Source organism: Haliotis cracherodii, unplaced genomic scaffold (genome assembly GCF_022045235.1).
Source record: "Haliotis cracherodii isolate W230 unplaced genomic scaffold, xgHalCrac1.p SCAF_29, whole genome shotgun sequence".
NCBI lineage: Eukaryota > Metazoa > Mollusca > Gastropoda > Lepetellida > Haliotidae > Haliotis > Haliotis cracherodii.
In genome coordinates, this window is record NW_027266285.1 from 4478201 (window position 1) to 4622379 (window position 144179).

The 144179-nt window shown below is 42.2% G+C and overlaps 6 protein-coding genes across 7 annotated transcripts; 5 read left to right on the top strand and 1 right to left on the bottom strand.

Moving 5' to 3' along the window:
• Nucleotides 1–6851: 6851 nt before the first annotated feature.
• LOC139473441 (resuscitation-promoting factor RpfA-like) lies at nucleotides 6852–10383 on the top strand. The gene is made up of 3 exons (XM_071256012.1): nucleotides 6852–6895; nucleotides 9373–10289; nucleotides 10379–10383. Exons 1-3 carry the CDS (start codon nucleotides 6852–6854, stop codon nucleotides 10381–10383), a joined length of 966 nt encoding a protein of 321 aa, XP_071112113.1.
• A 20733-nt stretch (nucleotides 10384–31116) lies between these two features.
• On the top strand, nucleotides 31117–31551 carry LOC139473442 (uncharacterized). Its single transcript, XM_071256013.1, has one exon. The coding sequence runs from the start codon at nucleotides 31117–31119 to the stop codon at nucleotides 31549–31551; it is 435 nt and encodes a 144-aa protein (XP_071112114.1).
• Nucleotides 31552–31661: 110 nt separating this feature from the next.
• Nucleotides 31662–32345, top strand: LOC139473444 (GRIP and coiled-coil domain-containing protein-like). Its single transcript, XM_071256014.1, has one exon. The coding sequence runs from the start codon at nucleotides 31662–31664 to the stop codon at nucleotides 32343–32345; it is 684 nt and encodes a 227-aa protein (XP_071112115.1).
• Nucleotides 32346–32780: 435 nt separating this feature from the next.
• LOC139473445 (gastrula zinc finger protein XlCGF8.2DB-like) lies at nucleotides 32781–33758 on the top strand. The gene has a single exon (XM_071256015.1). The coding sequence runs from the start codon at nucleotides 32781–32783 to the stop codon at nucleotides 33756–33758; it is 978 nt and encodes a 325-aa protein (XP_071112116.1).
• A 7698-nt stretch (nucleotides 33759–41456) lies between these two features.
• On the bottom strand, nucleotides 41457–79210 carry LOC139473498 (vacuolar protein-sorting-associated protein 25-like). Its single transcript, XM_071256118.1, has 6 exons — nucleotides 79151–79210; nucleotides 65315–65460; nucleotides 50382–50435; nucleotides 49332–49420; nucleotides 46113–46188; nucleotides 41457–44075 (listed from the first exon to the last, which is right to left on the bottom strand). Exons 1-6 carry the CDS (start codon nucleotides 79198–79200, stop codon nucleotides 43969–43971), a joined length of 522 nt encoding a protein of 173 aa, XP_071112219.1. The 5' UTR covers nucleotides 79201–79210; the 3' UTR covers nucleotides 41457–43968.
• Nucleotides 79211–79393: 183 nt separating this feature from the next.
• Nucleotides 79394–117560, top strand: LOC139473481 (NEDD8-conjugating enzyme UBE2F-like). Of its 2 annotated transcripts, none has more exons than XM_071256083.1 (7): nucleotides 79394–79465; nucleotides 84307–84416; nucleotides 97373–97536; nucleotides 97945–98047; nucleotides 108118–108176; nucleotides 108393–108455; nucleotides 113255–117560. In XM_071256083.1, exons 2-7 carry the CDS (start codon nucleotides 84308–84310, stop codon nucleotides 113306–113308), a joined length of 552 nt encoding a protein of 183 aa, XP_071112184.1. In that variant the 5' UTR covers nucleotides 79394–79465; nucleotide 84307; the 3' UTR covers nucleotides 113309–117560. The 2 variants fall into 2 exon arrangements, with proteins under 2 accessions (XP_071112184.1, XP_071112183.1); XM_071256082.1 differs by having other exon boundaries at nucleotides 79402–79558.
• The last annotated feature ends 26619 nt before the right edge of the window (nucleotides 117561–144179 follow it).

Genomic DNA, 144179 nt, shown 5'->3' on the forward strand with positions numbered 1-144179 from the left:
GAACACTATGGAAATAACGTCACTGTAGCGGATATCTGAAGGAATACTGGGAAGGACGTGAGCCATGCCATGCGCCAAACCCATCCACGAATGACAGACGCGACAGATGGCATAACCGTACCTCATTATTTTTTGTTGGGTCACAGTGACCTCTCTACAGCATCACCTGTGACTTCACTTTCCCTTTCTCCTCTCCAACCCCCTACCCTCCATCCACGCCCGCTGTGCTGCAATCACATCCGCGCAAACTTTTTCATTCCAATTACCATTTCAGACCTTATCTTTTCCGCCCCTTGACCCGTCGCCCATGACCTTGTGGCATTCAGGTCAAGCCATTTGTTTGCAGAGACTGATGAAGCATAAGAAGAGAATGGATTTTGAACCGGTCATTTCAATTGTTCACGCATTTGGTCCAACTTTTTGCTGAAAAGTAATTGTTTGATGTTTTTCCTTGTCGGACAAGATTGAACTATAAAGCAGTTGTCACCATCAGACCCTGAATCTGATCATTATGTAGTGTATGTGTGTGGTAGGGGACGCGGGGAATCTTACAGGGGTGTAATTATTTTGTTAGAACTTGATCATAAACAGACTGAGTTAACATGACAATCACATTGTCAAGGACAGAAAAAAGCCTAACTATGGCCATTACTAATTCTATTTGACAAACAATAAAAAGGGTGGAGGACACATTTGAATAAGCACCGTTGGTGTCTTCTGTAATGCAGCTTAAATGAGCTGACTTTGTGTGTTACTTCGATGTCTATACGTTATGACGGGCTGTACCAGACAGGAGGCAGCTGGAAGCCGTAGTTCTACATACATATAGAAATGTAGACTGACATCTAGTCTCTGAACATATTGTACAGATAAAAACAGTTGTTGAATTATAGTCATAAAACATAATAAAAAGGAGCCCAGAGACTTTCTTCATTTTGTAATACCGCAGTAATCTAGACTTGCCTGGGCTGTATTGGATATATTTGTTTCAGGGTCTGTATGACAGATAAGTGAAGATGTGAAGGCCCGTATTCCCTTACCCAGGACTAGACCATAGCAAAGCCATTGCAACAATTATACACCATCGCGTCCCTCCCTCGATTATTTGTTACTTTAAAAACCAGCATCAATATGTGTACTAGCTCTCTTTCCCTGTATATGTAGGTCTATGTGCATACTAGTCTCCGTAAACTTTGCTTCCATTACCTTGTAGATAGACATTGTACTCTCCCCATGTTTTATTACGTATGTGTAAACACACTTGACATTACCATTGAAAGATGAGTAAAACGAAAGGCAGTCTTGATTTTGAAAGCATAAACATTCTTCTCAAAGCCATATAAAATTAACAGTTGTTCATGCGTTCTAACGGTGCCCCTAGATGCACCAGGTGACTCCAGCGCATCTGATGTGGGGCGTCACTTGTCAACTCGACCGACGCATTCCTGCACCTATACAGGTCACATCCAGCCCATGCCGTCACGTGAGATATGTGACGAGACATCTCGCCCTGGATTAACACTTCCATCTCAAACTAATTTACACACAAACTCGTAAATGTCTCAGTTGTACCAGCTGACAGCCTTAAGCCTGATACGAAGAACCTTGTTTCGAGCGTCTGATGATAAATGCATTAAGACAAACCATGTATATTCGCTGGCACTTGAAGGTCACAAGTGTTATATAATTAAAGTTCACCATTGCGGATGGGACTGCAAGTTGGATAGGTGAACGTTTTTTCGTTAGTAACATCTTTGAAAGAAAAACTCCAAAATAAATCCATAACAATAATAGATATTGATTACTTATCATTGGTAGCGGGGCCTCCGAAACATATATCGTACCAGATAGATCGGTCAAGTGTGGTTAGAATTGCGTCAGTATTCAGATATACATACTTGATAGGCGTGTCCATGCTTTAACAACTAACCAAGTTTTCATCTTGATCATATGTTACTAACACTATATTCAGCCATATATGATAACGACAACAGGAAAGCCAAGATACCTCCTGAGGGGTACAAGAACGGGTCCAGTGTCTGAAGTGATTATGATTGTCCATTAACCCAGACATTATCCTCTGTACAAAATGAATGATTCTATCCTCCATTAAGTCTTTAAACCACGGGCTCTTATAATTTCCCAACGTGTCATTAAACTCAACAGTGCACGAGCCTTTTTTACACCAATATCAATGACAATCTCTTTTGACAACAAAAAAACCCATTCCCGACACGTGCCGTGGTCTATGTGGTCAGGGTATTGGTCAAGTCTAAGACAATGTCAAGCTAGCTGACCCGTGCTTGACCAACAACTACAAAAAAATCAAATTACCTTTGAACCATTTTGAGGAGATGTGAAAACATAAACGTTGAGCTTTAATTATTTCGTTCGGGTGGCTTTCAATATCTTCCGCTTGTTTGAAGTTACGGGCTCCATCTGCTTATTCCCTGGCCCTCCCACCCATTGTTTCCCCCGCGTACAATCAACCAAAGCAGCTAGTTTCTTTAAACTTTTGACCCACAATTCTTGTAAAATTTTGAAATAAACTTTTCGTGTCTGTCAGCTGTTCAAATATTGGCGGTGGAGTCATTTTCCAGTGAACAGGTCCTTTTCCTGTCTACAATGGATCCTTCGATTGTCAGCCTTGGACATGACATGACATGCTTTCAGGAGCGGTTATTTTCACACCGAAGGCTGCCAAATGGAGACGAGATATAAGACGAGAGAATTGTTTGTATCATCTAGATATGTGATTAGGAGTGCACACAGCATGGGTGTGGGGTATATTATGTGATGAACCAGAGAGTACCAGTTGTGAAGACATATTTCATATACATTTGTTTATGCAGGTACTGGATTATTTCTAACCTTGCTGCTAATGTGAAATCAACATGATTGTTTGAACAATTTGCCCGGCTCTAGTCCTAAGAAGAGTAAGGCACAAGACAATATATCTGCACTAATCGATGGTTGCATGTGAAGGGTAGTAGAACACGGTGCACAACTGTGGTACATGATCTGGAGCTGGTTCTAGAGGTGGGTCAACTACACTTTCATTCTTTATCTGGAGAACTTTATTAGACAAACACACGCACCAGACACAGTTTCCATAATATACTTTGAAAGAGTTAAGGATGTGTATGGTTTAAAACTAATTGCGATATATCTTCACCTTGAACATAATTTTCGCACATAACGCAGTTTCAGGATGACATATGGCTAAATTAGTTAGTACAAGTTGGAATAGTAAATCTAAAAGAAAATATCCAAGTTGATCTTGTCGTAATTCATAAAAAAAAGTATATGAGCATATTATCTAAAGTTACTCTCAACACGAAATTTATTGGGTAGACTGGTAGTGAATGTTCTGACCAAAAACTGATATGATATCCCTTATCAGCCACATTAATCTGCACTTGCCCTTAGTAACACCATGTTGACAGATGCATCCTGGGATTGTTTGTCTGCACAACCCACACAAGGTGTAATGTAAACAAACATATAAACGAGACTTTATCCATCCACTTTACAGTCACGTTCACGTGATTGGTCCGAGGGATAGCCGATGTCCAGGGTTACCCGGCGATGGAGAAATCTGCAGGACGGATCGGGTCAGCTGACCACTCTAGGGTCAATCTTTGTTCATATGACACATGCCATAATAATAAAAATGAGTGGTAAAATATACGATATTTTTGTTTGTTCTAAAAGTTGATGCATACGTCTCATCAGTAGCACTCTCAAGTGTACACGTTTGTAATATTTATCAAAAAGTGTCATTGTTGAAGGTACATAATCTCTTTCCTTTTGAAACCTATGACAGACAGTGGTCAGTGGAAATGGTAAAAAATGGACCAGGGATTAGAAAAACACGCACTCACTTGAAAACAGTATGTTGTTATATTCCGACTTAAGTCGTGGATGCGTAAATTCACTTGACATAGCCTCATCCAAATAAGGTTTATACGGTTGTGAAACTGCATAACTACCACCAGATGATATATATGGAGAACAGAGAACATATTCCGATATATTCTCCCTGGATGATATAATGATACAATGACAACGATTGTCATTGATAAAAATGGATCCTACCAAAGTTGCGGATTTTCTTATTATCCAATCAATCATCAGTGTGTTTAATATGTACTATATACTATCTATAAAAATGTTTTGATATTGTTTACACGAGAATACACAACAGTTACTGGTATTCTAGTTAGTATTCGCAGTGGCAATGCGTATGTCACCACACTACAGACAGTAGCCAAGTCTATACATTCCAGCAGTCCAAGGTCAAGGTGACCCAAAGAAGACTTCGGCAGAGCACTGGCATGATCAGTGATATGGTTGGAACAGACTCGGGCAGAGGTCACTGATATTGATTGCTTACAGCTTATCACCTAGCCGGTGTTTATTGCAAGATATCCCATCTTATGAGGTCAAGATGACCTAGCTCTTTGCTGTACGCGGTGGTGAAAGTGTGTGAAGCCATAGATAACGAATGTTGACACTATTTATTACCATCCCAGATAAACATGGGCGCCTTTGTTGTCGTTACTCATTGCGTCAGTAGACACCAGCTGTTTTCCCGCCACATGCCAGGGTTATATGTACTACTTGCCTATAAATGTTGTTAATTTCAAAGTCTGTCAGGTAGTGTTATGTACTTATTACGTCGGCTAATAATACATTGCATTGTGGTTATTTAGCGTGACAATGTGGATAGATACACTGAGTATAATGAGTATAATTTAGTTATGCGCCGCAGTCATAGATATGCACTTTCAGGAGCTAAGCTATCGAGCCTGGGCCAAACAAACCAGTGGTTGAAAGCAACGATCGACACCACCAAGAAACGATGACACACAATCTGCAATGTCACACCTACTAACCACCCGATCCATAAACGTCTGCTCTACGACAAGCATGGGGCACTGGCCCGGAATACCCATGGTCAGATTGAATAGGCCAGCCCCATCTCTATGATCGTTTGACGCAGAGTAATTGTGTCTTTGTATGTCCAGTAGTCAGTGGGTACCCGACGGTTTGTCAAATGGTCTCTCGTTGTGCGTTACCAGCCTCTGTCAAAGTCACAATACATTTACAGTCTCGTCGTTACATATTGAACCGTTACCATCCTCTTCCTACGGGTGGATCCGGTGTCATCTTGACGGGACAGATGTAGACGCTCCAGTAGCCGTAAATCTATGTTAGTCTCGCTGTCACGTCTGTCTTCTTGGCCTGACCACCGTGAAACTACGATGTCCTGTGATACATGGCCAGCAGTGAGTGGTGCCTGGCCTATCTGCATACGTTCTGTACACTACAGCTAATTACTTCCGTAGGTTTCCTTGTCCTTGTTTCCTGATGAACCAACGAACGTCACGCACATTGACGTCACGTGAAATCCCACTCAGTCCTCAATGTTACTGATGATAGTTAGTACAGACAATGAGTATTGTTTTACGCCGCTTTTAGCAATATTCCAGCGACATCACGGCGGGGGACACCAGACATTGGCCTCACACATTGTACTCATATGGGGAATCGAACCCGGTTTCTCGGCATGACGAGCGAACGCTTTAACCACGAGGCTACCCCACTGCCCCGATAGTCAGTACAGAAACATACCGATATCATGTTAAAACGTTGCAAACATGTCAGATGCCATGAACAAATATCTGTGACAACACGGTCTTCAGGACGCACAGAACATGATCTGTGCACATGTGTATCCACCGACAACATGCTATGACTTATCATCACACAGAAAGTGTTGTTATTATCACCATATTTTGTATATGTTTTACGACAACAGACAGTATTAAATTAGTGAGTAGGAAACTGTGCCATAATTGGCTTCCTAATCCACTGCCCGAGACACAACGAATAGTGACATATGTGTGGAGTTACGTGTGTCCTCATCTGCACTGACGTATGACCAGAGACGATGAATGTTGTGGGGGCCATCAGCCGACTCCTCCTCATTAGATGTCTGATACCCCTGCCAGCCTCGACCCCGGTCCCCGTCATTGACAGCTTGTAGTGGTATGACTCCGGGTCATGGGGAGCTTACAGTCGGAGCATGGATTAAGGTAATACATTGATGCTGGTGGCAAGCGTCTTCATCATGTTAATTTTTCAACCTGACCCTGACCTTGATAAATACAAATCTCTTGAGGTTGCCATAGTCAGATTGGGTTACAAGTGATCAATGGAGAATAAACACGCACCTTACTTATTCGCAACTTATTATTACACCCGTCGCTATTTCGGGCTGCAACAGATCATAGTGTATTGGTTGATATGCGATTAGACTCATTTAAACAGACATGGAAAGCAAGCTAAAATTAATGAATTAAAGACATGATCTCGAGTCTCCAGTATACTGATTGGATTGTCACGGCCTCCGATGGCAACCGAATCAAAACAGCTTCCCATTCTGTCCACACTGTTAACTTTATATACTTATTTAATCAACAATGTCACTGCGTATGTAATTTGGATGTAGGTATGATCGTATGTAATTTGGATGTAGGTATGATCGTATGTAATTTAAAAGCTGTCTCTACATGTACATGGAAACATCAAATCATGTCTGGAACGATAACGCTTTTGATTAAAAGCAAATCCATCTGCTTTTATCCCGGCTTTGTTGTTAGCAACAACAAAGGACCATGAACTTGGACTTTATCAACGTTAATGGCTATTCACATGAGACACAACACAAATATATTAGCGAGTCCTGTCAAACGTGCCTCTACTGATAGTGTTAGTTGGCGGGACACTGTGGCGTGGCACGGAGAGGTTAGGAGTCTTATCCACGGGTACACAAAACTTACATAATGACGCTGGTGGCAGGTGGGGGATGGTGGTTATCGGGGAGAAGGTGAGATAGGGCACGTGGACGCTTTACAGGTGACATAATGGACAGGCAAGTGGACATTCGTCACCACTCGCCCCTTACCGTAACCTGCATTCGGCTTGTCCCGGAATAACACGAGTTGGTGACGAATGGCACGTGTAATGAGACGGGGTTAAGGATCCGTCGGAGGGGTATAGGGAGAGAGGGTGTGGGGCGTGGGGGGTAGAGGTTGGGTAAACGGGAAAGGCTGTAGTCTATAGGGAAGGGTGGACAGAGACTATTGTTTCCCAACTTCGGGCATGTAAGCGTACCATATGTTCAGGGCTGGGTCGAGTCCAAATTTACTACCCGGGTACCCTCCACCCTATTACCCGACCCTACCCGGGTACCCGCTGTAGATATTTAGAGAAAGGCACAAACTGTCCGATTTGGAAAAGTTTGACCGTAGCCGTGGCAAAATGTATTTAGGTACTTGTGTAAAACAGTCTGGTCATGCATACGCTGAGGTTTACTGCATGGAGTTTTATCTTTATTCGAACATATAAAAGTTAGAAGGAATGGGTGCATTGTCAGAAAGAAATGGGAACATTAGTGGCTTGTAGTGTAACCATAGAGTTTTAGATAATTTTGTCATTAAACAATATATCACGTGACTAACCAAGGGTCCGGGTTGTCCTGTGGGTACCCGAGTCCTACTCAGGACCCACCCGACCCAAGTACCCGAGTTATCCGTCCCAGCCCTACATCTGTTCCATCTTTTCTAGGGTATGCCGGAAAAACGAAATCTAACTGCATTCCTTTTTAAATCCCTTCAAAGGACCCTTACAAACTACCCGCACACCCCATCTATCTGATGAACAGACACTGCGAGTCATGGGACTATATTGCCATATTTTCTTAAAAGAAACATGTACTCATTCCGTATATTAACGTTGCAAAATATGTCATCCTTCATTTTCCTTTTATGCTATTTCCCCATTATACCAACCGAAGTCCATCATGTCTGCATACTTCGGGTGCCTCATACATAAGCATGGTGACAGGCAACACACTTATGATTGTTCTATGTTAAAGCACACAGGATTCAGACAAGTCTTCAAACATACTGCGTGCAGCAGGGTATACCGTGGACTTCGTTCAAAGAACCATGACCCTTGACCTTGACCTCTGCACCTTCATATGATTCTGATTACCTTCCCGACTGAAGTATGTTTATTCCTTGGCCGTACAAATAAACCTAACTTAACATGAGTGTAAACATGTCTGGCGCATTTTTACGACCCAAGCTACATCTCTGAATTCTCTTACCAGCACCACGTTATATTCTCTACACAACACGATTTATACGAGTTCTTCTTACAAAGCTTCTTTAAAAATTGTAGGGTAGGGTATAACCAATACAGTCCTGGAAGTCCTGGAAGAAGGAGAGAGTACCCCAACATAAGCTGTTTTCTGTCATGCGACGGCTCTTGCGGTTTGAATTGTTTCTATACAGAGTTTAGTTAACAGTTTTGTGGGATGCAACAAATCTAATTAGTATCAAAGCTGAATTAAGTCAGCTTGTATTCACCTATGTCAATGGAACAATATAGTACTATTTGGACGAGACAGACGCTCATGGGAGACCGGTGTTAGTCCACAATGTTCAGTGTATCTCGTCTCCCAACTGTCTCAGTCCACCACGTTCAGGACATCTTGTCTTTAACTTGATCTCAGTTCACCGTGTCCAGCTGATTCTCTCCTCCAGCTTGATCTCAGTCCACCGTGTATAGCTCATTCTGTCTGTCAGCTTGATCTTAGTCCACCGTGTATAGCTCATTCTGTCTGTCAGCTTGATCTTAGTACACCATGTATAGCTTATTATGTCTCCCAGCTTGATCTCAATCCACCGTGTCCAGCTGATTCTGTTTCTGCTTGATCTCAATCCACCATGTTCAGATCATTCTGTTCCCCAGCTTCATCTCAATCCACCGTGTCCAGCTAATTCTGTCACCCAGCTTGATCTCAATCCACTGTGTCCAGCTCATTCTGTCTCCCAGCTTGATCTCAGTCCACCGTGTATAGCTCATTCTGTCTGTCAGCTTGATCTTAGTACACCGTGTATAGCTCATTCTGTCTGTCAGCTTGATCTCAGTCCACCGTGTCCAGCTGATTCTGTTTCCCAGCTTGATCTCAATCCACCGTGTCCAGCTGATTCTGTCCTCCAGCTTGATCTCAGTCCACCGTGTATAGCTCATTCTGTCTGTCAGCTTGATCTTAGTACACCGTGTATAGCTCATTCTGTCTGTCAGCTTGATCTCAGTCCACCGTGTCCAGCTGATTCTGTTTCCCAGCTTGATCTCAATCCACCGTGTCCAGCTGATTCTGTCCTCCAGCTTGATCTCAGTCCACCGTGTATAGCTCATTCTGTCTGTCAGCTTGATCTTAGTACACCGTGTATAGCTCATTCTGTCTGTCAGCTTGATCTCAGTCCACCGTGTCCAGCTGATTCTGTTTCCCAGCTTGATCTCAATCCACCGTGTCCAGCTGATTCTGTCCTCCAGCTTGATCTCAATCCACCGTGTCCAGCTGATTCTGTTCTCCAGCTTGATCTCGATCCACCGTGTCCAGCTGATTCTGTCTCCGCTTGATCTCAGTCCACCGTGTCCAGCTGATTCTGTCTCCCAGCTTGATCTCAATCCACCGTGTCCAGCTGATTCTGTCCTCCAGCTTGACCTCAGTCCACCGTGTCCAGCTGATTCTGTTCTCCAGCTTGATCTCGATCCACCGTGTGCAGCTGATTCTGTCACCCAGCTTGATCTCAGTCCACCGTGTTCAGCTGATTCTGTCCTCCAGCTTGATCTCAGTCCACCGTGTCCAGCTGATTCTCTCTCCCAGCTTCATCTCAATCCACTGTGTCCAGCTGATTCTGTCTCCCAGCTTGATCTCAATCCACCGTGTCCAGCTGATTCTGTCTCCCAGCTTGATCTAAGTCCACCGTGTCCAGCTGATTCTGTCTCCCAGCTTGATCTCAGTCCACCGTGTCCAGCTGATTCTGTTTCCCAGCTTGATCTCAGTCCACCGTGTCCAGCTGATTCTGTCCTCCAGCTTGATCTCAATACACCGTGTCCAGCTGATTCTGTCTCCCAGCTTGATCTCAATCCACCGTGTCCAGCTGATTCTGTCTCCAAGCTTGATCTCAATCCACCGTGTCCAGCTGATTCTGTCTCCCAGCTATATCTCAATCCACCGTGTCCAGCTGATTCTGTTTCCCAGCTTGATCTCAGTCCACCGTGTCCAGCTGATTCTGTTTCCCAGCTTGATCTCAATCCACTGTGTCCAGCTGATTCTGTCCTCCAGCTTGATCTCAGTTCACTGTGTCCAGCTGATTCTCTCTTCCAGCTTGATCTCAGTCCACCGTGTATAGCTCATTCTGTCTGTCAGCTTGATCTTAGTCCACCGTGTACAGCTCATTCTGTCTGTCAGCTTGATCTTAGTACACCATGTATAGCTCATTCTGTCTCCCAGCTTGATCTCATTCCACCGTGTCCAGCTGATTCTGTTTCTCAGCTTTATCTCAGTCCACCGTGTTCAGATCATTCTGTTCCCCAGCTTGATCTCAATCCACTGTGTCCAGCTCATTCTGTCTCCCAGCTTGATCTCAGTCCACTGTGTATAGCTCATTCTGTCTGTCAGCTTGATCTTGGTACACCGTGTATAGCTCATTCTGTCTGTCAGCTTGATCTCAGTCCACCATGTCCAGCTGATTCTGTTTCCCAGCTTGATCTCAGTCCACCGTGTCCAGCTGATTCTGTTCTCCAGCTTGATCTCGATCCACCGTGTCCAGCTGATTCTGTCTCCCAGCTTGATCTCAGTCCACCGTGACCAGCTGATTCTGTCTCCCAGCTTGATCTCAATCCACCGTGTCCAGCTGATTCTGTCCTCCAGCTTGACCTCAGTCCACCGTGTCCAGCTGATTCTGTTCTCCAGCTTGATCTCAATCCACCGTGTCCAGCTCATTCTGTCCTCCACCTTGATCTCAATCCACCGTGTCCAGCTGATTCTGTCTCCCAGCTTGATCTCAGTCCACCGTGTCCAGCTGATTCTGTTTCCCAGCTTGATCTCAGTCCACCGTGTCCAGCTGATTCTGTCCTCCAGCTTGATCTCAATCCACCGTGTCCAGCTGTTTCTGTCTCCCAGCTTGATCTCAGTCCACCGTGTCCAGCTGATTCTGTTTCCCAGCTTGATCTCAGTCCACCGTGTCCAGCTGATTCTGTCCTCCAGCTTGATCTCAATCCACCGTGTCCAGCTGATTCTGTCTCCCAGCTTGATCTCAATCCACCTTGTCCAGCTGATTCTGTCTCCAAGCTTGATTTAGGTCCACCATATTCAGCTCATTCCGGTGTCGTGAGCTGGGGTTAAACCCAGGAGTTCCGGTGTAGTGAGGGTAGGTGAAACCAACGAGTATCGGTATCGAGAGGTAGTGTGAAACCCAGTTGTACCGGTGTAGCGAGGTGGGATGAAACCCAGTTGTACCTGTGTAGCGAGGTGGGGCGTAACCTAGGAGTACTTGTGTAATGAGCTGGGGTGTAACCCAGGAGTACTGGTGTAGTGAGGTGGGGTGAAACCCAGGAGTACCGGTGTAGTGAGGTGGGGTGAAACCCAGGACAACCCAGAAACCAAGGAATACCGATGTAGTGAGGGTAGGTGAAACCCACGAGTATCGGTATCGAGAGGTGGGGTGAAACCCACGAGTACTGATGTTTTGAGGTGGGGTGTAATCCAGGAGTACAGGTGTAGTGAGGTGAGGTGAAACCCAGGACTACTGGTGTAGTAAGGTGGGATGAAACCCAGGAGTAACGGTGTAGTGAGGGTAGGTGAAACCCAGGAGTATCGAGGTAGTGAGGTGAGGTGAAACCCAGGAGTACCGGTGTAGTGAGGGTAGGTGAAACCGACGAGTATCGGTATCGAGAGGTGGGGTGAAACCAAGTTGTACCAGTTTAGCAAGGTGGGGCGTAACCCAGGAGTACTTGTGTAGTGAAGTGGAGTGAAACCCAGGAGTACTGATGTACTGAGGTGGGCTGAAACCCAGTTGTACCAGTTTGGCAAGGTGGGGTGTAACCCAGGAGTACTGGTGTAGTGAGGTGGGGTGAAACCCAGGAGTACCGGTGAAGTGAGGTGGGGTGAAACCCAGTTGTACCTGTGTAGCGAGGTGGGGTGAAACCCAGTTGTACCTGTGTAGTGAGGTGGGGTGAAACCCAGTTGTACCTGTGTAGTGAGGTGGGGTGAAACCCAGTTGTACCTGTGTAGTGAGGTGGGGTTAAACCCAGTTGTACCTGTGTAGTGAGGTGGGGTGAAACCCAGTTGTACCTGTGTAGTGAGGTGGGGTGAAACCCAGTTGTACCTGTGTAGTGAGGTGGGGTGAAACCCAGTTGTACCTGTGTAGTGAGGTGGGGTGAAACCCAGTTGTACCTGTGTAGTGAGGTGGGGTTAAACCCAGTTGTACCTGTGTAGTGAGGTGGGGTGAAACCCAGTTGTACCTGTGTAGTGAGGTGGGGTGAAACCCAGTTGTACCTGTGTAGTGAGGTGGGCTGAAACCCAGTTGTACCTGTGTAGTGAGGTGGGGTGAAACCCAGTTGTACCTGTGTATTGAGGTGGGGTGAAACCCAGGAGTATCAGTGTAGTGAGGTGGGGTGAAACCCACGAGTATCAGCGTAGCGAGGTGGGGTGAAACCCACGAGTATCAGTGTAGTGAGGAGGGGTTAAACCCACGAATATCAGTGTAGCGATGTGGGGTGAAACCCAGGAGTATCATTGTAGTGAGGAGGGGTTAAACCCACGAATATCAGTGTAGCGATGTGGGGTGAAACCCACGAGTATCATTGTAGTGAGGAGGGGTAAAACCCAGGAGTGCAGGTGTTTTCAGGTTGGGTGTAACCCAGGACTACTGATGTTTTGAGGTGGGGTGAAACCCACGAGTACTGATGTTTTGAGGTGGGGTGTAACCCACGAGTATCGGTATCGAGAGGTGGGGTGAAACCCAGGAGTATCAGTGTAGCGAGCTGGGGTGAAACCCAGGAGTATCAGTGTGGTGAGGTGTGGTAAAACCAAAGAGTATCAGGGTAGTGAGGTGGGGTAAAATCCAGGAGTATCAGTGTAGTGAGGTGAGGTGAAACCCAGGAGTATCAGTGTAGTGAGGTGGGCTGAAACCCAGGACAACTCAGAAACCCAGGAATACCGATGTAGTGAGGGGAGCTGAAACCCACAAGTATCGGTATCGAGAGGTGGGGTGAAACCCACGAGTACTGATGTTTTGAGGTGGGGTGTAACCCAGGATCACTGATGTTTTGAGGTGGGGTGAAACCCAGGAATACTGGTGAAGTGAGGTGAGGTGAAACCAAGGAGTACTGGTGTAGTAAGGTGAGGTGAAACCCAGGACAACTGATGTTTTGAGGTGGGGTGAAACCCACGAGTATCAGTGTAGTGAGGAGGGGTTAAACCCAGGAGTATCAGTTTAGCGAGGTGGGGTGAAACCCACGAGTATCAGTGTAGTGAGGAGGGGTAAAACCCAGGAGTATCAGTTTAGTGAGGTGGTGTAAAACCCCGGAGTAACAGTGTAGTGAGGTGGGCTGAAACCCAGGACAACCCAGAAACCCAGGAATACCGGTGTAGTGAGGGGAGGTGAAACCCACGAGTATCGGTATCGAGAGGTGGGGTGAAACCCACGAGTACTGATGTTTTGAGGTGGGGTGTAACCCAGGAGTACTGATGTTTTGAGGTGGGGTGTAACCAACGAGTATCATTGTAGTGAGGTCGGCTGAAACCCAGGAGTATCAGTGTAGCGAGTTTGGGTGAAACCCAGGAATATCAGTGTAGTGAGGTGGGGTGAAACCCACGAGTATCAGTGTAGTGAGGTGGGGTGTAACCCAGGAGTACCGATATCGAGAGGTTGGGTGAAACCCAGGAGTATCAGTGTAGTGAGGTGGGGTGAAACCCAAGAGTATTGGTGTAGTGAGGTGAGGTGAAACCCATGAGTATCGGCATCGAGAGGTTGGGTGAAACCCAGGAGTATCAGTGTAGTGAGGTGGGGTGTAACCCAGGAGTACAGGTGTAGTGAGGAGAGGTGAAACCCAGGAATACTGGTGTAGTAAGATGGGGTGGAACCCAGGACTACTGATGTACTGAGGTGGGGCAAAACCCTGGAATACCGGTGTAGTGAGGGTAGGTGAAACCCACGAGTGTCGGCATCGAGGGGTGGGGTGAAACACAGTTGTACCAGTTTAGCAAGGTGGGGCGTAACCCAAGAGTACTTGTGTAGTGAGGTGGGGTGAAACCCAGGTGTATCAGTGTAGTGAGGTGGGGTGTAACCCAGGAGTACTGGTGTAGTGAGGTGGGGTGAAACCCAGGAGTACCGGTGTAGTGAGGTGAGGTGAAACCCAGGAGTATCGGTATCGAGAGGTTGGGTGAAAAAACAGGAGTATCGGTGTAGCGAGGTGGGGTGAAACCCACGAGTATCATTGTGGAGAGGATCAACCAATGATTACATTACGGAATTCGGACTGGCGATCGGCGGGTTCTGGTATGCCTTAGGGGCGCATCTTTGTTCAGGTTAATGTTGAGATCAAACAACTGGGCAACCCGTGTCCTCGGCCAAAATAACTTTCCTTATTGTACACGTCATGGCAATATCTAAATTTTAAGGATTGATTCAAAGGTATAAACATTTGCTCATGATTTCTTGCATTCATAGATATTTTTAGGGAGGTATGAAACATATATACCAGAATGTAATGTCCGTCGATGTAAGCTACAGGCGTCACTGGCTATAAACTAGTCATAGAGAACGTCGGTCAATGTCTGGTCCTCCTCTGGTTGGGTCACGCCAAGGTCAAGTCGACCCACACACCGCTCCAGTAAACAAATATTTCCCGTACTTGAGCCTTTGATATTTATCCTAATGTCAGAGGTTGGTGTAGTCCAGTTCGTGGCAAATGGTCGCTCAAAAAAAGGTCCAGATGTGCATATCTCGCCACTCCTTGAGGCGTATTTAGTCATAGATACTTTGTAGCGTTAACAATATTAAGAGCCTATTTTCAGGTGATTGTGCCCTTGAACGGATTTGTTTACCTGTGTAAGGTCAGCTATTCGTGAAACATATTTCCAGACAATGAGGACACACATGAAGTAGACACGGCTGATAACCGAGTAATAATACTAATATAGTGGGATCAGCCATTGAAATACTCTGAAATAATAGAAGGAGAATGGGACTCGATGACTCTTCCATGCTCTGTAAGCTTCCGCGAGGGTGGGCATTTCCACAAACAATACTGGGCACTGGATGTGGGGATCGGCGTGCGTTGGACGATGTAAGGGAAGTGAGGGGTCAATGAGAATGGGGAATGAACACATGCGGACTAAATTCGCTTCCCAGGTGATGCCCTTTGCACGTACACACAGAGATGGGGAAGTGCTTGAGGTGGACTTATATTTTTAAATCTCAGTGACTTTGTTAATGGGGCATGCATTGAAACATTTATGTTATAAATGCTTCACACTGGCAACTGTTGGCAGATATGGATGCAGTGGCAGGATTTCGGGACGTGTATGGAGGCAGAGCAGGGTGTGAGGGCAAATATGGGTGCGGGTGTGGGGCAAGTTGAAGGGCAGAGAAGGTATGGCTCAGGGAAGTGTGAGGTGACAGGGTGTAAGCGCAGGTTTGCTTGAAGGGTGTGGTGAGAGGGTGTAGGGCAGGGTGGGATGTTGAGGTAAGGCGTTGGGCCAGGTGTGGCTGACAGCAAGGTGTGTGATGCCAGGCTGTGGCGCAGGGTGTGGGGCAGATATGGGTGAAGGGTGTGGGATAGGGGTGTATGTGAAGGAAGGGTGTGGGGCACGTATGGCTGAAGGGTGTGGGACAGCGAGGTGTGTGATGCCAGGCTGTGGGGCAGGGTGTGGGGCAGATTTTGGTGAAGGGTGTGGGATAGGGGTGTATGTGAAGGAAGGGTGTGGGGCACGTATGGCTGAAGGGTGTTGGACAGCGAGGTGTGTGATGCCAGGCTGTGGGGCAGGGTGTGGGGCAGATATGGGTGAAGGGTGTGGGATAGGGGTGTATGGAGGTATTGGTGGATACAGGGAAGGATGTAGGGCTGGGTAGGGTGTGGATACAGGGAAGGATGTAGGGCTGGGTAGGGTGTGGATACAGGGAAGGGTGTAGCGCTTGGTACGGTGTGGATACAGGGAAGCATGTAGGGCTGGGTAGGGTGTGGATACAGGGAAGGGTGAAGGGCTGGGTAGGGTGTGGATACAGGGAAGGATGTAGGGCTGGGTAGGGTCTGGATACAGGGAAGGATGTAGGGCTGGGTAGGGTGTGGATATAGGGAAGGATGTAGGGCTGGGTAGGGTGTGGATACAGGGAAGGATGTAGGGCTGGGTAGGGTGTGGATACAGGGAAGGATGTAGGGCTGGGTAGGGTGTGGATACAGGGAAGGGTGTAGGGCTGGGTAGGGTGTGGATACAGGGAAGGATGTAGGGCTGGGTAGGGTGTGGATACAGGGAAGGATGTAGGGCTGGGTAGGGTGTGGATACAGGGAAGGATGTAGGGCTGGGTAGGGTGTGGATACAGGGAAGGGTGTAGGGCTTGGGTAGGGTGTGGATACAGGGAAGGATGTAGGGCTGGGTAGGGTGTGGATACAGGGAAGGATGTAGGGCTGGGTAGGGTGTGGATACAGGGAAGGATGTAGGGCTGGGTAGGGTGTGGATACAGGGAAGGGTGTAGGGCTGGGTAGGGTGTGGATACAGGGAAGGATGTAGGGCTGGGTAGGGTGTGGATACAGGGAAGGATGTAGGGCTGGGTAGGGTGTGGATACAGGGAAGGATGTAGGGCTGGGTAGGGTGTGGATACAGGGAAGGGTGTAGGGCTTGGGTAGGGTGTGGATACAGGGAAGGATGTAGGGCTGGGTAGGGTGTGGATACAGGGAAGGATGTAGGGCTGGGTAGGGTGTGGATACAGGGAAGGGTGTAGGGCTTGGGTAGGGTGTGGATACAGGGAAGGGTGTAGGGCTGGGTAGGGTGTGGATACAGGGAAGGATGTAGGGCTTGGGTAGGGTGTGGATACAGGGAAGGATGTAGGGCTTGGGTAGGGTCTGGATACAGGGAAGGATGTAGGGCTGGGTAGGGTGTGGATACAGGGAAGGGTGTAGTACAGGGTAGGGTGTGGTAGGGAAATAGGGAGCGGCGTCAGGCATGTACTTGACCTCTGCGGTGGCCGTCTGTCTACCCGCAAGAGGTGATGAGCAGATGCACCAACTCCCAGAAGGAATAAACAAACAACGCTGGGCAGAAACACAAACACACTGTGACAGCTTTACAATACATGTCAAAAAGATCATTTTGTGGAACCCGTGTCGATCAGCTGATGTCAGCGGGGATGCGATAAGAGACAAAATACCTGCTGAAAGGAAGCACTGGAAACACGCTCGGTGTAAACAGGTGGCTGTATTGGGGCGTTATTGGGTATATGCTATCCTGAACACAGGGTGGGTGCCGGGTGTCAATAGCCATGAAATGAGGGTGGGATGGTGGTCGGGGTTGTGTGAGGGAAGGGGTAGAAAGAGAATGTTCAGATGGCATTGATTGTGAATATTTAAGTTAATTACGTGGGTACGTATTCCTTTTCCCGTCTTGTAGCACTCCCTTCACTTTGGGGAATAGTGGAGGCGCTATGAGTTAAACCAGTTTTACACTCGTCACAGCGACATGCCACGTGCCCAAATGCGTACAAATGAGTGTCGTTGAAAGTAATGTCAGTGTTAATGTCATTCATCGACTATGCTGATAAACATGAGTGTAGGCCGTTTGCCTTACCATACATGCAGGCTCTTATGATATACATAGGACTCTTATTGCAAACAATGAAAGTTAAAGTGAAAAGTTATTCCGAAGGAAACAACGTGTGTATAAAAAAAATAAGCTTGGACAACAAGAACCAAACAAATCTGAAAACTAGCAAATCAACTTACATTTTCATTTCAGAAGGAAGGTGTTTATCTTGATTCTGAAGAGCTAACAAACAATATTTACGACACTCAAACAAAAATATGTTCTCCGAAACCTCTACATAATTCATTAAGATATGGAAATATGCATATACGTGACGTACATATACGTGACATACATATACGTGACATTCTTAATAAACCAATAACCACAAAGGACATTCTCACATAAAACAATTCAAAAACAATTGAAAGCAAATTCATAACAGCAATAGTATCTTTTACACTGACGAATTGGTTGAACTGTTCAATGATGTCTTGAATCGTGGTATCTTACCACACTGCAGGCAGCCTCTGGTTATCACCCCATTACAATCATAAGAAAGTTTTAAGACTGAGCCTACTACAGGGGTATTGCACTAAGCAGCTGCTGGAATAAACTGTTTCGCAAGGTTATTAATGAAATGATAATTAATCACATGGAACAGAAATCAATTACAAGGCAATTGTCAGTCTTGAATTAGAGCGGGCTACCTCCATTAGATAATATATTTGTTCTTAAAACATTAAACATTTTGCAAATGTCTCTATATTTTTGGTGCGTTCAATAGGTCATTACGTTCATCTGCGCACCGTGCTTCGACCCATTGAACGCACCCAAAATATGGAGACATATGACAGTCGATATTCAGAGAAAAGGTGCGCCCCTCATGGTTTACTCTCCCTTCAGTGTCTCATTGTACGATGAACAACTCCCACTAGTAGTTTATTTCATAAAAAAAGCCTGAATCCCAGTACGTTGTCAAGGAATCTCTTCTAGGTATTTATGCAACTAAAGGCGTACAGGACATCTCAATCACTGTAAAAATAAGAAAATGTGAAGACGATTTTTCTGAACTAGTGAGTGAGTATGGTTGTACGCCGCTTTTAGCAATATTCCAGCAATATCACGGCGGGGGACACCAGAAATGTTTTCTGAACTAAGATTAAGTAACCATAAATAAAATATAGCACTCGGAAGACATACAAACACCCACCCCATTAAACCATGGCCAGAGACTGTGCGATACATGTTCAGCCAATGATTATTAAATACACTGCGGCGTTACACAACAAACAAACAAACAAACGTTTCACGGCTCCACGCAGGTCAGTTACATGGCTCCACGCAGGTCAGTTACACGGCTCCATGCAGGTCAGTTACACGGCTCCATGCAGGTCAGTTACACGGCTCCATGCAGGTCAGTTACACGGCTCCGTGCAGGTCAGTGAGATCAGTATGGATTGCAGGATATTATTAGCACACATTGAGGTCAGCATGGATTGCAGTGTACCATATCTAAAGGATATCGTTAGCACACATTGAGGTCAGTATGGATGGCAGTTTATCATATATACAGGGTATTATTAGCACACATTGAGGTCAGTATGGATGGCAGTGTTCCATATCTACAGGGTATTGTTAGCACACATTGAGGTCAGTATGGATTGTAGTGTTCTATATGTACAGGACGTCGTTTGCACACATTGAGGTCAGAATGGATGGCAGTATATCGTTAGCACAAAATGAGGTCAGTATGGATTGTAGTGTACCATATCTACAGGGTATTGTTAGCACACATTGAGGTCAGTATGGATTGTAGTGTTCCATATCTACAGGGTATTGTTAGCACACATTGAGGTCAGTATGGATTGTAGTGTACCATATCTACAGGGTATTGTTAGCACACATTGAGGTCAGTATGGATTGTAGTGTTCTATATCTACAGGACGTCGTTTGCACACATTGAGGTCAGAATGGATGGCAGTATATCGTTAGCACAAAATGAGTTCAGTATGGATTGTAGTGTACCATATCTACAGGATATCGATAGCACACACTGAGGTCAGTATGGATTGTAGTGTACCATATCTACAGGATATCGGTAGCACACACTGAGGTCAGTATGGATTGTAGTGTTACATATCTACAGGATATCGATAGCACACACTGGGGTCAGTATGGATTGTAGTGTACCATATCTACAGGATATCGATAGCACACACTGAGGTCAGTATGGATTGTAGTGTACCATATCTACAGGATATCGGTAGCACACACTGAGGTCAGTATGGATTGTAGTGTACCATATCTACAGGATATCGGTAGCACACATTGAGGTCAGTATGGATTGTAGTGTACCATATCTACAGGATATCGATAGCACACACTGAGGTCAGTATGGATTGTAGTGTACCATATCTACAGGATATCGATAGCACACACTGAGGTCAGTATGGATTGTAGTGTACCATATCTACAGGATATCGATAGCACACACTGAGGTCAGTATGGATTGTAGTGTACCATATCTACAGGATATCGATAGCACACACTGAGGTCAGTATGGATTGTAGTGTACCATATCTACAGGGAACACGTTTTGTTTGTCACGACATTTCAGTACCACCTTTTACCAGGTGCATCGTCATATACTTGAACATGGATTTACTCTCTGCAATAGAGGATATCAAACTTCTGTAACTTTTGTGTCGAATTCCTTATTGTGACATAATAGTGTGTGTGCGTGTGCGTGTGTGTGTGTTGTGTGTGCGTGCGTGCGTGTGTGCGTGTGTTGGGGTTTTGGAGGAGGGGTTCCTGCAAATAAAAATCAGAAACACTTTATGTCAACGATTATTAAAAAAAATCCTGGATGAAAACTGGATCCGTCCCTAATTGTTGTAAGTGAAGGTATGTGGGTCTTACAAACACTATATCGCCACTGACAATGTAATGCATCAGGTATCATACTGCACTTATAAAGGGTGGTCACTTAAACCAATGTTAACACACACAAAACACGGCCGTGCACCCATAACATAGAGGAAACGTGAATGACGCCACACGACGACACATGTACGCCACGTGATTATACTGGGGAGTCACATAGCTCAGAAACACTCAAATTTCACGTTAGCCTAAGCCGACCACGTACCGCAGCGTGACCTCATTACGTGACGCAATAGCTTCACATAATCCGTGACGTAATAACATTCCCATATTCAACCAGTGAAGGTCATCGACCTAACATATTATCTAATGAGAGTTGGTTTTATATGCATATTCAGGGTACAACAGCGTGGTCGTGACGCCATCAATGTGTAAACGGGAAAATGAAGTGAAGACTGGTGTTGACAATATATTTTGCTATTTGCAAACAAATGCCACTTATCATGACTAAATAAGATTGTGTGTAACGTGTGAAGCTTGTCTATAGTAGACAGGTGCTTCTGGCGTCATATCGTACTGTGTGAATGAGGTAGCCAATAACAACAACAACATTTTATACAATCGTACTATTACTACTCGTACTAATGACACAGTGTCACTGAGTGAACATTGTATTTCGACATGCGTAAACACATTCATGTCATACAAATATAGAATACCATCTACAACATAGATTAATGTTATTTTAAAGAAACGTGCTGTACACAAACGTATCGTCATGTTGTCATACACCTCAAGCCCAAGCGGAGAAGTGCCGTGATCGTTCATACATTCCATTCGCATTTCTGTTGTCCCCCGCCGTGATATTGCTGTAATAATGTTAAAAGCGGCGTAAAACCATACTCACTCACTCATACCATTTGACAGAATGATGTGTGAGGATGTTGGACAATATCAGCAGTGAAAGCCATGGAGATTTTATGTTCGCTTCAACAGACTTTAATGTAATTATTAACGATCAACTGCGTGAAAAAAATTGGGTTATATGTTACTTTGATGCTTTCAACATAACATTCGGTTGGATATGATGTGTTTTGAATTTCTTTCTCAACCGAACCGATTTTGATTTGATTTATTTTGAATAGATATCAATATAAACATCTATAATATAATAGAAAATATACAGAGATTCGCTGTAGAAACAGGCATCCTTCTGAAGACCATCCTGCTAGAATGGCGTGAGTTCAAGACAATACAAATATTCGCCATCTTTCTTCAAGTCGGATCTAATTGTCCCCTATTACATGTTACACGGTACAAGGGCACTCAAGCGTTAGTCTTACAAATATGGCAATTAAGTAAATTGCCTTGCTCGGTGTATAAGAGTGAACAAGTCGATTATGAGCTCAACATTTTCGTCAAGTGGTACCAAATCAACAAGACACGCAACTGCATTGCGCAACTCCCGCTGCACTCCATTTGTGTTCTCCTACACCGCGTTAAACCTAATCAGCCATTTGGGGTCCGAAGTGCACCCGTCGCTCACATGGTCATCGAGTTGTATAACTTGGCTGCCTGCGACAAGATCTCGTCGTGTCGGTGAGGTGATCTCGTAAGAATTGTAACCCACGCGATATGGAATATTAGAGATTGGATTGTGTTCTAAACATTTGCCTTTTAGGTTATGCGTTAGCAATAGTTTCGTTAAACAGTTGCCTGACCGTTTGTGCTGGTGTGATACAGCCGCATTACTGTTCAACCATACATAGGGGCGGTCGGGTAGCCTAGTGGTTAAAGCGTTCGCTCGTCATGCCGAAAACCCGGGTTCGATTCCCGACATGGGTACAATGTGTGAAGCCCATTTCTGGTGTCCCCCGCCGTGATATTGCTGGAATATTGCTAAAAGCTGCGTAAAACCATACTCACTCACTCAACCATACATACAAGCTTATGAACTTGTGAATACATACATACATACAAGCTTATGACCTTGTGAATACATACATACATACAAGCTTATGACCTTGTGAATACATACAAGCTTATGACCTTGTGAATATGGAGAAATATTACCGTCAAATAATAATGATACAAAGAAATAGCTTGATTACAACGTACACAACAGTCAGTTTCATATGTTTCAAAATAAATTTGGACATTGCAGTTATTAATGCACGATTTGCCTTCGTAAATTTGAATAAACAAATTCTTCAGCAAAGTCGTTTTCCTTTACATGAAGCCGCTCCAGGAAGCCATATTATCACTCAATATATAACATTATAAAAACAGCATCAGGTGTCGATAAGACTTATGTGGTATCCCAGGTAAGTAGAGACCCCTGCGGGGCATGGGGGCTTCCAATGACGGGTGGAGTGAGCGTTGCGATGGCTACTGTCCATGTGGAACGTGAAGGTCACTGACACCGGGCCATCTAGTCATTCTTCTCATATGAGGTCAGGACAAGGACATTGCATGTGCAGTGTTAAATAATACAATAAAGCCCCGGGACAAGTTACAACTCGGATAGTAACCTTCCGAATCCCTTTGAATACGTTACCGTATTTATTTAACAAATTACTTGCCTACTCATTGTCTTAGTGTCAAGTGATCTGAATATTCCAAATGTGATTTTCAACATTTATCACAATTAACCTGCCTGAATGCCGAAGTAAATCGGATTGTTGCTGAATAACAGAGAATATATGTTTCAATCCCCAAGAACAGAATTATATACTCAACAAGTTCCCGTGACACCAATATTTTAGTGTATTTTTCAAACAAGTAAAGTTTGGTTTTCAATATTGTAGTACATGTATGGAATCAAGTCACAAAAACGCAACTCCTACAGAAAAGCATGCATTCCATGCAAAAGTTGACTTTTATGCAAGCCCCATACATTTAACTTCCCAAGAATGTGTAAAAAGCCATGTTCGTTAACGGGATTCCATATGCATTGTTTAGCACCGTGCTGACAACAAACACTAAACAAAACAACAAAAATACGGAATTATTCAACATTACGAAATACCACCTCTGTCCGAAATTGAGCGTCTGCGAGCCATTGGTATGCTTGAAGCAGGATCGAGTCAACGTGATGTTTCAAGTCAATTTAACGTCCACAGAAACATCATTTGGTGTTTATGGCAACAGACGAATGCAGTCAGAGACCATCCTCGGGGTGGCAGGCCACGCGTAACCAATAATCGACAAGACAACTGGATGCGAACAACACACCTATTCATTTGTTTCTTTTGAAAGGAATGTCAAGTTGTCAAATATACTAAACCGCAAAAGAAACGTCACCCCAAGTAACATTGCATGAAAAATTGTCATTTAGATATCTGGGTAATTTTTGTCAAAATTTCTAAAATTTAACACAACCCTGTCCGGAAAAAGGAAAATTGATGATAAAAAAACAAAGCAGATGGCAATAAAACCGTTCGCCCAAACGCATCACGGCAACGGCAATGGTAACCCGACGCACGTGAGTTCCATCCAAATTGAAATGCACGTGCGTTCCCCTATTTCTTGCCCTATAAAAATCCAATTCCTTTTTGAATTGCTACCACATGCCAAGATTGACAAGAAATCAGCGTCACCAAGCCCTTGGACGATAGCAAGCTGGACAAACCGCCCGACAAGTAGCAAATGCATTTCAAGTCCACGTAAGGACCATATGCTCAAGCAACGGTACCAGACCACCAACACTACAGATGACCGACCACGTAGTGGAAGACCAAGGGTCACCACCCGACGTCAGGATCGTCAGATTGTGCGACAGCATCTTCAAGATCACTTTGTTACTGCTGCGGAAACTGCTCGACAGACCTTGGGGACACACCAGCGATACATAAGTGCGGACACCGTGCGTCGACGATTTTCGAGCAGACAAGAAATCCTCGGTGTGGCCACTGTCACAGGCCACACCGAGGACCCAATCTGACACAACGTCATCGCCGGGACCGTCTTCAGTGGGCAACACAGCACCAGCATTGGTGCCACCAGCAGTGGAGAAGAGTCCTCTTCTCAGGCGAGTGCCGTTACTGTATCTCAACAGCAGATGTCAGAGAGAGAGAGTCGGATGACGCCATGGGGAATGTTATTTGGATACTTGTGTTGTTGAGAGAGACTCGTGGAGTGGTCCGAGTATCATGGTGTGGGGTGGAATTGGGTCTTGCACAGAGGGTCGGCCCTGTAGTCTTCCAGAAAATCGGTCCAGGGAGAGCCAATGGTGTCACAGCAACTCAGTATATTGATCAAGTCTTGAGACCACACGCCATACCTCATTTGGCACGTCGCCGCAACCACGAGTTTCAGCATGATAACGCCCGTGACCACACTGCGAGAGCAACAAGAGATTTCCTCCAGCAGAATGGCATCAGAACCATGCAGTGGCCTGCCCTCAGTCCCGATTTAAAACCCATTGAGCACCGGTGGGACAAGATTCAAAGATGGCTGAATGACGCCCGACCAATGCCGACAACTGCAGCTGAACTGCGTCAGGCGTTCCTCAGAATGTGGGCTCAAGTGATCAGTTTTGCCAAGTTTCATCTTTTTAATATTTCTCAAAGTATGTTTACAGTGTTTGGACAAATAAGGTTTCTCACATATCTATCCATGGTGACGTTTCTTTTGCGGTTCAGTATTTTTAATTTTTTTTAAAGTGAAATTTCAGCATGGTGAAAAGGGTGAGTAAAACAAACACATATGAGTGGATTTCATCTGGTTTTCCGTTGGCAATGTGAACCTATACTTTGCATAGTGAGTAACTGAATAAGGTGTTACGACGCTTTTAGCAGTATGCCCGCCCTCATATATACGGATGTGAGAAATGGACTCCTGAGTGGAATCGAACCCGGGCCTTCGCGGTGCAACGAGCGAATGCCTTAACCACTTGGCTTCCCCACTGTATTTACTTTGAATGGCTCTTGTGAGGATACCCATGGGACTGGGTGCTGCCTTTTCTTATACCTGTAATAAAGTCATAAACTGAGCATAAAGAAACCGGTAACATACACAGGTGTAGGATCCTACTTCTGGACTTTTAACAAATGTGGCTGAGTAAAAGTAAAGGTAGTTAGACTGAGAGTAAGCTTACTTAATGTTACAGAGCTATGGAATGAATGTTTAAGGTATAAAATACTAAGGTATAAAACATAACTAATATTATAACTAATAATATATTCTTATAATGTAAATATCGTAATAAACTAATCAGTTAAAATGGCAACAAGGCCACATAGCCTTACTACTTACTAATAAATCTTAATTAAAAGTTATGTACATAATTGAGCCTGCCACATGTCGGTCCAGTTTTTAGTATAAGAAATGAACTATGCTCACACGCAAAAAAAACCGCAAGTGGTTTTAAGCAAATAGGTAACAAACACGGAACCATAAATTGATACGAGTTTTAGCATGTAGTGAAGCCTGATGGCGTTATCAATATTTTTGGTTGCATTTTGGAGGCCCCGAGTAAAAACGCAACATAAAAAAACGAATCGCCAAAATGCACCATTTCAATGAATATGTGGGTATCAAGCACCCATTTCTCGCGAAATCGAAAATGCACGAACTGTAGTGGGTATAAAACTGTGGCCGATTCTTGGTCCTACCACTCCTTGGTCAACAATGCCACGCCCAACTCAAATTCAGAGAAACCAGGCTATCGGACGTTTGGAAGCTGGAGAGTCTGTCCAAGATGTTGCCGTCAGCGTTAACATAACCACAATTTACCGTCTCCTGCATCGATACAATGCTACACAGACCACAGATGACCTTCCTCGGAGCGGTCGTCCTAGGGTCACCTCACCTCGACAAGATCGGCAGATTACCCGTCAACACCAGCGACATCCGTTCCTAACTGCAAGTGAAAGTGCTCGTAAGACCATAGGAACACATAATCGACACATTAGCCGCGACACTGTCTCCGTTCCAACAACCTCAGATGTCGCCGACCAGCACGTCGTCTCGTTCTCCAACCACGGCATCGATAAGCACGACTTCAGTGGGCACAGAGTCATCACAATGGGCGTCATCCTGAGTGGAGGCGTGTCATCTTCTCTGACGAACGTCGCTTTTGTGTCTCCCATGCAGACGGAAGAGTCAGAATTTGGTGGCGTCGAAGTGATCGTTTCGCTGACAGAAACGTTGTGGAAAGGAATCCATGGGGTGGACATAGCGTCATGATATGGACAGGGATTGGAATTAATGCGAGACTTGGAACCATGTGCTTTCTGAATGTTGGTCAAAGTCGGGGACACGGCGTCACTGCTCAGCAGTATATCGACCAAGTGATCAGACCCGACGTTGTTCCATTTTTTGCACAACATCAACAACACATTTTCCAGCAGGACAACGCTCGTCCCCATATTGCCAGAGGTACCATGGCCTTTCTGCAACAACACAACATCCGTGTTCTACCGTGGCCAGCCCTCAGCCCTGATCTGAACCCCATTGAACACTTGTGGGATGAGGTTTAAAGGCGTCTGCACAATGTGCGCCCAGTCCCTACAACTGCCGATGAACTACGCACAGCTGATCTGGATGTGTGCAGGAGGATCCCTAGGGCCTTCATAAATCGTCTGATCCACTCAGTGTACAGGAGATGTGTGGCAGTGATCAATGCTAATGGTGGTAACACCAGGTATTGACTGACATTTTGGGTGTTGACCCGAAACTGTGTAAGCCCTTAACATTTGAAAAAAAACAATTATGACATCTGCCTTTTAATCCATTAAACTGTCTTCAGGCAAATATTTGTCAATCTTGCCCTATTAGTATTTCTTGTCTTTGCTGTTGAAAATAAATAACATGTATACTGCATACTCGACTTGCGTTTCTTTTGCGCGTGAGTATATATTGTTGTAAAAAAATATTTTTGTCCTGTAAACTAAACAATACACAATGACATATACACAGTTACTTCAATAATTGTTTTTATTCAATTTCTGTTTGATACTAGGTTTCCTAAGCAACAAACCTGGGTACCAGAGGTGCAGATGCGTTGCTTGTCCTATTGTTTTCTGTTTTCATTGGGTTTTTGACGATTTTCTTTTTTGAGTCATATTTTGTCCTAGTCCAAGCCAATCCAAATACTAATTATTGATTTATATTATTATTGATATCACGTGTTGATTTGTTCCAGTTAAATGCATGTGAACAGGCACTCATAACATCTTAACAGTAACATTCCAAAAGGTTATCTGGCGAAAGGTATATTCCACATTTGTTTCTTTGATGACCTTGGAAACTACTGCCAAATGTATATTTTTGGAAAAAAGCATCAACCATAAAATGTTAGCATTACACCTGACCAATGTTTTTCCTTTATAGATAGTTATATCGATAGTAAGAACAGATTTGATCGAGAGCCTTTCACATAATCAGAATTACCTTCAAATCGTATGCCTTGTGCAAGTTACATAACATGTCCTTTTTTATGTTGCACAACCAAACCAGTGAAAAGGGTCTGAGGCGAAGGAGGAGAGGGTACTTCAATATACAAATAAAAGCCACAAAACCATTTCCATAACCATAAGCCTTGCACGATTCATAATCATGTGTTTATGAATCACTATCAAATAGTGGTTATACCAGGTGTTCGCGAAAAGGCTATCGTATCGTTCCCAAGAGACATTACAAACACATGCAAAGACATGTCAAAGTGGTAGAAGACCTGGTGTGCAAAGTGGTGCATCAAGCACTGACTTAACACACTTTGAAATACTTTCAATAGGTTCATCTTATACAGTGGACGATTCTTTGGCAATTCATCCATTATTGACGGTAAAGCATCAATTAACATGTGATCCCAATAGGTCCCTTTCATGATAGTGAAGGCCATTTTGGAATAAATGATTGGGGTTGTCAATATATCTGTGGCATCATGTGTTCTTCGTCCTTTCTGGTGACCATGGCGGGATGTCAGACACAGACACAGTACATTGACGTTGTCAGTTGCTTGTTAGAAAGACAGCCAATGTCTTTTGTTTTAACTACACGTCAACATGACATTGCTGAACAGAGCAGTCGAATCCAAAGATTTTTTTCCGTACCTCTTATAAGGTCTACTGCATTTAAGGCTATTAGGTGGATGCTACATTGTCTCTAATATCCTAACTTTCATGCAAAGGAAAGCGTGAAAAAACTGAAATATTGGCAGACACAATTGAAAATGTTTCTGTAGATTTCTAAGTTGTCCGACTCGTGTTGATATTTTCAATCCACAAAGGGTACATGCCATAGATGACGTTTTTAGTTTGACATGACAAAAAGTTTTGTGCAGTAAGCTTTTTTGTCAAAGTCAAATTTGAACTCGGGAAGAGGTATCAAAATGGGACACGCTAAGGAGAGATGAAATGGGGTAATTAACGTCGCGCAAAAGATTATTACACTTGGGGTTATTGGGCTGATGCCGATTGTATAGTGCTAGTCCACTGAGATGCCATGCGGCAGTTTAACATGAACACAGTATATTGACTCCGAGTCAACCAGTCCTTGTTTTCGACCCTTAATGTCGACCCCCAGACAGAGTAACAACTGCACGGAGATGGAGAGTGAGTGAGGTTTTACGCCGCTTTTAGCAATATTCCAGCAATATCACGGCGGGGTACACCAGAAAATGGGCTTAACAAACTGCACCCATGACGGCAATTGAACCCGGAGCCACTAGCCTACCACACCGTCCCTGGAGATGAAGAACTAAACTGCACGGAGATTGAGAACTTCTACACGTAGATGGAGAACTTCTGCACGGAGATACAGAACTATACTGCTCAGAGATGGAGAATTAATGCATGGAGATGGACAACTATACTGCACGGATATGGAGAACTTCTGCACGGAGATGGAGAACTTCTGCACGGAGATGGAGAACTTCTGCACGGAGATGGAGAAATAGTGCACGGAGAAGGAGAACTTCCGCAGGGAGATGGACAACTATACTGCATGGATATGGAGAAATACTGCACAGAGATGGAGAACTGCTGCATGGAGATAGAGAACTACTGCATGGAGATAGAGACTGACTGCACGGAGATGGGGAAATACTGCACAGAGATTGAGGACAACTCCACGGAGATGGAGAACTACTGCACGGAGATAGGGAACTTCTGTACGGAAAATAAGAACTTCTTCACGGAGATGGAGAACTTCTGCATGGAGTTGGAGAACTACAGCACTGAGATGGAGAATTAATACTGCACAGAGATGGAGAACTACTCAACGGGGATGTAGAACTTCTGCACGGAGATGGAGAACTACTGCACGGAGATGGAGAACTTCTGCATGGAGATGGAAAACTACTGCACGGAGATGTAGAACTAATACTGCACAGAGATGGAGAACTACTCAACGGAGATGGAGAACTTCTGCACGGAGATGGAGAACTATTGCACGGAGATAGAGAACTACTGTATGGAGATGGAGAACTACTGCACAGAGATGTAGAACTAATACTGCACAGAGATGGAGAAATACTCAACGGAGATGGAAAACTTCTGCATGGAGATAGAGAACTACTCCACGAAGACGGAGAACTACTGCATGGAGATGGAGAACTACTGCAAGGAGGTAGATAACGACTGCACGGAGATGGGGAAATACTGCACAGAGATGGAGAAATACTGCACGGAGATGGAGAACTGCTGCACAGAGAAAGAGAACGACTGCACGAAGTTGGGGAAATACTGCGCAGAGATTGAGAACTACTGCATGGAGATGGAGAACTACTGCACAAAGGTAGAAAAAACTGCACGGAGATGGGGAAATACTGCACAGAGATGGAGAAATACTGCACGGAGATGGAGAACTACTCCACGGAGATGGAGAACTAATGCACGGAGATGGGGAACTTCTGTACGGAGATAGAGAACGACTGCACAGACATGGAGAACTACTCCACGGAGATGCAGAACTACTGCATGGAGATTGAGTACTACTGGCGCGGAGATAGAGAACTACTGCACAGAGATGGAGAAATACTGCACGGAGATGGAGAACTGCTGCACAGAGAAAGAGAACGACTGCACGAAGTTGGGGAAATACTGCGCAGAGATTGAGAACTACTGCATGGAGATGGAGAACTACTGCACAAAGGTAGAAAAAACTGCACGGAGATGGGGAAATACTGCACAGAGATGGAGAAATACTGCACGGAGATGGAGAACTACTCCACGGAGATGGAGAACTAATGCACGGAGATGGGGAACTTCTGTACGGAGATAGAGAACGACTGCACAGACATGGAGAACTACTCCACGGAGATGCAGAACTACTGCATGGAGATTGAGTACTACTCCACGAAGACGGAGAACTGCTGCACGAAGATGGGGAAATACTGTACAGAGATGGAGAACTACTGCACAGAGATGGAGAACTTCTGCACAGAGATGGAGAACTACTCAACGGAGATGGAGAACTACTGCATGGAGATGGAGAACTATTGCACGGAGGTAGAGAACGACTCCACGGAGATGGGGAAATACTGCACAGAGATAGAGAAATACTGCACGGAGATGGAGAAATACTGCACGGAGATGTAGAACTAATACTGCACAGAGATGGAGAACTACTGCACGGAGATGGAGAACTACTCCACGAAGACGGAGAACTGCTGCACGAAGATGGGGAAATACTGTACAGAGATGGAGAACTACTGCACAGAGATGGAGAACTTCTGCACAGAGATGGAGAACTACTCAACGGAGATGGAGAACTACTGCATGGAGATGGAGAACTATTGCACGGAGGTAGAGAACGACTCCACGGAGATGGGGAAATACTGCACAGAGATAGAGAAATACTGCACGGAGATGGAGAACTACTGCACAGAGAAAGAGAACGACTGCACGGAGATGGGGAAATACTGCACAGAGATGGAGAACTTCTGCACAGAGATGGAGAACTACTCAACGGAGATGGAGAACTACTGCATGGAGATGGAGAACTACTGCACGGAGGTAGAGAACGACTGCACGGAGATGGAGAATGACTGAACGGAGATGGGGAAATACTGCACAGATATGGAGGACAACTCCACGGAGATGAGAACTACTGCACGGAGATAGGAAACTTCTGTACGGAGATTGAGAACTTCTTCACGGAGATGGAGAACTTCTGCATGGAGCTGGAGAACTACTGCACTGCGATGGAGAATTACTCAACGGAAATGGAGAACTTCTGCACGGAGATGGAGAACTACTCAACGGAGATGGAGAACTTCTGCACGGAGATGGAGAACTACTGCACGGAGATGGAGAACTACTCAACGAAGACGGAGAACTACTGCATGGAGATAGATAATGACTGCACGGAGATGGGGAAATACTGCACAGAGATGGAGAGATACTGCACGGAGATGGAGAACTACTCGACGGAGATTGAGAACTTCTCCACAGAGATGGAGAACGACGACACGGAGATGGAGAAATACTGCATGGAGATGGAGAACGACTGCACTAAGATGCAGAACTACCCCACGGAGATGGATACCTTCTGCATGGAGATGGAGAACTACTGCATGGAGATGGAGAACGACTGCGCGGAGATTGGGAAAAACTGCATGGAGATGGAGAACGACTGCACTAAGATGCAGAACTACCCCACGGAGATGGATACCTTCTGCACGGAGATGGAGAACTACTGCATGGAGATGGAGAACGACTGCGCGGAGATTGGGAAAAACTGCACAGAGATGGAGAAATACTGCACTGAGATGGAGAACTACTGCACTGTGATGAAGAACTACTCCACAGAGATGGAGAACTACTTCACAGAGATGGAGAACTGATGCGTGGAGATAGAGAACTACTGCACGGAGATAGAGAATGACTGCACGGAGATGGGGAAATACTGCACAGAGATTGAGGACAACTCCACGGAGATGGAGAACTTTTGCGCGGAGATAGGGAACTTCTGTACGGAGATAGGGAACTTCTGTACGGAGTATAATAACTTCTTCACGGAGATGGAGAACTTCTGCATGGAGCTGGAGAACTAATGCACTGAGATGGAGAATTAATACTGCACAGAGATGGAGAACTACTCAACGGAGATGGAGAACTACTCCACGGAGATGGAGAACTACTGCACGGAGATGGAGAACTTCTGCATGGAGATGGAGAACTACTCCACGGAGATGGAGAACTACTGCACGGAGATGGAGAACTACTGCATGGAGATGGAGAACTACTGCACGGAGATGTAGAACTAATACTGCACAGAGATGGAGAACTACTCAACGGAGATGGAGAACTACTACACGGAGATGGAGAACTACTGCATGGAGATGGAGAACTACTCCACGGAGATAGATAACGACTGCACAGAGATGGGGAAATACTGCACAGAGAAAGAGAACGACTGCACGGAGATGGGGAAATACTGCACAGAGATGGAGACTTTCTGCACGGAGATGGAGAACTACTCCACGGAGATGGAAAACTACTGCACAGAGATGGAGAAATACTGCACGGAGGTAGAGAACGACTGCACGGAGATGAGGAAATACTGCACAGAGATGGAGAAATATTGCACAGAGAAAGAGAACGACTGCACGGAGATGGGGAAATACTGCACGGAGATGAGGAATTTCTGCACAGAGATGGAGAACTACTCCACGGAGATGGAGAACTACTGCATGGAGATGGAGAACTACTGCACGGAGGTAGAGAACGACTGCACGAACATGGAGAACTACCCCACGGAGATGGAGAACTACTGCACGGAGATTGGGAACTTGTGTACGGGGATAGACAACGACTGCACGGAAATGGGGAAATACTGCACAGAGATGGAGAAATACTGCACGGAGTTGGAGAACTACTGCACTGAGATGGAGAACTACTCCACGGAGATTGACAACTTGTGCACAGAGATGGAGAACGACTGCACGGAGATGCAAAACTACCCCACGGAGATGGAGAACTTCTGCATGGAGATGGAGAACTACTGCATGGAGATGGAGAACGACTGCACGGATATGGGGAAATACTGCACAGAGATGGAGAAATACTGCACGGAGATGGAGAACTACTGCACTGAGATGGAGAACTACTCCACGGAGATTGAGAACTTTTGCACAGAGATAGAGAATGACTGCACGGAGATAGGGAAATACTGCACGGAGATAGAGAATGACTGCACGGAGATAGGGAAATACTGCACGGAGATGGGGAAATACTGTACAGAGATGGAGAAATAGTGCACAGAGATTGACAACTTGTGCACAGAGAACGACTGCACGGAGATGCAAAACTACCCCACGGAGATGGAGAACTGCTGCATGGAGATGGAGAACTTCTGCACAGAGATGGAGAACGACTGCACGGAGATGGAGAACTACTGCATGGAGATGGAGAACTATTGCACGGAGGTAGAGAACGAACGACTCCACGGAGATGGGGAAATACTGCACAGAGATAGAGAAATATTGCACGGAGATGGAGAACTACTGCACAGAGAAAGAGAACGACTGCACGGAGATGGGGAAATACTGCACAGAGATGGAGAACTTCTGCACAGAGATGGAGAACTACTCAACGGAGATGGAGAACTACTGCACGGAGATGGGGAACTTCTGTACGGAGACTGAGAACTTTCGCACGGAGATGGAGAACTTCTGCACGGAGATGGAGAACTACTGCACGGAGATGGAGAACTACTGCACGGAGATGGAGAACTACTGCACGGAGATGGAGAAATACTGCACTGAGATGGAGAACTTCTGGACTGAGATGGAGAAATACTGCACAGAGATGAAGAACTATACTGCACGGAGATGGAGAACTACTGCACGGTGATGGAGAACTATACTGTACGGAGATGGAGAACTACTGCACGGAGATGGAGAACTACTGCACGGAGATGGAAAACTTATGCACGGAGATGGAGAAATACTGCACGGAGATGGAGTTCTTCTGCACGGAGATGGAGACTTATACTGCACGGAGATGGAGAACTACTGCACGGGGATGGAGAAATACTGCACTGAGATGGATAAATACTGCACGGAGATTGAGAAATACTAAACGGTGATGGAGAACTACTGCACGGAGGTTGAGAAATAACCATAATAAACCCAGTAAATATGTCAACAAGATAAGTGCTACTCCAAAAGGATTACGTGTTCCCCTCTGTCTATCAATTCATTAAACGTAGGGCACACCCCTTTGTGTATCAACAACGAATCATATTCCTTACTATTTTTCTAAATTGTGTTATCTACAAAATGTAAGGAAGTAAGGTTTTAACTCTCAAACCAAGCAGACCTCTCACCCATGGCCCAGAGGGTAGTACCGACTCTCTGCGGCACCCTCAGCTATATCTTAAGATATTGTTCATTGTTCTTGTAAATATACTCAGACATAACCCATAGATACATGTTTCATTACACATGTGAAATTTCAACCAAATATGATAACCCTAAGTGGTTTAGGGGAAATCTTTAATGAACACCCCTCGTAAACTTGCTTTGGGACAACTTTTGCATCACATGAGCTTTACATATATGGCTAATAACAATCGTACATCTCGTTATAATATGGTGGGTGGCGCTTAAAGTTTGTGCATGTGTATATAACGGGCGCTGACAAAGTATGAAGCAAAAGTGCAAGCTAGGCAGAGACAAAGGATTACTGTCACACATGCGCAGTGTGGGTAACCGGAGGTGATGTTTTTAAATGCTATGAATAGATGGGCAAGTGCGTACTGTCTCTGCATAAACAACATTTTAACATAAATGATAAACTTACAATTTATGCAGAGACAACAAAAGAAAATATAAATTTAATGATTTATTATGTTTGGCACAAAAACTGACGGACAGATGCCTAGCTAAGCTAACAAATAAAAGTATGACATCTGTTCCCCTACGATTGTAAAAAGCATGTAAAACATAGGCATGAATGATTGTAGAAAAAACATGGACTGGGGCCCATTAATACTGTGTGGTGGCTATGGTAAGTAAATGCTGGAATTACAGCGCCACATCCACTACTGGGTGTCGTTCCCTGATGTGGCGCGAGGATGGTGGAAATACAGAGATGTACAACTTACTGGGTGTCGTTCCCTGTACGCCCCGGACGGATTGCAGATGAGTGTGAAGTAGAGAATGGGCCCTCAGTCAAAATGAGGTATAAAAATGAATAGAAAAGCTAAAAGCTAATATATATACCTGGTAATAACACATGGAAGGTGAAAAGGCTGTAAAGAAAATGAGCTGTCCCGATGATCATAGATAGGTGTAAGATGATATGGTCAACAGTTACTCATAGCGACTTGCGCATTCTTTATGCTCTCTTGAGCAACATGAATGTAACGCAAGTAGGCCTGCGACGACCCACGTCCGAGAGTCTGTATCATATGGTCCTCAACTTGAGCTTTGCTTGCCGTAGTGGCGGCCCCAATGCGAAACGAGTGAGTGTTGCAGTTGACACTAGGGACTCCACATAGATTAATTACATGTTTCAATTTTCCTTGAAAGGAAACTCTCGTAAGAGGCAAATGTTGCTCAGCCAAGAAGAAAGCTTGAGAAGAAGCTTGGAAACACTTACTCCTCATGTCGAGGTATTTCACTAGAGCTCTCACTGGACACACACAGTTGCATATAATTGCAACACCACACTTTCCTTGAATGGGTCGGTTTTGGAGGCTTTAATCATTCACATGCACATCACTAAGGCACAAATTGATGGCTGGATCAAAAGATCCTATCACTGTAAACTCACTACACCGAATGAAAGCAAAAAAGGCCAAGGTGCATGCTGCTTCCATCATGCAGTCGACGAATGGTGTAAAGCATCCTTTACGTAAAACGCAGAACATTTGTTTCAGCAGGCCGGTGGTGATAGGTAAGAGAGTGAGTTTAGGCTTCCCTTGGGATTTCTTGATACCTCGTAGCAGCAGTTGTACTCTGTCTGGTTGAATTGCTTGAGACACTTCTTGATACCGCCCTGCACGCACATAAAGAACGTGACTCCTGCCAAGTACAGTTTGATGGTACTGTATTGCAGCTGTAACTTGGAATGGCAGTGTGTGATAAACAGTAGAATCCTGTTTTCAGTAAGTGGGGGGAGGTTGGTGGTGTTCGCTTCGAAGCTGTTCAAGAGTAGGAAGAGCTTAAAACGCGATAGGCCAGCAGAGTAAGCTTGGAATGTAGATGGGGCCACCCCTGCGTCCATCAACAGTTGGGCGTCTTGACTCAGGTCACAATGAGCTGCTGATAGGAGGGGCATGGAATTGGGTGTTGCTCTGCCAAGGGGACCAGCTCTCGGAACTTCTGGAATCGAAAACGTGATAAGGCATCAGCTGACTCATTGTGCTTGCCAGGTAGATGACGTGCAGTTAAACTAAAGCCATATCTCATTTCAAGCAAAGTGACAGTTCTCATCAACTTCATGATTTCTAAGTTAGGAGAGCAACCTTTCTTCATTATATGTACAGACCCAAATTGTCACAGTGAAAACAGATTTGTTTCCTGCCCCAATACTGTCCCCACAGGAACACCGCTACCACTATAGGATACAGTTCTAAGAGGGATAAAGACGTCGTAGTCAAGGATGATAACTCTGTCGGCCATTGTCCTGAGAACCATTTGTGGCCCCAAAGCCGAAAGTAGAAGCTGCATCTGTGTACTGGTGGAAGTCGTAATCCAGAGTTAGATTAGTATCTCTGAACATGGATATGCCATTCCAAATAGATAAAAATAGAATCCACATGTCTAATTCCATGAGTGTGTGCTTGTCCAAGGCCACCAAGTCGAAGAGATTGTTCACTGTAGTAGACATGGATATGAGAAATGATACAAAAGCGCGACCCGGAGGTATCACTCGAGCAACACAGTTGAGTTGGCCTAACAAAGATAAGAGTTGGCGTTTTGTGATAGCCGCCTTGTTGCTGCATGAATTGATCACTTCTTGAATGCGATGTATTTTCTCCACTGGCAGACGTGCTTGCATATTCACACTGTCAAGTTCAATGCCTAGGTATTCCAAACAAGTGCTGGGTCCCACTGTTTTGTTTTGAGATACCGGTATATCCAGGCGTTTAAATATCATGGACATGATAGCCATTGTTTGCTCTGCCATGTGATCCGGTCTGTCAAGGCACAGGAAATCATCTAAAAGATGAAGCACACATGAGACTTTATAATTCTCAGTAGCAATCCAACACACTGCTTGAGACAAGCAGTCGAAGAGTTTGGGGCTAGAGCGTGAGCCAAATACCAGACTGGTATAAAAGTAATATTCATCCTGCCACTTAACGCCATGAAGATGCCAGAGAGGACTAATGGGGACTTGTTTGAAGGCATCTCGTATGTCAAATTTGCATAATTGTGTTGCAGTGCCCATCCTCTGAATATGGCCGATAGCGTCATCTACACGAACATAGGCCATGGAATAATCCTCCTTCTTGATAAGGTCATTGAGGCTGGGTACTTCGCAATCGTGGGGTGCGGACATATCAACGATCAGTCTGTATTTTTTGGAGTATTTCCCCTGTGCTAACCCCAGCAGATTAATCCTGTACACAGGAAAAGGTGGTTTGCAATATGGTCCAATGACATAACCCTTGGCTATTTCGTCCTCCAGTAAATTTGTCACCACATCGACTTGCTGCCTGGCAAGGAGATTATTCCTACACTTCCAAGAGGAAGTAGGTGGACTAGATATGCCTGTATCGAAGCCATGAGTAAATCCCTGAATTAGTGTTTTTACAAATATTGTATCTGGATGATTATGTAGTTCTTTTTGGATCTGTTGAACATTGATAGGAGAAGGAGTTACACTCTGAAACTGTGGCAGCAGGGGGTCAGAAGGTCATGCCTGTTTATCTGACTTCTCTTGACTGCCCTCACTCTGAGATACAGAAGCTCTTTTCCGGCATCTGAAGGCTTGGTGTGTGGCATGGCAATTGAGGCACAAACGAAAAAATAGCATGCAAAGCGATTGCATCCCTTGCATATTTCTTTCCCTTTGAACTGGACGTGCTGTCTACCGCGCCAGTCTGTGGATGGATGAGCATTCTTTGGAAAGGTTGTCCTACCCCGTCTAGGACAAAAGTCTGTGTTGTGAGAAAGGCTGCCACACACACTGCACTGTCTCGCTTTCCTGTTGGCTGCTACAGAATCGAGAAGGCTTTTGTCCTTGATGCCCCAATAGACTGGTGTGTTGCATGTTTCGAGGAGGGTAGCTGCTCTTTGAAAGAAGGCTTGATGGTAGTCATAGAACAAAGAACCCTCATTTTGATTGGCAATGTCGACTATGTCAGGCATATATTTGTGTAGTTCTTCTCCGCAATCAGCCACTTCGCACACAATGTTACAAAGTGAAACAAAGTCTCCAATGGTCAAGGGTTGAGTTAAACGTTGACCTAATCCCCCTTTAATTAGAATTTCATCCCCTTCTCCATCCATTATGGTGCGAACGTTTAACAACTAATGTTCAGGCAATGTCAATAAGGCGATGTTGACATACTTCCCCTGCTGAATCTTAGTTCTGAGTGCAGATGAGATACAGACTACATTGGATAAATCATAAGAAGCAATTCTGAGTGAATGCTTACCGAAAAGCGTGTTGGGATGTCTGGTCGTCTCTTTTGCTGAGAGAAAGTGGATGTTTGTTCACTTGATCTACCTGGGTTTCCCGCAATTTGTCGAGACAGAGATTCGACTGTTCATTGTAAAGCCTGGATTTGATTTTGTAGTGTAGCAGCATTCTCCGGTAAAGTACAAGGCACTTGAGACAGGGGAGATGAACTTGACAATTGTTCGCCGGAAATGATCGTGGGCGCCGCCATATTGGAAAAGAGTCCAATTGGTCTCTTTGGCTGAGGAAAAGTAGTCCCATCTGAATTTTGACATTCGTCACTCGTAACTGTCGAAGATGGTATCCTACGATTTCCATTGGCCTATAACAAGCGTACTAGATCTTTTCTGGTCATGTTTGGTGTCTGGATACCGAGATTTAGTAATTTTGACTTATGAGGGCCATTCAATATATAACCAGCCTCAGCTATTTATCAGATCTCAACGGTCGCATGCTTGTCACGTGCTGTGCACCAATGTATGTCACGTGCATAGACAAAGTTTCACTGAGGAAATTGTATTTGAAGTCACACACGTGATCTATAAAGTGGGCAAGGGAAGATTCTGCCAAATTTTTGTCAAAGGTTGAATACAGGGCAGTTATTAGGTACCTCTTCTTAAAAGGGAAACCGGGAAAGAAGATACATGATGAATTGTCAGATGTTTATGCTGACAGTGCACCTTCGTATGCACAGGTCAAATTCTGGGTTGCAGAATTTAAGAGGGGTCGGGTGAACCTGGAAGATGAGCCATGCCCCGGCAGGCCTGTAGAGGTGACCAATGACCAAACCAGTGAAGCTGTGAGACAACTGGTTGTCAAAGACAGGCGAATGAAGGTGTCAGAAATGGCCAAGGCCGATGATGAACTCAAGACAGCAGTGGAGGGGTGGTTACACGAACAACCCCATGGTTTCTATCACTACGGGCTTTTAGCTCTCACACATCGCTGGACAAAGTGCATATACCTCAATGGTGGAAAAAGAAGGAGTGAGGAGCAGTAGCAAATAGGTTAGGCTGGTTATATATTGAATGGCCTTCGTAAGTTGCACCATAGTTGAATTAGAGGGAATGTCAGTATACACTGTTTGGCGCCATCTTGATGTAGATCGGACTGGAGAAGATTGTTCTGCAGCTGCAATAGACGCTAGGGGTTGTTGCAAGTCGTCATCTGGTAGATCAGTTTGTGCACTTGGCCCCGTCTTGTTGATCGTGACCTCAAGTGTGTTCCTCGTTGATTCATGTTTCCAGTCAAAGCTCAAAGTTCGTCTAATCACCAAGTGTCAGTTCGTCATAGCTCAGCAAAACCCCAGGCAGTTAGTTTGAGATGATGACATCGTATTGGCCACTTTAAAGTTCCGATTAGAGGAATGCAAGCTAGGCAGAGACAAAGGATTACTGTCACACATGCGCAGTGTGGGAAACCGGAGGTGATGTATATAAATGCTATGAATAGATGGGCATGTGTGTACTGTCTCTGCATAAACAACATTTTAACATAAATGATAAAATTACAATAAATGTTGAAATGACGGGCAACACCTTGGACAGACTCTCCAGCTTCCAAACGTCCGATACCATGGTTTCTCTCCATTTGAATTAGGCGTGGCATTGAAATGGTGCGTTTTGGCGACTCGTTTTTTACTTGGGGCTTCCAAAATGCAACCAAAAAAATTGATTGCAACATCAGGCTTCACTACATGCTAAAACTCGTATCAATTTATGGTTCCGTGTTTGTTACCTATTTGCATAAAACCATTTGCGTTTCTCTTGTGTGTGAGTATATGATTGCTTATTGAGATTTCTATAAGATGTTACATCTGATTGCTTATTGAGATTTCTATAAGATGTTACATCTGATTGCTTATTGAGATTTCTATAAGATGTTACATCTGATTGCTTATTGAGATTTCTATAAGATGTTACATCTGATTGCTTATTGAGATTTCTATAAGATGTTACATCTCATTGCTTATTGAGATTTCTGTAAGATGTAACATCTGATTGCTTATTGAGATTTCTATAATATGAGCCATTTGCTGGGTTACCAAGATGCTTCTAAGATGGTACATTTGATTGGTTACTGAGACCGCCTTAAGTTGATAACATCTGATTGGTTACTGAGATCTGTCCAAGACAATATATCGGATTGGATGGAACTAATTGTCTCCTTTGAGGATAGCACATGGAGCACACACTTATCTGCACAGATACATATAGCAATAATTAAAAAGTTCAAAATTCTCCATGAAGATATGTTTGATTTCCAAAATAATTTAACTTACAAATTTTCTTCAACAACTTCAACTTGTTGTTTGAATTAAACCTTTATTGCAATAGTTCATTTCATATACTCTTAAAATATACTTGTACAATTTTCAAGATAATATGATATTACTAAGATGATACATCTTAACATGCTGGTATTTTGACTACACAAGTTTGTATAACAGCACTTGGATATTGTTCAAACAGAATGAGAACCAAGTGTCACAACTCTCACAAATATGCATTGCAGCACTTTCTTCTTGTGATAATTAAGTTACTGCTTCAAATACAGATAATGTTTTAATATTCATAAAACATTCAACAAAGGCATTGCCAAACAAAATACCATGTCATTCTCTTGCAGCCTTTGCGTTGACTCATAACCAGACTACCGGGTATGTGAAACTTTACATCGGCCTTTTGAGAACACAAATGTGTCAAATAATTCATTGATTGGACTTTTGACATGATGCAGAAGAGAAATTGTAACCCTATCAACACAGATAAAGACCCCTGTCAAATAAGATATTGTGACTGGATCATGTGAATTCCCTTTCATCCTGATTTTGTGCAAACAATACAGGTACATATGATAGGGCTGAGTACCCCAAGTGTATGACATGCAAACTGGCATGCAAACTGGGAGACTTAGCCGTGTCATAAGTAACATTGAAACAGTACAATGGCATGGGAGAGAGATACTACCACAGCGATAAGCAATGTTTGGCTTACCCTCACATTTTTTATGCCAGCAGAAGACTTTAAGTTTATTACAGTACTGAACTGTCACATGTCAATTATGACCTATGACTTATACATGTTTAAGTACTATCCTCTCTTAACAGTGGGCAGCCTAGATCAAGTAATTGAACATAACAAAACACCGCAGTCTCCTGTTGCCAGTGAGCCCAGTTGGTAAGAGGGGAGGTAACTACTGTTGTATTTCTGTACACACAAGTGTTGGAGAGTGTTTAGAACTACCACAGCACTGTGTATTCTTCGTTACACAGGTTATAGTTAGTCTCTATTATAACAATAAACATATCTTTGTTACATTTTCATGTTCCTGTTTTCCAAATTCAAAGATACCCCAAATTGTTTCAGATTTTGTTGTTGTTACACAAGGGCACATACACAAGAATACAGATGTGAGTTGGTTGCATTACATAATGGACTTGGCACTTAAACACATGCATTCCATGGAGTGACATGAAGAAAGGTGGCTTGAGCTGGCCGCTCCCTCACAGCAGGTCATGAAGGAGGATAGTTTACCCCTGCTGCTACATGGTGTAGACCCTGATGCAGGATAGTCTTCCCTATCCCCACTCCACAACATGACATGCTGCTACATGGTGTAGGCCCTGATGCAGGATAGTCTACCCTATCCCCACTCCACAACATGACAAGCTGCTACATGGTGTAGGCCCTGAAGGAGGAAAGTCTACCCTATCCCTACTCCACAACATGACATGCAGCTACATGGTGTAGGCCCTGAAGGAGGAAAGTCTACCCTATCCCCACTCCACAACATGACATGCTGCTACATGGTGTAGGCCCTGAAGGAGGATAGTCTACCCTATCCCCACTCCACAACATGACATGCTGCTACATGGCGTAGGCCCTGAAGGAGGAAAGTCACCCTATCCCACTCCACAACATGACATGCAGCTACATGGTGTAGGCCCTGAAGGAGGATAGTCTACCCTATCCCCACTCCACAACATGACAAGCTGCTACATGGTGTAGGCCCTGAAGGAGGAAAGTCTACCCTATCCCCACTCCACAACAAGACATGCTACTACATGGTGTAAGCCCTGATGCAGGATAGGCTACCCTATCCCCACTCCACAACATGACATGCTGCTACATGGTGTAGGCCCTGAAGGAGGAAAGTCACCCTATCCCCACTCCACAACATGACATGCAGCTACATGGTGTAGGCCCTGAAGGAGGATAGTCTACCCTATCCCCACTCCACAACATGACATGCTTTTAGTTTTACACAATAAATATCATTTGAAAGGAAAGGAGACCTTATGATCATACCAACTGGTGTACAGTAGATGGTTATCTATAGGCAGTTGTTTACAGGAACTGAAATAATATCTCAAATAAACTAACAAATCTCACAAGATTTAGGTGTGACACAACTGGACAAATGCTGGTGTTCAAATTAGATAAGCAATATCAAACAGGTTTACAACAGTGTACTGCAATGAGACAGTTGTCTAATGACCTTAGTTTCAGAGCTTTCATTAGAATGCAGAGTCATCATTGTTAGGCATGATGTTATGAAGCAAACTCACTGTTTCCCCACATCCAGCTCTGTTGTAGCCACAGGCACAGTCTGTATCACTACAACTTGTACCATGAAGCATGCTAGGACTTGATGATCAACACAGTGCGATCATGTAAGCAAAAGTAGTTGTACATGGTCAATTAGTACACGTCTTAACTGTCAACTTGTGTAGATCGGGACAGCCCGACATCTATGTTCCTATCAAGTTATTATCAACATTGCTTGAAGAATGCTGTGTTGCTGTTGAGCCTTGTGAGGCAAGCTCTAAAAGAACTTGACCCCCTCACTGCCATCAATAAGCTCTGCCTTGCCTTGACTTTGTAGGGTCTTCAGCGCCCGTAGTAGCAACCAGTTCTCCAAACCATGGAACTCTGCGGCCAGATAGAAATACATTCAATCAATAATGATTGCAGACTTAAACTGGAAATATACATGTAATTACATAGGCTTTTAATGTAAACATTATACTACAGCATGTATATACATCACTTTACAAGAGCCATATCATAATACAATGTTGTCAATATGATTCATCACTTAACAAGAGCCATATCATGGTACAAGGCTGTTTATATGATTCATCACTTTACAAGAGCCATATCATGGTACAAGGCTGTCTATATGATTCATCACTTTACAAGAGCCATATCATTGTACAAGGCTGTCAATATGATTCATCATTTTACAAGAGCAATATCATGGTACAAGCAGAGCTCCAGATAAGCTTTTGGTGTTGTGGGTATTTTACCCATGCATTTTTAAAATCATTGGGTATCAGTAATTCTATCTGCGTATTCAAATTTCTGTTACCCACTAGTTTTTACACATGTGGGCATTTAAGTTAAATATTTAAAAACACTATTCATCTAGTCCCTGCAAACTGGTGTCATGTGGGTTCGAGAGCTTTATAGGACTCAAAAATACCACGGTACTTCCACACGAAAGTGTGATGGCAAATGATCATGATGTAACTGTCATCGTGGAGTTTGGAAAGGTTGACGGAATGCCCGTTTATAATTTCAAAATAAGTTGCTGATTTGCTAATCGAATACGCAGGGTTACTTCACAATATTTTGATGATACGCACAAATTTTATTTTTGTAGCGTATCTGTAATGTTCGTTGCGTATTTGATACGCTTGGATTATATTTTACTGTGTATTTCTGCATTTCTGATGCGTATTTCACGCAGATACGCAGCTTATCTGGAGCTCTGTACAAGGCTGTCAATATGATTCATCACTTTACAAGAGCCATATCTTCATGGTACAAGGCGATTCATCACTTTACAAGAGCCATATCATGGTACAAGGCTGTCAATATGATTCATCACTTTACAAGAGCCATATCATGGTACAAGGCTGTTTATATGATTCATCACTTTACAAGAGCCATATCATGGTACATGGCGGTCTATATAATTCATCACTTTACAAGAGCCACATCATGGTACAAGGCTGTTTATATAATTCATCACTTTACAAGAGCCACATCATGGTACAAGGCTGTTTATATGATTCATCACTTTACAAGAGCCATATCATGGTACAAGGCTGTCTATATAATTCATCACTTTACAAGAGCCATATCATGGTACAAGGCTGTCTATATGATTCATCACTTTACAAGAGCCATATCATGGTACAAGGCTGTCAATATGATTCATCACTTTACAAGAGCCATATCATGGTACAAGGTTGTTTATATGATTCATCACTTTACAAGAGCCATATCATGGTACAAGGCTGTCTATATGATTCATCACTTTACAAGAGCCATATCATGGTACAAGGCTGTCTATATGAGTCATCACTTTACAAGAGCCATATCATGGTACAAGGCTGTCAATATGATTCATCACTTTACAAGAGCCATATCATGGTACAAGGCTGTCTATATGATTCATCACTTTACAAGAGCCATATCATGGTACAAGGTTGTTTATATGATTCATCACTTTACAAGAGCCATATCATGGTACAAGGCTGTCTATATGATTCATCACTTTACAAGAGCCATATCATGGTACAAGGCTGTCTATATGATTCATCACTTTACAAGAGCCATGTCACTATACAAGGCAGTATGATACCTCTCTTTACAAGAGCCATGTTATAATACAAGACTATCTATATGACACATTTTTGCACAACAGTTGTTCCTACTGGTACTTGCAGCTGTACTAGGACTCTAGTTTGAAAACAGAAAATCCTGTTTCCAAAAATGTATCCATTCCTCTATCATGATAAATCATCTGTAATGCTCTAATGCAAAACAAAGTGACAGGACTGTAACTCTATTCACTGAGTTCTCTCACATATTCGAAGCTGTGGTTGGTTTTACTAACAGTGTATCTACTAAGGTTTAAAACAGGACCTCTAAGCACCATTGAGAGATGAACCTACTTACCTTGTGATGAGCTATCATCACCCTCACTTAGTTCATAAAATGTGCACACTGTATTTGTCATACTTCGGTCGCATATCTGCCAAAATAGAAGAAAGACCAAAAATATATTAATATTATTATTTGCGAAACTATGATCATGCACTCTCTGTGTTTCTATAACTACCACCAGTCACTGTCTGCGTTGCTTCACCTACCACCTTGCACTGTCTGTGTTGCTACACCTTGCACTGTCTGCGTTGCTTCACCTACCACCTTGCACTGTCTGTGTTGCTACACCTTGCACTGTCTGTGTTGCTACACCTACCACCTTGCACTGACTGTGTTGCTACACCTACCACCTTGCACTGTCTGTGTTGCTTCACCTACCACCTTGCACTGTCTGTGTTGCTACACCTTGCACTGTCTGTGTTGCTACACCTTGCACTGACTGTGTTGCTACACCTACCACCTTGCACTGTCTGTGTTGCTTCACCTACCACCTTGCACTGTCTGTGTTGCTACACCTTGCACTGACTGTGTTGCTTCACCTACCACCTTGCACTGTCTGTGTTGCTACACCTTGCACTGTCTGTGTTGCTTCACCTACCACCTTGCACTGTCTGTGTTGCTACACCTTGCACTGACTGTGTTGCTACACCTTGCACTGTCTGTGTTGCTACACCTACCACCTTGCACTGACTGTGTTGCTACACCTACCACCTTGCACTGACTGTGTTGCTACACTTACCACCTTGCACTGACTGTGTTGCTACACCTTGCACTGTCTGTGTTGCTACACCTACCACCTTGCACTGACTGTGTTGCTACACCTACCACCTTGCACTGTCTGTGTTGCTTCACCTACCACCTTGCACTGTCTGTGTTGCTACACCTTGCACTGACTGTGTTGCTACAGCTACCACCTTGCACTGACTGTGTTGCTACAGCTACCACCTTGCACTGACTGTGTTGCTACACCTACCACCTTGCACTGACTGTGTTGCTACACCTTGCACTGTCTGTGTTGCTACACCTACCACCTTGCACTGACTGTGTTGCTACACCTTGCACTGTCTGTGTTGCTACACCTACCACCTTGCACTGACTGTGTTGCTACACCTACCACCTTGCACTGACTGTGTTGCTACACCTTGCACTGTCTGTGTTGCTACAGCTACCACCTTGCACTGACTGTGTTGCTACACCTTGCACTGTCTGTGTTGCTACACCTACCACCTTGCACTGACTGTGTTGCTACACCTACCACCTTGCACTGACTGTGTTGCTACACCTTGCACTGTCTGTGTTGCTACAGCTACCACCTTGCACTGACTGTGTTGCTACACCTTGCACTGTCTGTGTTGCTACAGCTACCACTTTGCACTGTCTGTGTTGCTACACCTACCACCTTGCACTGTCTGTGTTGCTACAGCTACCACCTTGCACTGACTGTGTTGCTACACCTTGCACTGTCTGTGTTGCTACAGCTACCACCTTGCACTGACTGTGTTGCTACACCTACCACCTTGCACTGACTGTGTTGCTACACCTTGCACTGTCTGTGTTGCTACAGCTACCACCTTGCACTGACTGTGTTGCTACACCTTGCACTGTCTGTGTTGCTACAGCTACCACTTTGCACTGTCTGTGTTGCTACACCTTGCACTGTCTGTGTTGCTACAGCTACCACTTTGCACTGTCTGTGTTGCAACAGCTACCACCTTGCACTGTCTGTGTTGCTACCGCTACCACATTGCACAGTCTGTGTTGCTGCACCTGCCACTTTGCACTGCCTGTGCTGCTACAACCTACCACCTTGCACTGTCTGTGTTGCTAGAGCTACCACTTTGCACTGTCTGTGTTGCTACACCTTGCACTGACTGTGTTGCTACATCTACCACCTTGCACTGTCTGTGTTGCTACAGCTCCCACCTTGCACTGTCTGTGTTGCTACAGCTACCACCTTGTACTGTCTGTTTTGCTACAGGTACCATGATGCACTGTCTGTGTTGCTACAGCTACCATGATGCACTCTCTGTGTTGCTGAACCTACCACCTTGCACTGACTGTGTTGCTACAGCTACCATGATGCACTGTCTGTGTTGCTACATCTACCACCTTGCACTGTCTGTGTTGCTACAGCTACCATGATGCACTGTCTGTGTTGCTACAGCTACCACCTTGCACTGTCTGTATTGCTGAACCTACCACCTTGCACTGTCTGTATTGCTGAACCTACCACCTTGCACTGTCTGTGTTGCTGAACCTACCACCTTGCACTGTCTGTGTTGCTGAACCTACCACCTTGCACTGTCTGTATTGCTGAACCTACCACCTTGCACTGTCTGTGCATCTTCCCAAGGTAAGAGAGTTAACTGACTTTAAAAGTCCAGTTTCCACCTTTGCCGAACTAGGCCGGAATTACTCGGCTCGATTGTAGCGCCACCAGTGGCTATTACCAGTTATGTCCCTTCTAAGCCTATCCTATGGACCAATCAGATTCCACCTCTCGCATCAGCACGACAGATTTCGGACCAGATTTCGATTTCGATGTGCGATTTTGATTGGACTATGGATAGACTCGTTAGTCCAGCCAAAATGTAACTCCATAATACCAGCCTAGTTTGGCAAGGGTGAAAACTGGACTTTTATAGTCAGTTAACTCCCTTGCCTCGGGAAGATGCTGTCTGTGTTGCTGAACCTACCACCTTGCACTGTCTGTGTTGCTGAACCTACCACCTTGCACTGTCTGTGTTGCTGAAACTACCACCTTGCACTGTCTGTGTTGCTGAACCTACCACCTTGCACTGTCTGTGTTGCTGAACCTACCACCTTGCACTGTCTGTGTTGCTGAACCTACCACCTTGCACTGTCTGTGTTGCTGAACCTACCACCTTGCACTGTCTGTGTTGCTGAACCTACCACCTTGCACTGTCTGTGTTGCTGAACCTACAACCTTGCACTGTCTGTGTTGCTGAACCTACAACCTTGCACTGTCTGTGTTGCTGAACCTACAACCTTGCACTGTCTGTGTTGGTGGTGAATGTTGCAGCCAACACCAGTGAACATGGCCAGGCTCTGATCTAGTATGGGAAAGCATTTGACACACTATCATCCCCATGTTTTCATCCCAGACTTATTATATAAACAGACTAAGAAAGCATGAGTGCCATACCATCTATTCACAATCATGGACAAGGTATTACTTCATGCCATCATACACAAATAGGCGTCACCTACCCATCTATAGATAAGCTTTCCCCACTCCTCTGGTGTCCTCCACATTATTAAACACTGTTTCCGTGCTTTGTCTTTCCATTCTATATGACCTGTACAGAGAAAATATAGCAGACAATCAAACTTCTTTACAGAGTGCTATATACTCACAAAACCATAGTAACATATCATAGCATGGGAATATTCTACTGATAGAATATACAGAAGGAAATGAATGTTAAAATATTCTATTGGTCACAAAACAAACATATTGTTCAAAAGATTTGTGATGAAAAGTTACATAGTTGCTTTCTAATAAGCATAGTAAGGATACATAGATACATTGCCTTATGTGTGACTTGTTTTTTAACGAAAACAAAGGACACTACAATGATTAAATTGGTTTGGGAGACAGGTTGAATCAAGATTCGCCATACTGGTAATAGTAACTTTGGTGCCATGTGCAGAGAAGTAATTCCATTGTGACATAATTAGGTCATGTATTACTTATTAATAATATATATGTCTTCAAGCCTTTTGGAATAAGCAGATGCTGAGGTTTAATTAATCCTTTGATACCTCATTACACCCTTACTCATTTGACACCTCATACAAATCTTTCTGGTTTAAAATGAAATATATCAAAATTGTGATAGATAATGATAACATGGGGTGCAATGATTCACTGGTGCATCAGTGCAACGTCAGTTTACACCTCACGAAATGATATGTGATAAACCCATACAATCATGTTTTAGTTGTGCATTGATGCACAAAAAGTCAAATCTACTGCTTGTTGCGACAACCCAGAATGTTTGCTGCTGGTGTGCACATTACTGCATGAAACATAATACTGATCCATATATGAGAACAAGTCTAAATCAACCAGTCGTGCATGTTATACACAAACTGGCTGATATCTACAACCTTTTGTTGAGCAAAACATCATGCCTTAAGTAATGCAGTATGTATTAACAGCTACATGTAACATGACACCCCTAATGATAACATACAGCCAACATGCCTGAGGTTGTACAGTCACAGTAAATTATTCTCCATACTTATATTCCTTACCTCGCTTACTAAGTTCATCCAAGACTGTGTAAATACCATCAGTTGAAAGCTTCCCTGGGATTATGTTAAGGATGTCAAAATAAACAAAAACATCAGAATAAAATGGCTGTGCTTTTATCCTGGCTGATAAATGTCTTGTAATGCTTTCAACACAGGACATTTCTTACACTTTCCAATGGCTACTGAGAACATGACAAAGAAATGGGTAAACATGTACTAACTGATTCCCGGCCCATCCTTCTTGAAGACTTGGTGCAGGCAGGCTGTCTACATCTATTATTAATGTGAAGACATATCACCTTCCACAAATAAAGATAGATGCTATACCCACACATTAATTTCTAATGTAAGAAAACGTACAACCGAAAGTTCCATGCCTGTATCTACATTGATAAGAAAGTTATATGCACTTCCGATATAATGACACAGACCATCAATTTCAGCGAATCACATAGAGAGTGAGTGAGTTAATATTTAACGTCACATTGGCTATATTTCAGCCATGTTGTGATGAGAATACATATATTGAGATTCTATAAAAACCTGTCATCGATGGACAGTAAAAAAAATAGGATATCATAGATGAATATTTAAAATTAGCATACAACCATAAAAAGATATCATTATATGTAACAATACATAATAGAAAAGAGCTATAGATCGCCAGTAGCTGAAGGTGGATCAACATGTTAGGGTCCATGGGGACTTACAGTACTTTTGCTACCTGCATCGACCCCAGCAGGATTTACATCATCCCTTCAGGTTTTGGCAATTATTGTCACATTTAGCCATGTTAAATGAACACATATTCTACAATTAAAAATGTGGCAGGAAAAAATTACTTTGAATGACATGGTCTTACATACCCTCTCTGGGGGACAATCATTTTACATTACTTCGACCCCAATCAAGGGTACAGCCACTAACAATCCAACTTAACTTATTTCCTTCTGCAAAGTCTAAAAAGATCATTGATTAATTACAAAACATATGGTTCAAAATTTATTAAATAATTCTAGTTCTTTTAACAAACAAAAATTAAATGGGAATTAATACAATTAATAAGAACCTTGACAAGCTTGACTGGAGGATTTGTAGAGTACTTTGGAATACATTCTTGGCAATTTCATTTAAAACATCAGAAAAAAGCTGAATAGGATCAGCCACATCACTGAAACAATCAAGATCTATTTTGTTTGTGCATAATGTTTGAAATAAAGGCCAGTTAGCCTTTGTAAAATTCTGTCTCGTTGAAGGTGGAATATCAGATGGATTTGTTTTAATGATAGTTGGGAAATGGTCACTTCCACAAATTCATTGAGAAGGTCAGAATCAGTTAGTGACAAATCAAGAGAAGAGTAGGTAGGTCCCAGTTGTAACATGCTGATAAGTGCTTGAGTCATCTTTAAATATACATAGGCCAGTATTAGAGATGAAATCTTCAAGTATATTACCTTTAGTGTTAGTGTTAGTACCACCCCAGAGCGGGTTGTGGCCATTTAGATCACCCATGATTATACAAGGTTTGGGGAGTTGATCATAGAGAGCTTGAAGATCAGACAGCTGAAGAGCTGATGAAGGCAGAATATACAGTGAGCACAAAGTAAAAACAACCTTCAAAGTAGGTCAGTGTCACCTGGCAGCACTTGCCATATAGAGGATTAACCACTGTGTTCAGTTGTTACCGAAAAATCTACACACAAGTGATTAATATGCCACAATTAGAACAAGGCTTTGCCGAGATCTAATCGTGGCAGATTAATCACAAGTCATTTCAATAGTTATACAAATAGTTATACAAATATTTACATTATTTTAATACCCTTGTAACATTATGTTGTTATTTTACTGCTACAGTTACATCCAAACTTTATTTTTTTCTTATTCTATCAGATTAGAAATTAAGAATTTCTGATCATGGGTAATTAAAATTTAACCTGACTCATACTAAATATATATTTTAGTGACCCGATCATATTTGAATTTTTTGTAAAAAGCATTGAAATTAAAATTTGACACTGCTTATGTTGAGAAATGAGGTAAATGGTAAATGTTATAAGATGACCTCTTGTTAGTTGTTTCTTCATCATCCATAAATTCTTTACTTACCAAGTTCTGAAAATTTACACATTACACATTTGAATAATTTAAGGTGTCTGATTAAAATAGCGACACAGCTTTCCACTCTCAGGCAGCCAATTAGATTGTGTGAAAGAAAGAAACCACTGTACACCTTGTAATGGGAGAATGATACAGAAAAATTACATACCCAGTACCTTATTTTTTCTTATGTCCAGTTTATCATCAAAAGAAATGCTGAATAATTATCTTTAAAATTAAGCTAGCTATGCATATTGGGGCTCTTTATCTGCTATGATAATATAACAGTTGCATTATTAAAGAAATGTTTTTTTTCAGTAAACATGGTAAATAATTAAAAAAATCTTTGGTTTAAAGTATATACATGAGACAAACATAATTCTACATTTCTTTAATACTCTGTATTGACTGTTAATTCTGAAAATAATTAACTGTGATATTGAGTTTCTACCTAAAAATGATAATATGAAATAAATTTGAGATGATCTCATCCTATCCAAAATACCAAATATATTTTAAGATGCATAAATGTAAATCATTATTGAAAAATAAAAAAGATTATTGTTTTTGAAAAAAACACCTAATAAGGTTGATTGGTGCCCACCATCTTTATCTTCACCATTTTGTCTGCTCCCTTTAAGAAATAAAAAAATATAAATACATAGATCTAGGTACTAAAACAAAACATTCAAGTTTAAATGTGGTAATATTTTTTTTTAAAATGAGTTTCTTAATTGGCCTCAAATAGTATGTTTAAATAATGAAGTCTTCAAGTTAAAAAAAAAGAAACAAATAATTATAGGCCAAAATGAATGAATTATATTGATCTAGACAAACTCCAACTGCTGAAAGGGGAAACAACTGCTGTGGTTGCAAAACATCTTGGTCATGAGATGTTCGGTCCGGCAAAGTTGATAGTTAAATGCATTCCAATTGAGTATGTCTTTTGATACAAATTATTTAAATTGTTTATTTTCTTAAAATATGAAATATAAGTCTCGATATAACTCTAAAATATGTTTTTGATGCTGGGTTACACAAATAATCGATCAGTTCTAGATCAACACTTCAAAATAACGTCACATTTCTTATGTGGTTGATGGTTCTTTTTTAAAATTACCAAATAACAATATGACTTGTAGAATTTTCCTATTCGGAAATACGTTACCACTGTTATACCGAGGCTGTTGTCTCCCACAACTGCTGCTATAGCGAAATCTACCACAGAGATCTCAATTACCTCATGCAGCATGTGCGTAGCTACCTAGCTGCCATGTGACACCCTTCACTCGTCTCTTGCGAGAGCAAGTGCTCGGGGGACGGATGGGCGGGCAGCAGCCCAGTGGAAACGTAATACTTATAGAATATTCCGAATAGGAAAATTCTACAAATTACATTAAGTAATACGTTACCACTGTTATACCGAGGCTGACTACCACAGTAGGCTTTGGGGAGCACCTACAACCCGAATCCTGACTGCTAGCATTCCTTCAGACCAGCGGAAGTAAACACCAAGGTGGAAGGACTCGATGCGCATGCACCTAGCTAGGCGTTACCCTATAGGAATACCAAAGCACTGTCAAGCGCATACCGTAAGGCTCAATCGTCATTGCCAAAACGATTGGTGACTCCGAACGGCCCCACTGGATAGGTATTTCATCGCCACAGCGGATGAGAACACAGTATCCTTGTGAGCTAAATCTTAGATCAGGTTAAACAGTCGAAAAGAGGGAAATTAATTTCATTCAGACCGTATATCCCCGAGCAAGCCTAGTTAAAGTATGTAATAGGCGCATGACCTAATTCCAGTATTCGTAAGCATGTATCACAAGGCTGGAATACACGACAGACAATTAAATGCATCATTGTCAAAATACAAATAAGGACAAAACACACAAAAAGCCACCTCACCTGTGGTGTGAGTGCGCTGGTTTGCAGGACCCGCACTCCTGTACCCACGGCGTGGGAACATTGGAGACGACCCAGATTGACCACCGTGTAAGGACTGACGACTGCGGAGTTTGGAATTGCGCTGGACACACCCCCTAGATGACCGCTTGTGCCGCGATCAGCGGCCCAAGACGGTGCACCCCCTCCACGTCTTCCTCAGAAACCTTTCTGAGGTAATGATTGGCAAAAACCGAGTCAGAACGCCAGTAACAACCGAGTCAGAACGCCAGTAACAACCTCGTAATTTTCTGTGAACAGAGATATTCTAGTGTAGGGCAAATGTTGCCACTAGCGCCCTGATCTCGTGCTGGTTTGACCCCGCTACCGGTAACCCCCGAGACCGGTACACCAGATTGATGACAGAACGAAGCCACAACAAAATCGAGTTGCGAGTTATGTCAACCGTGCGTTTAGGGTTACACGATATGAACAGACGGTCACGCCCTTGTCTACGTTCATTCGAAGCCTTAAGATAATACTTAAGGGCCCTAACCGGACACAGCACTCTGTCCTCAGTATCAGCAGGATGTAAGATTTCTTTGAGTGATCTTACAGTGAATTCTCTCTCCGTTTGCCCGATTCTCTGATTCTTGGCGACGAAGCCCATGAGCAGGCCCAGGCATCACCCCTATCGAATTTTACCTTGGCGACATCGAGTGCATGAATTTCGGATACATGTGCCGCCGTGGCAAAGGAGAGGAGAAATGCTGTTTTCCAAGTCATATGCCGGAACGAAGCACTATGCAAGGGTTCATACCGAGCTTCCGTAAGTGATTGCAACACTAGGGAAAGATCCCAGGCCGGTGCCCGAGACGCCCGACGAGAAAAACTCCTCAGACGCTTGGTGACAACATCCACGCGTGTAGATTGAGCTGCCCGGCGTTTAGATGAAGCTGACGGGTGTGAGGGTGGATCGAGAGATCCGGTCTCACAGGCAGTGGAAGTGGCGACTGCGTGACCTGGGTCAGCAAGTTGGGGTACCACGATCTGTTCGGCCACATGGGCGCGATCAGTAACATTCGACAGCGAACTCCTCGGAGCCGGCTTATAATGTGTGGTATCAACGCTGTCGGCGGGTAAGCATAAGCGTCCAAGCCCGTCCAGTCTAACACGAGAGCATCGTGATCGATGGCCCTCGGGTCTGGGACTGGTGATACAAACAACGGGAGTTGATTGTTGAACCGTGTTGCGACCATCGGACGACCCAAACGTTCGCACAGCCACTGAAACACTACTGGGTTCAGCATCCACTCTGTGCCGGGCATCGACGAGACAATGCTTCCAGTGATTGACTGCGTTGATCACTGCCTTGAACTCGAGACAATTGATGTGAAGACCTAGTTCATCTACGCACCTCCCCCTCTAGATTGACAATCCACCCCAATTGCTCCAAGAGCCGACATGCGAAATCGAGCTGCCGAAACAGCGTGTCCGTCATTCGATTTGCTACTAGCGAGTCGTCCAGGTACGTGAAGTACCGGACACCCCTCCGGTGGAGGAACCCCACTATGGGGGTGGTTAACTTGGTGAACAGCCAGGGAGCGGATGAAAGACTGAATGGGAGTACAACCCACTCGTAGTGCCTGCCTTGAAAGACAAACCTGAGATACTTTTGTGATGATCCGAGTGAATCGGAACATGCAGATAAGCATCCTTCAGGTCGATCGAAGCGAGCCAGTCGGCCGGCATGATCAGAGCTTTCAGGTCCGCCAAGCTCAACATTCTGAACTTGGGCGGAACTCGTTGAACGATTTCAAGTTGTGAATCATTCTGAGTTCGGCACTGTCCTTCTTATTTCTGGTAGAGCTAACTCCCGAACTGCCCTCTTCTCCACCAACCTGCCGATGACATCGACGAGGATGGGAAGATCAGTTTCCGAATAGAAACCTGCCGACGGGGCAACGGTGAGCGGCGGATTCACTTTGAGATCGAGCCGATAGCCGTTCCGAATCGTGTTGACCACCCACGGGTCGTCGAACACTTGTTTCCAATTCTCCCAGTAAGTCTGTAGTCTGGCTCCCACTGGGGAAGCATAGGGGGGCCTGACAGGCTGCGGCAGGCGCAACTGTCCTGGGCCAAGTGACTCGGGTTCGCCTACGGGCCAACCGAAGTTGGCGCTGTCGGCATATGAACCCCTCCAATGAGAGTCACCTGGAGGGGCCCTTGCCGTCCTTAGACGACTTGGGCTTCCCCCAGTTCCCCTTCTTCCCGCGAAAGGGCTGCTGATGGCCCTTACCGGAGCCCTCAGGGCGGGGCTTCTTCCCGGAGGAAGAAGAACCCAACCCCTTAGGCCTGCAGGCCGCAGCATCCTGGGGCGCGCTCCGCTTAGGAGCGGCACCTAGGCGCCTATGCAAGGACCCCACAAGATCCAGTGTGTGCCGAGAGGCCTCGGTAGACACAGCGGCCTGTTGTTCTTTCAGAACCCCAGGGATCTTGTTATTAAACAGGGTCCGAGCAGACGAAGGCTGCGAAAGGAGCACCTCCTGCTTAGCAGCATCCAACCCTGAGGCAACCAGATACGACTGCGCCGGAGAAAATGGCAAGTGCCGGAAATAAAGGCCGAAGCCCCGGCAACGTACTCCAGGGAAGCATTTAAACCGAGCAGGCAGTTATAAATGCGCTGGTCTCGGTCCGAGGGACAACCTTCAACCAGACTGGCCGCTGCAGCCAGGTATGTGTCTCCGTGAGACATTGACAGCATGGAGTTTAGACAACAATGCGGCGATGGAATCCCCGGACAGCCCGAGGGCCGCCAAGGGATCCGCCGCAGCCGAGGAGGTGGTACCCGCACGGGAACCCCGACCGGACGAGCTGGCCACCACAGGGATGGAGACGGACTGGACGTACAGTCGGTAACGCTCAAACTCCGCAGGCCCCAGACCTTCGCACAGGGTGCACCTGGTGTCCCTGCAAGGAACCCTGCATCCCCCAATGATCATGGGGATCCTGGGACGACAAGAATTTGCGGCACACTCCGCAACTCCGAGGAGCAGGGGTAGAGGGGGTTGAAACCGGGGACATTTCCATGTCAGACATTTTTGTTTGATTCTATGAACAAAGAGCAAAACATGGTTACAACGCACGCACCACAATGATTCACAAACGAGCATTTTCACAAGAAAATAAACGAACAATGTGAACATATAACATACACATATAACATATAGAGAAATAAGTGATGTTAACCCCCAAAACATACAAGAACAGGGGAAACGTAAAACACAACGTGCATACGCGAACCCCGCAAGTATAGAGAAAAAAGGGCGGGAAAAATTCTCCCGCTGGCGGGAAAATTATATCCAAGCTTATTGACAATAACCCCAGGGATCTTGTTATTAAACAGGGTCCGAGCAGACGAAGGCTGCGAAAGGAGCACCTCCTGCTTAGCAGCATCCAACCCTGAGGCAACCAGATACGACTGCGCCGGAGAAAATGGCAAGTGCCGGAAATAAAGGCCGAAGCCCCGGCAACGTACTCCAGGGAAGCATTTAAACCGAGCAGGCAGTTATAAATGCGCTGGTCTCGGTCCGAGGGACAACCTTCAACCAGACTGGCCGCTGCAGCCAGGTATGTGTCTCCGTGAGACATTGACAGCATGGAGTGTCGAGCGAGGGTGTCCAGCTGCTGCAAGGTACCTTGTGGTACCGTGGCAGCCGGTGTGGCACGGACACCCAAACGCTCAACATGGTCTTCCGCGGTAGGACCAGCCTCGGGAAAGGCAAGGTCATGCACCGGGAAGGACCCTTTTCTCCACGACGGTGGAGGTAATGGGAGACCCCGACCGGAGGCAGCCGCGAAGTCCTTCTCCAGGGAAGGCTTAATCCCGCGCAGCAAGGTTGATGCCGGGAAAGCCTTGTCGGACGACTCGTCGTACACCTCGGAGGAACCCACGGAGCCGTGGATTCCCCGCAGTATCGGCAGGGGCTTGGGCATGTCCTCGAAGAGATCATAAACCATGGCCACGCAGTCCTTAACCGATAGCGGGAGCAACGGTTCGGGGGAAGAACCGGTGACCACGGCAGCCGCCGCCGTACCGGTGGACCACGCGTCTGAACCCGCGGCCACCGAAGAGGCCGGGGACGGAACAGCCAGCGGCCTATCCTGAGATAAGGCCGCCAGCTTGGAGTCCACAAAGTTTAGACAACAATGCGGTGATGGAATCCCCGGACAGCCCGAGGGCCGCCAAGGGATCCGCCGCAGCCGAGGAGGTGGTACCCGCACGGGAACCCCGACCGGACGAGCTGGCCACCACAGGGATGGAGACGGACTGGATGTACAGTCGGTAACGCTCAAACTCCGCAGGCCCCAGACCTTCGCACAGGGTGCACCTGGTGTCCCTGCAAGGAACCCTGCATCCCCCAATGATCATGGGGATCCTGGGACGACAAGAATTTGCGGCACACTCCGCAACTCCGAGGAGCAGGGGTAGAGGGGGTTGAAACCGGGGACATTTCCATGTCAGACATTTTTGTTTGATTCTATGAACAAAGAGCAAAACATGGTTACAACGCACGCACCACAATGATTCACAAACGAGCATTTTCACAAGAAAATAAACGAACAATGTGAACATATAACATACACATATAACATATAGAGAAATAAGTGATGTTAACCCCCAAAACATACAAGAACAGGGGAAACGTAAAACACAACGTGCATACGCGAACCCCGCAAGTATAGAGAAAAAAGGGCGGGAAAAATTCTCCGTTTGGCGGGAAAATTATATCCAAGCTTGGCTACCGCAACGCCCCATAAAAGCACAGTTTATTAGAGAATAAACTATAATAAATATCACCGAATATTCGAGGAACGCTTCAGCAGAGGATACACGTCTTGCTAACGCAAGCGAAGGAGACAAGAGTGAAGGGTGTCACATGGCAGCTAGGTGGCTACGCATGTGCTGCATGAGGTAATTGAGATCTCTGTGGTAGATTTCGCTATAGCAGCAGTTGTGGGAGACAACAGTATCGGTATAACAGTGGTAACGTATTACTTAATGTAATTATTTTATTAGTATTTTTTCAAGAATTAATTATCTGTTTCATTAGCTGTTTTATTTTTCTTGAAAACGCCCAGTAAAGAATTTCCCGGAGTGGCTCACCTGGTCCCGTAATATCGAAGCGGTATCTCACTTCATTTACCATCTTCTCATTCTGCAACTGAATCTGGTACAATCGGAAGACGAAATTCTCAATATATCTCCACATATCACATCTCTTCCACCTCCAGAAATTTTCTCTTGGTCACCAACTTTCGGAGATGGAAACATTGTCACTACGGTAATGTTTTGACAGCTGGGGATTTCCTGTACTAGACGACCTTGGGTATCCCCGATCCGAAAATAGTGCCGTAATTTATGTTAGCTAGCCAATCAAAATGCAAAGACACAGCTCTCCACTCTCAGCCAGCCAATCAGATTGGATAAATAAAAATAAAAACTATGAATAAACCACTGCTGGCGATTGGACAACATTGTAACAACTACATGAAAGTAGGTCAGTGCTACCTGGCACCACTTGTCATACATGTATACTCACATTCACATGTAACAACTACATGAAAAGAATTACACATATACATAGGAAAATGCATATTTGTGAAACACTTTAGGAACAACATTCCCAGTGTCCTTTACAGGAAGACATTACTAAGTTTCACTGACCTACAGTAAATCCTTTGAATGTTGGACAGCAAACAAACTGTAAGGGGTGCTATGACCTTGAAGATGACCCTGACACTTACACTTGGCATGACATAATGATCAGTCATCAAAATTCCCAAGGCTATAAAAGAGGTTAACCGGTACATGACAGGATATCCCTGAGATGTCTAAGCAACATCTAAAACAAACAAACACTGAAAACACATAACCACTAAAGTAGGAACAGTTCTGCAACATGTCCTCAGACAATGTTCTTGTGACTGCTTTGTTTTTACCCAACAAAGCAGATCTAGAAGTATTGTACTTCTTGACAATGTCTCAAGGATTCATATAATTAACCTGACCGTGTATAATGATCAGGGTCCACTTGCACAGAACAATCTAAGCACTACAATTACTGTAAATCCTTAAGATCGCAATCTTGGGCTACGGCTACAATCACCATCCACTTGCACAAAGTGATTGTAGGCTAAGATCATTGTAAGGTACAATTGAAACTTACAATAGGTCCCGACCAGTCTTAAATAGCTAGGATCATTTTAGTTCTGAATAAACTTGACAAAATGGCGTGCAAGTTAGGGACTGTAATACATGAATACATGAATAAACATCAATAATGCTTACTCCAATATCTCAACGAATTTTCAACTACCTAAAGGAAAACCAAATAGATAACCTCCAACAAAACTGCAAACCATCAAATATATTTACCCCAAAACTAAAAATCCCCAAAATAGACACATCTCTGGCAAACTCAATAAACAAACAAACCGATCCAAACATAGCTAAATCCACCACACAAGCTTACATACACGAAAACTGGCCAAATTGGTGCCACATCTACACAGACGGATCTTCCGATCCGATCACAAATCGCACTGGTTTCGGAGTCCACATAGCACAACCAAATAGGAACACTCAATCTTATCGACTCCCAAACAACCAATCCATCTTCACTGCAGAGTTAATGGGCATAGCATCCGCCCTCCATAACCAACATGCTAAAAAACATAAAAAAATCCTAATACTCACAGACTCACTAAGTGGACTACAGGCCCTCCAAAATAAAAACACCAAAAAACGCCCTAAACTCATTAACCAAATACTCAAAAGCGCAAATAACTTAACAGAGGCAGGCAAACAAATAGCATTTATCTGGATCCCAGCCCACGTAGGAATATATGGAAACGAAAACGCCGATCAAGCCGCCAAAAAATCCCTCAAAATTCCTGAAATAAGCCTTAATCTACCAATATCTAAAGCAGAGATCAAAAGCATTAACAAACGTAAAATCACCCAAAAATGGCATAAGACATACCTAAAAACAAACACACAGATAATCAAAATCCTCAAAAAACCTCTAACCAAACCTAAAATCCTCCATCCATCCAAGAAAATTGATAGAATAATCACCAAACTCCAAACAGGTCACACTAAACTAAACAGTCAACTCCTAAAAATCAAAAAACACGCAACCGGAAAATGCCCACACTGCCCACACCTGGAAACAATAGAACATGCACTCTTACACTGCACGCACTACCAAACCCACCGAGCAACACTCCAAACAAATCTAAAACTAGATAAAGCCATAACCCTAGAATCAATCCTAAATCCACATAACAATATAGAAAAATTTAAAGCACTAGGCGTATACTTAACTAAAACCAATCTAATGATCCGCATCTAAAAACACTCAACCACACCACATGAACAAACAAACACACACCAACACACTCCCTTAGTACACTACCACACCCCTAGGCATGCATTCCAAATTTCAAAATCTCCAAAACTTATATAAGCAACCACTAAAACCCCCCTCTGGTTGCAACACCTTTATTTTCCCTTCAAAACCACGCTAAATGGCCCGACCGGGCCCGTGTGCGAAATACGCTCCAGTCGGAAAGCGCACGTTAAATCTCAAAACGTAAGTAAGTAAGTAATCAATAATGCGTCTAACATTCAAACACTGCCTCTATATTTTGTTATAAATATTGTAGAATCTACTTTGCCCAGTGTATTCATGTTTTAGAATCTACTTTGCCCAGTGTATTCATGTTGTGGAATCTACTTTGCCCAGTGTATTCATGTTTTAGAATCTACCTTGCCCAGTGTATTCATGTTGTGGAATCTACTTTGCCCAGTGTATTCATGTTTTAGAATCTACCTTGCCCAGTGTATTCATGTTGTGGAATCTACTTTGCCCAGTGTATTCATGTTGTGGAATCTACCTTGCCCAGTGTATTCATGTTGTGGAATCTACCTTGCCCAGTGTATTCATGTTGTAGAATCTACGTTGCCCAGTGTATTCATGTAGTAGAATCTACCTTGACCAGTATATTCATGTTTTAGAATCAACCTTGCCCAGTGTATTCATGTTTTAGAATCTACCTTGCCCAGTGTATTCATGTTGTAAAATCTACATTGCCCAGTGTATTCATATTGTAGAATCTACCTTGCCCAGTGTATTCATGTTGTAGAATCTACCTTGCCCAGTGTATTCATGTTGTAGAATCTACTTTGCCCAGTGTATTCATGTTGTAGAATCTACTTTGCCGAGCATATTCATGTTGTGGAATCTACTTTGCCCAGTGTATTCATGTTTTAGAATCTACCTTGCCCAGTGTATTCATGTTGTGGAATCTACCTTGCCCAGTGTATTCATGTTGTAGAATCTACTTTGCCCAGTGTATTCATGTTGTGGAATCTACCTTGCCCAGTGTATTCATGTTGTAGAATCTACTTTGCCCAGTGTATTCATGTTGTAGAATCTACTTTGCCGAGCATATTCATGTTGTAGAATCTACCTTGCCCAGTGTTTTCATGTTTTAGAATCTACCTTGCCCAGTGTATTCATGTTGTAGAATCTACCTCGCCCAGTGTTTTCATGTTTTAGAATCTACCTTGCCGAGCATATTCATGTTGTAGAATCTACCTTGCCCAGTGTATTCATGTTTTAGAATCTACGTTGCCGAGCATATTCATGTTGTAGAATCTACCTTGCCCAGTGCATTCATGTTGTAGAATCTACCTTGCCCAGTGTATTCATGTTGTAGAATCTACCTTGACCAGTATATTCATGTTTTAGAATCAACCTTGCCCAGTGTATTCATGTTTTAGAATCTACCTTGCCCAGTGTATTCATGTTGTAGAATCTACGTTGCCCAGTGAATTCATGTTGTAGAATCTACCTTGCCCAGTGTATTCATGTTGTAGAATCTGCCTTGCCCAGTGTATTCATGTTGTAGAATCTACCTTGCCCAGTGTATTCATGTTGTGGAATCTACCTTGCCCAGTGTATTCATGTTGTAGAATCTACCTTGCCAGGTGTATTCATGTTGTAGAATCTACCTTGCCGAGCATATTCATGTTGTGGAATCTACTTTTCCCAGTGCATTCATGTTGTAGAATCTACCTTGCCCAGTGTATTCATGTTGTAGAATCTACCTTGCCCAGTGTATTCATGTTGTAGAATCTGCCTTGCCCAGTGTATTCATGTTGTAGAATCTACCTTGCCCAGTGTATTCATGTTGTGGAATCTACCTTGCCCAGTGTATTCATGTTGTAGAATCTACCTTGCCCAGTGTATTCATGTTGTAGAATCTACCTTGCCAAGTGTATTCATGTTGTAGAATGTACTTTTCCCAGTGTATTCATGTTGTAGAATCTACCTTGCCCAGTGTATTCATGTTGTAGAATCTACCTTGCACAGTGTATTTATGTTGTAGAATCGCTGAGATCCACCTTTCTTTTGGGTCACACTCGTGTCAGTTATTTTGTCTTCAGTTTATCATTAAATTAATCTTCAAATAAGTACACGATAGAGTGCAAAATCATACATGTTTGAATCTAAAAATCGATTGGGATGAGGACACGCAGTTTTCATATATGAATTGAAAATAGAATAATATTCATCAAACAAGCAAATACACATGACGAGACATTTGAAATTTGTGTAAAATATCCCATGATTAGCAAAAGTAAAATTCACACTTTTAAAAATAAATATCAATATCATTAATATGCAGTGAATATATATTAAACAACTGCTTTTTCAAAATATTATTTATTATTCTTATTTCCATCCATGCTTTCTTGAAGCCCCCTTCTTTCTGTGTTTTGAAAAGGTAGTCATAACATCCTTTGTTATAGTAGAAACACAAAAATATGAAGGATACATTTAGGATTTTACAAAAAGCTCCCATAAATATATGAGTGTGAGTGAGTTGGGTTTAACAACGCTTTTAACAGTTTTGCAGTTATATCGCAGCGTGTCAGCTTAATGTGGGAGGAAAGCCCCAAGTGATGCAGGTCTCAGACGTTTACCACTTCGGTGAAACTCACGAGAGTGGGTATGGCGCTGACAAACCTAGAAACATAATCGGGGCGAACCGGGATTCAAACCCACAATCATAGGTTTCGGGCGTGCCCAATGGACGTAACCCTGCACAGCGAATCGCTGCGCCTTAGACGACTGGACCACCTGTGCCCCCCCTAAATATATGAAGACCATACATTGACATGTTATGTCATAAGGGAATATTATATTTTTTTATCTTAATTTTCATAATAACTATGTCACTAAATCTGGAGCAAAGTTTATGAATGTAATTTCTGGTATTTCAATACCTTAAAAAACATGAGTAGGTATTTCTCTAGGTGCAATATCAAACAATTCCTAAATCATGACAGTATCAAGTCTGACAAAAATATATACCACCATTCTGGTAATCGTACCTTCAAATAATGTGGACCTTTCTTAAAACTTGCAAGGTGTGTGTTGTGTGTTGTAACCAGTCCACTTATTGTATGCGCAGCAAAATGGCAAACAACTGTAGACAGGAGTCGAGTTTAACATATTGAAGATTTTAATCTAAGCTAATATCGCAATCTTAAATCCAAGCAATCTTACAATCTCACTAAAATCAGTTTGTGCAAGTGGAATAGGACAATTGTATGGTGATTGTAAAGTTGATTGTAGGCGCCTAAGATTGATTGATACTAAGATTGTTCTGTGCAAGTGGACCTAGGTGTTAAATAAGTGAGTGAGTGAGTGAGTGAGTATGGTTTTACGTTGCTTTTAGCAATATTACAGCAATATCATGGCGGGGGACACCAGAAATGGGTCTCACACATTGTACCCATGTTGGGAATCGAACCAACACGTCTAGGCTACCCGACCGCCCCAGGTGTTAAATAATGCAACAAAGGATACTGTCAATTGACTTGTTATAGAAGAGTGGAGAATTCTGTGCCTCTGTGACATCTAGACTGTAATTCTTGATGTGGCGATGGTAGCTTAGAATAAGGGTACACCATGCTTCCAGCTGTTTCTTCCTTGTTTCCTGATTCGGCTGAATGCTGGAACACCAAAGAGATAAACAAATTCAGGCATATATTGAAATGAACACAAAATGCCTCATTGAAAGTCTAGGTTATTTATCCCTATTGTGTCTGCACCTATTATGAATGACAAGAATAACAAGCATGAACAAGTGACAGAAACTGTGGACCATTCTTGGACCCATGAACAGGCTCATGGTGCTGATCAAATTTAGGGCAAACTGGATCCCATGACCAGATCAAGACACATCTCCTGGATACAACAACACTGATACATGAATGCACTGGGCAATGTAGATTCCACAACATGTATACACTGGGCAAGGTAGATTCTAAAACATGTATTCACTGGGCAAGGTAGATTCTACAACATGAATACACTGGGCAACGTAGATTTTACAACATGAATACACTGGGCAAGGTAGATTCTACAACATGAATACACAGGGCAAGGTAGATTCTACAACATGTATACACTGGGCAAGGTAGATTCTAAAACATGAATACACTGGGCAAGGTAGATTCTACAACATGAATACACTGGGCAAGGTAGATTCCACAACATGAATACACTGGGTAACGTAGATTCCACAACATGAATACACTGGGCAAGGTAGATTCTACTATATGAATACACTGGGCAAGGTAGATTCCACAACATGAATACTCTGGGCAACGTAGATTCTACAACATGAATACACTGGGCAAGGTAGATTCTACAACATGAATACACTGGACAAGGTAGATTCTACAACATGAATGCACTGGGCAAGGTAGATTCTACAACATGAATACACTGGGCAAGGTAGATTCTACAACATGAATACACTGGGCAAGGTAGATTCTAAAACATGAATACACTAGGCAAGGTAGATTCTACAACATGAATACACTGGGCAAGGTAGATTCCACAACATGAATACACTGGGCAAGGTAGATTCTACAACATGAATACACTGGGCAAGGTAAATTCTACAACATGAATACACTGGGCAAGGTAGATTCTACAACATGAATACACTGGGTAACGTAGATTCTACAACATGAATACACTGGGCAAGGTAAACTCTACAACATGAATACACTAGGCAAGGTAGATTCTACAACATGAATACACTAGGCAACGTAGATTCTACAACATGAATACACTGGGCAAGGTAGATTCCACAACATGAATACACTGGGCAAGGTAGATTCTACAACATGAATACACTGGGCAAGGTAGATTTTACAACATGAATACACTGGGCAAGGTAGATTCTACAACATGAATACACTGGGCAAGGTAGATTCTACAACATGAATACACTGGGCAAGGTAGATTCTACAACATGAATACACTGGGCAAGGTAGATTCTACAACATGAATACACTGGGCAAGGTAGATTCTACAACATGAATACACTGGGCAAGGTAGATTTTACAACATGAATACTCTGGTCAAGGTAGATTCCACAACATGAATACACTGGGCAAGGTAGATTCTACAACATGAATACACTGGGCAAGGTAGATTCTACAACATGAATACACTGGGCAACGTAGATTCTACAACATGAATACACTGGGCAAGGTAGATTCTACAACATGAATACACTGGGCAAGGTAGATTTTACAACATGAATACTCTGGTCAAGGTAGATTCCACAACATGAATACACTGGGAAGGTAGATTCTACAACATGAATACACTGGGCGAGGTAGATTCTACAACATGAATACACTGGGTAACGTAGATTCTACAACATGAATACACTGGGAAAAGTAGATTCTACAACATGAATACACTGGGCAAGGTAAATTATACAACATGAATACACTGGGCAAGGTAGATTCTACAACATGAATACAGTGGGCAAGATAGATTCCCCAACATGAATACACTGGGCAAGGTAGATTCTACAACATGAAAACACTGGGCAAGGTAGATTCCACAACATGAATACACTGGGCAAGGTAGATTCCACAACGTGAATACACTGGGCAAGGTAGATTCTACAACATGAATACACTGGGCAAGGTAGATTCCACAACATGAATACACTGGGCAAGGTAGATTCTACAACATGAATACACTGGGCAAGGTAGATTCTACAACATGAATACACTGGGCAAGGTAGATTCTACAACATGAATGCACTGGGCAAAATAGATTCTACAACATGAATGCACTGGGCAAAGTAGATTCTACAACATGAATACATTGGGCAAAGTAGATTCCACAACATGAATACACTGGGCAAGGTAGATTCTACAACATGAATATGCTCGGCAAGGTAAATTTTACAACATGAATACACTGGGAAAAGTAGATTCCACAACATGAATGCACTGGGCAAGGTAGACTCCACAACATGAATACACCTGGCAAGGTAGATTCTACAACATGAATACACTGGGCAAGGTAGATTCTACAACATGAATACACTGGGCAAGGCAGATTCTACAACATGAATACACTGGGCAACGTAGATTCTACAACATGAATACACTGGGCAACGTAGATTCTACAACATGAATACACTGGGCAAGGTAGATTCTACAACATGAATACACTGGGCAAGGTAAATTCTACAACATGAATACACTGGGCAAGGTAGATTCCACAACATGAATACACTGGGCAACGTAGATTCTACAACATGAATACTCTGAGTAAGGTAGATTCTACAACATGAATACACTGGGCAAAGTAGATTCCACAACATGAATACACTGGGCAAGGTAGATTCTACAACATGAATACACTGGGCAAGGTAAATTCTACAACATGAATACACTGGGCTTGTGGGTTTTAATCCCGGTTCGCCCCGATTATGTTTCTAGGTTTGTCAGCACCATACCTGTGCTCGTGGGTTTCACCGAAGTTGTAAACGTCTGAGACCTGCATCACTTCGGGCTTTCATCCCACATTAAGCTGACATGCCACGATATAACTGGAATACTGTTAAAAGCGGCGTTAAACCCAACTCACTCACTACATTACATACTAAACAAACTCCATTGAGTTACATACTAAACAAACTCAATTGAGTTACATTACATACTAAACAAACTCCATTGAGTTACATACTAAACAAACTCAATTGAGTTACATTACATACTAAACAAACTCCATTGAGTTACATACTAAACAAACTCCATTGAGTTACATTACATACTAAACAAACTCCATGGAGTTACATACTAAACAAACTCCATTGAGTTACATTACATACTAAACAAATTCCATTGAGTTACATACTAAACAAACTCCATTGAGTTACATACTAAACAAACTCCATTGAGTTACATTACATACTAAACAAATTCCATTGAGTTACATTACATACTAAACAAACTCCATGGAGTTACATACTAAACAACCAATCAACGACAAATAAACAGGTGTAGGATTATATCAGGAAACACTGAAGACAACAAGAGAGTAGTAATTGTTGTAATATATGCAACTTAGTTGCCTGAGAAATTTGTGTTGTTGCTGTTTTCAGTATATGAAGTGAACATCATTGTTGCAAAACAAATGAGTACATGTATTTGCTGAATGCTAAAGTACAGTCAAGTGTCGTTAATCCGACATCGTTGGTTGCACATGATTGTGTCGGATTAACGAGTATGTCGGATTAACGAAATTAAGTGATTTATGATCGAAAATCGGACATCTTCACGACAGATAATAACCGTGTGTACCTTGTAATAAAATCATTAAAAACGAAATATTTATATTGTTATGTTGTTTATTCATTCATTCCTTGCACATTTATCTGGCTTCAATCTGTAAACTACATTTGTATAGCTTTGTACATACAGGTTTGAATAGCTTTTCCTGTTAATTGTTTAAGTTAATCTCTGCAGCCAGTGCGTGTCAAAACACGGGGTTGTGTACTCGCGGGCAGATGACCACGGATTACGCTGACCACTGTGTCAGATTAACGAGACTGATTAATGAGTGATTTCGGTAATTCGTTGCAAATTAGGTGTGTCGGAGTCAGAGTGCGAGAATGTCGGATTAACGGGACTAAATAGCGCTGAATCAATCGGTTCCCATCATTTGTGTCGCATAAAGCCGAGTGTCGGATTAACGAGTGTTGGATTAACGAGACTTGACTGTACATACATGTTTACTTTAATGGTTTGTTGATTATGCCCCGCCCAAAATAAGTTTTCCAGGGGATGCAGAAACGTGTGTTTCAGTTCCAGAGCATAACTCATACACCATACAATATTTATTCATGAGCCTTGTGCTATTCGGGAATAATGCATCACAATGCTTTGCAGACCATTGTGATGTCATTGGTTACCATGACACCACAATCAAATGACATCATGAATGGCTCTGCTACTGAAGCTGTTAGCAGTCCTTTTTACACTTAAGACACTGCTTAATATATATATTACTGTCTAAAAACTGAAAAAGTTGGAAGAATGATGATGGATGATAAATAAAATCTCACCCACATATCTTTTGATTTCAAATATATCAACTCTCGGCAAGCCTCAGAGTTTTCCCACATTTATCAACTTGTGTTGATATATTCGATATCAAAAGATACTCCGGTGAGATTCTCTATATATAGGACATAAACAATGTTTGATTAATGCACATATTAAAAAGGGCTAGGGATATTAATAACTTTATCTTCTTCTTCAGTTTACCCCCCAATAGTTGATAGTATACAATAACCATATAATGGCAAACCAGTGTTTCATTTACGACCTCAAATATGTAATATTTATTTTGATATTATAGGTCTATTGATATGACATTATTAAATATCAAGCTATGAAACACAGAAAAAGGATCGTAATCAATCTCAGTCATCATATTATACATGCTATCAGAGATCCGAAAATGGTTTCACTGCGGGGATACTTCAATGTTCCTGTGTACCGGTAATAATCCTACCAAACTGGCTCCCACAGGAGATATCGCTTTGGTGAGATCAAGCGCTATCTCCATTGAAGATATCGCTACAATGAAATTGCATCACAATGCTTTGTTGACCAAGCGATATCTCCTCAGGGAGCCAGTTTTGGATGATAAGTATATTTGTTGAACCAAGCCAGCTTGTCTGTTACCATCAGGATTTTCCCATGTCTATTTTTAGTGCAAGGAAACAACTTCCAAGTTAAATACATCTTTGAAGTGACTTGAAAAAAAGAGAGAAAATTGTGACTGATCTTTGTGTGAGTGACGTGTAGATTTAACTAAGTTACTTCAGAGATGATGACAATGCATTGAACATGATGTGGAAAGAAATAAAACTAGGGCATTTACATACGTTTTTAAATTTGTTGAAAGTTGGGACTGACAAATATTTAGAGGGGACTGGTATTGGGAGTTGCCAGTACACTGTGACTGGCAGTTTCATTTTTTTTTTAAATTTTGACCCCGCACTCAGCAATATTCCAGCAGTATGACGGCGGTCTGTAAATAATCGAGTCTGGACCAGAGAATCCAGTGATTGACATCATGAGCATAAATCCACGCAATTGGGATCGATGACATGCATCAAACCAAGTCAGCGAGCCTGACCACCTGATCCCTTTAGGCGCCTCTTATGACAAGCATAGTCGCAAGCATGGTTGGCAGTTTCAAAAGCCAGCAGGAACACTGTACTTCTTTCTTATTAAACTATAACCATTCGGGGTATTTCTAAATAATGACATCCAAGTTGCTTCCACCGTTTTTTTATGTTTGTTTAGGTTGGAAAAATTAATTAACATGCACCCTTTGTAATATCAAAATCTTCATAGATCACGGGTAAGCAATCAGTGTTCAGAAATGTGTATAGATACTGCCTCAAAGTTTATTTACTAGGAGTGTGCAATGCAAGTAAAATCTAAATATTTTTTACATTTGTAATACTAATCCTGCATTATTAATGCTGCTAAGGCAATTTTCTTGACCTAGGAGACAGAGCTGTAAGAGGTCCTGGCTACAGAAATGGTTGCACCTTCCAAGTTGTGTGGCTTCCACCCTCCACAGCTACCCCACGTGACAGTGCTAGTGTGGATATCTGAACTTCGCAGAGAGGTAGCACAGCGATGGGAGGGCACATTAGACATAGTAATGCAGGATAAGTATACAAATGTAACAAATATTTTGTTTTTACCACAAATTTTTTACTTATCCTGCATTACTCCGTAACGCATCTGTATCAGACAGTATGGTGGAGGGTAAATCTCAACAAACGAAACCCTTGCAGGAAGACACAATTGTCAAATGATCGTAAAGCGGAAAAAGCATAAAAAACACTGTGACAGTAGGGCTGGTTCAATAATATAAGAAATGAGGATACGTCCATATACACAAACTTGTAAAATGGAAGACAGCGTAAGCTAAATTCTTACGTACTGTGTTACCAAGTCAAAGCTGACGAAAAAGCTTGAAAAATTCCTCTCACCTGGTGTGTCGTAGACAGTGCTATGGGAGAAGGGAAAGCTGGCTGCGGACAGGTTGAGTTCATTCTTTGTGTCGGGGGTTGGTAACCTGCTGGGCTACAACCAAAGGGCCAAAATTATGAATGTCTTCAATGTTTTCAAGAACCACATCGTGAAGATAACGGCTTGCCAAAATTGTGTTGGATCTCTAAAAGCATCCTTCCATGATTGCACTAATAGAACAGTTGCTGTACAGTGCCATGGTAGAGGCTACCTCCCTGATCTCGTGAGGATTGTTCACTCTTGATGGATCAAGTTTAGCAAACACGTAAGCCTGCAGGATGACTGCGTGTAACCGTAGAGATATGGTGTTGCGACTAACTTTGGTCATGGACGTACAGGATATCGGAATGAATAACCATTTCCGCGAACCATGCTGAGTTTCAGAGCAGCGGATGGAAACTTCTAGTGCAAGCACTGGTCACAAGACGACTTCAATGCCGTTGAGATTGGTGGGATGGTGAAGGAACGATTAGGTTGGCCTGGAAGTTGATTTTTCGCTATAAAAACCCAGCACAGCCCAAGATGTACCACTCCCTGCATACCATGCTCAAAACAGACACAGGTGATGTCAAGGGTGTGTAACTCACTCATCCGCACCACGGTGGCTAAAGACAAGAAAAAAATTGTTTTCTTGGTGAGGTCATAAAATGAGGATGTGTTGAGGCCCTGTGGGGTGAGGTGAAATGGGGTTTAACGTCGCGTCCAAGATTATTGCACTTATATAGCGACGTGCATGTACGTGTGTGTGTTTGTGTGGCTGCTTGTACTAGTCCGGACTGATGCCGATTTATAGTGCTAGCTCACTGAGATACCATGCTGCAGTTTAACATGAATACCCCACTCAGACACAGTTTACTGACTTCGAGCCGACCAGTCCTTGTTTTAGCCCCTTAATGCCGAGCTTCCCCATTTTGGTGTTGAGGGCTGGGCCCGAACATCCCCTGCCAACTTATGGATAGGGTGTCAACCTGAAGGGCTAATGGATCTGGGACTGGGCTGACGTAAACAGGAAGTCGATAGTTTAAGCATGTGGCAAACAAATCCAGGTGAGGAGTATCCCACGTCGAGGTTATCCACTTGAATACTTTGGGGTGGAGAGTCCATTCTGTGGGTACAATCTTGTTTTTCCACGGTAGGTAGTCTGCAAGTATGTTCACTTTGCCCAGTATGTGCCGTGCATCTATCCTGCAACTCACTGAGTCTGCCAAGGCAAATAAAAGCGTAACCTATCTCAGTGAAAGTGCTGATCTTGATGTTGTATGTACGTTACCATCGTGGTGTTGTCTGTAGCTATCAGAGTGTCCTTGATTGCTTGGACAATAGCTCTCATATCCAGACAATTTATGTGTAATTTTTTTGTCTTGGTTTGACCACATTGTGATGTCGTCTAATGTGCACCCCAACCTTCGCTTGATGCGTCTGTATATTCATGGTGTAACGGTGGAGGGTACATGAGAGGGATGCCTGGCATGACATTTGGATGCCGAACCATAGTAGTTCCAATAGCTGGTTGTGAGGGGGTTGTATTGCTTCTACCACTTCGATCAACCAATGGTCGTCTGTAATTTTCAGCGTTTTGGGACAGAGGATCGCCAACTGGTCCCGCGGTAGGCGTTAAGTGAGTGAATTAGCAAGATAAGATGAACTTTGTTAACAGGTATTCGAGGTCCATTCAAATAGCATGGTCGACAGGATTTGGCGGAGAGATTCTTGGAGAGTCACGCCCGCGGTTACCTCTACCTCTGGTATAGGATAGACCACGACCTCTGCTACTTTGGGACTCATGTCTCCCTCGGCTTTGTCTGGAATGGGATGAATTCTTCCCAGTGGAGGCACGAAAAGACTCACATCCCGACATAACTCGTCTGCGCTTAGGCAGATCCGTGTGACTCTGGGTATCGGCCAACTGCTTTTCATGAAGCTAAGATGCCAATGAGATAGTAGATAGTCTGATTGGTGGTGTGTGAAATCTCATCAATCACAGAGGTTAGTCTGCCGTTGAAGAACTGGGGCGCCAATATTGACTGAGACATCAAACTTTGTCTTAGTGGATCTGAGATATTGTGTCTAACCTGTTGAATAAGATGATTTCGTTGAATAAGCAGGAATTGTATGGACATCCACACCTGTGCAGTTTGAAGATCTTCGTGCATCTTCAATTTGTCATCCAGCGCACTATGAATGAAACCAACTTGTTCAAACATTCCTCTCAAGTTTTGTGTCACAAGGTTGGCCAGCAAATTCCTCACAGTTAACAGGGGGAAGTACATGTCTGATGCCTGCTGCAAACCAGTTCTAATGTTGTTTATCATCTGATTATTAACGTTGTCAAATGCTTTGAATTTGTTCATCTAAACATTCATCCTGGTACGAGGGTGTCTAACCACATCAAAATAATCATCATCAATGGTAGGAGATGTGGGGAATGGACAATTGTTAATTTTATAGCATTGTCTCCCTTTGGAATGCTGAAGGCTCTACTGGTAGAGGCGTTTAACTCTGCATTCATTTTTGCAACCACATTTGCAGTGAATGATGGATAAGGAAATGTATGAAACCCTTCACGCTTTTCTACAGGATTTTCATAACCAGCCTGTTCAATAAGCACCGGACCCCCTGTCTCATTGCTTGGTGGCTTGACAGATGGGATTACTTAATGGATTTCATAGATGATATCTCTAAAAGAGTAGTCGTTTGGTTTGAACTTGAGAGTACCATAAGCATCCTCCTGAGAAGCGCCCGTAAAATCCTCTCGGTCGTTCTTGCCACTGGGGTGAGACGTTATCACATGGTGTATGGTAATCTCTCTGCTGCAACTCCTGGCTCAAGCTGCACAAGGAGTTTGCTGTATAACTGTCATAGGTACGAGATACAGCCTAGCTATAGACGCGATTCTCACGTGTGACTGTGGCTGAAGGAGCACACTTTTTGTATAAATGGGAACCTTTAGCACGATTTTCCCCACTATAAGGCGTGTAAGGTTGATATGCCCGTCTGGTGTTTATCTTGTGTTCTCGTGATACATGTTTCTTTTCCCGAGAAGCATGTGGTGAGGTAGGGCTGTAGTGACCACTCTCCCTAGATACAACGCGTCTTTTGTCCTGTGAACTTTCTGACCTGTGACGATGTAAATGGGACTTTTGTTTGCTATCTGAATCATGTGATCTAGATCTTGTCATATCTTCAGAGTAGCATGTTGTTTTAGCTTATTTATATCCTGTGATATAGCTTGGAAACGTTTGTCAAACATTTTGGACATGGTTGTGGTCAATGAATGAGACCATTCACTCATACTCAAGGGGGAGAACAGAATAGATTTGGGTTCACATGTTTCCTTACAACCATGAGTGACCAAACTACCCATAACACCCAGGCATAAAGCTGCGGTCCCAAGACCAGAGCTGGATGCCTGTTCCTTAGTTTGGGGTGGGTGGGTCTAGTAACGTGATTTTCCCTCAACAGGAAAAACTGGGTTCTCTTTATACATCAACCTTTTGGTGCCCGTGTGTTTCTCTGAGGAAGTCAGTTTACCAGAGAGAGAACACTTTTCCACATTTGATTTAGATTTAGTTCTGGTTTGGGGAGAGATTGATGTAGACTTTTTGTCCGATGATCTAGTCTTCCGCCTGGAGTAAGACTTAGGACAATTTAGGGCTTTAGAGGGCTTGTCAAATTTTTCCCTTGATAAGTCTCTGCAGTATGTGCATCTTGATCTTGGAGTGCACATGCTCTTTCTACAAGTACTACATCTAGGGTGAGGGTCCCCGATCGCTTAATCAATTCCGCAGCCTGAGCAGACTCCTGATGACGGTAGTGGGGAGGCATCCATACCCCACAATATGTAAACTAAATCTACTGACTTACGTCAACGATCTTGCTTCTTATACCACTGCAAGATTTGACTGTCGTAGGTCATCTGCTGCAAAACTTGATGATCATAGGTTGTCTGCTATAATCCAATGACGATAGTAGGTTGACTGTTGTAATCTTTTAGATCTTGTACTAGCTGTGAATTATTAACCAATACATGTTTGGATTGATGAGCAAAACGTTTTGCTTTTTGATCCAACACTCACTTGAAAGAAGTGATGTTTTCCTGCCTTGTGCATGCGCAGATGCAGTTTGACAAAGGATAGGTTTTACCTCAAAACTATGGGATAATTGGTAGTGAACATGGTGAAGAGGACGTCTGTTGAAAAAAATCTAAAGATTTTATAGTGTGATTATTGCCAAAATGGGAATTTATGGCTATGATGTAATAGAGGTAAGGTATTCGCAGGAATTATGGTCTTCACACATTGTAGCCATGTCGGGAATCAAACCCAGGTCTTCGGCGTGACGAGTGAACGCTTTAACCACTAGGCTACCCGACCGCCCCCATGCAGATGAAACGTGCCTGATGTTGGGTGAGGTACTTTGCTGTGAGGGTGGATGAGTAGATTGGACCACTCTGGGAGGGGTAGTGGATTGTCTTCTGCAAGGTTTTTGAGATCAATGAACCACAATCTCGCCGGTCACCAAGGTGAGACCAAAGTCAGAGCAAGGCTCTTTGTTTCTTTGATCTTTTGTATCACCCTGGCAAATAGTACAGGTGGCAGAAAAGAATACGCTTTTAGCCCTTCCCAGGGGATACTGAACATGTCCACCGCCCAAGCCTGCGGATCCGGGAGCAGGAGTGTAAAAGCTTGGTGTCAACGCTGGGGCATGTACAATCTCTACAGCTCTTTACTTCAACAATATGTCTTTGTTGGATTTTAGAAGCAGATGTTGCTTGCTTGAATAAGTTCAGGGTGGAGGAGTTGTGGTAAACGGTGGAGCTACCTATAAGTTAAGGCGGTGGCCGTAAGAGCAGTACGTTGAGTATGAAGATGTCCTTCAGTACGGCCCATTCTGCAAGAATAGGCTCAGTCTCCTACCTACAGGGGTGTTGACAATTGGGACAACTGGGAGTTGGAGTTCCCAGTCGTGATTGTCCAACACCTCTTATCACTGCCCTTGCCCTCGAATTTACCACTGAATTCTGGGAATGATAAGAGCCTTATAGCTTGCCTCTCATACGTCCTTTACTCCGAAAGGAATCCTGGTCCTGGTCCTTGAGGGACGAGTGTCTCGGTTTATAATTGCCCAACCTTCCCAAGCGCTGGGAGAAAATTACCTTGAGCATGATCTCATCCCGAGTGTAATTGGAGACCTCAGCTTGTGTTTCCGTGACTTGGTCATTGAACAGAACACTAGCTAACCATGGCTGACAGAGGAGCCTGCGCTTCAACTCCAAATCCTAGTTGGAGAGCCCTAAGTGACCAAGCCTGCCATAACGGGTGATCCCCGCTAAGGTAGCTCAGAGGTGGTTCCTAATGTGGTCGATCTGACATTATTGTTTGTCAACCTCAGTCTGAATAAAGTCTATTCAGTTTGGGTTAACCTCAGATAAATCCTCCTCCATCACACGAATTGTGGACGCGAGTGTAGATAAAGGTTTTAGTACACGCCTGATTTCAGACACAATGTAGGTGAATCTGGTATCTGGTACTTTCAGCGTGGTTGGTCTCGAAGAGCCAGTCATTCTCTGTAAGTCCTCATCCAAAGCATGTGCCTGATCTGCTACAGCAAAGGCATGGATAGGAAAATCATTCTTCCTGAATTTTGGCACTTTGAATGATGGCGCAAGCATAAGCCTTGTAAAATCTAGAGCCCTAACCATATCCTTGAGCACAGGATCCACTGGTATCGAAATGGGCTGTGACCAAATGGTATCCCTCTTATCAACCGCATTACCTGGGGAGGGCACAACTGCTACCCACTCAGGCATTTGTGATAGGCTAAGGTGAGTATTCCATTCAACAGAGGACTCTCAATCCTCGCAGCCTGATACGTCCTATGAATCTGAATGGTGGTGACATGTTCTCTTCGTAGGTGGGCAACTTCTACTATTGTGTGTAGCTCTTGCTCTATCAGAGTGCAGTGAAGAGGCGCCTGGTGACAGTGAGCCATGTGATGACATCTGTGTGACGATTTAAAAGGAAATCCATTTATCGTCATTGTAAAGAGAGTGTTGAAGGTCTATGAGTTAATGCAATAGCCTTTGCTGCTCTGGTCAATAACCTTTAGCACTGAGGGACCCATGTAGATGTGCCAAGCGTGTAGACAAAACTTGTCTTGGAGGTGGGTGTGGCAAATGACTGGGAGGGTGCATCAGCAGGGGCGGGGCCACCCCGGGAGTTTCGAGAGGGTCGCAATCTGCGAGGTCTCGAAGGTCCATGAACCAATTCCTAGCCGACCACCAAGGCGCGTTCAAAAGCAGAGATAGATTCTCTGTGTGTTTGATCATTTTTAGGACCATGGTAAGCAGTACAGGTTGAGGAAGAGCATATGCTTTTAGGCCTATCTAGGGAACGCTGAAGGCAGGGACCACCCAGGCCAGAGGATCCGGAAGCAGGGATATGTAGGTTCAGAGTTGGTGATTCTGGCTGGTGGCAAATGTTGGTTTTGGTTTTTATCAACGGTGCACCATACATTCTGCATGTGAAACATCATCGGTGACGTAGGATGCATCTCCCAAATATTGGCCACTGCTGCAATGGTGGCAAGCGACAGCTAAATTTGAAGAGTGCAGTCAATAAAATGTGAGTGAATATGCTTTGAAAGATATTTGTTGACATAAACAGAAAATGAAATGATTTTATTAGAACGCATATGATTTTACTGCGTACTGGTCGTACATTGCGAAAACAGGTGAAAATGGGATATAAATAAAAAATAAATGAACTAATAATGAACAAAGCGCATTAATTTTCTTATCGTTATTTAAAATATGAGGTGCCGTTGTCGCACAACAGTAGGTAGCAATTTTCGACCGATGACATTTTACTGAGGTGCCGATTTAGCCTCCACCTGCCTGTAGTGTAAGTGATAGTCAATTATTCTGTTGCATATATATATTTACAAGACTGCAATAACCGGACACATCTACATTTCCAACAGCATACTCTACACCACAACATGCACCACAGTAACGTTTCAAACATACGAAAAAATCGGAGGGAATTTGTATTGCCACAGGTAGTCGAACTCCACCTGCCTGTAGTGTAAGTGATAGTCAATTATTCTGCATTTCACAAATGACCGAAAATTGGACAAAACATTTACCTAATGGCTGTCAAAGCATATATATATTTACAAGACTGCAATAACCGGACACATCTACATTTCCAACAGCATACTCTACACCACAACATGCACCACAGTAACGTTTCATACATACGAAAAAAACGGAGGGAATTTGTATTGCCACGGGTAGTCGAACTCTGCCATTTCCGTGTTGTGTCCCTTCTGACATCAACAATACTTTTCGATAGATTGGCTGTGTGAAACAAAAGCTAATTTTGTAACATGGTTTAAGTAAATCGAAATTTGAAGCCTACATTATATAAGGTGTATTTCAGTTTGTAATGTTGTTTTCTTTATTATTACATTATGGGGGACATTCACTCAAACTTCCGGTTCCGGTAGGAAATATGTTTGCGTTCTGACATTATCGTCGACTTCATAACGCCATATATTCGTGTTTATGAAGAAGGTATACTGTTGTTTGGGGAAGTTGAAACTTGTCGAAATGGGATTTTGGAAGAACTAAGTGGTATCCATATATTACTGTCTGTTCATGTGAAATGTGAGCATTATTTTCCATCGAACTGATATTGATCATATTGCTGACACAGTCACAAAGCTATGTAATCGTATTTGTGATGTAGTTTCAAACAGTTTATCGATGACCTGAATATCAGACAGACTACACGTCCGTTCGGACGCGCAACATAGGGTTCATCAACTGGAAATGCTTTGAGCACCAGAAAATAATAACATTTTTTGTTCTTAGGAAAAGCTCTTTGGGGCACTGATCTACAGCATTTTACCAAGACTGGTTGTTGCCTTTGTTATTGTTTTTTTCCTGTGAGTAACCTGATGATATCCCCAAAATCTCAACTAGTTCGCGATCTGTGCTGCGCCTTCATTAAGCACAGTTTTCGCTTTTATTGATAGTATTAGAGTGTATCGTCACATTGATCAGCGAAATGAAATACAGATTTGTCTTGGAAATAATAAGGAAATGTAGGTATCTTTGTGGGGGGTAGCAACGGTAATGGTGCCAAAGTCACTTGCTTTTATTGTGTGATTTTCGTTTACTTTATTTTGACTAGTAACACAAAGTAAATATTTCGCCAGAACATTGCTTTTTGTATTGTGTGCTATGTTATAGTGAATGTGTAAAATGACTAAAATATATTAAACACCTGAATATCTTGACTGAAACATTTGCCCATTTGATTTATTATGATAATGAATTCCAAACATTTTTATGTCACCCATTGACTGAAAATGATAGATTTAAACATGTTAAAGAAAACAAAAGTCAAAGTACATTTGTATATTTTTATAATTCTAATCCTAGCATAATTAGTCTTTTGTGATGTTTGAATGGAGGAGGTGAAATTGCAAACAGCCATACGTGTTGTTAGAATGATTTGACGGTTGGGGATTAAAAGTAGTGATGTCATGGGAGAAATGACGTATGTTGTAAGAGGTGAATGTTTGTAAACAAATGGTAAATAGGGATATTTACTTGTAGTTATTATGTGGAGCTGACCATAAATCGATTTAGCTAAATAATGCTAAATCATATTAAAAAAATGGACAGATTTTTCAATCAGTTTGTAAAATGAAATATTTGAACAGTTTATAAATTACCCGAGTGAATCACATTTTACACATTGACTATGACATATACATGCCTACAAATGAAAAAAGGCTTGTGAAAACAACAAGTTAGTGTTGTCTGTCTCGCATCAAAGAAATTCTCAGGAAAACATAGAGGAACAAGAATGAATCTGTTCAATGCTACAGCAAATGATTGAAAACAAAATGAAAATATAGTAATTACAACTGAGCAAAGTTATATGTATAATATTAGGCAGTTACGTTGTGCAAGGAATGTATCCAAAAATATCCACATAAAGGATAATAACCCATTCATCTGCAGCTGTACTTAGAAACTTGTTTGATGTCACTTGATGTTGTAACAATTTAATATTTAAAAATAGATGGAGAGTTTGGGAATATTATAACTTGTCTCATCAACTGATCATGTAAGTTTGTTTCAGGCGTTTCACATTGGTGTCAAGTCTCATTGGTCAGCTGAGATAGCACATGTGACAATTATTTTCATGATGTCCACGGTTCTTTAAAATACTCCATTGAGATAGGTAACCATCATCATTCAACGTAATCAGCTAATGCTTAGAACAAAGTATGTTGTTTTTAACATAGGCACTTCGGACCCAGATATGGGTGTATTCCATCTGGATTAGTAAGCCTACACATACAGTAAACTACGGTTATTACGAACTCAGAGGGACCAGTAATTATTGTTTCTTTATATCTGTCATTTGTTATACACATTTCAACCATCATCCTCATCGTTAATTAAGGATGTAATTTGAGGACAAGGTGTCAGTACTTGAGTAAATCAATTGCCTTCAATTGTTTATTGCCACTTTGAACAGCCGCACGTTTTGATAGGCAGCTCAATCTAACATTATTGTTGCAGAGTCCACATGGGACCACAGAGAGAATTCACAATATCTGTTATTTCGTTATAAGCGTGTTCGTTATATCCATCAATTTTATATGATAAAATATACAGCAAATGTCCAGGACCAAACAAACAGTTTGTTATGTCAGTCAGTTCATTATAAGAAGTGTTTATTATAAACGTACCGGTAGTTTACTGTACATGTAAACACTTCCTTTTGACAAATCCACTGTGTGAGATAACAGTGATTACTGTAAATCACATCAAACAACACAGTTTATATGTTTATTTTGATGACTGGCATTAAGGAAGTTCAAAAGCAATAAAATAATTGTACCAACAACAGTTGACTGATTGTTATGCGGAGAAGATGTCAACAAACTTGAAGGCAGATGACAAGACAAAGGCTGTTTATCTAAAGAGTGTGATGAAGCCTATCAGTGTGCGTTGGGTCGTGTCGGCCTTTGATGAAGTATTTCGTGGGTGGCCTCTGTCTGGACTGCTGGAGTGGTCAATGATGCCTAGTTTGACACAAGTGGGTAGAATTCTTGACCCCAGAAGTGATAACTCACTGGATGCCTATTGTGTAATTCCTATTCTTTGAATGACATTGTTATACACTTGTTACAACTGCTCAGTAAACTGTCTTTGTGTTTATATTCAAGTTGGTGCAGTGAAGCCGTCTTATTGTTGATAGTCATTTTGGAGACATAAATGTGGAGTTTCATTAATGAGAACAAAGAACACTCACATTTTTTGCATTTAATTCACGCTCGTATTAATTTCAAGATTTACAGTTATAAATCAATCAATAAATTTTGGTTGATGGATGTTTTTTATAACTCAACTGATCATTCCTCTCTTGCTGCACTGTCATGTACATATTACATAACATACAAATTTCACCCCACTTCTAACCTGGATTTAGATTGAATAATTATCCCAGACATAAGAAATGCCAAATGGGAACCTTTGTCAGGTAATCTGAGTGGTGCTACCACTAATTATACCTGTATTATATTCATTAACTAAGCATCAAGTGAATGACGACAAATACACAGATGTGTAAGGTTATACCCGGAAACATGAATGAGAACAAGGGAGTAGCAATCATATTATCCACACAAATCTGAAATCCGAAAACGCTCTCACTACAGGGTTACTGTTTTTAATTGAAATAAAACCATCGGGGGCATTCCCAAATAAAGACATCTGATGAGCTTCTATTGTTCTTTTGTCTGTTTAAGTGGATGAAATTGGTTGATATGTGCCCTAAATAATATCGAAAGCTTCATAGATGATTGGTAACCAATCAGTGTTATGAAAATGCTTAGAGATGTTGCCTCAAAGAGTATTTACGCTGTCCTTACAGATTGTATCCCAGTCTCTTGTCATGTCAGTTAAGTTAGCCAGCAAATCAAGTCACTGTTGCAGTTGTTAAACTTGTAGTAGTATATCTATATATAATGCAAACCAATAAGTAAAGTGCCCTGAAAGGCTTTCAACAGGTCGCTTCTTATTTGAGACTAAGTGTATTTGTTTGCAAACAAGTGAAAATGGCTTCAGAAAAATTTGGAAACCAATACTAAGGAAGTAATATGTACATTCCTAGCATACTTCAATCTAGCCAAAATGGCTGAAGGTATCTAGCATACCTCAATGTAGTCAAAATGGTTGAAGGTATCTAGCATACCTCAATGTAGTCAAAATGGTTGAAGGTATCTAGCATACCTCAATGTAGTCAAAATGGTTGAAGGTATCTAGATTACCTCAATGTAGTCAAAATGGTTAAGGTCACTGGCATACTTCAAACTAACCAAAATTGTTGTAGGTATGTGGCATACCTCAATCTGGCCGAAAGCCCAAATTGTTGTAGGTATCTGGCATACCTCAATCTGTCCGAAAGTCAAAATTGTTGAAGGTGTCTGGCATACTTCAGTCTCATTAGTCCATCCAAAGTATAACTCCCTAATTCCCACCCTGTTTCGGCAAGGGTGGAAACTGGACTGTTATAGTCAATTAACTCCCTTGCCTGGGAAAGGTGTGTCTGATTCATGACCTTGTGAACATGCTGATCGGGTTGCTAGTGAGCTGTTCCCACTTTGGATAAGAAGAATATGCCTGTGTGATCTATGTTTGTCACAGGAAGTGAACTGATGCTTGTGCTATTGACTGCTGTTTTGTCTGGTCCAGTCTGCAATATACGGGTTGCTGGGATGTACCTTTAGTACTGCTACCTTCCATGCAAAACATGCTGTTTGTTTTGTAGTTTGACATGACATTATCACTTGCATGAATGTCTTAGTACTCTTATCATTGCTTACATGAGCACAACTGCCCTTTGGTGTCATTGTAGAGCATCTGCCCGGGGAGTGGAAGGTTCAGGATTCAACTCTGGTCCATGTCATACCAAAAGACCTTAAAAGATTGTACTTGTTGTTACCCTGCCTGGTGCTTGGCATTAAACAGGCTAAAACAAGGACTGGTCAGCTCGTAGTCAGTATACTGTGTCCAAGTGGGGTATTCATGTTAAACAATGGCTTAGCACTATAAACTTGGCACTAGTGCGGACTAGTGGCAGCCACACACACTCGTGCATTCACGTTGCTATGTATGTGCAATAATCTTGGACGCAACGTTAAACCTCATTTCGCCTTCCATTAGATTAGCACACTTTTCTAAATAATCTTTATGCTAGAACTAGAATTTTGAAGAATTTTAACAAGATTTGTGCTGGGATTTTCAGTATCCCAACTATTGAAATTATTGCAACGCCAGTGGTGTTGATGTGTACATGATGTTAATAATAAGGTGTCCTTTATTTCCAGCATGATCACTTTATCTAAAAAACTGAAGCAGCAGAGTCAGGCTAAGAAAGATGCAGCTGAAGCCGAGATACCCAGAAGGGTGTCAGTCCGAGACAAACTACTAGTCAAAGGTGAGGGTAGCCCCATCATGCTTTCACAACTGCTGCCATCTAAGGCTGGATCAACTCATCAAAATAACAAGTAAAGTGAAGGACCTGGAGAGTAGAATCCATTATCAATCTGCGGGTGTGCTGTTAAAATAGTACCATTTGTGTTTTTGATATGGTTGTTTCTGTACACATGAGGGAATGTATGTTATCCATCAACATCAACAGCATTGGAAATTAACTTAAAATAGGTGCTAGCTTAAAGGACAGGTGTGTTGTAACTATTATTGGTTCAGGTGAAAATAGACTAACCCAGGAACCTGCAATGAGAAAAGTGAAAAAACCCACGATATTTCATGTGTAATGTAGTGCAGGCCCATCTTTCAGCACTAGCCAACTCAATATGTTTGCTGGCTGTCTCTCTATCTACTATCATTTCCCCTACCTGTGCACTATCTAGGACAAGAACAGTAGCCATACTAGGGAGTGATTTGAATAATTTGTCGAGTGGCCCGTTTTTGTACATCATGGATCCTAGCCTATTGTGTCTGAGAGCCACAAGGTTGTAGATTGGGCTGCTGAAATAAACTGACGGAGTCCTTGTGGAATTGACAGATGAAGTTCATGTGGGACTTAACTCGGCATCTTGGAAATGTCTATTAATCATGAAATCACAATTTTGGCAATTATCACGCTATAAAATCTTTAGATTTTTCAACAAAAATAATTCTACATCGTTTTCTCCCAAAACCAAAAAAACTAAATCAAAATCAAATTTAGAGAAGTATTATCTCTCAGGTAAACTGACTTCCTCAGAGAAACACACGGACACCAAAAGGTTGATGTATGAAGAGAACAAGTTTTTTCTGTTGAGGGAAAATCACGTTACTAGACCCACCCACCCCAAACTAAGGAACAGGCATCCAGCTCTGGTCTTGGGACCAGCCTTATGCCTGGGTGTTATGGGTAGTTTGGTCACTCATGGTTTTAAGGAAACATGTGAACCCAAATCTATTCTGTTCTCCCCCTTGAGTATGAGTGAATGGTCTCATTCATTGACCACAACCATGTCCAAAATGTTTGACAAACGTTTCCAAGCTATATCACAGGATATAAATAAGCTAAAACAACATGCAAATCTATGACCAGATCTAGATCACATGATTCAGATTGTAATAGAAAGTCCCATTTACATACACGTCACAGGTCAGAAGGTTCATAGGACAAAAGATGCGTTGTATCTAGGTAGAGTATTCACCATAGCCCTACCTTACCCCTTGCATCTCGGGAAAGGAAACATGTACCATGTGAGTCTCACGAAAATACACACTATTCTTCCAGCCAGGCATATCAACCTTACCCGCCAAAGATTGAGGTAAATCATGCTAAAGATCCCCAGTACAAAAAGTGTGCTCCCTCAGCCACAGTTTCATGTGATAACCTTGTCAATAGCTCAGACAATTTTAAATGACCTAGCTATTACAGTTATACAGCACAATCCTCGTGCAGTTCGAGCCAAGGGTTGCAGCAGAGAGGAAAGCATGCACCACGTGATACCGAGTGTCAAGAGGCTGGGGGGTATACTACCCAGAGGATTTTATGGGCCCTTCTCATGATGAATACAGTATACTCATGTTTAAACCTAACGACTACACATTTAAAGATATCATTTATGAAATCTATCAGTTGATCCCAACTGTCAAACCACCAAGCAATGAGGTAGATGATCCGGTGCTTATTGAATGGGAGGGTTTTGGAAATCCTGTAGAAAAGAGGGAAGGTTTTCATACATTACCTTATCGTCATTCACTGAAAATGTGGTCACTAAAATAAATGCGAAAATAAACGCTTCTACCAGCAGAAGTTTCAGCATACCCTACCGCCATAATGGGAGACAATGCTATAAAACACACAATTTTCCGTTCTCCACATCTCCTACCATTGATGAGGAATATTTGGATCTGGTCAGACACCCAAATATGAGGATGAATGTCGAGATGAACAAATTCAAAGAATTTGACAATGTCAGTAAGCAGATGATAAACATTAGCACGTACATGAACTGGTTTGCTGCAAGCATCAGATAGGGATTTGCTGGCCAACCTTGTGACACTAAAGTTGAAAGAACTTGAAACAAGTTGGATTCATTCATAGCGCGCTGGACAGCATTCTGAAGATGCACGAAGATCTTCAAACTGCACAGGTATGGATGTCCACACAATTCCTGCTTACTCAAAAGGTTGGACACAATATCTCAGATCCACTAAGACAAAGTTTGATGTCTCAGTCAATATTGGCGCCCCAGTTCTTCAACGGCAGACTCACCTCTGTGATTGATGAGATTTCACACACCACAAATCAGAGATTCCAAACTCTACTATCTCATTGGCATCTTAGCTTCATGAAAAGCAGTTGGCCGATACCCAGAGTCACACGGATCCGCCTTGCTATGTTAGTAGACCTCGATTACCGAATACCAAAATTCATCTTAAAGCCTACTGCAGGAGCAGTCGGCAGTTATCTGTCACTATACGTCAATTACGGACGACCATTGGCTGATCGAAGTGGTAAAAAGAGGGTACAAACTCCTTTTCCAACAGTGTCCGGAGCTTGTAGTCCACCCCAAAGGACGACGTTTTCAAGTTAGTGGCCACGAGTTTGGCTATATGAGAACTACTAGACAAAGGGGCCATCAGAATCCTCCAAAAGTCAGACACTACAAATGGTTTTTACTTTCCAATTTTTCTGGTCCCCCCAAAAGAACTCTACAAAGGTGTGCATGATAATAGACCTAAAGGTACTCAACAGAGACTACCCCCAAAGTTTCAAATGGTATCAGTCAAAAGGTTGTGCCTATTCGCCCAAGTTGTAGATCCTGCCTACACTTTGCAGTAAACGGTCTCAGGTTCGAATTCAACCTGCTACCATTCGGAATATCAAAAGCGCCATGGCTTTTTACACGGATTATCACCTCCATCATCGGCTTTGCTCATCTAAATCTTGTAAGACTCCATGGAAGTTGTCTATATAGCCATATAGACAACTTCCTCTCAGCCGATCAAGATATAGCAGAGTACAATATTTGTTATTCAACTCCTATCTCTTATGGGTTTCCTGGTACATCCTGTCAAGTTGGAATTAATACCAACCCCAGACATAGTGTACATAGGGGTGAGGTTTCAACTTTTAAAAGGAATTCTATAACACCCAGAGGAGAGATATCTAAGAGCTATAGAGAGGATCCAGAGTGCCCTTGACCTTACCCAGCAGGTCACATCGTGGTGGATGTCTTGCCAAGATCTTACTTACAGAGGCAGACTTCAGTTACGTCCACTACAAGCGTGGATGAACACCACCAGAGTTATGGGACTGGAAGACAAATACAACACCCTCACAGCCAGCTATCGGAACTACGATGGTGGTTTCTTCGTCAAAATGTCATGCCAGGCATTCCTCTCATGTTCCCCCCACTGTTACATCATCTATATACAGACGCATCAGGCGAAGGGTGGGGTGCGCATGTGGATGAAGTCACAATCCAAGGAATTTGGTCAAATCAGGAAAAAAAGTTACACATAAACTGTCTGGAAATGAGAGCCATTATCAAAGCAATCAAGCTAAGGTCTCATCTACTACACCACTCGTCAGTACTGATAGCTACAGACAACATCAAGGGGGCACAAGATCAGCACTTTTGTTGAGGGAGGTTATGCTTTTATTTGCCTTGGCAGATTCAGTGAGTTGCAGGATAGAAGCACGGCACATACTGGGCAAAGTGAACATACTTGCAGACTTCCTATCACGGAGACACAAGATTGTACTCACAGAATGGACTCTCCTTCCTGAGGTATTCAAATGGATCACCTCAAAGTGGGATACCCCTTATCTAGATCTGTTTGCCACATGCCTTAACCATCAATTTCCCGTTTACATCAGCCCAGTCCCAGATCCATTAGCCCTCCAGGTCGACACCCTATCCATAAGTTGGCAGGGGATGTTTGCCTACGCCTTCCCTCCTTGGTCTCTCCTGGACAGAGTATTAAGGATGATCGAGGACACAGATTGTCATAATTCTGATAGCCCCAGCATGGCCCAACAGAGTGTGGTTTCCAAGACTGCTTCCACTACTCATAGAAGGACCTCTCAAACTACCAGAACGTCCTGATCTCCTCAGCCAACCACAATTGTACGTAGTTTACGGCAGCCTGGCAAATCCCCACCTTCAACCCTGGAAACTATCGCGTCAAAGATGCAAGTTTCTCTAAATCAGCTTCAGAAGCGGTTGCTAGCTCATGGAGCCCAACTTCCTCAGCTGTCTGTAACGTCAGATGGAGAAACTTCTGCTAGTTGTGAATAGAAAGAGGTTTGCATGACGAAACTATAACAATACCTACAGTGGCTGATTTTCTACTTCACCTGAGAAATGAGAAAAGACTTAGACATGGTACAGTTACTCGCCTCAGTTCTACAACATGATGGTCTATTCGTGGGCTCTCACCAAGTCAACTCAAGAAATCGTTTTCACTGGAAGATATTAAAATCCCACACACTTTCCCAAAATGGAATTTATCCATTGTACTGTCTGCCCTGATGGAGGCACCATGTGAACCAACATCAGAGGCTACACTTTTAACAACTTCTGAAAAGACTTCTTCTTAGTGTTAGCTACAGCTTCCAGAGTGTCTGAGATTCATGCTATTGATATCTCATCTATTACGCATACACAAGACTGGAACATGATATCGCCAAAAACCAGGCATCAGCGTTTGGACCTCTAGGTCATAGACATTATTCTATTCCATCTTTGAGCAAAACAGTGGATCATTCAGATAGACTATTATGCCCCATCAGAGCTCTGAAATACTATATTTCAGCTACGCAGAACCACAGAAAGAAAGGAAAACGGCTCCTTCTCTCTTGCAAGCCTTTGTCAGAAAAGGACATTACTAAGGCTACTGTGGCAGGATGGCTTAAGAACACTATATCTGATAGTTATTGTCAAGCCCAGCTCTCAACACCAAAATGGGGAAGAAGCAAGACTCATGAAATCCGTGCACTAGCAACAAGCCTTGCCTCATGGAAATCAGTTTCCATCGAACAAGTGGCATCAAGCTGTCAACACAATACGTTTACTCATTTTTATCTACGAGACGTACAACCCGATCTAGAGGACTATACTCCCTGGGGCCCTTGGTGGCGGCCCAGGCTATAGTCACTCCGTAGTCTATCCACCCCTATTCTTTGGAAGTAAGGGTGTAGGGGATGTGAAGATCCCAGAAAATAACAAAAAATAAGGTAAGTTAGCCTTTACACTATGTCAACTAGGTTGGACGGATCATTGGCTAACATCTTGGATCATAGATCATAAAGTGATAGGGTTATTACATTTTTAGTCATTCGGCATAACATGTGTAACTACCGGAGGTGTCATCGTGGAAGACTTCAGAACCGGAATTAACGTAAAGGATACGTATTATCACCAATGTGTAACAGGAAACATGTCATCAGTGGGAATGTATGTCATTATTATACCTGAGGTGAGATAAGTATATATGCGGTTGGCTATAGAGCAACAGGTATATGTCTATGTCACAATGAAGGATTAACCGGAAGGGATGTCATAGATGACCTCAGAACTGGAAGTGACTCAAGTGATGTCACAAAGAGAATGAACAAAAAGTGTCGCCATAGATGTTCTCAAAACTGGAAGTGGGGTCATGAAAGACCTCAGAACTGGATTTAAACTTCATAACTTAGGTCATATATCACTCAAAACAGGTAACAATTATGATGTCATAGAACGGGAAGGATGCCACAAGTGCCAAAGTTTTCTTCAGGTTTGCCAAGGGTAACATCAGAAAGTTAGTCATTGGTTCATATCCCCATTTCTTCTATGTATTCCCTTTCTTCACTGCTGCCAGTTATTCGGGAGTACTAGATGACAGATCCAACCTGTCCCTCTGGTAAATACTGGCTCTGATGTAATAGGTAGGCTATTCGTAGGAATTATCAAACAATAGTTACCATTGTGTATAATTCTAAGAATACTACCTCTATTACATCATAGCCATAAATTCCTGTTTTTAGCAATAATCACTCTATAAAATCTTTAGATTTTTCAAAAGACGTCCTCTTCACTGCCAATTATCCAAATAGTTTTGAAGTAGACCCTATCCTTTGTCACACTGCATCTGCGCATGCGCAAGGCAGGGAAACATCACTTCTGTCCAATAACCTTCATCGACTAGATGTAAGATATATTGGGGAGGTTGGAGGGACTATTTCCTGATGTAATAGAAGTAGTATTCTTAGAATTATACACAAAGATTATGATTGTGTTTTCGAATTCCGGTTCACCCCGATTATGTTTCTAGGTTTGTCAGCACCATACCCGTGCTCGTGGGTCTCACCAAAGTTACAAACATCAAAGACCTGCATCCTTTCGGGCTTTCCTCCCACATTAAGCTGACATGCTGTGATATAACTGGAATGCTGTTAAAAGCGGCATTAAACCCAACTCACTCACTTGTAAAGCTGGAAGTAGCGTCCTTCTGTCTAAAATTGCATGTAATTCAAAGAACAGCTTTGTTTGCTTCGGAAAGTTTATGTCTTTTTCAGGGCTCTGCATATATATTGTTGAGTTCAAAATAGCATCAAGTGGAATATTGGGCCATATATTGTTGCTTTATACTAACTTTAAAATTTTTCTCATTTTTCTCGTACATTCTCACCCGTGCACCTTCTCTATCCTTCTGGTGACTTTTCTGGTGACATCATAGCAGATGTAAATATCATGTCACTCTTGGCATTAGTTGTCACAGTTGTCACCTTCAGACTTGTCAGATTATCCTCCTCCTCTTCTGGTTGTAGCTGGGTCCTGTTTCTTCATTGTGGTCCCCATCAGGGAGAGGTAGTAGCTGGGTCCTGTTTCTTCGTTGATTTCCCCATCAGGGAGTGGTAGTAGCTGGGTCTTGTTTCTTCGTTGTGTTCTCAATCTGTGATTGGTAGTAGCTGGGTTCTGTTTCTTCGATGTGTTCCCCATCAGTGAGTGGTAGTAGCTTGGTTCTGTTTCTTCGTTGTGTTCTCCATCAGGGAGTGGTTGTAGCTGGGACTTGTTTCTTCGTTGTTTTCGCCGTCACGGAGTGGTTGTAGGTGGACCCCATTACTTTATTGTGTTCCCTATCAGGGAGTGGTTGTAGGTGGACCCTGTAACTTTATTGTGTTCCCTATCAGGGAGTGGTTGTAGGTGGACCCTGTTACTTTATTGTGTTCCCTATCAGTGAGTGGTTGTAGGTGGACCCTATTACTTTATTGTGTTCCCTCTCAGGGAGTGGTTGTAGGTGGACCCTGTTACTTTATTGTGTTCCCATCAGGGAGTGGTTGGAGGTGGACCCCTTTACTTTATTGTGTTCCCTTTCATTGAGTGGTTGTAGATGGACCCTGTTACTTTATTGTGTTCCCTTTCAGTGAGTGGTTGTAGGTGGACCCTGTAACTTTATTGTGTTCCCTTTCAGTGAGTGGTTGTAGGGGGACCCTGTTACTTTATTGTGTTCCCTATCAGTGAGTCTTTGTAGGTGGACCCTGTTACTTTATTGTATTCCCTTTCAGGGAGATGTTGTAGGTGGACCCTGTTACTTTATTGTGTTCCCTATCAGTGAATGGTTATAGGTGGACCCTGTAACTTTATTGTGTTCCCTATCAGGGAGTGGTTGTAGGTGGACCCTGTTACTTTATTGTATTCCCTTTCAGGGAGTGGTTGTAGGTGGACCCTGTAACTTTATTGTGTTCCCTATCAGGGAGTGGTTGTAGGTGGACCCTGTTGCTTCATTGTGTTCCCTATCAGGGAGTCGTTGTAGGTGATCTACCTCAGACCTTTCAGTCTCGGTTTCTAACTATTACTTGACCTTAGTTAGTTTGTCTGATGTTGATGATGTGTAATTGTTTTACCTTATCCCCCATTACTCCTTAATGCATTCACTACTTACCTTTTGACAGAAGTGAAGCTGTGATTGATCCTGCTGAAGAAAGAAAAGTGTTGTTCCATTCTGAAGCAGGACCCTCCCTGTCTCTAGCTGCCACACCACCTGAAAGTGGTACATGACAGATTTCTTCATATCATCGTTGGTCACCGTACAGAACACATGTGCTGCTAATTGGCCCTCAATTTTTGTTATTTGCTGTCCCTGTGACTTTCAACGCTTCTCTTAAAAACACCCCATATCCTTCCCCCTGTGATGGGTGGTGTCCGGTTTGGTGTATTTTATATGCAATAATATATTATTATTAGACGTGAACGTGACAGTGTATCATAGTTTTTCACTTGTTGTTGTACCCATTCCTCCATTTCGAATTGCTAACATTTCGCAGTGCTTCGGGAATATAGTTCTGTATTTCATGGCTGGCTAGGTATGAGCATTGTGTGTAAATACCTTTAGCTCTTTATCCATGGTTATAGTGTAATACTATTCCTCAGGGCGCTTCTACTACATCAGCGCCTTCTACCCTGACGGCATCTCCTCCGGCTACAGCCTTAGTGTTTGAGCCTTAAGGCTTTTACGGAAAGCATGCACCTTTAGGCATTGCGACTATGCCTACGCTTTCTTCCAATGCTACCTTGGTTGCGCCCCAGGCTTATTGTCTACTCCTGCGCTTTCCAACCCTCATGACCAATTACTCTCTGTGCCTCCCGGGTTCCCGGCAGCACCCCAAGCACTCTTCCTGTTAGCGCCTTTTATGTACCCATTGTGGAAACAATCCTTTATGCAAGCCATATATCAACAAGCGCATGCCCCTCCCTTTTTTCAGGCACCTACCTATCTGCATACTACAGTAGCGCCTTCAGGGTCTTACCCACCACCAGTGTTTCTGGTGAATACACTTACCCAAGCGCGTGCTATTCCCCAATCACCTGTAGTGTCTCCGGCGTCTCTTGCAGTCCCATCTACAGCTCTGGCTACACCAGGGATGTGCTTGGGTACTCCATCATCATCTCTGGTCATGTCACAGGACTCATTGTCCCCCAGTACAGCTTCTAGACGATCTTTCAATGCATCTAACTCCAAATGGCACTCCAGGAGCCGTTCTCCTGTCCACAGTTAGTAGTAATATCATTTGGACTCCTCAAAGGTGTCAATAGCTGAATCGCTTGACAACCCCGTGGAGTGAGATATGCATCTAGGTATTGCTGGGATGCCAGACTGGATGGCTGACCCTCTGTCAGCGGTAACGCCTTTCCCTGGTTCAGGCGTCAATAAGAGGGACACAATCTGGTTGCACCCTACTTCCATTCCACCTGACCCCATGTTAAAGTATATGGTCAGAGCGCTGAATGGGGATTTTTCCAATGCACGCCTTTGGGGTGGCAGACCAGCTCATGACTTGGATGAGGATCTCCATTCGATGACAGGCTCGTCCATGCCTATTACCATCAAGATCCCTGAGAGCTCTTTCGCCTTCAAAGAAATGGAAATCAGACGGTCCCTAAAACCCATGTCAGCCATTGCCTCATCTCATGCTATGGACCAAGATTTTTCCGTAACCAATGCCAATAGGATCAGTCATTTCCAGATGGTGGTAGATTTCCAACAAAGGCAGATTGAGATTGACATTTGACATGTGCAATATCCTTAAGGCGGCTTTAGCTGAGATTACCGCCACCTGCCATCTTGGGTATCTGGCCTAATCTAATTGGGATTCTAAAGTTAAGCACTGGCTGCTCCATCAGCCATGGTGGCCCGCTACATTATTTAATGGCCAAATAACTAAAACACATACTCAAGATGAGACAGCACTCAAGACTATGGAACATGTATCCCAGAACCTTGATCAACGTGCGTCTAAGTCAGGGAATTATCGACAAAGAAGCTCATTCTTCAATGACCAGACCACCAATCAGCCCTCCTTTCGTGGCAAAGGACAAGTCAGGGGCCAAGGCTCCTATCAATCTTAATGGGGTAGTTCACAGGCTAGGAACTGGGACATGAGGGGGAAACATTGACCCAGTGGACAATCACTACTGGGTTCTCCCACCTCCAGTCATCCCAATAGTCGACACACCAGTAGGTGGGAGACTAGGCCTGTTTTGGTGAAATTGGATCGGTATCGCAGACATCATAAGGTACAGGTATTCCTTCAGCTTGAGTGCAGAGCCTCCGTTGACAACAGCACCAGAGCTGTAGCTTTACCCATCAGTTGTTGGGGACCGACATACAGACCTTGTTGCAAACCCCAACTCTAACACCAGGGTTCTATTCTCCCATTTTTCTCATTCTCACGCAGGATTCGAACATGATGCAGATGATACACAACCTTGCACTGTTCAACAATCGTTACCTAGAGTGTCCTGCATACTTTTGTCTCATTACCTTGAGTCTGCTCAGGGACAGCATCAATGCTTACGATTCCCTGTTCAGCGTCGACCTGCAGGATGCTTACCTGCATGTGCCTATTCATCCCGGCAACCAGCAGTTCCTCATGTTCCAGTTCCAGTTCCAGTACCAGTACCAGTGAGCGGTCGTACCATTTGGCATTTCAGTGGATTGACCACTGCATACTGAATCATCTAGTGGCGGTGATCCTAACCGATCATTGGGACTTCACCAGGTGCTTGCTTTATCAACTTGGTTGGATAGTCAACAAGGTGAAGTCGGAAACTAATCCCATCCTACTGATTCAAGTTCATAGAAGGGCTATTTCAGACAGATCTAGACCTCTTATCAGTGCCAAGGGACAGATGGATAAAAATCTTACGCCATCTGTACCCCACCCTGCAGCAGCCCATCACACTTCAATAATGGCAAGTGCTTCTGGGACTGCTTACATCATCTCAGGACTTGACGATCAGGGGTCAGTTGCAATTACGCCTGGTTCCTGAGATCAGATGACAGGACCTGACCATATCCATCGCTCTTCCGGTCCATCTCAAGACTCACCTCAATTGGTAGACAGTAGTGTCAACGTCTTAGTAGGTGTCTCCTTAACAGAGTTATCCCCGACGTCCCGCCTGTTCGTAGACACATCTCTGCAACATTTGGGTGCACATCTAGAGGACCAGACAGCATCAGGGTTGTGGTCCAGCGCACAGTGCACATTGCACATCAACAATTTAAAGTTGGAGGTGCTCATACTCGCAATGATACATTTGGAGGAGCACCTTCAAAACACCCAACTCGCCATTTCCACTGACACATCACGGTGGTCTGGTGCCTGCAGAATTAGGGGACCACTCACTCACACTCTCTGCTCAAACAGACGGTCAGGTTTTTCAACCTGATGGATCGACTTGGTCTTCCCTTCCTGGTCCATCACGTACCCGTTTGTCAGAATGCTGTATCCAGGCCAGACAGAGTGGTGCCCACAGAGTGGAAACGCCACCCAGAGGCATTCCATCTCATTCGTCAGAGCCTAGGAAACCCAACATCGACCTATTCGTAAAATCCACAGGCCTTGGCAGTCGATGCACGAAGCATCCCACGTGAGGGGTTAAAAGCATGTGCTTTTCCACCCCCAGAACTTCTTCCCAAGGTGATGCAAAAGATAAGGGCAACCAAGAGCCTCGCTCTGATTTTGATTGTCCCTTGGTGGCCAGTGGGTGGGTGGTTCATGGACCTAAGAAACCTTGCAGGAATGAACCACTACCTCTACCGGGTTGGCCCAACCTACTGGTACATCCACACAGTAGGCGACCACACCCCACACCAGGCAGGTTTCATTTACATGCCTGGTTCATTTACAAAGAGCCCTAGGTAAGAAAGGCTATTTGGCACAAGTTTAAGACCTGTTGTAAAGTAAAGGCTCAAGATTCGACTTAAGCCTCACCTCAATTCTTGGCCGAGTATCTTCTACACTTGCGTACCAAACGACACTTGAAAGGTAGCACCATCACTACCTATTTGGTAGCTTTAAATCCAGTGTTAGCAGTACCGGAGGATTAAAAAATAACCAAGATTCGGGAACTGCAAGCTTTATACGCTCATTTAGGCTTGAGGATTTGAAGGCCAAATTTCGTCCCCCTGTGTGGGATTTGAATGTGGTACTTTGGTGTTTGCGGGGAACTCCATTCAAGTCTCTCCACGCAACTTCATTCTTCAACGACACCAAGAAGACAATTTGTCTCTTGGCACGAGCAAAGGCAGCAAAAGTGAGCAAGATTCATACACTTGATATCATTCGTGTACTCTTTTGGATTTTATAGCTAAAAACTAGTTGCCAGGACAACCTGATTGTTCTTTCACTATCCCACCATTATGATCCGTCATGGGAGTGGAAGACGAGAATGAACTCTTATTATGCCTCTTATTATGCATAACAAGTTTTCATCCAAGACTGGCTGACACAAAATTTTAGTCAGGAGAGTTTTTATTGAGTACACATCGAAAGGTATTCAAGCCTCCATACTGTCAGATACAGATGCATTAAGGAGTAATGCAGGATGAGTTAAAAAATCTGGTTAAATCTAGATATTTTATTTATATACTTGTCCTGCATTACTACATCTAAAGGCCCACCCATCACAGACCTGCCTCCACACATGATCTTGAGATATTTAACGTGTCATCAACAGTAACATGGAGAAATCGGTTATCTACAGTAATATGGAGAAATGAGTTATCTACCACGGCCGGTGTGACGTGACAGCTAGTGATTGGGAGGGTCCGTCTTCAGAATGGAACAACACTTTTCTTTCAATCACAGCTTCACTTCTGTCAAAAGGTAAGCAGTGAATGTATTAGCGAGTAATGCAGGACAATAATACAAATATAAAAAAAAATCTAGACTTTTTAGGTTGATTATCTAGAAATCAGGTATTGTCAGTCATCTAAAACATATCTGTCTCAAGTACTGATAGATTATCTATCTTTGCTCATTCAGACCATACAAAATTTATCATTCACACATAGGAAAATGTTAATACCATCCCTAAGTTTTACAGCTTTATCAGATGTCATTCAGACTGTTGTTTTTGGTTTTGGTATTTACAGAGGTGCAAGAAATGGAAGAAAATCTACCCAAGACATGTCGTGCTCAGTTTGATGACATCAATAAAATACACAAGTTCTCACTAATAATTTGTCCAGATGAAGGATTTTGGCAAGGTGGCAAATTCAAGTTTCATATAGATGTGCCTGAGGACTATAATATTGTGGTAAGTATTGACCTACATCACCTGTATTAAATATGTCAGAACATGTAGAACAAAGAGACTACTGATGTACAGATATCACTCACCTCATTTTGACTTGTAATGGAATTGGGGGTCACGTAAATGGCGTCCCTATGGCTCGCCAGAAACCTATGATTGTTGGTTCGAATCACAGTTCACCCTGATAATGTTTCTAGGTCTGTCAGAACCATACCCATACTCATGGGTTTCACCGAAGTGATAAAAGTCCAAGACCTGCATCACTTCTGGGTTTCCCCCTACATTAAACTGACACCGTGATATGGAATATTGTTCAAAGCTCAACTCAAACAAAACTCACTCACTCTAATGGAATTTCTTATCTTGCTGGATAATTTATTGCGTTTAATTTGTGTAATTTGTTTCTTTCAGCCTCCTCAGGTTATCTGCAGTACAAAAATTTGGCATCCAAACATCACGGAGAATGGAGAAGTATGCCTCAGTCTCTTGCGACAGAATTCCTATGATAGTATGGGTGAGTTGTCCACCATTGATGACACCTGAATTTTAGTCAAGCACTTGAAAAAACAAGTTTCAACATGGCAATACTTTCCTGCCATGATAGTGTGCAGTTTGCTTCTTATCTTTGATATTCATGCCACAGAGTGAAACAGCTCGTCTGAACGCACCCCAGAAGTCGGTCAACCATTATGAGTTAGCCGCCCTTCAACTTCTGCTTGCTTCAAATCACCACGCGCTACATACATGGTTTTGCCTAGCTCATTGATACCCCTTTTAACTGCATCTATACATACTTAAATATACACTTAAGGTTGTTTATTGTTGCTCACATTGTATTATTCTATTCCTGTTTATTCAGTTTCGCAATGTTTTTTTTCAAGGGCAGATCCAGCATATAAACAAGAGAGAGGTCCAAAATATCAAAATCCTCCCCCAGATAATTTTATTCCCAACAACATAATACATTTGGTTTTCATAAGGGGATGGGGGTCTGGACCCCCCTTCTGGATCAGCCTATGTTTTTGTTGTTTTTGCTCATCTTTTTTTGTGTTACAAATTGGTCGTCCACACTGCATAGTCCAGTTTTTGTGCACCTTGTCTTTTTAATGCATTATATCATGTATGCTTCCATTACATTGTGTTTTCATGCTTGTTTTGTGGGTTGCCTTTTGGTAAGTCCTTCGGCATGTAGAAGGTTGTTGGTAACAGCTGTATCTTGTCTTTGTTCTGTGTTTAATACCTTGATCTTTGGGGCAGGTTGTTCTAGCCCTGTTGTTGTTTGCCCCAAGATGGCTGCCTCGTGAACAACTGTTGTTCCAAGACTTGACAGCAGCGTATTCCATTGCTAGATGGCCAATGCAATATTTGCAATGTTCACTTTGGACCAACTTTGTTGTGGCCACAATCATCACATTGTCATCTACATCTGTCTGCATGGTATAATTGACCTGCATCTGCAGTGAGCAGCTGAGTCTGGATGTTCTCCTTTCATCTGCTGTAGCACCTGCGCCTGTTTGTACATATACTGTACATGATCCATCTGATGTGGCGTGTTTGTACATATACTGTACATGATCCATCTGATGTGGCGTGTTTGTACATATGCTGTACATGATCCATCTGATGTGGCGTGTCTGTACATATACTGTACATGATCCATCTGATGTGGCGTGTTTGTACATATGCTGTACATGATCCATCTGCTGTGGCGTGTTTGTACATATACTGTACATGATCCATCAGATGTGGCGTGTTTGTACATATACTGTACATGATCCATCTGATGTGGCGTGTCTGTACATATACTGTACATGATCCATCTGCTGTGGCGTGTCTGTACATATACTGTACATGATCCATCTGATGTGGCGTGTTTGTACATATACTGTACATGATCCATCTGATGTGGCGTGTTTGTACATATACTGTACATGATCCATCTCATGTGGCGTGTTTGTACATATACTGTACATGATCCATCTGATGTGGCGTGTTGGTACATATACTGTACATGATCCATCTGATGTGGCGTGTCTGTACATATACTGTACATGATCCATCTGCTGTGGCGTGTCTGTACATATACTGTACATGATCCATCTGCTGTGGCGTGTTTGTACATATACTGTACATGATCCATCTGATGTGGCGTGTTTGTACATATACTGTACATGATCCATCTGATGTGGCGTGTTGGTACATATACTGTACATGATCCATCTGATGTAGCGTGTTTGTACATATGCTGTACATGATCCATCTGCTGTGGCGTGTTTGTACATATACTGTACATGATCCATCTGCTGTGGCTCCTGCCCCTGTTGGTACATATGATGTATGTGGTCCATCTGCTGTGGCTCCTGCCCCTGTTAGTACATATGATGTACGTGGTCCATCTGCTGTGGCTCCTGCCCCTGTTGGTACATATGATGTACGTGGTCCATCTGCTGTGGCTCCTGCCCCTGTTGGTACATATGATGTACGTGGTCCATCTGCTGTGGCTCCTGCTCCTGTTCTTGTTGTTTCCTACTCACTTGGAATGTCTCCAAAATAAATTGGCGGTGGATCTAGATCTTCAGATGGATGCCTTTATATTTGCCAGTCTACATGTCAGTGACGATTACCCCTGGTTACTGAATATTGTCACACTTCAGATGCATGCCTTTATATTCGCCAGTCTACATGTCAGTGACGATTACCCCTGGTTACTGAATATTGTCACACTTCAGATGCATGCCTTTATATTCGCCAGTCTACATGTCAGTGACGATTACCCCTGGTTACTGAACATTGTCACACTTCACATGCATGCCTTACATTCACCAGTCTACATGGCAATGACGATTGCCCCTGGCTACTGAACATTGTCACACTTCAGATGCATGCCTTACATTCGTCAGTCTACATGGCAATGACGATTACCCCTGGTTACTGAACATTGTCACACTTCACATGCATGCCTTACATTCACCAGTCTACATGGCAATGACGATTACCCCTGGTTACTGAACATTGTCACACTTCAGATGCATGACTTACATTCGTCAGTCTACATGGCAATGACGATTACCCCTGGTTACTGAACATTGTCACTGTTGTTGTTTGCCCCAAGATGGCTGCCTCATGAACAACTGTTGTGCCAAGACTTGACAGCAGCGTATTCCATTGCTAGGTGGCCAATGCAATATTTGCAATGTTTACTTTGGACCAACTTTGTTGTGGCCACAATCATCACATTGTCATCTACATCTGTCTACATGGTATCTTCAACCCTGATGATGTCCACGCTGGCAGTTTATATCTGGGCCTGTAAGGGATACGTCTATATCTGCATCTCCATCTTTGATACTGCATCTGAATTGACCTGCATCTGCACTGAGCAGCTGAGTCTGGATGTTCTCCTTTCATCTGCTGTAGCCCCTGCGCCTGTTTGTACATATACTGTACATGATCCATGATCAGATGCATGCCTGACATTCGTCAGTCTACATGGCAATGACGATTACCCCTGGTTACTGAACATTGATACACTTCAGATGCATGCCTTACATTCATCAGTCTACATGGCAATGACGATTACCCCTGGTTACTGAACATTGTCACACTTCAGATGCATGCCTGACATTCGTCAGTCTACATGGCAATGACGATTACCCCTGGTTACTGAACATTGTCACACTTCAGATGCATGCCTGACATTCGTCAGTCTTCATGGCAATGACGATTACCCCTGGTTACTGAACATTGTCACACTTCACATGCATGCCTTACATTCACCAGTCTACATGGCAATGACGATTACCCCTGGTTACTGAACATTGTCACACTTCAGATGCATGACTTACATTCGTCAGTCTACATGGCAATGACGATTACCCCTGGTTACTGAACATTGTCACTGTTGTTGTTTGCCCCAAGATGGCTGCCTCATGAACAACTGTTGTGCCAAGACTTGACAGCAGCGTATTCCATTGCTAGGTGGCCAATGCAATATTTGCAATGTTTACTTTGGACCAACTTTGTTGTGGCCACAATCATCACATTGTCATCTACATCTGTCTACATGGTATCTTCAACCCTGATGATGTCCATGCTGGCAGTTTATATCTGGGCCTGTAAGGGATACGTCTATATCTGCATCTCCATCTTTGATACTGCATTTGAATTGACCTGCATCTGCACTGAGCAGCTGAGTCTGGATGTTCTCCTTTCATCTGCTGTAGCCCCTGCGCCTGTTTGTACATATACTGTACATGATCCATGATCAGATGCATGCCTGACATTCGTCAGTCTACATGGCAATGACGATTACCCCTGGTTACTGAACATTGATACACTTCAGATGCATGCCTTACATTCATCAGTCTACATGGCAATGACGATTACCCCTGGTTACTGAACATTGTCACACTTCAGATGCATGCCTGACATTCGTCAGTCTACATGGCAATGACGATTACCCCTGGTTACTGAACATTGTCACACTTCAGATGCATGCCTGACATTCATCGGTCTACATGGCAATGGCAATTACGCCTGGTTACTGAACATTGTCACACTTCAGATGCATGACTTACATTTGTCAGTCTACATGGCAATGACGATTACCCCTGGTTACTGAACATTGTCACACTTCAGATGCATGCCTTACATTCGTCAGTCTACATGGCAATGACGATTACGCCTGGTTACTGAATATTGTCTCACTTCAGATGCATGCCTGACATTCGTCAGTCTTCATGGCAATGACGATTACCCCTGGTTACTGAACATTGTCACACTTCAGATGCATGCCTGACATTCGTCAGTCTACATGGCAATGACGATTACCCCTGGTTACTGAACATTGTCACACTTCACATGCATGCCTGACATTCGTCAGTCTTCATGGCAATGACGATTACCCCTGGTTACTGAACATTGTCACACTTCAGATGCATGCCTGACATTCACCAGTCTACATGGCAATGACGATTACCCCTGGTTACTGAACATTGTCACACTTCAGGTGCATGACTTACATTTGTCAGTCTACATGGCAATGACGATTACCCCTGGTTACTGAACATTGTCACACTTCAGATGCATGCCTTACATTCGTCAGTCTACATGGCAATGACGATTACGCCTGGTTACTGAATATTGTCTCACTTCAGATGCATGCCTGACATTCGTCAGTCTTCATGGCAATGACGATTACCCCTGGTTACTGAACATTGTCACACTTCAGATGCATGCCTGACATTCGTCAGTCTACATGGCAATGACGATTACCCCTGGTTACTGAACATTGTCACACTTCACATGCATGCCTTACATTCACCAGTCTACATGGCAATGACGATTACCCCTGGTTACTGAACATTGTCACACTTCAGATGCATGACTTACATTCGTCAGTCTACATGGCAATGACGATTACCCCTGGTTACTGAACATTGTCACTGTTGTTGTTTGCCCCAAGATGGCTGCCTCATGAACAACTGTTGTGCCAAGACTTGACAGCAGCGTATTCCATTGCTAGGTGGCCAATGCAATATTTGCAATGTTTACTTTGGACCAATTTTGTTGTGGCCACAATCATCACATTGTCATCTACATCTGTCTACATGGTATCTTCAACCCTGATGATGTCCACGCTGGCAGTTTATATCTGGGCCTGTAAGGGATACGTCTATATCTGCATCTCCATCTTTGATACTGCATCTGAATTGACCTGCATCTGCACTGAGCAGCTGAGTCTGGATGTTCTCCTTTCATCTGCTGTAGCCCCTGCGCCTGTTTGTACATATACTGTACATGATCCATGATCAGATGCATGCCTGACATTCGTCAGTCTACATGGCAATGACGATTACCCCTGGTTACTGAACATTGATACACTTCAGATGCATGCCTTACATTCGTCAGTCTACATGGCAATGACGATTACCCCTGGTTACTGAACATTGTCACACTTCAGATGCATGCCTGACATTCGTCAGTCTACATGGCAATGACGATTACGCCTGGTTACTGAAAATTGTCACACTTCAGATGCATGCCTGACATTCGTCAGTCTACATGGCAATGACAATTACCCCTGGTTACTGAACCTCGTCACACTTCAGATGCATGCCTGACATTTGTCAGTCTACATGGCAATGACGATTACGCCTGGTTACTGAACATTGTCACACTTCAGATGCATGCCTGACATTCGTCAGTCTACATGGCAATGACGATTACCCCTGGTTACTGAACATTGTCACACTTCAGATGCATGCCTTACATTCACCAGTCTACATGGCAATGATGATTACCCCTGGTTACTAAACATTGTCACACTTCAGATGCATGACTTACATTTGTCAGTCTACATGGCAATGACGATTACCCCTGGTTACTGAACATTGTCACACTTCAGATGCATGCCTTACATTCGTCAGTCTACATGGCAATGACGATTACGCCTGGTTACTGAATATTGTCTCACTTCAGATGCATGCCTGACATTCGTCAGTCTACATGGCAATGACGATTACCCCTGGTTACTGAACATTGTCACACTTCAGATGCATGCCTGACATTTGTCAGTCTACATGGCAATGACGATTACGCCTGGTTACTGAATATTGTCTCACTTCAGATGCATGCCTGACATTCGTCAGTCTACATGGCAATGACGATTACCCCTGGTTACTGAACATTGTCACACTTCAGGTGCATGCCTGACATTCATCAGTCTTCATGGCAATGACGATTACCCCTGGTTATTGAACATTGTCACACTTCACATGCATGCCTTACATTCACCAGTCTACATGGCAATGGCAATTACCCCTGGTTACTGAACATTGTCACACTTCAGATGCATGCCTGACATTCATCAGTCTTCATGGCAGTGACGATTACCCCTGGTTACTGAACATTGTCACACTTCACATGCATGCCTTACATTCGCCAGTCTACATGGCAATGACGATTACCCCTGGTTACTGAACATTGTCACACTTCAGATGCATGCCTGACATTCGTCAGTCTACATGGCAATGACGATTACCCCTGGTTACTGAACATTGTCACACTTTAGATGCATGCCTTACATTCGTCAGTCTACATGGCAATGACAGTTACCCATGGTTACTGAACATTGTCATACTTCAGATGCATGCCTGACATTCGTCAGTCTACATGGCAATGACGATTACCCCTGGTTACTGAACATTGTCACACTTCAGATGCATGCCTTACATTCGTCAGTCTACATGGCAATGACGATTGACCCTGGTTATTGAACATTGTCACACTTCAGATGCATGCCTTACATTCGCCAGTCTACATGGCAATGACAGTTACCCCTGGTTACTGAACATTGTCATACTTTAGATGCATGCCTTACATTCGTCAGTCTACATGGCAATGACAGTTACCCCTGGTTACTGAACATTGTCACACTTCAGATGCATGCCTTACATTCGTCAGTTTACATGGCAATGACGATTGCCCCTGGTTATTGAACATTGTCACACTTCAGATGCATGCCTGACATTCGTCAGTCTACATGGCAATGACGATTACCCCTGGTTACTGAACATTGTCACACTTCAGATGCATGCCTTACATTCGTCAGTCTACATGGCAATGACGATTGACCCTGGTTATTGAACATTGTCACACTTCAGATGCATGCCTTACATTCGCCAGTCTACATGGCAATGACAGTTACCCCTGGTTACTGAACATTGTCATACTTTAGATGCATGCCTTACATTCGTCAGTCTACATGGCAATGACAGTTACCCCTGGTTACTGAACATTGTCACACTTCAGATGCATGCCTTACATTCGTCAGTTTACATGGCAATGACGATTGCCCCTGGTTATTGAACATTGTCACACTTCAGATGCATGCCTGACATTCGTCAGACTACATGGCAATGACGATTACCCCTGGTTACTGAACATTGTCACACTTCAGATGCATGCCTGACATTCACCATTCTACATGTTTGTTTGTTCTTTAATGCCACATTCAGCAATATTCCAGCTATACAACAGCGGTCTGTAAATAATCAAGTCTCGACCAGACAATCCAGTGATTGACATCATGAGCATCCACCTACGTAATTGGGTTACAATGACATGCATCAACGAAGTCAGCAAGCCTAACCACTCATCCCGTTAGTCCTCTCTTATGACAGCCTTACATTCGCCCAGTTTTAAAGAAAGCAAGCACATGGAAGACTAATTCAGCCTTCAGTATGCTGTAGTTACATCACATGACGTCAGTGTCTTAGGCTGTGGCTACGCTGCAGGCTGTCCAAACCTCACCAAGTGTTCAAAGGTGTCCTTTTTCACACGTTGTTACCGAGTCACCTTCCATTCGCCAAGGCTATTAAGTCAAGTCGTTCACTCGTATCCAAAGAGGCAAGGCATGATGCCAACCCTGGGGGTAGCAGTTGTCCTAGGGGTTTGGGTTCCCATCACTCCCCCGGCTCTTCCTGTAGAGGGGATGTGTATGGCCTCCGTCTCATCTCGGGTTCTGTCTTTCCCTGTCTTGTGGTTAAAGAGTCTGCTTGTTACCCTGTAGGTCTGTGTTTGTTTCCCTATGTGGTTACAATGTGTCAAACCCATTGCTTGTGTTCCATGCCATGATATTGCTGGAATATTGCTAAAAGTGATGTAAAACCCAACTCACTCCTTGGTGGTCAGTTTCAAACAAACTTGAATTGCCTGTCAGCATTAGAAATTGGCACAGGTCCTATAGTCCTTACCAAACTGCCAAATAATTAAATTATCCTAAGAACGAGTAGAAATTTGCCCTTTGTCAAGGGTTTTACTATATGTTATCATTATAAGGACTAGTGGACTAAAACTGTTAGTTTCCATCGCTGCCTGTCAGTTTGTTTAGGCTGAAGAAATTAATTGACATGCGCCGTTTGTTGAAATCTTTATAGGTCACGGTTAACCAATCAGTGTTCAAAAATGAGTAAAACAAATATTGCCTCCAACTTTATTTAGCTGTCCTTGCAGACGGTAGCCCAGTCTCTTGTCACGCTCAGTTGCCTTGCGTATCATCAGGCTACTCACAGGGAAAAAACAATAACAAAGGCAACAACCAGTCCCGGGGATTGCTTTAGATCAGTGCCCCTTTAAGACATTTTGGCACACATAACTCGAATACTATTCAAAGCAGCGTTAAACCCACCTCACTCGCTCACTCCATCCTTGGTCAGACCTTGATCTGACTGATCTTCTCATACCATTAGACTGGTCCCTGTGTCTCAACTCCAGTGGTTGACAGACTTTGTTCACATTTATCACCTGTTCATGGAAACCTCCTTGCAAGATTGGAGAGTTTTCCCAGTTATTCAGACTAAGGCAGGTGTGTGGTCAGTAGACACACCATTCAGACCTGGTAACATTCTTTTCAACACAATGTGTTACTACCGATGAGGGTAACTCATTCTTGTCCTCTCCTGGATTTTGACATTCTGGTTTTCACTACCTGAGCAACTGTATTCCATTCCAACGCTAGCTTGTCATTGTTTGCTCTGTACATATTACTAATCTTAAAATACCTCGGACGTCACATGGTTTCTCTGACAGACTGGGCATCACATTTCCACACGTTCCCTTCATGACAAGTGGATGTCATTTGCTGTCTATTATTAATTGATCATGAATGTAATTGACTTTGTTTATGGTAACACAAAACTGCCTGATAGCATCTGTATTAGTGATGCTTAGTAGTCTTATCACATGCATGTACGTACGATCGTTGGTTCCAGGTAATCACAACTTCAGTACTAGTACTGCGTCACATAGAAGCAACACAGCTTTTATATTCACGAAATCTGTAGAGCATAGTTACCGGTATGCAACATTCTATCATTTCATATCCAACTCATTTATGTTCTACACGTGATATTTCCATTTGAAAGCTTATAGTGAGTACCGTGTGTTTACATTCAGTACTACAGCCCATGCGCACTACATGCTTTTTCCGTTTGTGAAACAAGCCTCCTTTTAGTTACATATTTTGACATTCAGTATTTCCACTCATACGCAATAGTAATGTTGTCGGTAGCTCATTGTTCTTTGGCATTTCCTGCTATAGGTTTGGTGGAAACTAGATAACATGTTAGCATGGTTAGGTGGGAGAAAAGTACATACTATTTTCAGTCAACTGATATTACACCACACAATATCATGATATCCTAAGTCTACAGTTTTGTGGAGTGTTGTTTGCTCACTAATGAGTGAGAGAGTGAGTGTGTGAGTTTGATTTTTACGCCGCTTTTAGCAATATTCCAGCAATATCACGGCGGGGGACACCAGAAATGGGCTTCACACATTGTACCCATGTTGGGAAGTGAATCTGGGTCTTCAACGTGACTAGTGAACGCTTTAACCACTAGGCTATCAAACCGCCCCCAGACTAATGAGAAAGTGTTTTTAGATTTCAAAGGTAAGGCTCATCACTTATATTTATTTGGTGAAATGTCAATATTTCATGATTTACAATATCTAAATACATTGAAAAAATATTCCCAGCAGTAAATATTTTAGAACCTTGAACTGCAGCACTTCTTCTTTCAGGTTGGGCACCTACAAGACACTTGAAGGATGTTGTGTGGGGATTGAATTCATTATTTTCAGTAAGTGCCTATACTTATTCATTTGTTGTAAGCAAGTATTACAAAATATACCTGAATGGAATATATTACCATTATTCTGTCACCAGATCAATTTTCTAAAATTATTTACATGAAATTGATATGGTGTGAATATTTGATGTTATCTTGCAATACCATGAAGAGAAAAATATCGATATTCTCACTCATTCTGATGTGTTGATGCTCTGTTCTTTTCAGGACTTATTAAACTTTGATGACCCATTGAATGTAGAAGCTGCTGAACATTATGCTAGAGATAGGGTAAGCATGTGACTGTCTACTGTCATACTTCATTGGAACATTATGCTAGAGATAGGGTAAGTATGTGACTGTCTACTGTCTTCTTCAGCTAGAACATTATGCTAGAGATAGGGTAAGTATGTGACTGTCTACTGTCTTCTTCAGCTAGAACATTATGCTAGAGATAGGGTAAGTATGTGACTGTCTACTGTCATACTTCATTGGAACATTATGCTAGAGATATGGTAAGTATGTGACTGTCTACTGTCTTCTTCAGCTAGAACATTATGCTGGAGATAGGATCAGTATGTGACTGTCTACTTTCATCTTTAGCTAGAACATTATGCTAGAGATAGGATCAGTATGTGACTGTCTACTGTCATCTTTAGCGAGAAAATTATGCTATAGATAAGATCAGTATGTGACTGTCTACTGTCATCCTTCATTAAAACATGATGCTAGAGACAGGATCAGTATGTGACTGTCTACTGTCATCCTTCATCAGAACATTATGCTAGAGACAAGATCAGTATGTGACTGTCGACTGTCATCTTTAGCTAGAACATTATGCTAGAGATAGGATCAGTATGTGACTGTCTACTGTCTTCTTCAGCTAGAACATTATGCCAGAGATGGGGTACGTATGTGACTGTCTACTGTGATCTTTAGCTAGAACATTATGCTAGAGATAGGATCAGTATTTGACTGTCTACTGTCATCTTTAGCTAGAACATTATGCTAGAGATAGGATCAGTATGTGACTGTCTACTGTCATCCTTCATTAAAACATTATGCTAGTGATAGGTTCAGTATGTGACTGTAGACTGTCATCTTTAGCCAGAACATTATGCTAGAGATAGGATCAGTATGTGACTGTCGACTGTCATTCTTCATTATAACATTATGCTAGAGACAGGATCAGTATGTGACTGTCTCCTGTCATCCTTCATCAGAACATTATGCTAGAGACAAGATCAGTATGTAACTGTCGACTGTCATCTTTAGCTAGAACATTATGCCAGAGATAGGTTCAGTATGTGACTGTCGACTGTCATCTTTAGCTAGAACATTATGCTAGAGATATGGTAAGTATGTGACTGTCGACCGTCATCCTTCATTAGAACATTATGCTAGAGACAGGATCAGTATCTGACTGTCTACTGTCATCCTTCATTAGAACATTATGCCAGAGATAGGTTCAGTATGTGACTGTCGACTGTCATCTTTAGCTAGAACATTATGCTACAGATATGGTAAGTATGTAACTGTCAACCGTCATCCTTCATTAGAACATTATGCTAGAGACAGGATCAGTATTTGACTGTCTACTGTCATCCTTCAATAGAACATTGTGCTAGAGACAGGATCAGTATTTGACTGTCTACTGTCATCCTTCATTAGAACATTATGCTAGAGATAGGATCAGTATGTGACTGTCTACTGTGATCTTTAGCTAGAACATTATGCTAGAGATAGGTTCAGCATGTGACTGTCGACTGTCATCCATCAGATAGGATCAGTATGTGACTGTCTACTGTCATCCTTCATTAGAACATTATGCCAGAGATAGGTTCAGTATGTGACTGTTGACTATCATCTTTAGCTACGAGGGGTGTTCATTAAAGATTTCCACTAAACCACTTACGGTTATCATATTTGGTTGAAATTTTATATGTGTAATGATACATGTATCTATTTGTTATGTCTGAATTTGCAGCACTGAACTATTAATCTTACCACTTTTACAGATGTTATGATCGAGTAGGGTGTGACAATGGAGCCAGTAGAATACCGAGCAGTGATTAGGTTTTTATATTTGAAAGGTCGCACACCAAAAGAAACTTCTGATGAAATGAAAGCAACTTATGGGGAAGATGCCCCATCATATGATGTTGTTAAACACTGGCATCGCCAGTTCAAGTGTGGTCAGACATCTGTGGAAACAGGTGCCATTCCTGGTCACCCCCATTCAGCCATTGATGAGGACACTATCCATCAAGTGGAGACCGCCATTTTGGCAGACCGACGTATAACTGTTGGCCAGTTAGCACAAGATGTCAAGATCAGTGTAGGGTCTGTGGAAAAAATCATCCATGACAATTTGAACATGCATAAGGTGTCTGCACAATGGATTCCCAGGTTGCTCACACCTTTCCAAAAACAGGAACGAGTCAATTGCTCAAAGGATCTTTTGGGCATGTGCCAAACAAAGCAGGCAAACTTTTTTGACAGACGTATCACACAGGATGAAACATGGGTCCATCACTATGATCCTGAGACTAAAGTTCAGTCGATGCAATGGAAGCATGTGGAGTCACCCCCCCCAAAGAAGGCACTTGTCCAACCCTCTGCAGGCAAGGTCATGCTCACGGAGTAGTGATGATGGATTTCTTGGCAAAGGGTACCACAATTACAGGAGCTTATTATGCTTCACTGCTGTGGAAATTGCGGGACGCTATCAAGCTTAAGAGGCGTGGCATGCTGACCAAGGGTGTCCGTCTCCTGCAAGACAATGCTCCAGAACACAACTCTCATGTTGCCCAGACAGAAGAGCGGTCCTGTGGCTATGAAATCCTTCCACATCCTCCTTACTCTCCTGACCTTGCACCATCTGACTTCCACCTCTTTCCAACCATGAAGTCATTTTTGAAGGAAAAACGTTTCACAGATGATGAAACACTGATTTCTGAAGTCAAGTCCTGGTTTGAGACGCAAAATGAGGGCTTTTACAAGTGAGGTCTCCATAGTTGCATAAAACGATGGGAAAAGTGTGTAACTCTTGGTGGTTCCTATGTAGAGAAAGACTAATACCTATGCCAAGTTTCATTCCACTATGTCCATCGGAAGTGGGTCAGGGGAAATCTTTAATGAACACCCCTTGTAGAATATTATGCTAGAGATAGGGTAAGTATGTGACTGTCTACTGCCTTTAGCTAGAACATTATGCTAGAGATATGGTAAGTATGTTACTGTCGACTGTCATCCTTCATTAGAACATTATGCTAGAGACAAGATCAGTATGTGATTGTCTACTGTCATCCTTCATTAAAATATTATGCTAGAAATAGGATCAGTATGTGACTGTCTACTGTGATCTTTAGCTAGAACATTATGCCAGAGATAGGATCAGTGTGTGACTGTCGACTGTCATCTTTAGCTAGAACATTATGCTAGAGATAGGATCAGTATGTGACTGTCTACTGTCATCCTTCATTAGAACATTATGCCAGAGATAGGATCAGTATGTGATTGTCGACTGTCATCTTTAGCTAGAAACATTATGCACAAGAAAGGGTAAGCATGTGACTGTCGACTATCATCCTTCATTAGAACATTATGCTAGAGATAGGATCAGTATGTGACTGTCCACTGTCATCCTTCATTAGAACATTATGCCAGAGATAGGTTCAGTATGTGACTGTCGACTGTCATCTTTAGCTAGAACATTATGCTAGAGATATGGTAAGTATGTGACTGTCGACCGTCATCCTTCATTAGAACATTATGCTAGAGATAGGATCAGTATGTGACTCTCTACTGTCATCCTTCATTAGAACATTATGCTAGAGATAGGATCAGTATGTGACTGTCTACTGTGATCTTTAGCTAGAACATGATGCTAGAGATAGGATCAGTATATGACTGTCTACTGTCATCCTACATTAGAACATTATGCTAGAGATAGGGTAAGCATGTGACTGTCGACTGTCATCCTTCATTAGAACATTATGCCAGAGATAGGATCAGTATGTGACTGTCGACTGTCATCTTTAGCTAGAACATTATGCTAGAGACAGGATCAGTATGTGACTGTCGACTGTCATCCTTCATTAGAACATTATGCCAGAGATAGGTTCAGTATGTGACTGTCGACTGTCATCTTTAGCTAGAACATTACGCAAGAGATAGGGTCCCAACACATGTTATACACACTGGCAACAACCAGTGTCACATTGTTACAATGGCATAGTACTACATAACAGACACATCTTTAAGAAGAGTGTTCAGTATGTGACTGTCTAGTGTCATCCTTCATTAGAACATTATGCTAGAGATAGGGTAAGCATGTGACTGTCGACTGTCATCCTTCATTAGAACATTATGCCAGAGATAGGATCAGTATGTGACTGTCGACTGTCATCTTTAGCTAGAACATTATGCTAGAGATAGGATCAGTATGTGACTGTCCACTGTCATCCTTCATTAGAATATTATGTCAGAGATAGGATCAGTATGTGACTGTCGACTGTCATCTTTAGCTAGAAACATTATGCAAAAGATAGGGTAAGCATGTGACTGTCGACTATCATCCTTCATTAGAACATTATGCTAGAGATAGGATCAGTATGTGACTGTCGACTGTCATCCTTCATTAGAACATTATGCCAGAGATAGGTTCAGTATGTGACTGTCGACTGCCATCTTTAGCTAGAACATTATGCAAGAGATAGGGTCCCAACACATGTTACACACACTGGCAACAACCAGTGTCACATTGTTACAATGGCATAGTACTACATAACAGACACATCTTTAAGAAGAGTGTTCAGTATGTGACTGTCTACTGTCATCCTTCATTAGAACATTATGCTAGAGATAGGGTATGTTTGTGACTGTCTCCTGCAAGGCAGTTGATAAAAAGTCTGAAATGACACAGTGACATTCACTGAAATCAACATTTATACAAAGGCATTTACATTTCCTTTTGCTGTTCCAACAGCCACAGCAATATGTGTGTAAATGTATTTTAACATTTTGTTTGCTTGTATATCTTTTGTCACAATAAACAATTACGTTTCCAATCCTATGTCATTTTACAGGAAGGATTCAAGGCCAAAGTTCGAGACTACATATCCCAGCATGCAAAAAGATAATGACAGACTTTGTAGGTTGTGTTACAGACTTGACCCGCTTCCAGATACTCTATACTTGTACAGAAATATAACACCTGTAGAAGTGGTTGTAATCATGGCAACATCAATTATAGATCTCGATGTAAAAAAGCAACTTACTAATTCAATGTTGCCATTTGTAATGAAGCATGGCTCTTTTGGACATGGAAATGTGTATTCTGAAAGTGAACAGCGAAGAACATCTGTATTTTGAAAGTGACAAGTTGGCAGCATGTTGTGTGTTTGTGCAACCTTGTGATACAGCTTTATGGCAGAGCTATGAGATGCAGCGAGCAGGTGGGAGGTATCAGGAGATGCAACCCTCCCAGAACTATCATTTTGTATAAAGGTTATCTTGTATCAAGACGATGGATTTGTTAGCTATGATTATGTTCATGTGTAAGTGATTACATGATGGAATGAAACCTCAACTCAGCTACTTTCTCAAATGTTGTTGGACTGTTTGGGATTTAAGGACATGTACAGTGAAATGGTGACTGTTTCTGTGTTAGACAAATTTGATGCAAAAATTATGCATTAATTTCTCGAGAATGGAAAGATGGAATGAGTTAGTGAAAATAACTGGATAACCATCATGATAGGTTGTTTTTACTTTTCATTGTGCCAGCAATTCGTGGTCACCTTCATTTTGTTTTTGCTAACTGAGAATCAGCGAAATATTTTTTATGCTTTTGCCGCTTGCCACTCACCCATTGAAGAAATTAGTCACAAGGTAATGCAGAAATAACATTGCACAGCTTTAACATCTTCACATATAGATTATGGGTAGTTAGGGCTCCAGCTAAACATGGGCTTGAAGCCATGTTTGCCTTGATTATGTCTCTTTGTTAGTCAGCACCTACTTGTGCCAATGTGTTTCACTGAAGTGACAAAATGACTGCATCACTTTGGGCTATTCTCCTACATCACTTCATATAACTGTAATACTTATCAAAGTGACGTTTTACCAAACCCACTCATTCATGTAGTTCAAACAAGAGAGCGATATCAGAGATGTGATGAAAACTCTGTGTTGTCACTCAATATGGTATGAAGCAGTATTGTATGAAAAATATGTTAATGAACGCTGCATTTGGTTATTTTGATACCAAGATTCTCTGTTTGTTTCTTTCTTAAAAAGCGTGGTCTCCTTTTTTTACACTTGTGACAATTGAGTGGTCGATACCTTATTGTAAGCACACATTTTGTACTGTTGTCATCCCAACATAATAAACTCCTTCAAGTATTTGCCCTAGTGATGGATTATCGCTTCCCACTGTCAGCTTAACCAACACAAGGATCTGCTGCTAGTGTAAGGACTTTATGTAACTCATCGTCACGATATGGCTGAAATATTGCCGATGTGACGTTAAACTTTAACTCACTCACTCACTTATGTAACTCAACATGCAACTGTCAGCTTAACCAACACAAGGGTCTGATGCTTGTTTAAGGACTTGATGTGACACAACATGGGACTGTACGCTTAACCAACACAAGGATCTGCTGCTAGTGTAAGGACTTTATGTAACTCAACATGCAACCGTCAGCTTAACCAACACAAGGATCTGCTACTTGTGTAAGGACTTGATGTGACTCAACATGCGACTGTCAGCTTAACCAACACAAGGTTCTGATGCTAGTTTAAGGACTTGATGTGACACAACATTGGACTGTACTCTTAACCAACACAAGGATCTGATGCTAGTTTAAGTACTTGATGTGACTCAGCATGCGACTGTCCGCTTAACCAACACAAGGATCTGCTGCTAGTTTAAATACTTGATGTGACTTGAAGCAGCATGGGCTAGGCCTGGCTGACACCCAGCAGAAGATATCTGTAGCAGCAGAGGCTAGGTCTCACTGACACCCTGGGGAAGATATCTGTAGCAGTAGGATTTAGGTCTTACTGACATCCTGGGGAAGATATCTGTAGCACTAGAGGCTAGGACTCGCTTACACTTCGGGGAAGATATCTGTAGCACAAGAGGCTAGGTCTCACTGACACTCCGGGGAGGATATCTGTAGCAGTAGGTGTTAGGTCTCACTGACACCCAGGGGAAGATATCTGTAGCACTAGAGACTAGGACTCACTGACACCCAGGGGAAGATATCTGTAGCACTAGAGACTAGGACTCACTGATACCAGGGGAAGATATCTGTAGCACAAGAGGCTAGGACTCACGGATACCAGGGGAAGATATCTGTAGCACAAGAGGCTAGGACTCACGGATACCAGGGGAAGATATCTGTAGCACAAGAAGCAAGGCCTCGCTGACACCCAAGAAAGATGTCTGTAGCACAAGAGGCTAGGTCTTGCTGACTCCCTAGGGGAAATGTCTGTAGCACAAGAGGCAAGGCCTCGCTGACACCTGGAGAAGGTGTCTGTAGCACAAGAGGCTAGGTCTTGCTGATACCCAGGGAAGATATCTGTAGCACAAGAGGCAAGCCTCGCTGACACCCGGAAAAGATGTCTGCAGCACAAGAGGCTAGGTCTTTCTGACACCCATCTTCCCAAGGCAAGGGAGTTAACTGACTTTAAAAGTCCAGTTTCCACCCTTGCCGAACCGGGCTTGAATTCGTAGCACCACCAGTGGCTGTTACAAGTTAAGTCCCTTTTTTGCCTCTCCTATGGACCAATCAAATTCCACCTCTCGTATCACTTGCATTTGTTTCAAATAATGGCGGCGCCCAGTCAAGACGATCTTATCGATAATCAAGATCAATATTGTGATAAAACGGGGTTTACATCGCGAAGTGCATCAAATCACGTGAGCATGTTGATTAAAAACTTGAAAAGATTTGGAAAATATCTGTTGAGAACGAGGTGGCGGTGCACATGCTGTGCAAATCCCGCAATCGACCGATATCTGCATGACAGTTTACGAACCGGATTTCGATTTCGGTGTGCGATTTTGATTGGACTATGCATAGACTCGTTAGTCGATAATACCAGCCTAGCTCGGCAAGGGTGGAAACTGAACTTTTATACTCTCTTGCCTCGGGAAGATGGCTGACACCCTAGGGGAGATGTCTGTAGCACAAGAGGCTAAGTCTTGCTGACACCTGGTGAAGATGTCTGTACAGTGGTGGATCCAGGTAATGAGAAGAATAGCTCAACATTGAACATATTTGCCACGGTAAATATATGTTGGCTAGATAACTTCTGCAGTGGAAAACGCTTTGTGTGCAAAACATGTTCTGGACATGTCAAAAGAATAAGCAGTGAGATGTTTGTTACTTGATTATCACAGGGTTAATACCCGTATGTTTGCAACCTATTTCACAAAGATTTCCAGGTGTATTCTGAGTTGAGGGCATTTTTTTCCTTTATGTTATTTGCATTTTACTCAGGATTGTTATTGTAGGTCTGATAAACATACAGATAATTAGTGTTCAATAATCATATTGATCATCTTCATTCAATTAGGGATGAGTTTGCAAAGCTATTCCATTCAAATGCCCGCAGAAAAGATTTTTATATTACTGTTTGACTTGATTTTTGTGGATTTTTTTATATTGGGGGCCACTGGTGGCCCAGTCATCTCAGACACCGTAGTTGAATCCTTTGGGCGCTCCGGAAACCAATGATTATGGGTTCGAATCCCAGTTCGCGGTAGTTCTGTTTCTTGGTTTGTCAGCACCCTGCCGGCATCTATGGGTTTCACCAAGAACTGTGTGTTGCAAATGAAGCTCTAATGACATTAGTTCTCAGCCTCTCGTGCATATGTGAGAAAATGGGCATGAGAGCATTCTTTTTTTCATTTCTGCTTTAAGTAAAAAAGGATCTGTTTTATCGGAAGTACTCACACTGAAAGTAATATTTGCCTCCATCACACTCACTTTGACACAGATACGTTTGATTCTCATCCTAAATTGTATCTTTGTTTAACGCTGCACTCAGCAATATTACAGCTATATGATGGCGGTCTGCAAATAATCAAGTCTGGACCAGACAATCCAGTGATTGACATCATGAGCATCAATCTACACAATTGGGATATGATGACATGCATCATGCAAGTTAGCGAACCTGACCACCCGATCCCGTTAGTTGACTCTTATGACAAGCATAGTTGCCAGTTATGGTGCTTAAGACCTGGATCTTCACAGGTCCTTAAATTGAATCTAATCATTTAGATAATTGAAGATGTTTTGTTTATGATGTATTGTCTTTATAGCATGCAAGTTGATGTTTGGCTAAGGCCGTTGTAATTATGTGTAAAAATGTACATGTACGGTTGAACTAATCATTAAATGCTATTACAAGTCCCTGTTCTATGTGTTCACTTCAATCAGGCCATTATATGTTATATTGCAGGAATCAAATCTGCATTGTCTGCCTATGCAGTCACATACAGCTCATCACCATCTTGTCAGACAACCCCTGTCCCCACCCTGCAGTGTCTGCCAATGGGTATCGTAAGTCACATAGAATACGTCACCAGCTTGTCAGGCAACTCCTGTACCCACCCAGCTGTGTCTGCCAGTGGGTGCCGTACAGTCACATACAGTTCGTCTCTATTTTGTCAGACAACCCCCCATCACCCCCGCAGGGACCCAGGGTAGAATGTGTCTCCAGCACCCTATTGCTGGGTGTAAGAGGCGGCATGATTTTTCATTTCCACATTTTAAAAAAAGTCTCCCTTGAGCTTTATTTCATGCTATTGACGTTGTCAATTTTAATTCTGGTGTTACTGGACAAATAGACCAGTGTCATATTATACTCATACACATGTAGACTTTTGAAATGTATATTATGAAACTACAAAATCTACAATTACTAAAATATTTCTATATTTGCCTTGAGTGTCAATGCCCAGAAGGCGGTGGCTCATCGGCCTGTCTGGTGGAACATTTTCTTGATGCTTCTACTTGAGTATACCCTATTGGTATCCTGGGTGTCGCGTGTCGGAGACCCACACGCGTATGACATCGTCATCGTTGATACTCTCTGTTGGGTGGGGAGCCAAGAAGGTGAAACACAATCACTACCACTATGAAACCCCCAATAAAAAAACGTTCTCATGCTTCACATGATTGATTAGATAGAGAATGACAATCTGAGGACACCCCCTGTTACATTGGAAAATTGGCCTCGATTCTTGGCTATCTCGGCTCCGGATGACACTCCTCTAAAGCTAAATCCTTTTGTTGTTGGCAAGGCTATACACGGTATGGCTGGAGATGTTGAAGATGCCAATAGCTTGAGCAGTGGATACTTGTGCAAATGTAGGCGACACAAGCAAGCAGTTAGTCTTCTTTCAATTACAACCGGGGGCACGGGGGCACGGGTGGCCCAGTCGTCTAAGGCGCCGCGATTCGCTGTGCAGAGTTGCGTCCCTTGGGCACGCCAGAAACCTATGATTGTGGGTTCGAATCCCGGTTCGCCCCAATTATGTTTCTAGGTTTATCAGCACCATACCCGTGCTCGTGGGTTTCACCGAGGTGGTAAACGTCTGAGACCTGCATCACTTCGGGCTTTCCTCCCACATTAAGCTGACACGCCGTGATATAACTGGAATAATGTTAAAAGCGGCGTTAAACCCCACTCACTCACTCAATTACAACCCTTGCAAATGTTTCAGTTGTTGTTTCCCCGCATATGTCCCTAAATAGCAGTAAGGGAACAGTGCGAGGCAGAGGCCGATTCCTTGCTCATATGACCTAGAATGACATTTTGGAAGAACCGCAAAGCCAAAATGTTATGTCTGTGAAACGCCTGTCTTCTAAGAGAAATGTTGAGGTCCCTAAGACCAATACCTACTTTCTCACTTTTGGTCCGCCAAAAAATCCCGATTATTTTACAGCAGGCTATTGCAACATCAAAGTTGATATGTACATCCCTAACCCACTGAGATGCTTAAAGTGTCATCATTATGGCCATGGTTCGAGAACATGCGATAAGCAAGCTGCTTTTCACCGCTGTGGTGGCAATTGTGCAGACAGTGCTGCGTGTGACAAAGATCCTTCATGTGTGAACTTTGGCGGTAATCTTCTAAAGACTGTCCTACATTCAAACGTCCAAAAGTCCAAAATTGTAAAAGTAAAACATGAACGTAACATCTCAAAATGCGAAGAAGATTGTTCTCGGTGAAGAACAGGCCAATTTCACAACCTGCTCCACAACATGTTCCACAGCCTGTTGCATGTCAGACAGACTACACCTTGACCAACACGGAATTTCCCGAAGTCACCTTACTGTCTGCCGATTCAACAACTCTTTTAGAAACCGCCAGTTCACACACAACTTCTCAGGACAAATCATCATCTCAGTCAAATCCAAAAACGATAAATCTGGAATAAATGTATAAGTATTTGAAAACAAACCCAAACCAAGAACAGAATCATTAACAAAAGGATCGAAAAAACAGATCCAAAGTATGGATTCCTCGAGGACATGGATGTGTCTGACAACAGCAACCACATGGATAAAGGACGCGGTAGATCCCCAATTAAACTTCCGAGGAGGTAATATCCTCACATGTTGTACACTGGAACTGTAGAGGACACAATTTTAACAGTTTACAACTTTTTATTCAAGATTTCAATCCATAAGCGTTATGTTTGCAAGAACTATAGATAAAATTCCCAGACAATTTTGATTTAAGACATTATGATGCCTATCATTACTTCTCTCCTCCAGGTGAGTAGGCTATTTTCTAGTTTGGCGAGTCAGAGCACCATTCACAGTTATGTTCCACTTAATACCCCTCTTTAGGCAGTTGCAGTCCGTGTTACACTGCATATTGTTTTTACTTTGTGTTCACTGTATATTCCGCCATCATCGTCTCTACGTCAGTCTGATCTTCAGGCCCTTTATGACCAACTCCCTAAACACAGCATTACCATGGGAGATTTCAATGGCCATAATCCACTTTAGGGCAGTAGTAACACCAATACAAAGGGTAAGATACTAGAGGGTTTCTTCTCAAATAATGATTCATGTATTTTTAGTGATGGCTCTGACACATATCTACATCCTGCAACTGGCTCATACTCTTCTCTGGATTTATCTGTTGTTGATGCCAATCTGTTTAATGAATTCGAATGGTCAGTCCACAATGACCTTTGTGGAAGGGACAATCGCCCTACTGTAAGTTAAACCATAAATCCAACTGATCATCCACCATCATCAAGACGGAAGTTTACAAAGTCCAATTGGTCTTTATTTTACACATTATGCACTGAAAAGTTAAAGCCCGAATTATTTTTGAATGTTAATTATCCTATTCAAGGTTTTTCTGATGAATTAAATATAATTGCTGATGAATATATCCCGAAGTCCTCTACGGTTCCACATATTAGTAAACCATGTCACCATGCCAGTCTATAACTTAAATCAATTTAAAATTTCAAATGCAAAGCCTCGTCGCACATTTAAGCGACATAAACGACAGTCATGGCAAAGGTATGTTTCTAAAATAACATGAACACTTATTTCTAAGGTTTGGAATATGGTGTTCACCATCTAAAGGAGGGTAACACTCTTCTAACAGATAAATCTGATATTTCTAATAAATTAGGTCAAACATTAGCTGAACATTTCTCACCATCCAATTAGGTATCAAACTTTCAGAAATTTAAGTAACCACCAAAAAAAAAAAAAAAATTATAAGCCAGATAATAGTGAGGATTATTATAAAATCTTTTCCATTCATGAGCTCCATACCGTCCTTGGGCAAGCTCATGATACTGCTTCGGGGCCTGATAATAATATTACTTATCAGCTCCTCAAACATTTACCTGAATCGTGTTTAGAAACTATACTAAATATCTTTGACATTACTTGGACTTCTGGTAAGTTTCCATCATCATGCCGAAATGCTACTTAAACCTGGTCGAGATAATACCGATCCCTCTAATTGCAGGCCAATATCCCTTACTAGCTGTGTTTGTAAAACCATGGAACGTATGGTAAATACTCGTTTTGCTCGGTACCTGGAAACCAACAATCTCATTGCTGACATTCAATGTGGTTTCCGCAAAGATGGAAGTACCATCAATCATTTAGTACGTTTAGAATCTTTTATTAAGAATTCCATACTGTGTCTATCTTTTTGGATTTCGAAAAGACATATGATACCACTTAGAAGTATGGCATTTTTAAAAAGATCTTCATAATTTTGGTTTAAGGGGCCGTTAGCCTCAATTTATATCTCAGTTTTTAAAAAATAGACAATTTAAAGTTCGGGTGGTGTTTTTAATACTCCCCATAAAGAACTCTATAACAAAAAAACCCACCTCAATTCGGTTTATTTCGTAAGTGTAGGCCATCGGCCCATAGTTACATTTGTATTTACAATTACAATCTCGTAAAAGTAACGCCCAAATAAAGGAAGATACACACTCCAACTTTAGACCTTTGTTATATCAAATCTCTTTTCTTGACAACACCCCACCTTTCTTAAAAACAACCACCTTGGTTTTACCCGAATTGACGTCTAAATCATAATCATTACAATACTTTTCTAGAAAAATCACATCTTACACCCATAGGAATCATAATACAATCTAATCTTTCTCCTGTCCCTGTTAATCTTGAAAATAGAGCCCCAACCAAACTCCTGTCTTCTCCACCATGGCAGCAGGGAAAACCAGGGTGGATCTAACATTAACTAAGTTAAAGAAATCTAATACAAACCAACTAATTTATCAACAAGAATATAATCAATTAAGAAACACATATGATACTTACACATCTATATTTACAGATGGATCCAAGGATGGTGACGCAGTTGCCAGCGCCACCCTCATTGGATCCAGGACTATATCGTCAAGAGTACCAGATAACTGTTCCATTTTTTACGGCCGAATCAAAGGCACTAGAGTACATTTGTAAACAATCCAAACACAAACAATTTATCTTCAGATTCTCTGTCCTGTCTTCGGGCAATACAAAATCAGTCTTGCAAACATCCACTTTCAATCGGAATTCTTGAATTATATAATTATCCTGCTACAGGCCCATACGACATCTAGTTTTGTTAGTAACCTAGCCATGTTGGAATCATTGGTAACACAAGTCTGTGACACCACTTCTTATTTCATACAGTGATTATAAATCTGTGATCAGATGTTACATCAGAGATCTTATGCAACAGAAATGGGACACCCAAGTAGGTATCAATAAATTACATCAAATTAAGTCAACTATCGGTTACACTGACTTGGGTTGTCAGACCACATTTGATGTCGCATTTTCCATACATGATATACACGTGAATATGTATTGAGAGGTGAGGCTCCTCCATTTTGTTATTATCCCTTGTGATGATAGAATCACTGTCAAGCATGTCCGACTTGACTGTGCTGATTTTTCCATCACAAGGGCTATCTATTTCAAGGTTTCATCCATTAAGAATCCTTTTAATACTATTAGTTCTCATTTAATTATTTTTCTTTTGTTTTAGAAATAATGTTTTTATATGTTTGTTTTTTTAAATAAATGGCTTTTTAAAAATGGTAGAATGAATTTAATCTGAGATCGTTAATGGCTGTATCCTCGAAGGGGGTTAAAGTAGTGTAATATTACTGTCCCCGTGAGAGGATATCGGTCATGTCAGTCAAAGAATATTTACATCTACGCTTGTAAACGTAGATTAGTTGTCATTTTAATTATGGCTAAAATTACGTACAATCGCCGGCGACTGAAGGGATGGTGTAGATCCTGCTGGGGTCCATGCAGGTAGCAAAGGTACTGTAAGTCCCCATGGTCCATAAGTATAATGATCTAGTGACTGGCGATCTATAGCTAGTTTTTGTCATGTATTGTTACGTATGGTGATATATTTTCATGGTTCTATGCTTGTTTTAAATAAAATCTGTGATAAGTCTAGTTAACCTTCGACGACAGGTTTTGATACTGTCTTTGAATGTAGTAATTTATTTCGATGACGCTGAAATATTGTGATGTGGCGTTAAATGTTAACTCACCCACTCACAACAGCTCATCACCATTTTCAGAAAACCCACGCACACACCCAGCGACTAAATTCAAATGTACCTGGTTGTTCCAATACAATTTTATTTCCAGTGTCTAATTTCACTGTCCCAGTCGCCTCATTTTGTGTGAGACTAACTCCATTAGGCTTAAAAATTTCATCATTGAGTGAGCTTACGCTGTAATACCCATCAGGTATAGTAATGCGTTTGATAATAGTACCAGTTAGAGTCATTAGTATTATCCTATTATTATTTTTTGCAGCATTTATATTGGTCCACCGTGGGTTATACGTTACATCGCATAGAGCGACTTCAAGCTGACCATCCGAGTTATCGATAGTACAAAGCAGTTGAATAGACTGGCCATTTGTTATTCCGGGGAGTGTAACATACATATCAAATATACAATGATACTATATCATAACTTTAATATGGAATCAACCATTATTTATAATATGGAGTGTTACACTTAAGTATCCTATATGTACAGGTTGGTGTTTTACATCTAATATAGAAATTTTGAGGTCTGAAATAATACCCCGCTTTAATTTTTTATATTGTAATGTTGAGAAAGATTCCGTTCTACCACTATTGTATTTTTCATTTTTCACTGGAACACATCTGAGTAGAGTTGAAGGACTTTCTAGTTGAATATTATCCGTCGTACTGATCTGATCAAGATGGATGCACAACTCTTTATAGGGAACTAAATCGGGTAATGCATATACAGTCACTGTTGTGTTGGGTGGTAATGTTACTGATACTGGCTGTCCAAATCCAAGTGTAATTGCTAAGTTCTTACCAATAAGTATACTTGTTTCTCCAGTGTATATTTTCACTATCCCATTCGACTCATTTTGTGTGAGACTCATTCCATTAGGTTTAAAAATTTCATCATTGAGTGAGCATACGCTGTAATACCCATCAGGTATAATGTATTTTGTACCATTTATTTCTGTCTCATTATTATTACCTCTTGCAGCATTTATATTGGTCCACAGTGGGTAATATGTTACGTCGCATAGAGCTACTTCAAGTTGTCCATCTGAGTTATCGATAGTAAGAAGGAGTTGAATAGACTGACCATTTGTTATTCCAGGGAGTGTAACATACATATTAAATATACAATGATAATATATCATAACTTAAATATGAAAACAACTTACATTACTAATCAATCGATTATAGTAACTGCCTCTGGTGCTGAATTTACCGTTAAATTCCACGATATCTTTGAAAAGTACAGGGTCACGGCAACTAGCGATAAAATGGTGCACGATTGGTTTCACAATCCGATGCAATTTTGCCAGAATCAGTTAAACTTTGCCGTATGGTGTGCCACAACGGGATGTGGCGTATCCGTTAATGCCACAGGATTTAAACTATATAAGTCTGTTATATTATTTCACGTGTACTATAAGATTAGACGTATACTTAAAGAAATGAGTGTTCCATTACCGCTGGATCCAGCATGGAATCACGCAAATATTATTTATGATGAGAGGGCCTTCGAACGTATTTGTAATGAATTTAATGTTTCTACGAGTAAAGATTGGCGCATTAAAGGACCTAGCCATGGTCTAGGTATTCCGTACTCTGGACAAAGAACTATTAAAGATAAAAGCGATTATTTAATTAAAGAGGGTGTGATCCCTTCAAGCTTTGCTCTCTCGGATAAACAGTTTAGAGCAGATCGTATGAACTTTGAGAGTGGCATTCCTTATATTATAACAAAGTTTGTGCATCCAAACGATACAACAGACGCTTGGAATGAAATTCTTAATGATAAAACGGAAAATAATTTTACTAACCCAGGATTTGAAAGAGTTAATGAATCGATAAGAACTTATGTATGGGCAATTCTCGGTGCGCAATCGCAAACACGAACGTCCATTATCGGTACTGGGACGGCGTCCGATGCGCAAAAAACAGTTTGTCGCAAACGTGGAGGACGCCATTAATTCACCAGTTGACATACATCGTCTATAAAGCGTTTGCAAGATGCATTACAGGACGCTCAATCCAAAGTGGACTTCGTTTATGCGCCGGGACTATACATGTCTCCGAGTAATATGGAACTTAAAGGGGCACTGATCTAACGCCATTCCCCGGACTGGTTGTTGCCTTTGTTATTGTTTTTTCCCCCGTGAGTACCCGGATGATACGCAACGCAACTGAGCGTGACCAGAGACTGGGCTACCGTCTGCAAGAACAGCTAAATAAACATGGAGGCTGGAGGCAATATTTGTTTTACGCATTTTTGAATAAACACTGATTGGTTAACTGTGATCTATAAAGATTCGACAAAGGGCGCATGTTTATTAATTTCTTCAGCCTAAACAAACAGACAAAAAGAACGGCGGAGCTCATCGGAAGTCTTCATTTGGAAATACCCCAGATGGTTATAGTTTAATACTAAAAAAAAGTATCCATGCAGTGAAAGCATTTTCGGATTTCGGATTGCGTCGATAATATGATTACTACTCCATTGTTGTCATCCACGTTTTTTCGTATAACCTTACACTTGTGTATTTGTCGTCATTCACTTGATGCTCAGTTAATGAATTTATTACAGGTACAATTAGTGGTAGCACCACTTAGATTACTTGACAAAGGTTCTCATTTGGCATTTATTGTGTCTGGGGTAATTATTCAATCTAAATCCAGGTTTGAAGTGAGGTGAAATGTGCGTTATGTAATATGCACGTGGCAGCCCAGCAAGAGATGAATGATCAGTTGCTAGTCATCAAAGGATTAACAGAAAATACGTTGATTGATTAATCACTGTTATCTTGCACAGTGGATATGTCAAAAGTGAGTGTTTACATGTCTAGGTTTACTAAAACAAAGGGAATACACTCATATCATGGCGTGAAGTGCCGATGTAAAAACAACATACTTTGTTCAAAGGGTTAACTGATAATACGTTGATTGGTTGCTCATTGTTATCAAACTCAATGGATTTTTTAGGAACCGTGGACGTAATGAAAATAGTTGTCACGTGGCCTTTCTCAGCAAACCCTTGAGACTTGACACCTGTGTGAAACACCAGAAACAATCCAAGTGATCAGTTGAGAAACGAACACTGGTTATAATATCCCGAAACGATATACATCTTTTAGAATATTTGATAGTTACAGAGACACGTGACATCGAATAAGTTATTTTGTATAGCTGCAGACGAGTGGGATATTATTCCTTTGTATGGATATTCACGGATACATTCCTCGAACAAGGAAGCTGCCTATTTATACACATAAATTTGGTAGGTTGTAATTAGGTCATTTGCATTTTGTTTTCCTTCATTTGAACCGATTCGTTCTTGTTTCTCTACGTCTTGGTTGGGAAATTCTTCAATGCGCGATAGACATAACGGTTTGTTTTCACAGGTCATTTCCTTTGTAAGCGTGTATAGATTACCGTAAATTTGTAAAATGTGATTCTCTCAGGCAATTTATAAAATGTGTAAATATTTCAGTCATTTTGACTAAAAAATCTTTCCAGATTGATTAAGAGGATCAAAAGGGCCTACAAACATCACAACATATTATTATGTAGGATTAGAAGCCAAACAACATAGAAATGTACTTTTCAACGTAATATTTCCAGTCTCTTGGTTATGACATTAAACATCAAAATGTTTGGAATTCGTTATCATAATAATACAGATGGAAATGTTTTTCAGTCACTTTGTAAAATAACTGAATATTTAGACGTTTAATAAATTTGTTACACATTTGACAGTAAAAAATATACACACTATAAAAAAAGCAATGCTCAAGTGAAATATTTACTTTGTGTTGCAAGTCAAAATAGTGTAAACGAAAATCGCAAAATTACCAAGCAAGTGACTTATCAAAACTTCGTCACCATTACCGGTGCTACCCACAAAGATACCTACATGTCCTTATCATCTCGAAAACTGTATTTCATTTTGTTGATCAATGTGACCATATGCCCTTATTGCTACCAATAAAAGTGACTAATGCGCTTACGAATGGCGCAACAGAGGTCGCGAACTAGTCTAGATTTCTGCTATACATCCGGGTATTCACTGGGAAAAAACAATAAGAAAGGCAACAACCAGTCCCGGGGAATTGCGTTAGATCAGTGCCCCTTTAAGATCGGTCAAGTGATAGGTTATAATAATAAAATTATTATCGCTACCGATCAACAAAAAAACAGGTATAAATTCAGATATGAACGTCGAATTAATAACGCAAACGATCACGGGCGAAAAGGGAATAGTCAAGCCACAAACACCACATGTTTCACAAACATCTACTAACGCACAAACACAAGTGCCACCGCATATTGAGGCTAAAAATCAACAACATATAGATGAAAAAACAGCGCTTGTAGTGGGTGGAGTCTCGGTTGGTTTACTCATGATTTGGTTAAATAGTTCTTAGCGAATACGTACAACATCCCTGCAATTGCTACGATCAACCCCCACAAGTTTTGACTAAGCCAGGTGGTGGTCTTAGCTAATAAGTTCAATAGCCAGGAAACAACACTCCCTATTATACCGGGAAGTGCAGCCGCGGCTTTCTCAGCGAGCTTTCCCAGTGCTGAACCTAATGCTTTTAAATGCTTTTTTATCCACTCTTTTATCCCGTGTTTATCGTTAGGCGGTGTGGGCGGTGTACTACCACCTGTGCCACCTGTTAACGCGAGAGTCAAAGTCGATATAATAAATCCCAACGCGGTTAAAATACTGGTAATTGTTATTCCCTGTTCTCTGAACAATGTTTTAATTTTATCGGCCAGTGCAGTGTCATCGTTGAGGACTTGATCGATAGTTTCTCGAATACGACTGATTTGCGAACGAAGTGCCTTTCTATAACTGGAAGCTGCTTCGAGGCGGGCCGATCTTTCCTCTTCTAGGTTACGCAATCTTTCCGCTACGCGGCGTCTACTGAACTCATCGCCCGCCTGTTCGAGTTTTGTTTTCTCGTAAGCTATATGCTTGTCGATTTCGGATAGCTTGGCTGTATTATTGATGAGTTCTCCCCGCATTGTTCGCATTGCCTTGTCAAGACCTCGTTATTCCCTAAAAATGAACTCTGAATGTGGTACCTGTAAAGTGGAATTATCGTAATAGGTATCTAAGATTTCTCCGAGTCCGTCCGAGGCCACCATCGAGGCTGCTTCCAAATCATCTGTATTAACGAGTTCTTTCCTCATAGTCTAAAGAGCCTTAGAAGTCTTCTCGGAAAGTTTTGATCGTCGGTAGTCCACAAAACCTAATTTATCACGAACAGTAACTACCACAAAACCTAATTTATCACGAACAGTGCCGATGCTGTGTTTAGCAGCTATCGTAGACAAGGCTAGGGGCTTACGAGTACGAGAATGCATAAGATCAATATCCGGAGGCCACGCAGTCGCAATATTCCTTTACTATCTATCTCAAACTTTGAATATTCACGAACAATAGGACTATCATCTTTAAAGGAATCGTAATAATCATTGACGGTTGATTGTAAAATTTCATCGTTAAGATTCGTGCCACCAAAGTTGGTTTCATCAGTATCTTCGATTGGATTCTGGTTATCAAAGTCATCAAAGGTACTTAGATCTAAGTCATTATGTTCAAAATTAGCCATTTTTATATTAAACATAGGGTACATGTTTTCAATATAACAATGTCTTCGCAATACGGACGCAAGTTAAACCCACAACGTAGACTTCGAGATCCAATAGGGGTCAAGGCAATTCGTCAGTCTGTTACTATAACTAATAACCCTAGTACCATCGATCAGAATCAAACGCTTCTGGTTCGCTTTCCTAATCTCGGCGCACACGATGTGTTAGTTCCGGGAACTGTCCGACTAGCATTTACGATTAGTTTGACTTCTACCGACGTTAACAGGGAGCCCGTTCAGAACATAAGTCATGCTATCGTTAAGAAAATTGCCATTAAAATTAGCGGTAATGAGGTTTTGAGTATCGACGATAGCGATGTATACTATTGCTACATGGATCTCTGGAGAACGGATAAAGAGCGGGAAAACTTACAGTACCAAGGTATTTGTAATAAGAACACATTGAGACTGCGCGTAGGTGCTGAAAATGGTGCTGATACCAACGAAAAAGATAAGGCCGTTGCCGACGCATTAGGTAACCGATTCTATGTTCCCCTAGACTTTGAATTACTAGATTCCCACATGCCTTTTTATCAAGCATCCCTAGGCGATAGGTTAGAATACGAACTCACTTTTAACGACTACGGTAGAGTAATCAGAACCGGTGGTGAAGATGCTAGCTATTCCACTGACAATATCTCGCTGGAGTACGATATGATAACGGATCCCGAATTAGCCAGACAAATTCGTAACCATTATTTGGGAAGTTTAGCCATTTTGTACGATCGCGTGCTGCGACATCGAAAGATCACGAGGGACAAAAAAGATACGACATAGAATATCAATCTAAACGTCCCCACGAGGTCGTTGAAGGGTATTTTAATGTTGTTCGAGGACCCCTCTGATGCGTTTAAAAGAAATACCGAGAAGTTCTACAATCCCAAGATTACAAAAGTAGAATTGACTATCGAGGGCGTTCCTAATCAACTATATAGCCAAGGAATGCTAGCGTATCACCAGTGGGATGAGATTAAAAAACTTCCTTCTATAAAACGCTCCCCGGAAGTTAACGCGGTCGTGAAAGATCTGTGTCTCGGGAGTGTATTGATGGGTGAATACCTCACCACGAAGTACGCGCTATGGCTAGACATGCGAATAACGGACGATGACCAACTACACGGCAGTGGGAGGAGAATAGAAAATGCTAGCGAGGGTGCCACCATACAGATAACGAAGCTTTAGGAATCGGCTGGTAAATTAAACATATATTTGTACGTGATTATGGATGCGCAACTTAGTATACAGAATGGGAGATTCGTGCAAGCAATCTATTGATAATCTTTTACCTAAAGATCCGCACTGCGCTATCATATGCGGGCAAACGGGCTGCGGAAAAACAGCTTTTATTCTAGATATTTTACAAAGTCATTATCAGTACGTTTTCGATCATATTATTATTCTGTGCTCGACTATAAGCGTTAATAAAACATACCTATCGAGAGATTGGGTAATGAATGACGACGGGGTACACAGAGTCGATCCGGGCGATCGTTTACAAGACTGTCTCCGAGTATGTCACGAAAAATACAAAGGAGAATCAACCCTTTTCGTAATAGACGACTGCAGCGCTAGTAAAGAACTAACAAAAAAGAAAGATATGCTTTCGTATTTAGCATTCTCCGGACGGCATACTCAACATAGCGTTTGGGTACTTACTCAAAAATACAACTCTGTCCTGAAAGATCTCAGAGAGCAGACCAAATGGGTAGCGCTGTTTCATTGCAAAGACCGAGATTCATTCGAGGAATGTTTACGAGAAAATGACGTCATTTATACCAAGGGTGAACGAGATAAAGTCAGAAAATTGTTAGCGGCAACGAAGCACTGTAAACTCCTATTAAAAACCGATCAACCAGCTGCTTATGCAATTGCTTAGCAAAATGTAGCAAAAATGTAGCAAAATTATAGCAAATATAGCAAAATTATAGCAAATTATAGCAAAATGTAGCAAATTGAACATTAGCGGTTAATATTACATAAAATGTGGTTCAAAATCCTCATTCTTTCGCAACAGTTCATTATTACGGGATGTATTGGATATGTCATATCATATTATGTTAGACTTAAATATCTCCTTAGGTATTACATTATGGAATGCGACGAACTCATCGAACAAATGCTCAAAGAATCTGATGCTGATGTAGATAAATATTTAGATAAACATAGAGAAAGACTCGCCGCTTTGGTAGCCGATGGAAAATGTTCCCAATATTTGGGAGAAAATTATACCATCGAAAAAATTGATAACATGACCGACAAAGAAATTAAAAAACTGTACGCACGTTACGAGACTAGACTGGGAGCTACCATGACTAAAACGATAGGGTCGTCTATATCACAACTATACACAGTCGTAGCTAGTACGTTTCTCCCTATCCCGACAGAACATCGCATGTATTTATGCGAATCTCTAGAGAAAGACCCAATCATCGAACACGCTATTAGCTCAGTGAGCTGTGAGTTTTATCATAGATTCAGAATGTTCTTAGCTCCGTTCACCACAGCTTTAATAACGGCTAGGTATTGTCAATTTAAACATACGTGCCCACTTAATAATAATGGAGACTCAACAGGTGACACCACAACAGATTGTGAACACGCAACCACAAGTGAACACACAACAACAAGTGAACGAGGAACCACCACATGTGAATGAGGATGCACCACATGTGAATACACAAAAACAACCCAGAGTTACTAAGAACCCCCAAAAAATAGCTGCAGGAAGAAAAGGAGGGCTGGCGCGCAAAGCAAAATTAATAAATAATTCAAATATTAATCCGATTAAAACATGGGCACTAGTAGGAGTTGCAGGTATAGCGGCTGTATGGTTCTTTTATAAGACCGGAGAAGAGAAAACGTCACCCCCGCCGCAACAACAAGTTCAATTAGAGGTTAGCCCTCATATAATGCTATAAGAAGCATGACTACTCCAGTTACAGACGGTAAAATGTTGGTAAACGCGACGTATCATTCAGCGGTGGTCACCGGCTTGGCCATTGGCTATGCCCGTATGGCTAAAATGATTACTAAAGCCACACCTCCGAAGATAGATTTTAATGGATTTGATATAGGTATGATGGTTCTGGATATTGGATTAGCAATGGCAACGAAGGATATGCTCATCAAACAAGGACTTATCCCGGAAGACGTAATGAAGTAATTAAACATTGGAATATTAATATTCATATAAACATTTGAATATTTTATATGGCAACAATTGCGATGATGGTCGGTGGAGCTGTTGTTAATGCTCTAGCTTTTTTTGGGAGTAATTATTTATTTTCCAGTATGAGGGAATCAAACGCTAAAGAAGTTGAAGAGGAGCGTAAACGACATAACGTTTAGAACAATACCAAGCAGCTCAGTTACAATATACGCAGCAGCGAATGAAGAGATTAGATGAAGAGATTATTCATGAAAAAATGATTAAGGAAGGACATTCAATTCAAACGTTTAAGGATGTCGAATCTGCCATGCACGAATACTACCTCGTTTATGGGAAAAAACTTGACCCAATACCGAGACCAACAATGAGTCAGTTTTATACACCGTCAGAGGAACAAAAGAACCACGAGGTCACATTTGTGATTATGGGATTGACTGCCGTATCGATTTTCAGCTATACAATAGCTACGCAGTGACAGCTGTGACTATGCATAAACCATGATCTATAAATCAATATCTCACCAGTGTAGCTGTGATTTGCATTTAGACAAATGATATGATAGATGTATAACCATGAATAACTGCAAGTTTACACTCATGGGGAAGACGACTCTATGTAACCGACGCTGTGTTGATATTTACTGCGGTATACACAATTATTACATCAAGCGTGGACACATAAACTATACGTGTTCTGAATGCGGGATAGGGGTCAAAGGTCGTTATTGTTTATGTAAGAAACACGGTGCTGATAAGGTCAGGAACCAGATTATTTATGCTAGGAAGAGAGATTACATCAATGAGAGGAATAGGTTGGGGAGAATACGTATTTAGATATATGAAAACAACCAATTAGACATTTGTCTCATTTTGCATATACCATTCAACCACAATGGTTTTTGTCAGAGAGTTGAAGGCTATGGCAAAGCAACGTGGTCTACGTGGATATTCTCGTATGAGAAAAGCTGAATTGATTACCTTACTAGGTTTGGAATACAACAAACCCCAGACTGTTAGAGAACTCAAAGCTCGAGCGAGAAACAGTGGGCTGAGAGGTTATTCTCGAATGAGAAGAGCTGAATTGATTGCTTTACTAGATAATAATAATGATGATAATGATGATAATGATATTGATAATAATCAACAACAACAAGAATTAATATTTGTACCCACATCCGCCGGCGTTGGTAAATATCTAAGAGGTTGGAAGATGGATATTAATTCCAACATGGATGTTAACGATATTAAGCCCATCATATCGAGTAAAATTAACGAGGAGTTAGATGATTTACATAGTATAAAATACCAGCTGACGATTAAAATGTCATTGAGTAAAAGTAACACAGATGATAGCGTCGAATATACCGAACCATATTTCCGTAGCAATCAAGAAGTTTTAACCGAATCCGATACTATAAACGCATCATTAGATACATCAATTCAGAGGATACAGGAAACTTTAGAACGCTGGACTAATAGAGGTTCGGGTTGGGGTGTGGATAGAATCGATAGTTTATATTTAGATATAGCGAATTATATGCCTTTCAAAGGTGGATCTTATAGATTTACCCCCGTATTATAAGAAGAAAAAAGCCATAATTAACGTAAAAAAAAAATCCGATGATTGTTTAAGAATGATGATCAGATCTGCATTGTTCCCCGTAGACAAAAATCCGGATAGACCTTCTAGCTATCCCCAAAACGATGGACTCAACTTCGATGGTATAGACGAACCTACACCAATATCACAAATTGATAAGGTGGAAAAGCAAAATAATTTAGCTATAAATGTTTTCGGAAATTCTAAAGGAATTGTTGTACACAGGATAAGCTCCGCTCCGGAACATATTCCTAGAATCAATTCATTTTTGATCGAAAAAGATGGAAAATATCATTATATGTGGATAAAGAGTTTAAACAGGGTGCTATACGATCAAACAAAACATAAGGAAAAGAAATATTTCTGCGAAAGATGCCTGCATGGGTACAGCAGACAAGATCTATTGGATTCACATAAAGAAGACTGTAGAGGTGTTGGACAGAATGCTATCAGGATCGATATGCCTAAAGAGGGAAAAAATATATTAAAATTTGAACATTATTGTAATCAAATGCCAGTACCGTACGTAATTTACGCCGACTTCGAAGCGCTTATCAAACCCATAGAAAATACCAACCAAGATAATAATCAAGGTAGTAGTTTTACGTACAAAACTCAAGAACATATTCCTTTTGGGTTTGGATATATAGTTGTAAGGTATGATGGGAAAACAAACACTCCCGTGATTTACAGAGGACCCGATGCAGCGGGAAAGTTCCTAGAATATCTACAAAATGAAGAGAGAATAATCAGGGAAAAATTATCGTGTAAGAAACCCATGCGTATGACGAGGAATGATTTGAGGGCCCACAAGAAATCAACGAGTTGTCACGTTTGTAATAAACCCCTGGATGGGGATTCAATATACGCAGCAGCGAATGAAGAGATTAGATGAAGAGATTATTCATGAAAAAATGGAGGACAATACAATATGGAAAAATACATATCGTTCTCGTTGACTAAACCTATACATTATAGGGACAAGGATAGGAAATCTAGAATAAAGCAAAGTAATGGGCTTAGATTCATAGACTCCGTACAGTTTCTGTTATCTTCCCTGGACAATTTAGCTAAAGCGAATAATCCCGATGACTTCGCGATAACAAATCAATATACAGATAAGATAACTCGTCATTTGCTGCTGAGAAAAGGTGTATATCCATACGAACATATGGATGATTGGTCTAGATTCGAAGAAACTGAATTACCACCCCTCGAATCATTCTATAGTAACTTAACAGAATCTAGAATAACAGAGGCCGATTATGAACACGCTCTGACGGTCTGGGATAAATTAGGTTGTAAGAATTTAGGTGATTATCACAATCTGTACTTAAAAACCGATGTACTGTTACTCGCCGATATATTCGAGATATTTAGAAAGACGTGTTTAAAACAATACGGCTTGGACCCGGCATGGTACTATTCCAGTCCCGGACTATCGTGGGATGCCTTGTTGAAGAAGACCGGCGTAGAACTAAAACTACTCACAGATTACGATATGCACTTGTTTATTGAGAAAGGATTAAGAGGGGGTATATCGATGACAGCGAAAAGGTATTCTAAGGCTAATAATAAATTAGTGGAAGGATACGATCCGAGTAAACCCGACACGCATATATTATATCTCGACGCTAACAATTTGTACGGATGGGCTATGAGTCAACCTTTACCCACGGGTGGTTTTGAGTGGGTCGATGATATCGATATCCATAATAATGATGAGAATAAAGGGTACATACTAGAAGTTGACATGGAATATCCAAATTCCTTACATAAAGACCATAACAGTTATCCGTTAGCTCCCGAAAGATTAATGGTTAATAAAGACTGGATGTCGGAATATCAACACTCCTTGATGGGTAATAGTAGGTTAGCTAACGTAGAAAAACTCGTACCAAATTTGATGGATAAGACAAAATATATAGTTCACTAAAGAAATCTCCAGTTGTATCTATCGTTAGGTATGAAACTAAAGAAAATACACAGAGTTCTAAAGTTTGATCAAAAATTTATATCACAGACTCCAGGTGGTGGTGAGCTAGAGTCAATTTAGTTTAATCTCTTGACTATCGTTGAATCGCATAGTCATTTACACATAAAAAATGCTACCTGTAGTAGCAGTATAGGTATATGAATCCGGCTCCAGTGGAAGTGAGCCAGAACCCCCATTACCTATACTACTTGGCTTAATTAGCACGTCGGCTAGGCATGCAAGCTGACTGGATATATCCATCAACCGTTTACTGAATATGCGTGTCAAACACATACACATACTACGGTAGAGTAGACCGAAACTCTACGGTCTACTCTACGGTAGTATGTTCTTCTGTAAATGCATTTATTGTCATGTATCAAACTGTGTGTTTGTACTGGAATGAAAAAGAGACACAGACGGAGTGGCAGTGGACTCATGGGAATCGGGACACACACTCCCGGGACCCAAGGTCACACTCTTGGTCGACGCCTGCCATAGTCCGTCAAATTAAAAGGCTGTATCTACAATGTTACTTGAAGATGAGTGTCACTTCGCCTGATAATTATACGCCAGCGATACAAACATAAGTAACAATATTTAACAAACAATGAACATGAATAATAAGATAATATAATATGCTAATTGTATCACTGAAATCAACCGTTACGTCGTTTGATGTGGTATTCCCTTGGCTGTTATCTTAACTAGTCTGGAGGAACCCCTCTTATTAGAAACTAAATCTTCACTTGATTTCAACAGACTGCCGAACACATTGAATACTTATAGCGAGAACAAGCGACCGGCTACCTCCATTTTGTCCGAATACGATATAACCACTATTTCTACCGTTGCAATTGGGTTTACTCAGTCCACTGCTTTCTCGGATCTCTATTTGTCTGTATTCACATGTTCAAACTTTCACTCACTGTCTAGCGCTACATAAAATTGTTTATTTATTAGGATTTGTTTCTTTCCCGCACGTGCAGTGAGCCTGACGTGACTACAAACGTCAGTATATCTTGATATAAATGCGTCACAAATCGAAAAAGAGAAGGCCTTTCAAACAAAGATAACCTACAGAAAGGTGGAGTGTTGATCCGAATAGATAGCAGCACAGACATATGTTTATGTCACATGCTGGGAGTGTCCTGTGTCCTTTAGGACATTCACCCTCTTTAGTATGTCTCTCGCTAAACAGAATTGCGCCCCTTGGGCAATTATCAGCAACCTGTGATCGTGGGTTGGAAGTCCAGAGTCGCAATGATTATGTTTCATGTCTTGTCAGGGTCATAATCGTGCTCGTGGGTTTCACCAAAATGATAAACGTCTAAGACTTGCACCACTTTGGGCGTTCTTCACATGGTGGCACACCGGGACACCACTCATCTTCCAGCAGATGGCACGTGTCGCCATGATTCTCGTTCTTTGGTCCACGTGCTCACATCTGTTCTCATACATAGTATAGTATACTTGATACTTAAAGTGCACGTATCAATAGATATTTCGTTTAATCATTATATAGCCAGTGTGATGTACAATACATGACCGCGAAAAAAGTGTGAAAACGATAAGCTAGCGCTGTTGCGCTAAATTACATGTACGTATTTTTAGGTCTGTATTTGTCACAACCCAGTCGAATCTTAAAAGCGCTAACAAGGAGGCGTGGCTTAATTAGCACGTCGGCTAGGCATGCAAGCTGACTGGATATATCCATCAACCGTTTACTGAATATGCGTGGCAAACACGTCCCATTTTAATTCCGGAAACCCAAAAGTCCAGAAACTCTACGGTCTTTTCCCAGTCTCGGTCAAAGATATTTACAAAAATAAGCATGCTGTTTTCAGTGGAACAAGATTGGCCCATGGGCCTGGGCAGGCCCATTGGCGAGAATATTTTCCTTTACTCAAAACTCATGTTTTTGTTTCGCAAATGTTTAACTTCAAGTATCATACACAAAATTTAACTTAATTCAACGATTTTATAGCGATATTGAAATAGTTCGCCCATGGGCGAGAAAAAGGTTCGGCCTATGGGCGAGCATATTTTCCTTTGCTCAACAGGTTTAGTTTCGCAAATACATTAAGGGATTATTAGCATGACACATGATTCAACTCATTTTAACTTAATTCAACTAATTTTTGGCGTTATTAAAATATTTCGCCCATGTTTTCGTCAGTCCCTTTAAAGAATTAACTAATTGTTTACAAAGTATATTGTATCATTTGAAACACACTTTGTATTTATCATTACATTACTATTTTAAAAGGGTCTTTGGTTGGATGTTTCCTTTGCAGAAGTTTTACAAATTTCACCTTTTTTACATATTGCAACGATCTTTGATGAACCCGGCCTTATCTCTCAAAATGTTTTGACAGTTTATCATACAAATTCATGCGCGTGTACACCAATTCATCGGCGTTATTTTTCAACGAATTAAAGTTAAGTTTGTTTCTTTTTCACTTCCCATTTTATGTCTCGTTAATACATCACACTGGGAAATTAAGTGACAATAGATATGCACTATACAGGTACACGTGCGCGTATTTAATTGGGAAAACCCCCGATTAGTCCTTTATTGCATAACGTCTAGCTGAATATATCACATTCTAACGAAATCTTGAAATAATTATTTCATTATATGCGGTGCGATGTTTACAGGCGATTGAGTGAATATTATGACACTAAAGCAACTTTTAAATGCATTGTCACTTTTGGTATGAAAATGGTAACAGTTCAGAAAAAACAGCCTTCTTATGATAATTCTCATATTTTCATTAGTACGTTGTATCTAATTACAGTGTCGGCATTATTTACAGGTGATTCTACAATACCTGCTCTCGGTCAATTACGATCTACCACACCACGCATGAATAAACAGTTATGCAGGTGTTGCTGTGGGCAAATACCTAGCCTGTATATGTATATTTTTTTGGTGGATACATGTATTACATATTTTCGTTGATATGTGGATATATTAAGCACTAAGACAAAAAAAAAGTTTATGAAAGATGAATTAGTGCCTTGATATATTCACGAAGATGTGTATCATCGTTTAATGGGTCATTCAATAAAAGTATGTTTGGAGGAGATATCAAAGGAGCCGCCCAATATACACAGTGTCGTCCGGTGAACTACCACCCCATCTTGTCCGTAAGAGTTATGTAATCGGTACACAAATATATTTGATGCGGTGTCAGTGTGTAAGGAGTTTGAATTACGTCCGCCACTGGCCACAGAGGTAATCCTCAAAGTATAGTTACAATCAACAAGGTCAATGCCGTACTAATTACCTAGTGACGCACGTAGCAACGACTGTCAATCTGTCTGCTACAGCTACCATACCATCATCCCTGGTATAGGGAATGGAATAGTGAAAACAAATTGAAAAGGATTTTAATACACAAGGGGTACCCAAACTTGTTTGACAGTTATTCAGGTGTTGTAGACTGTCGAATGGGACTCATGTGTGTACGTAGGGTACACATATCTATTGCAAGTTTTAGTACTCATACACTTTCTCTTTGTGTGTTGATATGATTTCTATTTTCGTACATGATATGATTTCATTTTTATCTTTGGCTACTCTGTTTATATATGTTGGAGTAGTTGTCTGTCCCTCATAAATTGACATTGCTGCCTCGGTGTTGCATCTTTTGACTACAGGAGATCTACAACATGTAGCGGATCTAACTGCAATTCTTGTTTTAACCAAGCCCGGGTTTGACATTCCAGTAACTGGATTCAGGTTGATTGCAACATATGCATACCTCGTCATAGTGATTGTTGTGAATTCCTCAAAGTTTTGTTTGTTTGTTAGTTGTTTAACGCCGCACAATATTTCAGCTATATGACGGTGGTCTGTAAAAATTCGAGTCTGGACCAGACAATCCAGTGATTGACATCATGTGCATCGATCCACGCAATTGGAATACGGTGACATGTATCAACCAGGTCAGCGAACCTGACCACCCGATCCCGGTAGTCGCCTCTTACGACAAGCGCTGTCGCCCTTTTACGCCAAGAATGGGTTGTTGAAGATCTGTTCTACCCCGGATCTTCACGGGTCCAAAGTCATTCCGACAGCATACAATGCCTACTCAATGTCTCCTCAAAGTAATACAGTACGGTACATGTGAGATTATACTCAGGTTAGGGAGCTGTTTAATCTATATAACGTGTTATTATTCTACCTAACAATGTATTTAATGACATGAATGCAAAACAAACTCAACGGTTGAAAGGCTTCATTGAAAAAACTACCCCAGGTCTTGCCTAATAAAACAAATGCAACCCGACACAGATCAAACGCAACTTACAAACACAATCATAATCTGGTTAATCTCTATCACTCAGTATGACAGTATTGGGCAGCTCAGTAATTAGGAGGTAATACCAGGCAGGTACACTGGTCGGTCTCCTCCCATTAGTAAGACAGCCCAGTTGTGAGACACCTTAAAACAACAATGTCAAACCTGGTTGCACATGTTAATCAGGTAATTAACCCCTATCATAAGAATGGACTTGTCTTATTTTTCTTATAGACAAAAGAAATGACTCAAGATGCTTGATACCCTCTTTTACTTTATTTCATTCAACATTTTAATTCATCCATCCCTTAAATCCATTGCTTTAACATATTCGCCACTTAGAGTTCAGTTAAAGTTAATATCACAGTTCACATCACAGTTCACATCGAGGTTGTCACACTGACACAACCTTAATCCATCTTCAGAAGTTTGCCAACAGCATCCAAGAACTGGAGTGGTGTCTTGACACCCTGGGATAGCTGATTCTTCAGTCTGGAAAGTCAATTGTCAATCTCCTTGTACACACGCTTTCCTGCTGGTGGAGCTGCATCTAGGTCTAACTGAGATAGCTTGGTCTTCTCAGATTTCTCAATCTTCTTGATGATCTTGATGAACCTGTAGAGATTAGGATGACGATGATTCAGTGATGCATTGAGGCGACTGTGGAAACCCTCATGGCAGCAACTTCAAAGTCGACCTGGAATGTCTCTGGATTGAATGGTTGGTTCAGTAGTTGTTGGATGTGGACCTTCAACTGAGCAAAGAGGCGTTGGTATGTTGTAGTCCGACGATCAGGCATCAATGCATAGACTAGGTGATAGGTAATGCATCCTCTCCGTGCATGCAGTATGTAACGCTGATTCCAAAGATCTGGGCAGGCGGAGGAAGTACCATCAATGTAGACAATGGAAGCTGACTGGAGGACTCTAAGCTGATCATCAGTTGCAAATACCAGCATCTTGTCTTCTTCACCGTCGGCAAAAAGCAGAAACCGCTCACCATCATGGGTCTCTCTCCAGTGTGCTGCAATGTCGACTTCAGCTCTGGTTTTAGGGAGTTTCGGGATGGTGGAGGTGCGGAAGGAGGGAAATATAGCTGCAGCCTCCAGATCATGCCTCAAGACCTCGTCGTTGTAGAGGGCTTGCATAGGAGTGGTTGGTTCTTCTCTTGCTGTCTTCCTTAAGCTGCCAAGGAACTGGATTCTGCTGGTGTCTTCTGATGGGTGGTTGTGTACAGTGAAATTTCTAACAAAATTTCCAACTGTTGTACATTTGCCAAGGTCTTAACGGTACATCGCCAATGAGTACCAGTTTGTCTTACTTTGTTCTTGTAGTGGAGATATCCCTGAACGAGGACCTGGAGAGTACCTCTTTGACTGGTAATGAACTCAACCTGCTGCAAACCTGCCATGATTGTGCATGAAATGTTCACAGACTAGGGGGAATTTATATGTGTAATAAGTAAATTTTAACAAAACATGCATCTCAACATTTTGAGTAAGCTCCTACTAGCTCCTAACTCATTTATTTCCTGAGAATATTCAAACAGAATCACTGGCCTACTCTTATTAATTAATGCGCTAATCATGGGCTGTGACCATTGTTCAGTGGGTAGACTGGGTGTGTTTGTTTAATTAATCCCACCTACTCCACCTCTTTATATACCTATACTGCTACTACAGAGGGAATTTTTTTATGCAAAAATGACTATGCGATTCAACGATCGTCATGAGTCGTATTAAAAGAAATATCAATATTAATTGATAATGAATCAAATTTACTATAGCCCACGAGGATATTGGAAAGGTGTAGGAGCAATAAAAAAATTAGCCACCGCGGCTAAGGTATCAAAAGATGTGGCCACAGATTGGTTAAAGAAACAAGTGATGTGGCAGATAAATTTACCGGCACCGCGTTATGTTCCGAGGAAGAAGTTTGATATTTTTACAATGAATGAAGTTCATCAGGCTGACCTCTTGTTTTTTCCCCACGATAAGGTAAAACGCAAAACATATAAATACGCTTTAACAGTAGTGGATGTGGCTAGTCGATACAAAGAGGCTGAGCCATTAACCTCAAAAGATTCAACAGAAGTAGCTAATGCACTGAGCCGCATATATAAACGCGGACCACTAAAATGGCCTAAGCTATTTCAAGTAGATCCCAGTCGCGAGTTTATGGGATCGACAACTAAACTGTTAACAAAGCACGATGTCGAAATCAGGCGTGGTGAAAGAGAGGCCCACCGCAGTCAAGCTATCGTCGAAAGATTTAACCGGACATTAGCGGAACGTTTGTTTGGCTATCAGTATGGGATCGAAATGAAATCCGAGCGATTGAGATCAACCGAATGAGTGACACGATTATCAGCTGTTGTATCAGCACTGAATAATGAAGTAACGAGATTAATAGGGAAGAAACCATCCGATGCTATTAAAATGAAATCCGTGACTTCCGAATCTTCAGCACCGAGGAGAGGCAAAGAACGAAAACTTCCGGATAGAGTAAGGGTAAGATATTTATACCAGCCCTGTGAACTCGATGGAGGCCTACATCGCGCAACAGATCCCATATGGTCCCTTAAGACATATATCATTAGTCGATTGGTTACGAAAGAAGGAGAGCCTATTCTATATTATCTTCAAGATGGACCGGGTAGGGCATTTGTACCAGAAGAGTTGTTCATAGTTCCCGACGGTATGGTATTACCACCATAACTATAAGCATAGGTAGTTACACCATCATTATCAATCCATCTCTTTGTATCTACGGGGGATAATGATGTCTTGTTCATTCTTAATCCATATATCCTATGATTGTAACTTCTTAAAGAGCTCATCTCGTGTTTGAACGTTCTACCGTTGAATAATGATTCTTTATACTGTTCATGTTTGATATGCTTTTTTACCACATACTTCTTAACACCCTTAGCTTTTCTAATCTCTCCATTATCAGACTTTTTTTATAGAATACATCTTAGGTCTTAATCCTACATACTCTGCTATAGGAGTCCCAGCACATTCATCATTCATCTTACCTAACACCTTTTCATTTACTACGCTGTGCAGTGGATTATCTTTTGGGTAATCACTCGTGTCGTACATATCTATTTTTTCTGCCATATCTTTATATACATCCTCGGTTTGTATTTCCATCAACAAAGAATCTGTGTCGGTATATAACACCTCGCATCTATCGCCGTATTGCCTCTTAAGTTCGTTGTAATAAAAGTCATACATTAAGTGTTTTGACAAGTCGAGAATATTCATACCGACGTACACCGGTCTGTTGAATTTTATATTACTCTTCTGCATATGCAACGCGGCTAAGTCGTTATCGAATATCTTGCTTCTGTTAAAAGCCAGACTGGCTATAAGTTTCCTGAGTCTTTCTTCCTCATTAGATCTGACTAATTTAACATCAACACGCTTCCTTAGATTCTCCATAGTTTTACCAAATACTGAGTTATTCATGAGCTTATACAGATTCTTTTCGAAATCGCTGGTAGCTATCTTTCTTAAATCTGTGTTCAACCTTATATAGGGCTCCATCCAAGGGCTTTGATCAAACTTTAGAACTCTTAAGTTTCATACCTAACGATAGATACAACTGGAGATTTCTGTAGTGAACTATATATTTTGTTTTATCCATCAAATTTGGTACGAGTTTTTCTACGTTAGCTAACCTACTATTACCCATCAAGGAGTGTTGATATTCCGACATCCAATCTTTATTAACCATTCATCTTTCGGGAGCTAGCGGATAACTGTTATGATCTTTATGTAACGAACTTGGATATTCCATGTCAACTTCTAGTATGTACCCTTTATTCGCATCATTCACATTGATATTATGGATATTATTCACTTCGATATCATTCTCATCAACCCACTCAAAACCACCCGTGGGTAAAGGTTGACTCATAGCCCATCCGTACAAATTGTTAGCGTCGAGATATAATATGTGCGTGTCGGGTTTACTCGGATCGTATCCTTCCACTAATTTATTATTAGCCTTAGAATACCTTTTCGCTACCATCGATATACCCCCTCTTAATCCTTTCTCAATAAGCAAGTGCATATCGTATTCTGTGAGTAGTTTTAGTTCTACGCTGGTCTTCTTCAACAAGGCATCCCACGATAGTACGGGACTGGAATAGTACCATGCCAGATCCAAGCCGTATTGTTTCAAACATGTCTTTCTAAATA

Bases quoted from the DNA above. Each gene is read 5' to 3' on its own strand.
- LOC139473441 (XM_071256012.1), top strand. From the start codon at position 6,852: ATGACGCTGGTGGCAGGTGGGGGATGGTGGTTATCGGGGAGAAG. The intron at 6,896-9,372 runs GTGAGATAGGGC...TCTGTTTCCCAG, and splicing joins TGGTGGTTATCGGGGAGAAG to CTTGATCTCAATCCACCGTG.
- LOC139473442 (XM_071256013.1), top strand. From the start codon at position 31,117: ATGGAGAACTACTGCACGGAGATGGAGAACTACTCCACGAAGACGGAG.
- LOC139473444 (XM_071256014.1), top strand. From the start codon at position 31,662: ATGGAGAACTTCTGCATGGAGCTGGAGAACTACTGCACTGCGATGGAG.
- LOC139473445 (XM_071256015.1), top strand. From the start codon at position 32,781: ATGGAGAACTACTCAACGGAGATGGAGAACTACTACACGGAGATGGAG.
- LOC139473498 (XM_071256118.1), bottom strand. From the start codon at position 79,200: ATGGCAGAGTTCGACTACCCGTGGCAATACAAATTCCCTCCGTTTTTT. The intron at 65,461-79,150 runs GTATGTATGAAA...TTGGTGTTCCAG, and splicing joins AAATTCCCTCCGTTTTTTTC to CATTCAGCCGAATCAGGAAA. The intron at 46,189-49,331 runs GTAGGTGACGCC...CTATTTTGGCAG, and splicing joins GAAAGCTTATCTATAGATGG to ATATGCGACCGAAGTATGAC.
- LOC139473481 (XM_071256083.1), top strand. From the start codon at position 84,308: ATGATCACTTTATCTAAAAAACTGAAGCAGCAGAGTCAGGCTAAGAAA. The intron at 97,537-97,944 runs GTAAGTATTGAC...TGTTTCTTTCAG, and splicing joins CTGAGGACTATAATATTGTG to CCTCCTCAGGTTATCTGCAG. The intron at 108,177-108,392 runs GTAAGTGCCTAT...TGTTCTTTTCAG, and splicing joins GATTGAATTCATTATTTTCA to GACTTATTAAACTTTGATGA.